Raw genomic sequence first — 140510 nt, forward strand, 5'->3', positions numbered from 1 at the left:
TTTTTACCATTGTTCAGCTTCGAGTCATTTCCCGGCTGAGCAACTGAGAGAGGCTGAACCTTATGGGGCAGTTATTTGTGGCCTCAGTTTTGGCTCCAGAGCAAAAGGGTTTGTGCCAATCTGTGGTTGTCTAGTGAGAATCTGAGTAGCAGGTTTGTACCATTCACCCGGTCTCATTTGGAGTAGCCCTGAATTCTGTTCAGGGGATCCACAGAGCAGATGTAGGCACATTGCTCATCTGAATGCCACCCATATGAAGTGAAACACATACTCTGTAATACAAATATTAAAAAATATCCACCTAAAGTAATTGAAACATAATTATTAAAACATTTTATGTTACTCTACAGTACAATGTAAATTGTTCCTTTCAATTAAATTTTGAAATACACTAGATTACATAATTTAAATAATTGCAAACTCTTAAATTCACTATCAGTAGTAGCAGAGTTGTATTTACATATACTTCTGAGATATTTCAGATGCAGCATTATGTTCCAGTCTCTAAGTCAGTTAAATAACAGACTCTCACTGGGAGTGTGCTGCTCTTCCACAGGTTCTACTCATATGTGGGGTTTATGTGTTTGCTCTTTTTTTTTCCTCTTTCTTTTTTTTTTTTTGGCTGTGTGCATGCAGCTGAATCTGAGCAAATTGATACCTACTTGATTTGGATTAAAGATGAAAGGCTTTTCTTTTTAAACAAGTGTTTTGACCGAATATACAGAGGTGAATAATGAAACACAGTCCTTAGCAGTAGTGGTGGAAAACAATTTTTTCCAGCTTTCATCCTCTGTTGCATAACATTGCACCTAATTTTGCTGAATACCCGGACTTTACCTAATGCTGATGAAATATAGTCAATAGTGGAAACCTCTCTCATTGTCAAGACTGGCTTTCAACACGATCCATGCAATGGCAAGCATCATACATCATTCTCCTGCAGTGCAACATTAACAAGTTAAATTATTATCCTTGGGCGATCTCCTCGAGTGGAGCCCATCTCTGTATGTACATGAGCCACAAACTATTGTGAGTCCAGGGGTTGGAGTTCAGCACCAGGCTGTGGTGTTTGCTTCCAGTGCTATCAGAGTCTTTGGGGACCAGGCTCCTCCCTGCGTTGTCCATGGAGCACGTTCAGGCCACTGGGACTCTCGATGGTCTTTGCATGCGGCACTGGCCACGCCAAGCTGCCGGTGCAGGACTCAGGGCCTGGTGTGAGGCGTGCTGATCATGATGTTGGGCAGCGCGTTCCGCCGCTTCTTCCAGGAGCCCAGCTCCCTGGAGTAGCGCCTGATCTGCCTGAACCAGTGGTGAGTCCGTGCCCGGTCGCTGTCCCGGAACACAAATGCCTCCCGCCTGATCTCAATGAGTTCGAAGGTGTCATCGCAGTCGGGATCAGTGGAGACGATGCAATTACTCAGCCTCAAGGGCTCCCTGAGCAAATGGAACTTCCCGTTATTTTTGTCCCTGATGAGAACCAGCACTGCGTCCTTCACAGGCCCTGGCTCAGCTGATTCCAGGCTGGACTCAGACACACGCTTCATGTTCACCAGGAGGAGGACCTGCATGTTCTGGAACTTCAGGGTCTTGCTACCTTTCTTCACCCACTGGCCGTCGGGGGGCTGGGCCAGCTGCAGAGGCCCCTCCATCACAAACCGTGTTTCCTCCCGCAGCCACCCGACAGTTTTGAGGGCGGTTTCTCTCATCTCGATGTTGATGACTTCCCTCTTCTTCTTGCTGTCCTGGCGAAAGGATCGGAGGGTCCACGTGTTCCCCTCCTGCTTGGTTTTCATGTTGATGTGCTCCAGGTGAGACTCGATGCGGCTCTTGGCCTCCCGCAGGCTGCCATGGTCCGGGTGGTACTCAGTGGTGGCCTTGATGATTCTGCTGAGCAGCAGGGGGTACTTGGTGACCCTTTGCAAAGGGGCCATCAGGAAGGACCTCAGGTTCATCCGCCGCAGCGCTGTGTTGTCATTCTGGGAGACATTGAGGAATATTCTGCAGGGATTTAAGAAGACAGGATGAAATGGTGGTTGTTCTGCCAGCAGATGCTGCAATCCTAAATGCAAATGAATAGCATAGTGAGGACAGCTGCTGGGCACTGCAGCCCCCCCATTTTTAGCAACCTTGTGAATTCTGTCTTATTAAAGACTAACAACCATTTCTGCAGCTGTGCTCAGCTGCAGAATCCCAGTGAGGTGCCTGGGACACTTGCACATAACATTCTAACAGTCTTTTATTAAATCATAAAATAGCAAGGGTGTGATCTTTCTCTGGTACCTACTGACGTAAACATGAGGCAGATACATCAGTTTATATCAGATTGCATTAACTTGTAATGCCTTTCATCATTAGATTACAAAGCATATTAAACAAGAATTTGGCTGAGTAGTGGAAAGAGAAATTACTTGCCTGACATTGCCCAATAGACTAAGGCTAGGAATGGGAACCAAATTCCAGTCATGTGTGCCACAAAGTGGCTTTCTGCAGTGGAAATCCAACCTGGGCTCCAGCATAGGGACTGAGAGCTGATCTCAGTTGAGAATTATTTGGTGACAGTTCAGTGCAGTGGTCACTGGGCAGATACTGCTAGCACAAAACACAGAGTACAGCTGGGGACCAACTGGTTGATACCAGTGGAAATACCGAGGATTGAATATTTTTTGAGAATAAATGACTGTCCTCACCCCAAGAGGGAGCAGCGATAACTGAAGAACACTAGTGACAGACTTTGATCTAGATGGGCTGGCAAAGGCTTCACCCTCAGCCTGCTGCCCTTCTGTCCCCAAAGCCTGGATGAATATGCTCATCCCCCTTCTCACCTGAGCAACTCCTTCTCCTTCTCCAGAGCATTGAGCATATTCACAGAGGAGGACTGCTGAAGACAGTACGTCTGAAAGGCTGGCAGCATGTTCACAAACTCCAGGAATATTTCTCCGATGCACACAGTCATCAAGTCATCATCCCCCTGCAAGTATGCAATAGGGCCCTGCTCAGTTAGCTCAGGAGAGGCACAGCCACGGGCCTGCCTTCAGTCCTATCAGCATGAACTGCTGCAGGATCAGCTGAGTGCCAGACCAAAGGTGGAGCTGGGCTCACCCTTCCCAGTCAAAAGGCAGTTCCTGCAGGTCTGGGGGGAAGTCAGTGCCTGGGAGGAAAAGGAAAGCTGCCCTAACTGCTTGCTCTTCCACATGCAAAGAGCTGTCTGCTCTCCTCCTGTGGGCTCAGCTAGCTCATCAGAGCAAGGGCTTGAAGGCCAGAGTGAGCTTCTTAGCCAAGAGGGTGTTTTGTGCCCATGTTGGTGGGGCAGGAAAGCTCCTTATGCAAGGCAGGGTGCATCAGTAGACACAGCCATAAACAGCTGTAGAGCAGGGAGCAGCCTGCACTGTCTGGCCCCACAGACAGTCTAGAGCCAAGCTGCAGTAAACTGCAAGCCAAGACAAACACAGCCAAACCAGCATGAAGCCAGCCAGCTCAGGGCTGCAAGAGCACAGCCTGAGAGACAGAGCAAGCTGAGCTCTGTGCCCCCATGGTCACATTCTTACCAGCATCCAGGCCAACTGGCCTAAAACTAACTTTGATAATGGGACCATTAATACCTGTTAATGGGATAAATGAGCAAGACTGCTGATGTCAGTGGCATCACCACAGCACAGTGAGTCCAACACTTGCAACCTGGCACAGAGCTCCTGAAATCTGCAGGAATAGCTGAGAGAGTAAGGAACTAGATAGCTGACACTGACCACAACCCAGGAGTCCTACCTCCTGTTCCTCTGTTCCAACTACAGTGCCCCCCTAATACAAAACCTATTCCAGTCTGCCCAGTCCAGTCCCTTTAGAGAGCAGAGGCAGCATCATACCTGATCAAAGGCCTGATCAATCTCTTCTTGAAGTATCTCCAGGAAGTTCTCATTGAGGTCAATGAGCTCCTGGATGTTGCTGAAGATGCCCTGGAGCTGCTCCTGGCTCAGCAGCCCAGCTGCCTGCATGGGGAGGTAGAACTCCTCTTTGATGATGCGCAGGTCCTCTCCATAGCTGGCCTCCGTGTTGACAAACTCCAGCACAGACTCCTTGCGCTCCGTCCTGCGCTTGCGGCACTTCTCGCAGAGATCAGCCCGTCTCTGGTTGCAGTTCTGGACATCTGTCTCCACCGGGAGGTCCCTTTCTCCACAGTCGGTGCAGGGGCGGTGGGCTTCCCAGGCCTGCAGGGAGCTCAGCGTTTCAGAGGCTCTGTTCCTCCACTTCCTGGCTGGCATCTGGCCAATGCCACTATCTGCCCTCTCCACATCTGCTGACTTGGTCCGGGTGGCTGCAGTGGGATCCAGGTCATCCCTGGCATCATTCACACCCACAATCCCGCTGTCCGTGCTCAGGCTGCTGACGTTGCTCCAGTGACGTCTAGAGCGGAGGAAGCCCCGTGGGGTGCGTCGGGTCTCATCAAAGCTGCCTCCATGGCCAAGGTTGGCTTTTGCTACCACTGGACCTGAGAACAGACACAAATGGTTACAGGCACTGCCAATTGCACAGAGCTCACCAAAGGAACTTGTGCTGGCACAGCCATGAATGGCAGGAACCCTGGGGGGACAGGCTGGTTCTGGTGAAACAGGGCTGTGAGCTGCCTCCCCTGTTCTGCTGCTGAGACTGGTGGGAATCAGAAGTAAACAGCTCCCAGGTGAAGTCTCTGCACTGCCCATAACTGTGAACTCATTTGGGCTGCTTCTTCCCCTGCCATCTACCAGTCAGGGACAGAGCAGAGCAGATCCTGATTTCCTGCACACCTGGGTACAACCCAGGACGCTTCCCTCCCCTACTTTTATAGAGTTACTCCACATTTACAGCAGCACAGCAGGGCACAGCATCTGGCCCATAAGCCCTCAGTGTGCAGTGTGAGTACCACAGTCCCGCTCCTGCCGGCGCTTCTGCGCGTGCTGCCGCGCTGCAGCCGCGATCTTCAGCTCCAGCTGCTTCCTCTTCACCGAGTCTGTCGGCATCGGGTCACTGAAGTGCGGCCGCAGCCGGCACTCCCGCTGGGCCTTGGCACCATCCGTGCTCTCATGGACAATGTCAGAGCTGGATCGGCGACAGGCAGGACTGGGGCTCTGCAAGAAAGGCAGGAAAGGCTTTGGAGCAAGGCTGAGCTCAAAGCAGCACCTGGTTTTGCACACACTGGACTTCAGTTGCCAAAGGAGGGAAAAGGAAACTGATCAGTAATGGGATGGTAAATGCAGCTCTGCTACATGATGATTAATAAATCTGTCCCACTGAGTCCCTCTGTCTTGCTCAGCCCTAACATGTAAGGACCCCTCTCCCTTTGCTAAGTACAGCAGCTCCAAGGTGGTCAGATCATGGCTGTCAAATAACCATGAAGAAGTTAACAACACAGCCCTGGCTATCGGTGTGTGCTCAGGGACCTGTGCTCGCTTGCAGCTGCTCTGTGAAGGTTTCAGCGCTGCAGGGTCAGGAAGTTCAGCCTCTGTGCCCCATCTGCACCAGCAGCTTGCCCAAGGGGGCACTAGGAGGGAATCTGTCTGAACCCACAGACACACTGGAAGACACGAAGGGGTTATTGCTGAACCCCCTGCATGAAATGCAGTGGCACAGGCCGAGGCAAAAAAGTCACTCCTGTTTTACTGAGTGTAATAAAAAAGCTTCTAATGCTTCTAACAGCATTTAATCACTCATGGGAGTCTTCCAGATTGCCATCTCTCAGCCTGCCCAGTTCCTACAATGAAGGGATCCTTCAGAGCTTCTTACAAGGAAAAAATCCTCAACACATGCATGAGAGGGGAATTCCTCTCTCTTACATTCCCTGCAGGTGGAGTGTCACTGGATGTCTCATTGCTTGGCTTGTCCTCCCAGGTCTCTGTTGCCATGGACATCGCCGTGGGCTGCTGGCTGTCCTCCAGAGGTGGGAGATCAGATTCCCTCAGATCACACTGCCCCTTGGAGGGGGATTTGGCAGCAGTCTCGGCATTGCAGCTGCAAGGGAAGAAGCAGATTCCATTGAACATCACGGATGCAGCTCTCCTGCTGTTCCTGACACAGATGAGACTGAGCAGAGAGCCCACCTTCAAACAATGATCTGCAACAGTTCAGGTAAAGTGCAGGCAGGGTTCATGACTGGTCAGCATGGACAGCTGTGCTTGTGTTTCAGGGGCTCTAAACACTGCTCAGTTCAGACATTGCAAACTGGGTAACAGCACTTGTGCCAACATCAGTCTGGGTTATCAAGTCTCGGATGTTCACAGGGAATCTTTGTGTCCATAAAACATGAGGTGCTCCACTCCTTTCTAAGTAGGCCACATCCATATTTGCTGCTATTTAAGGAGATCCTGCCAGCACAGAAACCATATTGCTCATCTGGAAGAAAATCACCTGCTATAAACCATAATACTTTGAAGGGATTAGAGGATTAAAAGAGTATTCCCTCTGTTTTACATCTCATATGATCCCAAGCCCACTGAAGTCACTGGAAAGATACTATCTGTTTTCAGTGAACTAATGATCAGGTCTTTTGGAGAGCTTAAGACCTGAAAAGCCTGGCAGTGCTTGTTGCTCTCACTTGGCAGCTCTGGGATGCCCTCACTCACAGCTGTCCAGTGCTAACAAGGGCCTGGCCTGGCTGATACAGGCAGCCTGTCCAACCCCACCTTCCCCCCTCTGTAGACAGCATCACTCTCCAGACAGACTCAGTCTGGTGCAAAACCACTGACTTGACAGAGCAGTTGACAGGCTGTTGTTTCTGATACTATTTGTGATGCATTTTTTTAAACAGGCTTTCTAAGACAGCTTATTTCCATGCATAATGAAGCCTGTTGGGAAGAATTTTTTTTTTGGTTTACTTAATTTTTATGGACTTGGATTCCTTTAAAAAGGAAGGTTGTGCGAACTGAATATGGATGCTTGTATATACAGGAAGCCGGTGTCTGGAACATATTTCAGGTTCTGCATGTATTTTACGCTTAACAATAATCTCCTATGAGAAAAATCTGCTTCTTCTTAAAGGCTTCACTTGTGAACTTATGCTGGTAGGTCACACTGCTAATGTGCAATTCCAACAGTGTCAACTACAAGCAAACACATGAGACAGATGGGCATTCTCCTTGCAGTGAATGACAGTTGGCTCCAATAACAAACCATCAGCCAATACTAAAATGACTGAAGAGAGAACAAATCTCCCAGAACACAAACTGGCTCTGTTGTCAGGCCAGAAAAGTTGGTTTGCATCTCTTCAGCTGATGCTTTTTCATCTTCCTTCATTTATGTTTCCAGGTCCCTGCTGACACAACCAGTTAAAAAGAGTTTAGCTATGGCTACGTGACAATGGCAACAGTGCCAACAGCAGGCCCCTGGCACTAGCTTTTTTGCTGTCGCTCTCCAGGTCTCTACTCCCCAGCCTGCAGAAAGGGGATACCAACATCTCTGCTGGCACAGAGCAGTCTGTGGCACTTACAAGGCAGCAGTAAGAGCAGCACAGGCTCACAGCAAGGCTGCAGCCCCCTCATGGTGCTGGCTTGGCTTGGTCTGGCTTGAGAGGTTCCTGTCTCCTTCCTCCCTCCTGCCCCCAACCATACTTGGGGTACCACTCCTTAAGTGTGTGTAACTGTCTGTGTGGCCGTGATCTAAAATCAGTCTTGAAATTATATGGGTTTAAAACCCCTCCCTCATGTATTCTCAGACAAATAATTTCATCTGTGTTTCACTGAGTTGTGTAAAGTATGAACAGATCAGCTGGGCAAACCCATGGGAGGGAAGGCACAAGTTAAGGAGCAAGAAAACTCTTGAAGAGGATGTGCCACTGCTGAAAACCACCCTTTCCAAAAGCTGCTCCTGCTCAAACAGCTCCTGGTTAAATGAAACAGAAAAGGGACCATGCTGGGGCACAGAGAGGCAATGGGATGCACCCAAGGTTAGTAGCAGAGCTCATAATTGGAATATTATCTTCTTGATCACACCAGCTCCCCTGTACAGAACATATTCTCATGAGAGATGCTGAGCTTTCATTTGTCGTTTTCACAGTGCTTCAAGATCATCCACTTAAATATGGGAAGCACTCCAGAGTATTGCTGCTCCTCTAAGTGAAGCTGACAGCAGTTCTCTGCTGATAGGGTCTACAGACCAGATGCCACCACTTACTGTGGTTCCACAGCCCAAAAGAGATATTAAAAAAAAATCTCCAGACATGATCTTCAGTGGGAATAAGAGCCAATATTACCCAGAGAGCTGAGCTAAGGAAACATGATTGAAGATTAAGAAATTCAACCCACCCGTGGCTGATCAGCTGGAGGTAAGAAAGGCAGATATGCAGAGCCCACATTGTGTGAAAGGTTTCTTCATCCCTGGTTTGACTGCCCTACTTCTTGTCATGATAAGATCCCTCCTGCTTGATGTACTGGCCACGTGGTCTTGGGGCAAGTGCTGCTCCACACACCACTAGATCAGTGTGTGATCAGAGGGATGTGGGCAAAACAGCGAGGATACAAGCAGTTTTGTGCAACAACATCTTAGGGCTGCTCCTTTAACATTTGCCTCTGGCTTAGGAGGAAGAGGGGACATTGCCAAGAAAACAGCATATTGCCCCTTTCTCTAGTCCCCTTCTCCCAGCAGAGATCTGTGCTGCCAACAGGTTCACACCATTGCCTGCTCAAGCAAGTCAAGTCCCCTCTGCCCTCACAGAGGGGTGTAAAAGGGCGAACTCCAGCAGCTTTCCTTCTGTTGGACCAAATCACTTATTGGGACAGGAGTTTGTGCCTGGGGTTGGTGCCAGTTTTTCCTGTTCTCCCCAAGAGAGGTGATGCACTTGGGCCAACATAGAGAGGACCGGTGATTTTTCAATGCATTTTTAAACCTCTGGCCATCAACTCTGAATTTCATGGAAGTGGGGGTACTCGGGATGGCATACAACTGAAAATGCACCCGATTTCCTTCACTGTCTCTATGGGCCTCTTCATGTTTTTATCATTGTCCAAGCCAGCACTTCTCAGCCCTTTCCAAACGTTCCTGACTCTTTCTGACTAATGGAAACATTTTTGTGCATGCCTTCCCTGCTGTCAGCTGCCTTCCTGACTTGGTGTCAGTCCTCTGCTAGGGGAAGCTGGTATTATACCCACTGTCCTCTTGTTACCCCACATACAGCCCATCACTCTTTTCAAGAAGCCTTTTCTAAGTCATGTCCTTGGCTAAACAGTGCAGCCTTCTGCTGTCACCATGTCCCTCATTTCATAGACACAAACCTGAGGTATTTGCATGTCCTTATCCCGAACAATTCCCCACTAAAGCAATTTCAGAAAGTGGACTGTGTACTGAGAGGCTTACAGGATTTCCACCTAGATAGCAACACCCCTTCCCAGCCAGGACTACAAGCTAAGTTAAGGGTATCCAGTGACCCATGAGGGGGCTAAAGCCACCATCATTATGAGACTGACAATCAAATCTTCACTGACAAAATATTAAGTCAATTGACTGAATCTTAAGTAATTAACAATTAATTACTATGGAGACTGCTAACTTACAGACAAACTGCTTTGTAAAACTGACACAGAAGCACTAGAAAGAGAAGACAGTTTTAGCTATTTTACTCTGTGATGCTCCATCACAACATCTCTATCAGAGACTTGCTGAGCTGAGTGTCTGTGGAAACAGGACCAAATCAGCAAATTAGCTTTCAGCTAATTTCATTTGAGACTTAGAAAAAATATGGTCTGGATGGCAGTGATCGTAATCTAGCACCCAAAATGCAGACAAAAATCTCCCATCTCTGCAGCGAAAATCAGCTCAAGTAGTGAATATTCAGGGACATTATGGTCTCAGGTGAAAATGATAGAAAACTGATAAATTTCAAAACAAAGGAAACCGAGTTTCCCAATAACCAGTGCTTTGGCAATAACAATTACCATTAATTGTTATTACTCTGAAAAAAATAAGGCCAGGGTGGGTCCTTCACATATAAAACTACCTCTCTAATACTGGAACCATTGTCATTCACATTTTCAGATCAACTGTCTTTTTGGTGTTAATAAAAATTGCTTCACAGATTTTAACAAATCCAACTGGGGAGACTGAACCCATTCACAGAAACAAAAACCACTGTGGATATTAAAAGCACAGAAACCACACATAAAGGCCCTGGGCAGGAAGTGTTTGGAGGCTGGGAGAGTAGTGGGAAGGAAGATCATATGCACTCCTCATTTCCTGTACTTTGCTCTGCGTGCAGCTTCGGCTCCAGATACCAGTACAATCACTGATCTGCAAAGAGACAGCTGTTCTTGCACCCTTACTGCTTGTGGCATTCTGTGTATTTCATTTCATATTCATGACAAAAACAGCTTAATCCATTAAAACGGTTGCATCCCATAACTCCCATCTACCTCTCTATTGGGTCTTCATACTACAGAAGAAAAGCACTAAGGCTGGGCTGGACAGCTGAGAGAGGCACTGAGGGCTCTGGCACCACCTACTTCCCTTTGGATGTAAAGTTGCAGAATTATTTCTACTGTCACTCTGGCTTCAGCCCCACTTAAGTTCTTTCAGATGACTCTCATTCCTGTGCAGAAGTCACTATTACCTCCTCCAAAACCAGAGTCCAGTCTCAGACCAGCCAATCCAGAAATAAAAAGACAGCATACAAGGTTGATGCCCTGGCATTTCATACACCCATCTGTGGATTGCAGAAGCAGCCAGGAACCAAGTCTAATGCAATTCTTGGCAAATCCAACCATGAAATCCAAGTGCATGGAAACAAACCACCCCACCAACACTTACTCCTCCTTTTCCCATCAGCCTCATCTCATAAGATAGCGATAACTGCTCCAAATTCATAGCTTCTAGAACTTGGCTGATTCCTACTGTACCACCCTGCAGAGAAAGGGATTCCCACTTCTTAGGCAGGAGTGAGGTAACAGGACTGCAGTGTCCAAAACCAGGATAGAGAAAGCAGCTGTGAACATCTTACCCAGAGAAGGGGAAAAACCCTGGATGGAGAAGGAGGAAGGCTCTACAGAAGTATTTTCTCTGGCTGCCTACACAGAGATGGCAGAAGGACAGTATTTACAAGTACTTTCACTCGCTGCCTGTGCAGGTCTCCAAGAGGGGGTTAAAGACTCATAGCAGCCATCTTACCCTTGTGTGCCTGCTCACCACATTCAGGCAGCAAGTGAAAGCATGTGCTGCTGCATGTCACACTATCTAAATTCATGTCCTGCAGTGGTGGGACAGACTCTACATCTTTATTCAAAGGAATCATATCAGTACTTTGTATCCTTTGGTTGTCTTCTACTTTTAACAGATGCAAAAAAAAAAAAAAAAGACATTCTGACAATACAGAAATAAAATGGGTGGGAAACTGGGTGTCAGAACTACTAATGGCTGTTGTCTTTAGAGGATTAAGGTGCACAAAAAGGCAAAGTCTAGACGAAAATGCTTTTTGATGTTTAATCCCCCACAAGGCGGAATTTAAGCTGAACAGCTTTAAAGACACGTCCATGTGGCTATCAGAGACTCCAAGATGAAAGGCTCTGCCAACAGCACATTTATGCTACTGAATTAAATGTACCTATCAGGAGAAAGATCAGATCATTAACAAGGGAACTACTTTCAGGTGACCCCATGGAGCATGTTACCTTTTCTTAATAAGTTCCAAGGCCGAACCTATGAATTCATCCTTCATTTTTTGTAGCTTAGCTCCATAGCTGGATAAGTCTGTGGCTTCTAACAGCAGCGATGAACAGCAAGAGGACTGGGCTTCAGAAGCCAGTGACTGCCCTGCCAGGTGGGGGACATCATTCAATTGTCTTGTCTCTCCTTTCTGCTGCTCAGCACTGAAGATCTGCTGCCCAGTACTGTGTATTGCTCCTGCCTGTAGAGGTGATCGTGGAATAGGACTGGAGCAAATAGGGACTGGTGATGTATCTGGGATGAAGGTCTGGAAGGTTCTGTCCCTCACCTCAGGACTGCTCATCTTGAAACCATCCCATGTGGCTGGGTTTTGGGAAAAGCCAGCAGAAGTGTGGTTTTCATGAAATACATCATCATCCTCCTCTGCACTGACAGCAGGTTCATTCACAGCTTTGGTCTCTAAAGCTTCTGGACAGACATTCTTACTGTTTTCCTCCTCCAGTGTCTGGTTTGCAGGCAGACCCTTTTTCAAGCAATCTGCTGGCCCACTGCTGATGCCAGATGAATTTCCCTCCTTACTTCTCATTTGCTTGAACTCCTCAAAGGTGGGTATGTAGAGCCTCCCTTTGCAGCGGCCTTTCTTGCTCTGTCCCAGTGTGACTTTGCCATCTGTTTCCCCACTGCACTGCTCTACAGTCTCTGCTGTTCTGGATTTGCTCATCTCATGGCTTTCCCCAGCATGCTGAAGGGGCAAATTTGGGGAGCTATTCTGCCTTCGGAGCTGAAGCCTCCTCTGAGCTTCCTGCTTGATGTCTTCTGGGCTGATGATCCTGTGTGCCAAGCACAGTCCCTGTCTTGCTGTGAGGCTGTGCCTGAGAGCAGTGTGTTCCACCAGAACCGTGCAGCAGTTCACAGCACAGCCGTTCCTGCACTGCCAGCACACCTGGCATCCACAGCACTCCTGGGCCAGCAGCTCAGGCAGGGCCACCCGTGGGCGCACTGGCTTACAGGGCTCTGCCACCTTGCTGCTGTGCAGCCTCAGCTTCTCCTTCAGCTCCTTTCTGGCATCCCCAGGTAGGGCTCTTTCCTGTGCAGAAGGGAAGAGCCACTGAGGCACTTTGGCAAAGGGAGGGAGGAGCACATCCTGTGCAGATCGAGATGTCTGTTTAGCATGGAGAGAAAGTTTCCTCAGAGAGTCTGAAGCACTCTGTACTGGGGCCACATCCACACAGCCTTCTGTCCACTGACTGGTGCCTCTATAGTGAAAGATGATCTCGTTATCCAGGCTCCGGCAGTGGGAATACAGCCCGCAGTCAGCAACTGCTTCCCAGTGCAGGTTTTCCACACTCCGATACATCCGGTTTTCCACAGGGCTGGCCAAACGTGCCTTGCCTGTGTGGCAGGCAAGAGTGTGGAAGTCCCCAGAAAAAATATGAGTGTCTAGGTTCTTTAGTGGATGCATGCTGCTAACTGAAAAATCCTTTAAGCCATGTTACGCACAGAGCTGATTGTTTTGGCAGCTCGAGATCACCCGGCAGTGTTCCTGTCTCTCATCAACACTGATGTATGTCATAGCAAATGCACATGGAGGCGCTAGGACAGTGGCGTCTAGGGGGACAGGAGAGAGCTGGGGTGTCCTTAGATGCCAGTCAATGTCCACAGCCCACAGACAGCAAAGTGTGCTGCTGGGCACTCATATGAGAGAGCTCTCACATGGGTGGAGTCGCCATGCGTAGAAGACCTGTGAATGGAAGGAAAGATGAGTTACTGAAGCAGCCGGGGGCTGGCTCGCAGGATGCAGCAGCAGGTCTGCTTCCAGGCTATGCAGAATCCAACACCAACAGCTTGGGCAGAAGCAGAGCAGCATAACTGGGCGATGAGCTGTGGGGCTTGGGGCAGGGAAGCTTTTTCTTCTCCAGCCAAGCCAACAGTGGCCTTACACAACCTGTCTGAATTTGGAGAAGTTTATCCTACCTACCCTCAGCGACTCCCTCACAATAACATTGCTCGGCTCTAGAGACAAATGCTCAGAAGTGCTTGCTGCAGGCTCAGCTTACTCACACAGCAGCACTATGGAGACTGCAGGTTTACAAGAGATAGTGAGATTCCTTCCCTAAAATGGGGTGCAAACAAGAGTGTATGTGTTAAGGGAGATGCTGGGGCTGGGAAAGGATGACATAACTGTGGTCTCCTCGAAGTTTCAAGTAGCAAGGAGGAAGAAGAAAGCTGACAGGTGGTGGTTTTGTGCCTGACAGTCACATTGCAGCCCCTTATTGCTCTGATTCACCCTTCACAACAAAGATACATATGGTTTATTGACTGCATATGGTAGCCAAGCATTGCCAAGGCCTTTCCAGTGCAGAGACAAAGGTATCTTACAGACTTTCACAAATGCACCTTCCTGACTCCTTAGCCACAGGCTCAAATGATCAACCTCCCACGACAGCTCAGTAGAGACCCCAAAAGAGAAAGCTGTGCTTTTCAAGGCTCTTCTTACAAGCTGTGCTCAGCACTGTAAGGCCCAGGGAATCTAAGTGACTAAATCACACGTTCAGAGTGAAGAATTAAATCCCCAAAATCCAGTTTGGGCCAGCAGGATGAAGGCTGAGTGGCTAAGTCCTTGCTGGAAGTGGACAGAGCCTCCTTACACTGAATGGAGAGACTCTAGATTTCTTTTAGGGATTTAGGCCTCATGGACTTGCCAGCAGTCACACAAGACATCAGTGTCTGCCAGAGTCTAGTCCACTCCCTTCCTTGGCAATCAGAGGCAAAGGGAATGAGTGAGTGCCATATGTAAAGGAGAGCAGGATTGGGCAGGGGATATGGGGTTAGCCTGAGATTCGTAAGGGCAAGATAGAGCTGGGATGGTGGGGCATGAGTCTTTAATAATAAGCCAGGCAAGAACCAACCAGGTTGAACACACAGGAAGAGGTCTTGATAAAGCAAGACAGAACCAGTTACAGCCCAGACTGTTCTGTAGTGCAGCTGGATTCCCCACATGTGGCCAACTATTCAGGCAGCACAGCCACCTTGATCAGGAGGGGAATGAAGAGGTTTGTTACTCCCTGAAGGCACCACAGGCACCTAGCCACGTGATGCACCAACAGACATCTATCTGAGGGGAACTCTGAGGTACTGTATTGCCTGGAAGATAATCTTGCTAACACACTATGAAGTTGTTTCATCCCTTGCTTAGAGCAGCTCAAATTAGCATATTTTCCCTGCACTAATGAAATTATGTCTAATCTCATCCCAGAGAGGGAAGGCAGAACTGCTCCTGTAGCTCACCACTGAATGAAGAACATAATTTGCATCCTTCATAACTGCTAAAAATAAAAATTAAAACTAGCTCTCAAAGTGTGCTGTTCCCCAAAACGTCACAGGCACTTCTCACCCGGTCTTCTCATGGTGGGGCTGGAGCTCCCCCTTCTTCACAGCTCTGGAGGAGCCCACAGGTGACAGCAGAGAAACGTGAGGATCAGGACTTTCTGTGCTCCTAGGTTATAACATAATCTGTCAAGAAAGAAAGAATTATATGATGTGAAAGCCAGTCACTGAGCAGAGAGCATGGCTCCTGGTAGTGCCGGAGGGCTCCTGTGAGGAAGTGCTGTTAATAAAGGATGCCATGCCCTGTCAGGTTGGTCTGTGATCAGGTCACAGCCACAGGACTAAAAGCCACCACATACTTTTGGCACTATGCTTTCAGAACAAGAAGAAAGAGAAAACAGCCCTTGCTGCAGTGAGAGCCCAGAATAAAGCTGCCCTTGGCCAAGGCAGGGAGTTAGAGTAAGGCCTGAAGAGAAAGCAAGGCCCATGTGAGCAGGATCCTGGGCTGGACACTGGCTCAGCAGGCTCTATATATGTGCATGTGACAGCAAGGGGGACAGAGGAGAAAGTGCACAGGCAAGGACAGAAGCAGTCAGGAGAGGAGCAAGGAAGCAGAGGCACAGAAACAACAGGGTGGGATCTGTCTGTGGTGCTCCATTCACCAAGAGATGGGCAGCATTGGGAAGACAATTGGTTTTTGCTCTCATGATTCTCTTCAGATGGAAGTTCGCTGTCTGGGCTCATAGAGCTGACCCTTCTGTGGGCTGCAGGTGATGCCAGGCATCAGAGATGCCAGGCATGGGAGGTCAGGGGCCACTCTCTCCCTGCCTGCTCAAGCGCACAGCACAGGCCACGCAGGGTGGTTTACACCCCTCCATTTCCCAGGGGAATGCCTCAAACCCTCCAGCAGGTGAGAGTATCCCTCTGCATGGCAGAACAGCACAGGCCCATTTCCCCAGCAGCCATGGAAGGTACCAGTGCTCTCAAGCACTGCCAGGCAGGGCAGGATTTTCCAGAAAATGTGCATGAGATGGCAAAAGTCACTTTCAGGGAAGGAGCAACTGGAAGAAACCTCCTGTGGGCACAGTGGGGCAGGCAGAGTGAGGGACAGAGAGTGGGAGCCAGAAGCAGGTTTGCAGAGCAGAGGAGCCAGAGAAGGCAGAGAACAGACAGAGCTGGCTGTGAGACAGCAGGGGACAGAGACTTTCCAGAGGAGGCTGCACAAAGTTTGCTGACATGTAGGCAAGAACCAAAATTTACTAGATTAAGTGAAGAAACATGGGAATTTTGTTGCCAAATAATTTATTTTAATATTTGTCACCCACTGGGGGTGAATTTTCTTTCTCCGAACAGTGATCTTTTGGTTTAAACACTTCTGACACAGGAAGTCCCTCTTATACTTTCAGGAGAGCTCAGAGCAAAGGTGCACATGGATGTAGCTCACAGATGGGTAAGCAAGGGGGTCTTGTGCCCTGGCTGGAGTGAGAGGGAGTCTCAGAAATCAGTGAGTTCTGTTCCCCCAAACACCTGCAGGGCAGCTGTGGAGATCTCCTAACAGCCAGCTCAGGCAGCAGCACCTTTGTTCCCTGTCACTCCACTCTTGGAAGGACCACCTCTTTCCAGCTGAACTCTTGTGATCTTGTCTGATCCTCCATGTCACTGCCCTGAGGGCTGTGCACAGCATGTCAGGCAGCTAAGCTTAATTTCACTGAGCACCCAAGGCAGCTGCTGCCCGAGTCATGACCTGGACAGGGGACTGGCTGAGGCACAGCCTCCTTCCCCCACTCCTGCTTGGAGCAGGAGAAAAGCAGTGGTCTCTCTAAAACACCAGGTAATTTGTCCCTGGCTTGTAACCAGGAAACACTGAGTGCTTCTCCCTCCTTCCCCTGTTCTTGTGCTCCATGGCACACAGCAACAGCATCATAGTTTCAGCTCAGATGCCTGCATTTGCCAGGTCATTGACACCCCATGATATAAAACATGTGCCTACACACTCAGCTCCCAAGGACCATGGCCACAAGCCTGTTGTAGGCAGTCTGCTGGAGAAGAGCACAAGATGGAGACAGAAAAAAAACCCAAACCAAGTTAATATGCTTCTGGTTGATAAGCTAGAGATGACCTCTGAGCACATACTTGCAGGCCCATGGCACACACAGAGTATTTAGCTGCAGTCTTACATGGTCACCAACAAAGAAACACTGGGAACCACAGCAATTTCAAAGTTTCTCCTCCCACCACCTCAGAGCTCTAAGTACATGCTGTAGCTACAGCAGGTGATTCCAGGCATTGACCAGCAAAGGTCAATGAAGTGGGAGGCAACGGAAAAAAGGAAGAAAGTGCTGATTTCTTACATGGTGACCCAACTCTGGGTCCTAATTTACCTCTCCTAAAGGTACAGCAGCCCTAATGTATCCTCTGCTCTCCTCCAGATAGACCAAGCACTGAGTTGCCCATCCTTTGTCACTCCCCAGTGTGTGTGAGCACTGTGGATTGATGCTCCCTTGTTTACCCCCCTGGGTACTTCCAGGCAGTCCTGTCCACACTTACCCAAAGCTCAGGCTTTATTCTAGACCAGAAATCCTCCAGGCCAATGGTCACTTATCCCAGGCCAAGTAGCAAAGCAGAGTTTAGTGTTGGCTGCTGCTGCAGCACGTCATTGCTCCTCAATCACATTGTCTGTGAAACATTTTCCTGTTCCCTGGCTCAAGGACTGAAAAGTTTCTAGTGGTTATGAGCCTCATGCCTTAAGTGAGAATACTCAGCTTATTTTCTACCATGTGATTCTGTTTAGTCAACTTCTCCACTGCTCTGATAAGTGCCTGCTTGGAGACTTGCCATTAACCTTAATTTTCCTGTAAAATCCCCCCCAAGAACTTATTTCTCAAGGATTAAAGCTTGAAGGATAAATTATTTCTTCCCAAACACATCAGAACCGTTCTGCCTGGCTGACCTTCCCAGCAAAGCACGAGACAAAGTGTCAGGAGGATGAAGCAGGCACGCACAGGGTAAGTAGCTCATTGCTGATGAAAAACACTGTGGAGGAGACCAGATATGTCAAGGACTCCAGGAATACCAGGAGGAGGGATCACATAGCCTCACAAGGCCTCAGGAAGAGAGGCCACCAAATCTGGCAGGGCTGAGTAGGTTTACTGGTGCTGCTTGGCAGAGTTCACTGCAGCAAGATTTACTCTATAGACTTCTCAAACATGGACATTTGTTCCCTGAAATGGTGGAGAGCAGCTTGCATCTGTCTGGCATCTCCTGCTTGATCAGAGACATCAAGTGAGGCTGGTACGTTTGCACTTTCTACATTTACAACATTTCAGTCACAAGCAAATGAGCTTCTGAGTCATGGCCATCACACCAAATCTTGCTTCCAAGGGAGGGGAAAAACTGCAGATCCTTACTCCATCTTGAAATAAGAGATTACACTAACCTTCAGGTTTTATTCTAATGTCTCTGCATTAGGTTTTGCAAATTGCAGCACTGAACAGAGGTTGGTTTATTCCCGACTACAATCTCCCTTTTATTTCAGAGATCCAGCCAGCTAGAGGGATGTGAACAGCACATTTCAAAGAGCTAGCTAAAGGATTTCAGCAAGCTATTTTACTGCTGTGAGCTTTGTGCTATCTGATACAGCAAACCTCATGGTCACAGCATGATCTGTTTACTGACACGTCATGCACATCACTTCAGCTGCCTAGCAGAGCACCAGCAGTCTCAAGGGAAAGAATGGCGGCTGTTTTTTTTTTTAATATTAAAGGTTAACAAGAAAAAGAAAGGTGCCTTGGCTGTATTTGCTTTCTTAGCTGCTCTCTTAACCAGTGCTGTGCTGCAGAACCTGGTTGATGAAGATAAAGTGACTGTAGTTAAATTTCTTGGGGTTTTTTTTGTCTGCTGTTGAAGCTGAAACAGGAACACAGTTCATATAGTGTCTGTTAATTGAAGCAGGAGAGGTACAGCCACAGTACAATTTCCTGGGTTTCTTTCTCCTTCCTAGGGTGAACATAACTTTCCCTGAGTTTACAGTATTATCACTGCTTTCACTGTCCTCTGCACGGCATAAATCAGGATTGCTAACAAGAGGAACAACTGCCAGATTGATTTCAAAACCAGGTAATAATGGGAAAACAATAACCTTTACAGTCTGCTCACTGATTTATAGTCCCTCTCACCTTAAGCATAAGCAAGAACCACAAAGTCTCAGAGACAGCTTGGCATGGGGAACTCCTGAAGACAGAGTACAGCCCAGGGTCAAGAGGGTGCTGAGAGCAGGGCAATGGCATTAAATTCTGCTGTGTTATGAGCTCCTTGCTTCACCACGTCATATTGTCTAGCCATTTTCCTCCTTTCACATCTCTTTTCCTAATCCTTTTATGGATTTTTTCCCTGCTTCTCCAAGTCTTCCTCCATCCCACTGCATTCAACACAACACAACAACTTGTTGTTAACAACTTGCCCAAAAAAACTGGTGTTGGCCACAGTGAGGGCTGGCTGGTCAGAGCAGCCCAAAGGGCACACATGTGCCAGGCAGATGTGTCACAGGAGAATCTGGCCACAGTATCTGTTGATCACCATAGGAACATCCTGCTATGGATCAGCTCAGTTCCAAGAGAGAGAGTGTAGGAATCACCATAACTTCATGTGAGTTTCTATTTGGGCCAGACTGGCTCCAAAATAGTCTCAAGACAGTGCAAAAGCTACTCCCAAAATTTTATCGACTCACTTAAGTATTCTTGGCTCCTTTTCTGTAGGATTTTTAAGCTGTTTGGGAACTATTCTTATTGCCATAAAAGGTTTCACCTGAGAAGCCCTACTGCTCCACACACCTGTGCACTTGGCAGCAGTGCCTTTGACGAATTTTTCTGGCTGCTCTCTTAGTCTGAACAGCTTCTCCTTGACACCCATCATGGTTTTCCCCTTGTTCCTCTTTCAAAAAGGCTATGATGAGATGATGTTCCAGCCTACCTCCAAGGGCAAGCATTCCAGCACACTGATTTCAGGTAGAATACTTGCAAGGTGACTTGTGCTCCCTCTTGACTCCCCGCTTTGGGAAAGGGTACCTCCTTTTGTCTCAGCAATGCACCATTTAATCTCTTGGATAATATTGCTCCAACAGTCCTGCTGATGACGCAGCAGAGGGATTGGAGTTTCAGAGGACTGACATTCATCTTGCAGCAAAGGAAGGCTGAGTAGGTCGATTCTGCAGCAAATGCTCCTGAAAACATCAGTGTGACACCCCCATCAAGTGTCCCAGCTGGAATTGCTTGTCATCGTCAGCTGGGAAGCATCCCAAGAGATGGCAGCATCCACCATCTGCCAAGCTTTCAGTGACTCAACACCCTGGCTGACCACAAAGCTCCTTTGGATGACTCCCTCTCAGGAGAAGCAAGTTCCATTTGCAATGAAGTCCTTTTGTGGGAAGATCATCACAGCACCTTTGAACCTGCAGGGTACATCTGACTGACAGGTGCTGCCCTTGCCTGTAACACTGCGAGCCACTCTGCTCCCCTCTTACATTGGAGAGGGAGTCCAGGGTTATAACCTGCAGAGACAATGCTCAGCTTGAGTTAGCTGATGTTCAGGACCCAGTTGGTTTCCTCTGATCTGTGCAAACACCACGATCAAGCATTCCCAGGCCTTTGGGTCAGGCAGAGCAGATCTCGCCCACCACCCCCCTTGGTCTTCGCACACACACATATCACTCGCTATTGGCCTTACGAGGAACAGACATGATCTGAGTATAGGCTCTGACCTTGCTCCATACCTGGCAAAGACACATGCAGTTCTCAGAGGCAAACCTGAGCCAGGAAAACCTACTCATCCCCCTGTGAGATCTGGGAATTATAAAGCCATATGTCAGCTCACTTTACAAGCTGGCGCCTCCACTTCTCCTTCAAATTCCCACTCTGCACAGGTGTAACATCAGCACTAACTGCAGAAAATGGTTCCAATATGGCTACAAGTGAATTTGTTATTTCTTGGGAAGTGAGGAGAAAAGGTTAAGGCTATGACTTGAAGCTCAGTCCCAGCAAAGGATCCAACATCAGTTGTGAGTTCCCAGTACCAGCTCCAGACCATTCTCCTCTGGCTCCCTGCCAGAGGTGTGCCCCAGCCCAGCCCTGATATGCTCAGTCAGTGACTCACACGCCTTTGTGAGGCAGCCCAGTACTGCCAGCCCAGTGCTCTGCCTCCAGCTGTGGTCAGCAGCACATCCTTTTGGAAAGAGCAATACAGATGGAGCACGTCTGAAGCTGAAAAATGATGAGGTGGGGAACTACACCTCAGATCATCTAAAACTGTCTTGATCCTCTCTGCATGTGTTTGAGGAAGGCAGAAGGGACAGTGCAAAAAAAGCAGGGCACAATGGGTCAGCTGAGTATGAGAACTGACAGGGAGAAGTAAAACAAGCCAGTAGCAGGAAAGGGCTGGTTGCTCCCTTCCCCTTGCAGCATATGAGGAGGATCAACAGAGCCTTCACCTAAGCTGAATGTTGTCATCTCTTGTGCACTGAAAACTGGCATTTCAACTCACCATTTTCATTCACTTTCTGGCAAGAAGTAAAAAGCCAAGTCACACTTACTGGGAAAAACAAAATCAAGTCCTTTTTTAATATTGTCATTTTACTGATTTAATCTCATGATTTGCAGGGCCTGAGTCATGATGTTGGATTTCTTTCAGGGTGGAAATACCCCTGGCTGAACTAGCAATACAAGACCATCATGGCAAACAGAAACCACACTTCCCATGCCCTCTTACATTGCTTCCACCAGTCCAAGGACAACAGAAAAGCAGTCCTTGGCTCCCTCAGGGTGGCTGAAGGTATTCCTTCTTCCTTGTTCTACAATTGTCCCAAGAGTCTCAGCCTAATCCTTAAAATGCATAGGCACAGGAAAGAAATCACACCCTAATTCTAATAATAAGCTGTACGTCCGAAGTTCCTACTCCCTTCCTTGTACTAGGAAAACGTTTTTTGCAGCACAGCCACAAATGTTAAACTTGGAGTGCACCAGTGGCTTACTGCATCAGTCTTTCCAACCAGGAAAGAAGCCCCACAACTTAATTCTGTTGATCTCAGTTTGTTAACTTTGCACTGGAAGCCACTCCAGCAGTCCCCAAACCTTTGGGTAGGTGGATGAGCAGAGCTCTTCCATGCCAGCACATGTGAGATCAGAAAGAGCTCTCAGGGGAGGAAGGGAGTGTTGAGGATGGTGAGGGACATGCATGATCTCATCCTACACCCTGCTTGGTTACATCCCAAAGCTGTCAGGCACTGTGTCATACTGCTGGCAGGCAGGTTTGCCATGAGGAAATGTGGATAAGAGCAGTGCCAGTGGTCCTGGCCGGGCATGGATGGCCATGGGCAGTAACATTTCCTGCTCCTTTGGCTCTGGAGGCACTCAGCAGTGCCTCTACAGAAAACCAGGCAGGACTGTGCCCACCACCTGTCTCAGCTGAGGGATGTATCCTCAGATGGTCCAGCACTGCATGTTGCCCTCTATGAGGCAGTGGGAGTCCTGACAGGAAGCTGGTGCAGCTGGCCAGGCTCGGCCTCTGCATCAGTCCCAAGGAACATCACAAGCTCTTCCCTACCTACAAAAAAGAATTTATTTTCTTCTTTTTCACAGATTTTCAACTCCTCCCACGGGCCTCTCTAAACAACCCCCTCCCTTTCAGATGCTGATGCTTTTCAGCTGATTAAACTGTGGCCCAGACCATGAGCTGGGTGTAAATCAGCATTGCTTGTCAATGCTAATTTACACCTGCTGAGACTGTCCCTTCCTTCACCATTTAGCAGAATTATATGACATGTCTTTTATCTTCTCTCACAGTTTAGCCTGCCATTCCCCTTTCCTGGCCCCCAAGCCTCCCGCTTTGCTCTGAACTCCTTGGAGGTTTACAGGATAAGTTGCTTATTTGCAATGTAAAGTGTCTCTCAGAACCACAGCCCCGTGCAAACAAACCCAAGAGAGGCACATTTATCCCTACTTGTGCAACAAATCCAGCCCCATCTTTTCCTGGCAGCAGCTCCCTAAGCACACACTGCACAGAACTTGCTGAGGGAAGAAATATGTCCCTTATTGCCATTACACAATGCAGGATTTCTCTGGGGAGATGCAGAGGATGGAAAATGAAAGGATTGATTCCACAGAGACCCTGAGCTCTTTCCTTTCTCATTGAAACTGATGGTGATGGCTTACCACCCAGATCAGCACCCTATAGATTCTGACTGTCAATAGGCAGGATACCATTAATGACTTCTTGTTGCTATGGTGATATTGATGGATACTCAGTGGTGTTGGTGGGAATCCTGTGAAAGCTAGCAAAAAATAAAAGAAGTGGGTCAACAAAAATGTGAGTTTGCCTACAAATGGGCAGTTATGTGACATAATTGATGAATTCAGTGGCACTTCACACCTACAAGAACAGCACGGTGTTCCCCAGAGCCAGTGCAAACACTCCTGCTCACAGCAGGGCTCTGGTGCAGAGGTGTAGTGCTGCAAGTGAATTTCATTACTAGGCATTACTTTTGCAGCTTCACCCTGGCAATTCATTTCACATACAGAATAAAAATCTTGGCTCCAGTGAAATCACTTGGACCTGTGCCAGTGGGCACAGAGCCAGGATTTCCCCCAGCTCTCAGGATGCCTTATCACAAGTGACAATTTCATTCAGCTGCCTGGATAGCCACTGGGAACCCCCTGCCTCTCCAGAGCTGTTTCAAGCGTGGAAAAGCCACTGTTGCAGTTTTTTGCTCTATATCACTGAGGCTCAGTGCTGTGCTCTCTTTGAAGGTGGTGTCACGGGCTCTCTCTTGGCTTCCTGCTTTGCAATGTGCAGTTTAGAGCACCCGTTCACCTTTCCTCCCAACTGAGTGACCGCTGGAAATGACAGGCTGGGCTCCAGTCACAATCGGGTCTTTTCACTTTGCACAAGTGTTCTTGGGATTTGGGGCACAGGAGCCATCTTGCTAAAATAACACTTCTCTCTGACCTTGCTTTCTCTGGGAAAATCATTCCTAATTCATGTTGGTGGCACATTAATGAAGTGATAAAGCTCCAGTGGAACTCCTTATTTCTCTAGATGCTATTTATCTAAGCCCACCAAGGAGGGCACAAACTGCAAGATGCCTTGTTTTGATGGAGATTTTAGTATGATTAGCAAATTTTAGATTATGCTTTTTATCTTAGCATCTTTTCTGCTTTATGTCTAGGAGTACATACAAATTTACTAAAGAACCTTTTATTCCTAACAGTAGTACCACTCCACTCACCTGATAGGCACTCTTAATCCAGAAAGTTTTTTATTCATTTGGATCTGTTATTACAGAAGAATTATATCCACAGGGGAGCATTATCTATAGCAATACCATTACATGGATAGTTTTGCCAGTAAATGCCCCAGTGCAGATCAGATTCAATGGATGTGTCAGAGTGTTCAGATCCTTTGCCTCCATTTGAACTCAGGAACTGGAAACAAAATTACCCTGCCCCTCTCTTTCACATCTTTTGATATCCCTAGTTCTAATGGCCTACAGAGTCTGAAAGCACCTTACATCAGGAAGAGATCCCAAGAGGAAAATTCAGTTCCTTTCTCCACATTACATGTAGCTGTTCATCAAATTTACCAGGCAAGGTTCCTGAGCACACAGAGGCTGGACCAGCACTGACAGAGGGTCTCTCTTGTATAGCAACCCTTTGATCAGACTGACAGCATCATTTATTTACTTTTGTTTCGTATTCTTCAATGCTCCAGTAAGTTATTTTTCCCAGTTGATTATCAAAGGCAAAGGCTGCCCTTTCAAGTTGGATTTGCACCTCTTCCCTTCCCCTCCATTTCAATTAGCTATGGAAATTACTTGGATTTTCTTTTTCTATCTCCTCTTGCCTGCCTGTCTATACAAGAGGCTTTAGGAACACTGACGGCTGGAGAAAACTCCAGCTGATGTCTTCCCTGTAGGAAATGTTGTGACTTGCACATCTAAGTGCTCTGTTTGCCCTACTGCTAGCAGGGTGGATAGCACAGACCCAGCTGCAGTGTCCTGCCTTTTCCCCAGCTAAGAGCAATGGGATGGAGGGCTGTGAGTGCTGTGGATGGAAGAAAGGAGGTATCACCACAAACCAGTAGGGACAGACAAGGACAGGAACTGGTTTACTACACTGGAAGACAGAACGTGATAGGAACATAAAAGCTTCTTGAAATAGGATCCCTGCCTGTGGGGAGCTGCTGTTCTGCTGCATTTGCAGCTATTACTTTTCTGCAAACAGTTCTGTGACTGCAGAGACACAACAGCAGTGAACTGCCCAGAGCAGCTTAGGGCTGAGCAGAAATGGCATTTGGACTGGCTGGAGCTCTGGGTTCTGCGTGCTCTATTGTTCTATTCCCCATATCTTCTCTACAGCTTGCATAATTTTTCTGATGCTTCAGCACTGCTCACAATTCCGCTGTCTCTGAAGCCTGTCTCTTACCACCTTCCTACAACCCTCTAATTTTATAAATTCCCACAGGTTCCTCCACATGGAGGTGCATAGATAAACGTCTTTAGGCACAAATCCCAGTATGCTGCAAGGAGCACACATTCCACAGTGCAGCTTTTCAAGTGTCATTTGCCCTAAACAGCTGGTCACCAAGGGTTTCTGAGATCACAGTATCAAGACTTAAAAACACATCAGATATGTTCAGGATAGGAGAATCACTCGAGGCTGTATTTGACACCAGCTGGGCATTAACACCCAGGTGACCCCACAGGAACAGCATTTGGAGAGATCAGACTGGAGGCAGTACAGATCCATGGGATTTCTCACCACACAAATCTCCCCTAGACACATCATGTCACGGTTTACTGGAGATGTTTTAAAGCCATCATTAAGAAACAAATTTTAAGACTGATTAATACCAACACATATACTCTTGGGATGTTCCTAACCACATCTATATTTTCTAACTTATCAACATTGCCGTGGGACTCTCCCTTTTTGGTTTTCTGCCAACCCTATGCTATAGAAAGGTGATGGAAGAGGAGGCAGGACATGCTCCTTGTTTAAAGCCAGCTGTAAGAAAATGTTTTTATTTGCTCAGATGTACTAGACACTTTGTGCAAGCTGCATCTTCACACAGTGCAGGTTTGCAACTGTAACATGGTGAAGAAAACAATAAATGCAGCAATTTTGCAGCTCTTCCTAAGAGAGGGAGGGAGAAGGATAGTGAATCAGATTCCTCCTCCATGTGCTGCTGGTGTTAAATATTTGCTACATCATATAGACCACATGACATTAAGTGTGATGAAGACCCTCCCTGGAACCAGAATCACAAGACACTCCATGTCACTTCTCATGCCAATAACTTGCTGCAGGGTCTGAAGCTGGCAGTTCCCAACCAGCTCTGGGTTCTCACAGCCTGAGTTAGGTATCATTACTTCCATGCCATTTTGCAAAATATTCCAAGAGCCTAATGAAGGTCACTACATTCTTGTTAACCTTTATTTTTTCCCAACTGGGAAAAAATAAGACATCGATGATAGTAGCTGATGAGAGTTCTTGCACGCACATTTATTTTACCAAAGTAGTGCTAAAAACTAAACCAAGAGCATCAAGGCAGAGTTGCAGGCAACCAGCCAGGTTTTTTTCAATTACACAGCACCCAGTGTTTGCAGCCTTTGTGGTTGTCACAAAGTACGCACACCTACCCAAAGCTGCATAGCAAGGAGGCAAAACCACACTATTGATACAACTTCACAACACCAATCAAAAGAAAGGAAACATTGTCCATGCAGATATCTAATCCCTCATGGAAAACAGGCAGAAATCCCTTGTAAACACCTTTTTAAAGGAGTACTCTGAGAAGATACAGTGGAGATGCTGCAGCCAACACTGTGGTAAGAGAATCATGCAACACAGCATCTCAGAAAAGAATTTAATCTCAACCTCATAAGTACTGTCCATCAACAATTCCTGCATGTATCTATAACACCTCAGAAAGTTTAATTACCAGTTAAGAAATGGAAGACTAAATGAGCCATGTGACATTTACCACCCCAGACCCTGTAGGTCAGCATTATTTAAGACAACTGGGGGCTTGGAAAGCTAAACATTAGGGTTGGCAGATGAACAGATGGATGGATTGCTGCCAACAAAATCCATCTTCCCACTTGCCTCCATAGGACTGGGTGACATTCAAAGCTAACTACTTCCCTATGCAAAAAGAAATGCACATGGTGCAATGAGCAGGCTTTAAAAAGGACACATCAGCTGGCAGGACCAGTGGCAAAATGCTTTGTGGCTGCTGTTTAATGTGCAGGTGAGGCTGTAAAAAAGAGGCATCAGGCTGTGACAGAAGAGGGGACTGTAGTGACCACAGTGGATTAGCTGTAAGACAATAATTGAACAAGCTGCTAAAATCTGTCACGATGCTGTCATTTTTTCTTTGTGCATAAGAGGTCTAAATCTAATTAACCTTTTAATCAGAGCAGATAAAATTGTGGTATTATCATCAAAGGGGATGCCTTATCTACAGCTTCATGAAAATTTCTATCTCTGCTCAACTTGAATTTTTTTTTGCTTGAAGCTCTATGAATAAACTCCCCAAACACTGAAAAATAAAAAAGAGTACAGTAGGAGATGGTTTAACACAGCCAGTTACTATGCAGATACCAGCTTATCTGATGCCAGATGGGTCTCAGTTCAGAACTTTCAGATCCAGCTCAAATACCTTTTGCCTGAGCACAGGGGAAGTTCCTGCTCCCTCACTGGGGCAGGCACAACAGGAGCTGTGACACACAGTGCCTGTATGAATCGTGCCACCCTCCCTGACTGAGGACACTGAAGCCCACAAACTCCCACACACCCAGGACTTCCTGGTTTTCCGCAAGGATTCAAACAAAAGTAAAACAATCTCCTACATCTACTAGCTATAGCAGGCTGTTCTGTCAGCTACTAGACTACAAGATAACTTTTCTAAATTGATGCAAATAACTCTGACATGTACCTTCGTACCTACAGAACCCCAAAGAATAAAGGTTGCCGTCTCTGACTGGTCTACAGTATAACCCAGATCAGACTGTGTGTTGTGGGATTTTTCTTACAATGGCTCAAGTCTTCAAGATTTTCTACATTTGCTGGCAAACATTAGTACTATTGACAAAGTCAGCCAGCACAAGCAGGTGCAGAAAAAAACCCCAACCAAGATCTGAACCTGGGACTCCACATAATGAAGCTTCCCGACTAACATACTGGTGCATCTGCTTCACTGAACTTGCCTGTGTAATCTGAACCAAAAACCTCACTCATTTCCATTTACTACTGCCCATATGTCACCTCTAAATATACTTGCATACTAGCATTTATGCAACGTTCAGTACAAAATCCATATGGCCCCTTTCAGCAAGCAGCAACAAGGATACTTGCAAATGGAGTCTGGAGATGGAGCTTCTAAAGATTTCTTTCTAAGCACCATACAACATTTGCTGTAGATAGACAGAGGTGGAAGAGTTGTTACAAACTGCTCTAGATAGACCATGGTTTCTTTCTTGCATGAAGCTAAAATGGATTTCTTCCCATGAAATGTCTCCTAATAATCCCTCTGGAACAGATTTTGGGTAGCAGGGCAGATGCAAGCTTAGGCTGAGGAGTGTTGTGCAGCTGCCACTAATTACTTTGACCAGTCTCATCTGGGACCTTCACCCTTGCTCCTGCCCCCATTGGCCTGGGAGCTGCATTTAAGCCCTTGCCCTGGCCCTTACTTGGCTTGTGCTGTGTGTGCTTGCTCTGACTTGCTTGGCTTTACTTCTTTGGTGCCATCAGAGCTGTGTTGGAACTACAGGTTTCTCTCAGGCCTTTTGGATGAAAAAAGATCCAATCATGGGACCCACTCTCCTATTCCTGTTTAGGTGCAGTGGGACTGCACCCCTTTTCCAATGTTCCTGTCTCAACCTGCCCTGTTATCTGGCTTCTACCTCACTTTCCTTCCTGGAAGGAAGATGTCCATCCATCCTTACTTGCTTCCTGACAAGGAGTTTTCCAGGCCCTGGAAATTGGTGAGTATAATCCATGGTTAAATAGAAGAAACAAATGTTCCCATGGAATGAGTGAGCAGAAAATGAAGAGTTTTTGAAGCTCCCCTGCAGCGACCACTGCTGGGTGACCTTCCAGGATGTAGGAGCAAAGCAATTCAAGCCTGTCCCACTTGGCTTTCTGACTGTCAAAGAGAGCCTCTGAATGTTAACAACTTGCTGTAACAGATAAAGGGTAAATATAGGTTGGCTGTCACTGCCTGAATCGCAGGAATAAAATGTGGCAGCCAATGAACTTCTTCTACTTAAACCATCAAGACTCTAAGACCATTAAAATTTCCCATGCACTGAAAGAAAAAGGTTTCATGTCTCTAAGAGACTGCAGTCAGAGCAGTAAGTCAGGGGCCTTGTGCTACTATTGCTCGTAGTCTTTTAGATGATGGGTTCTTAACTCCACAAATTGTTGTATCCCTTGTGGACACATGGTGTGTTAGACTTAATCTTGACAGATAGCAAGGAATTGATCACAGAAATAAAACATAACTGGTTGCTTAGTTACCAATGATCACTACACAGTTACATTTGCTGTGTGCAAACAGAGCCCTGTGTAAACCAATTACCCCTCATTACAACTCTAAAATGTCAGCTTCAGAGACCTGAAAACAACAGAGCCAGGTAATGAAGGGAAATTTTAGTAGAAAAATACAAATGATAATTGGGAACTTTATTTCCCCCCTAAATGTTCAAATAGGCACAATCCTGTGGCTGAGGAAAGTAAATATATTGGTTTGAAAAAAATGGGATTTTTGTTTATTGGAAAAGTGAAAACTAGAATGTTATGTGTGTAAACACTGGGAAAGGAGAAAGTAGTAAATAAAAATGACAAGCTAAGAGTTGCACAAAACTGACTGGGGGAAAAAGACATGGGGAGAATTAAAGAGCTTCAGGATTAATGATGGTATAAAGGAGCTGAAATACTTTGGGCCCAAAAACACCATAGTGTAACTCCATAAATGAAGTGAGGGGTGTGGTGATTAGTGGTAATGGCTTAGGCATGGGAAACAGCCCTATGGCTTTGTGAGGCAGACTTTAAGGGCCAGCAGGTGCAATAGTTGCAGGATCTGCAAACATCCTTCACACTCCTTGAAACACAGATATATGGCTTATTGCTATTTAATACACTGTGAGGAACCACCCTCATACTTCTCACAATTAGGTGCTATTCTTTTATGGTCCATCCCCAAAGAGCAAATCAATAAATCTCTCATAACTGTGACCTTCCTTTAGCAAGGTCTGTCTTTCATCCATCAATCAAACAGAGCTTTGGTGCCAGCTCTGTGGATAAACTGCTTTGCTTGGATGCCTCACCAGAAGCACATTCATGAGAGGATGCACCACAGGGATGCTGCAGGTTAGATAATCATGGACTAATCCATGCACTGAATTTATCACCAGGACTGTAAACAATTCATTCTTGTTTGTGTCCAGCCTCTCTCCTCCTCAGCAGTTCATCTTCCCTCTCCTAAAATACATGATAATAAAAGCAGCTATGGAGATTTCTGCCTGCGCTGTAAAGTGCAGCTATCTGATTGTGTCCTCATGACAGTGTGAGCTCTCTGAATACAGGAAGAGTCAGAGCTGGATGCAGCCACAGTAGAAATGGGCTGAATGTTCTGCTTCTCTCCAGTAAAACCTGCATGTCTTGTGTACAGGAGGGACAAGGACCATAAGTGCCAAATCCTCTACAAGACCTGGGCTGGAGAAATACCCTACCCTGGGTAACCTGCAGTTTACAGAGGAGAAGAAATAGACCCATTTCTTCTTTTCTCACCTCTTTATGCAGTGTAGCACAATGTAATATAAAAAATTCTACAGGGGACGAAGAGCACCTTTTTGCCTTTGGCTCCATTATTAAATTGGTTCCTATGTGGTCAGGAGAGAAGCAAAAAACAGAATGAGCAATATTGAGGTTGATAATGGATAGAGAGAAGTGTGTTGCTGTCTATTCAAGAGATGTACAGAAAGTGCTACAAGCACTTCAGTGTCAGGAAGCATTTTCTGTTGTTGAGTTTGAGCAGAAGCTCAGGGAAAGACACTACAGCAGCCATCAGCTGAGCTCAGTGTTGGCTGTGGAACTATTGCTCTGTGAAGTTTATCAGCAGCCTGGATGGGATGTCTGCAGTGTAGGAGAGGTGCTGCTTGTGTTGTGTGGGGCAATGTGTGCATGTGTTACATTGATGGCTGACCCACAGAGGTGCTTCCTAAATGGGATTGGTTCACAAACATCACAGTGTGCCTGCCCTGGAGAAACATTAGAGATGTAGAACAATGCCATGAGAGTGAGTCCGTGTGAAAGATGGGAAGTGTCCCTCAGCTGCTGTGGTGTCCAGGCCATCTGCCTGAAGGGCGACACTCTGCTCTGGGGGTCAGCATGTAGCAGCTGAGTCTGTTTCTGTAGAAGCAAAGCCACCTTCCCTGTGCAAAGACAGAGCTTTGTGATCTCCTGAGAGATGGGGGAGTTCTGGTGTCTCTTCTGCTCCCTGCAGAACTACCCCAAGTTAGCACTATCTGCTGCTAATCCCTTGGTTATTACCAAGGCCCTCAGGTATGTAAACCTGGACCAAATGAAAAAGGCCTCAAGAAATAATGGGCTTACCTCATCATATCCCAGCTGGCAGCACTGCTGAGGACACAGTGGAAAACTTGATTTATTAAAATTGATGAAGGAACTGGCTAGTCTTGAATAATTCATTACATATCAGCTGCTGCTGAGGTAATAGGAGCTCAGCAAGATCCTCTTTAGCACTGTACAGTGCCTAAAATCTTTAAATAAGATGAAGTCAAAGATTGGCTAGTTAAAGATTGAAGGGCTTTCTCCATGTGAAGTGAGAGGCCCTGGCTTCTGGTGCTGAGGTCATCCAGCTGCGAAAATCACCCACGTCTCTCAAATGGAAGCCTGCCTGCTAATGTCACTGATATTTGCCAGGGCATGAAACATTCTGCCTCAGCCATCAACTTCTGCAGAATATAATAGCTCCATTTTCCCCAATTCTTACTGGAATCAGGTTTAGTTTTCAATATTCACCACAAGCTAGGGATGTCTGAGGGTGTTGGCTTGCTTTTCTGATCATTGTGCTTGAAAATAAATCAGCCTGGTACACTAAGAAGTAGGCACTACTATTTGAGTACACAGCTCTTGAGGTGCAATCTCTGCTGCTGCTCAGGGCTTTTGTCAGCACCAGCAGAATCAAATTACCCACAGCCTGGGCAGTGGCTGGACTGGGTTTTGGAAGCATGTCAGAAGCCCTGGAACAGAATCCTGCTAACTTAATCTGGTCCCACTTGATGAACCAAGAGCTCTTTTTTAACTCCACTGCTGTCAATGGTAAAACCTTTGATAAACATGTACAGCAGCAGCAGAATAAGGCACTGTAATAAGATGGCTGATATGCCTCTTCCTATATGTGCTCCTGCAGAGGTCAGAGGAATTGGGGTTAATAAACAAAGAGGAAAACCCAATTGATGTAATGGACATATTCCTGCTTCCCTTCCATACAGCTGCTGGTACGGGGCATCCCCTATCCACAGTTATAGACCCTCCCTGTAGTCCATCACTTTCTCTCTTTCCAGCTGGTGATGATGGAAACTGGCCTCACTATTCTCAGCTCCAGCTCTGGTTTCCATTGCCTTCCTTTGTCCCCCACCAGGCACCTAGGAATTTGTGAGGTGCTGATGATACAGCACCTCTAGATCCTTAAGACAGCTGAACACAAGACAGCCTTTGACTTAAGATCCTAATGAATATGGAGACTGTGATGCCTTGTTGATTTCCTCAAGCCAGATTTTACTTCCAGATGCCATTCCTGCTTCAGCCAGAGCAGATGATTTTAGCCAGTGTCTGAAGTGTGTTGGTAAAGGTACTCTGATGTACCACTGGCATCAGGAGACATTTGACATAGCACCAGAAGACTGTCAGTTTCCTCTCCTCTCCAAAAATACTGCTGCATCAATCACTTGTGAAAGTGTTCTAAAAATTAAAGCCAACTCGCCCTTGCCTTGAAATGGAGGCAGCACTTTCTCTTCCTGCTGTCTGTTAATAGCCTTTCTGCAGGAGGTCACACAACACTGATTTACACTCCTGAGCTTTTTGTGGACATAGGTTAAGATCATTTGGAGAAGCCACAAACTGAAGTTGTGACTTCTCACCCTGAAGTGTGTGAATGAAGTGAATTGTGTAACTCTCACAGCTGCAGAGTGGGAGACGCTGTGAACAAACTGTAACTTGGTAACACATGAGACTGGTATCTGCTCCCCCACCTCCTGAGACAAGACACTCCAACTCCTGTGTTTCAGCTCCATTACTTACCTGTGAGAGGCCAAAATAAAACTTCCTTCCAGCATCTGCAAGAACTCTCCTGGCAGTCTCTGAGAACCAAGGCAAGTCAGGTTAGGTTTCCTAAAACTGAAGTGTAATTACTTGAAATTAACTTAATTCTGAGACCCGTGTTCAGGTGTAAGAGCTCCAAGCCACTGTCTGAGCACAAGCTGGCATGGCCCAGGGACATGTGCCCTGAGAGACCCTGTGCCTTCCCCTCTGAAGTGGCAAGGACAGGACCGTGGTATCAGAAAAATAGTCCATGACCCACACATGCCTCTTTTTACCCACCACCAGCACAACTCTGTGTGCAGTTCTGTCTTTGCAGCTGCCTTTGATCTTTCATTGTTATTTTCTTCTCCTTTTCCTTCTTTCTTGTCTTTTTAAAAATTTTTAAGAGTCATCTGCTCTCTTCTGGAAAGGGCACCTGACTGGACCCAATTCCCTTGGGAGCTGGTTTAGGAGGCACGGTGCCCTCTGACCTGCCAGACAACAACAGTTGCTATGTGGCTTCCTTTGCTTTATTTCTGCAGGAGACCAGCTGGTATTTATAGCATTTTCTCTAAGCAAGGCATCATCTCTGAGGTACACTCAGGTGAGGGTACTTCAGGGAATTCCCACTGGGAGGTAAGAGTAAAGGACTTTATTATTAAAAAAACCCAAACCAACTACAAAAACCACAAAATCACAAATCCTGGAGGAAATGTCATTTCCTTTCAAGTGATTCTGTGAGGTAATGACTGCAAGAGAAGTAGGGAAGCAAGAGTTTTACGAGTTCCAACACAATCCCTTTTTTTTCAGAAAGATAGTAAAAGTCCGTTTCAATGCAAACCCTTTTGGGGAAGGGTGGAAGCTGAAGCCTGTTCAAACATACACCTGGTTTTAGCTGGGATAGAGTTCATTTCCCAGCCTAAACAGTGGAAAAAACAGAAGGGCACAAAGCAACCTACTTCTTACTCCAGACAAAAAGGAAGGCAAATAGTATAAATCAAGAGCAGGAAAACTTAGACATTTTTCCTAAAGTTTGTTTGTTGATTTGTTTTTGTTTTTTTTTTAACCTAAGAGATATGAAATCGATTAAATTGAGTCTGCTAGAAATCTGGGGACACTGGAGTGGCTGGGTTCACAAAAGAGTAAGTTGCCTGAAGAGACACATTTGCTTCTCTGGGGTACAAGTGAGGGAGTAAAAGGGCCTTTCTCCCAGTTCTGTCCTCGGTGCTGGTGTGCTGAAGGTACACTCAGTGCCACTGATGGCCCAGCTAAGTGAGAAACCTGGCTTTGTCTATAGAGCAAAAAGAAAAAGAAATGTTATATGCTTTTCTATTTTCTCTAAGGATATGGTGGAACTAAGCCAAAACCCTGTATTTGTACTGCTCTGCCTAAGGCAGCATAAGAACCTTCTCTGGTGAATCACCAGGCCCCAAAGCTTTTACTCCTTCTAAATGAATGCCAAGTATCCTGAGGAAGTGCTGCCAGGTACAAGGACATAGTGACAATGCTGGGCTAATGCATGATGGGTGTCCATGGCTCAGGGTCTGCAGGATTCTGCCCCACACTCCCTAGGATGATGAGGTTTGGGATCTAATCCTCTGTATCTTGACTTTTCACTGTGCCCCAATTCACCTCAGTTTTTCTGCTTAATGCTATTTTCTGATCTTCTAGAATGCATTTTCCAAATATTTTTGCCAGTATCTTCCATGAAGCTGGTGAGAGATGTTTCTCACTGTTCAGGGGCCCACATATGCAGGATGTTGGCAGGTAGGGCTTCTTTGGAGATCAAGGAAAACAGAAGATTGCTGCCACCATGCTTCTATGGACAAAGTACACACAGAAAAGTTTGGAAATGCATCTTCTGCAACATGGAAATAAAGGGATAAATTTGAGGCTTCTTTTGCAGCTACAACAGCCATGTTTACACACACTAGGTTAAGACCAGACTCAACTTTTTTATGTTAATTGCCTGGCTGCTTTAACTGGATATAGGCTTCTAAGTCCTGGAGTCAGCTGTGTGACACAACCAACTGATATTTACTCTTCACTGTTATATCTTGCCCAGGGCTGCAGGGTCAGTGCACATGTTCCTGTGCATTAGAGTTGTCCACAGAACTGGTGGATTATTTTGCAAGAGAAGCAAGTAACATTTCACATCTGAAGGGACTGTTCAGACTTTAATTTCAGGCAAAGTTACTCTGGCCTAGGTTCAGTTTCTGGTCCAAGAAATGGCTCCAAGGCACTGACAATCATCATCAGCAACCAGACAATAATCACTGACCTGTTGGGCTACTCATTGGCAGTGCAGTGACTGCATCTGGACACCCAATGGCTTCTGATTGGTGATGTGACACTCAGGCAATGCAGTCAGTGTCCCTCTGGACTCGCTGAGGGGCACAGAGGTCTCATGCTCTAAGGACACACAGAGTTAGAATACCACACAGTAGTGGTTTGAGCATGGCTGAGGTTTAGGAAGCTTTTTAAGATGAGCCTTGGAACACCAGGATTCCTGCTGCAGTCTGTGCCAATGGGCTGGCATGTGGAGGGATGCAGGACTGCTGAGTCCAATTTCTGTCTTTCTTCTTTGAATCTCTCCCATCCAAGATGATGCAGGATAGGAACACCACGGGGGACAGAAGACACCCCTACTGCTTCCAAGCACTGCACTGCCCTGTGAGCTGTCACCTCATTAGAACTCAATTAGGTGGAGCACCAGGTCTGCAGCCAGGCCCAGAAAACCACCAGCAGCTGGGATCAGCAGGTTGTGTGGTGCAGAAATAGCAGGTGGCTCCTGGCTGGGGCTGGTCATGCACTTGCATCAGTGCACTGGCATGCCCAGCCTGGTTCCACTGAGCCAGGGGTGTCACTGAGCCTGTGGAGCAAACTCCTGCTAATGGGACTGCAGATCATCTTCTAGTCATCCCTGTTACAAGCAGCAAGACACTGTCTCAGCCTCCTGATCTCAACCTCTGTTAGGGTTTTGCATTGAGAGAACACAGGCTCAATTTCTCATCCCCATTATAACTTCAGTGATGTAAGAGTAGAGGAAAAAAGACATTAAACACTCTGCATCAAGGAGTGCTGGGTCTTTTTCCAAATAAAGTGGAGGAGGACCCCTCAGTAGCGTGTAGTCCCACACAAGCAGCTTTGATGACCACTCATCTGTCCTCACAGTCAGTACATCAAACAGAAAGGCAGCTGGGAGACCCAGACTATTGCATACAGAGAAGCAGTACCACAGGCTAGTGTTTACCCTCATTTGCATGGATGTAAACAACCTGCTTGGAAGCAAGCAAGGATACTTGATTTTTGCTACTGCCAGTGTGAGGAGGACCCTGCATGGGGTGCAGAGCTACCAGGAGAAGCTACAGCAAAATCAGCCCACCCCTCTTCAAGCCATTTACTGCAACATGAGGCAGAATGAATCAATAATATGTATCGAGCTGGGAAAGTTAATCTGCATCCAGAGCATCATAACAAATTAAAAGGAAATAAAATCAGTACAATTCCACTGGCTCTCATTACTATCACAGTGGAGAGTAATTAAAATCTATGGGGCGAATTCAACGCTGTAGGAACTCTCCTGAAGCCAAAGGCACTGTACAAGGGCATTGCTTTTTCCAGATGCTATGTATTTCCAACAGCAGCAGGAATGGCAAAATGGGTAGAGTGGATAGGGTAGAGTAAGAGCCCAACCTCTTTAGGAGCCAGGCATTCTGCTGCTTGCTTTTCCTCATGTGGAGTCATGCTGCACACCTGCTGCTTCGGTGCTTGATGTGCTGACTTTCAAAAGCTCCGGGCATTTGTATGTGGGGCTCCCATTCAAGGACTTCCCAAGTCAATACACAACTTCCATTCATCAGCTCTGGCTGTCACCTCATCCTGCCTGTTCCCTGCTCCCTGTGTTATCCTGCTGCCTTGGCACTCCTCTCTCCTCCCCACTCCTAAGCACAGCCACCCATGCCACACGCTCTCTTAGGTGCTAAAGAAATGCCTTTTCCTGCCACAGCGCACCTTCTGCTATCCTGTTGCCTGGTAAGACTGTCAATCCATCTTTCTGTGCTTTCCTACAAACTCCTTATCCTTTGACCCACACACATCCCTGATGAAGAAGCTGAAGGAGGACTACCACCTTCCCCAAAGCCACAGCAACTTGCACTCCCATAGGGCTCTGCTCCAGTCCTGCATCAATTATGAGCTGGAGCTGTGCTATAAGGCAGGAATTCAACCTGAAGCAGCATTCACTGCCCAAACTTTGATATCTTGCCTCTGTGAGAGGCCCTGCTGCCCCACAGTCCAGGCACTGTCTCAGTGACTCAGTGGAGCACCTGATTCCCATTGGGTGGAAGGAGATGTGTGAAGCACAGGCAGCACATTTCTCATCACTGCACACAGCACTGTGTCCAACTACCCAGCACTGCAGCATGAAGCAGCGGGGCAGCTGCCACACTGGCACCCAGAGGCAACTGATGGTGACAGCCAGTGGCATGGCACGTGCAAAGTTTGGTTCAGCTGGAAACTGCCCTTAAAAGAGAGAGGCACTGGATGGAACAAATCAATCTGGGGAAGTCCTATAGATGGTGTGTAGCAAAAGATTTCATCTCAGTGTGCTTGTCCAGCTTTCACCTTTATGAACCTCTTATGTCCTGTCACCACACTCTGTGCATGGTTTCCACCTACGGAAGCTATGCCGATGTCAGCAGGATGATGCAGCTACTAAATACCATGTGTGGCAAACACCAGTCTGCACACATACAGGGCTGCTGAGGGCTCTTCCACATGGACATGTTTACCATATAATAATTATGGTAATCTACAGAGATAATCCAAAGTGGATCATTAATGCTGTTTTACAAATTAGTGTACTATGGTCCTGCAGGTGGAACCATGGACTAAGAGTTGTATTTCCAGATATACCATGGTCTGGAAAAGTGGAGGTCTCACTTGACCTGGCCTTACCCCAGTACGCCTTTCAGAAGTTCAACCACATATCCACATCTGTAACCATGTTCAGATTCGCCAATGAACAGCACAAAAGCCTCATTCTTAAAAGTCTTCTGCACCTTAAAAGTCACAGCCATCTTATCACAGAAATGTGCTTCAGCATTTCACCAAAAACAGGTGCTTGCATCTTTCAAAACAATCCAGCAAGGAAAGCAAACAGAAACCTGCCCCTTAATAAGTACCTATCTAGTGGTCAACCTCCCTCATTTTTCTGATTTCCATCTGAAATAGCAGACCTTGTCTTCAGATATAAATCTCATCTGCCTTTCCTATTACAACAACTTTGAGCTGATTTGTATATTTAAACATTCTTCAAAGGGATTGCTCTTTAAGGTAGTGTTAGCTTGAGGTAAAACTGGAGTTTTGATCTGAATATTACTTCACTCAAAAGGGACTGTGCACTGATGTTCTTTATAGGAGGTGAGATACAGGTAGAAGAATGGCTTTTAGGCAAAGAGGAAATAAAGTTTCTGAGTCTCATCCCTCTCATCCCTCTGTACAGGCCAGGAGGAGTAGGGATCTTCTTCCTATGGAGGTCAAAAGCTATCCTAAATGAAAAAAATATCTAAGGTATGCATTAATGTATGCTGCACTGTTGTAAGTGTGAACAGGATTGCTGATGTGGTTGTGGGCTATGCCAGTGCCTGCAGCTGCTTCTGGCCGGGTTAGCTGTTTTATGGATTTATTTCATGCTACTGCTGTAATGAAGAATAGCCTGAGGAGTGTGCTGAGAGCCAGAATAAAAAGTGTTGCAGAGTTATTGTTCCACTGTCTGCATATGACCAGAAATATCACCGCACTGTGTTGACAAGCAATGACTGTCTCCCTTGGGAACATGGCTCTGTGGTACCCAGGTAAGAACAGAACCCAGAATAAAGGGCAGAAGATCCTCACAGACAGACAGGACTGGCTGGTGAGTTGGCAGACCTGGTTCTCAGAGCCAGGAATGAGACATCGACTCTTCTTGTTGGAAGGTGCTCCAAAACTCCAGTGCAAATCAAACAAGCAAGCTGTGCACCTTAATCTTAAAAAGCTGATCAGCTCAGAGGCTGCTTATCAGTACAAAGGAGTCCATGGCCTACCCATTCCTCTTTCAAAAACAGATTTTCTTTTTCTTTTTTCCTCCTGTGACTTTCGCTGATGCTTGTTTTCAATGACAACAAGCTTTTAGGGAAGCTGAAGTACTGTGTTGTGAGGTCTCCCCCACTGCAGGTATGGCTTCTGCAATCATAAAGCACCAATTTCCAAAACTGTATCTCCCTTAAATAGGAGAAGTGCCACACTGGGGCTTACTGACAGGTTATCTTGTGTTGTGGAAACCTGAGCCCTGACTGTCCACAGAGAACAGAGCTGTTGCAACAGCTGTGGTAAAAAAAGGGGCACATCAGTGCAAAACACTTAAGCACCACAAACCAGGACTCCTGAGGGAGTGCTCTTATCTGCTTGTAACTGAGACGTCTCAGTTCAGGCCTGAGGGGCTTTTTTCAGGTTAAACTACCACAGCACAGATTAGCAGTGAAACTCTATTGATCCTTTATGAGAAGCAGTTAACTCCCAGGTTCTTACAAGGCACTTTCTTGGAAAGCCTCCTTCAACACAGATATCCCCTTGGAAGGGGTTGCTTCTGTCTACTCCTAGAAGCAGGCTGGTAGGATCAGCCACACCACCACAAACAACAGCAGTGTTTCAGCACAGAGCTGACTGATATCTCCAGGCACTGACACCCTGTTGGTCAAGGGGTCTCAGCTCCAATCCAGTACTAGCCATGGCTAGTGCTAATTCTGCTCCAGCCAAACTCTGACCCACTGCTCTGTCTCTAGACCTCTCTGCAAGGTGTGTTTATTGAGAAAGATGCTTGAGATGTAATGATCCTTAAGATAAGTAAGGACTTGAGTAGAGGGAATGGTAGGAAAGTTGTCTTTTCAACAAGCTAGGAAGCCAGCAAATAAATCTGACACAACAGCTCCAACAGGCTGTGATACTAGAAATTAATGTGTATCACTTCTGTGCTAGGTCTGAATGGAGCTGTCTCTGCTCACTGTCTGAGGGTCTTTAATTCCCTTTTTCCTCGGGGAAGAACCTTGCATGAAAAGTTCAGCTGTGTGTACTCTGAGTCTTGTGAATCACTTGATTGTGGTCAAAGCCACTGTCATCTTTCAGTTGCTAACTGGCTTCCTAAACATGCCTACAGAAACAGTAGGATTGCTGTGTGGTAAACAAATTACTTTTGACAGGAGACTGCCAGCACTGCTCCCAGACACCAGGGAAGCCACAAGATGGGCTGCACAGTGTCTGACTGGAGCAGCTCTAGCATTGCATCCACAGCTAGTGCAGAGTCAGGCTGCTTCTGCAAGCACTGACAAAGAACCAAGCCTGCAAACTCCCACCACCATCTGCTGAAGCTTCATATCCCAAAGGAAAAATGGATTTTTGCTTACACACATCTTTAAGCATTTCAACAGCAGAAAAGGCAAGGGCGTAGACACTCTCTCTAGCTAAAAACACAAAGCCTTGTTTTTTCTTTGTAGGAAAAAATTTACTGCTGCTCCTTGACTTCCTATCCAGGACAGGGTTTCTTTCAAAAGCTTTAGAACCTATTAGTCCCTTTCTGGAGACAAATACTTAGGACAGATACCACTGATTTCCCAAACAAGTTATTTCTAGAATGTAAAAATAAACACAGGTTCTAAAAGGTCTGCAAAGGGCCCTGAGCTGTTACATGGCAAAGTGAATATCAGCAGACAGTGGAGATTTTTTTTCCCCTTGTGCTTCACCTTGAAGCAGCCGTTAGCAAAGCCAGAAAACTCCTCTGCCCCTTGGTGTATTTAATACAGCCTTGGCAGAGGGACTGTAGTCAGCTCATGAATATGGGAATTGCCTAATTCTCCAGCTATTCTTATTACCTCAGCCCGAGGATCCCAGCTTTTCATAACTAATTCCTGAAATCACAGACTTTCCACTGTCCTTTCTGTCCTTGAGCAGCAAATCACTCCTCCTCATGTAACAGATGCTGGTGCCTGCTGTGGCGCCACCCGTTTTCCCACGGCCCTTCCCTGGCAGGGACGGTGCTGTGGACAAGGTTACTGACCCCTGCACAGCTCCCAGAGATACTCACCCTTTCTTGCTGTAACTTACAGGAGGATGTCTGGAAAATAATAAATGCTGCACAGCCCTGTGCAGTGGCTCAGGCTGGCTGAACACTCTGAAGCCTGGGCAGGGGCTGGCAGCTGTAATGCAATCTGTCTCTGGCAGCAGAGATCTCTCACCCTGTTCCTACAAGCCAACTCCCTCCACATCCCACTTTGTCTGTGACTCCCACAAAGACTCAGGATCTGCAGTGCCTCTCACCTGCCACTTCATTTTGCCCTCATTGTCATATACATTCTCAGCCCACCTTCCCTCTCTGTGCCCATGTACCTGTTTTCTACCTCTTTGTTATTTTTCCTTATCTCACTAATCCTGACAGCCCTGTCCATCCTCCCAAGACTCAGAGCTAAAGCTGTTCCTGCGCTGGAAGGTGATAATGGCTGCCAGGAACCAGCTGTGAGGGCCACTGCAAACTGAAAAACAGATGGAAGCTGAGACTGGGCTAATTATGAAGCAGGGACTGCAAAACTTGTGGAGATGTTGGCCAGAGGTGCCCAGTTTATTCCCAGACACAAACGGGTACATCCCTTGAATGCTGGCAGGTGACATGGGAGCAGAAAACTCATCAAGCTGTGGACAGCTTTCCAATCCTGGATATGGAGTGCTGCATGTGATGCCTCCTCATCTCACTAACACCCACGACTACTGCTGCCAAGCTGCTCTGGACAAGGAGAATGTGCTCACTGCAGTGGCAGCTGAGGAAATCTCCAGGCTGGTTTGAAGGGCTACACTCCTGCAGGGCACAGGCAGGTTACATCTTTTGTTGTAGGCCAAGAAACAACTACAGCAGCACAGGTTATACTGCAACAGGACCCTGGCAAGTGGAAAAAACCTGTTAAGATCTTACTGTTTCTTTTATGATGGAGGATCTTTTTTCCCCAAGAGCTTGCCAAAAGGGTAACTGCATCAATGGAAAATAAAAACTGGGTTATGTCCTCTAGTAGTTTATTTCTTAGTTCCAAACTGGCCCATTCAAAAGCTGCAGAAGAAATCACCTCTGAAGTCCATGGTTTTGTAATCAGAACCTCCCTTTCAATTAGTCATGTTATAGGGCTGTAAACACAATAATTCCATCAATACTATGGAACAGTCATGTTGCATCTGTATTAACATAAATGTGTGCTGATGTGCCATAGGGCTAATCTGACATGACAGTAATTGGCTGATGCCCAGCCACGGAGGCCCTGGAGCTATGCTTACTGACTCTCCTCTAAAAGAACTGTCCTCTGAAACACTGGAAAGGAAACCAACTGTGATGCTGTACCTTGCCTGCCATCAATCAGCAATGCTTCTTGCACCTGCATCACTGAGGTGTTTGAGGTTGGATGGTAACTGTTTAGTTGGGGAAGCTGTATTTGAAGTGCAACTTGATCTCCTACAAACTTAAATATTAAGAAATCAGGATTTCCAGACTATCTTGTTAGACTAAATCAGACTCAGCAAGCTCGCAATGGATAATAAACTCAGAAAATCCATAAAAGCATTTCTTTCCCTTTTCTCTGTGACTGCTGGGAGCTGTGCATCATCACCTAGTCTGCAGTAGGCTTTTCTTACACAGATGAAGCTTAAGGAGCTTAAAACTTTATAAATGATTTGGGGCTACCGTTGTTATCTTGTACAGTGCTCTACAGACAGAGGCAAGCCTTAAATCTGAGACTGCAGCTAGGGTTCTCCGGTCAAAGGCCTTAAAGGAGAGCAATATAAGCAATGCCTAAGGATGTGAACCAGATCTCAAACACAGCCCATCTCCTGTCTGGGCCATGAAAGCAAGTGGACAGACTCAAAAACCAGGCTAGGATCAGGAGTCTTTACAGTTGCAGGCACAATAGGAATCACTTATTTTGCTTTTGGCAGTATACCCTTCAAAGAGCCTTAGTGAGGAGAGACCATGTCTCTTTTTGAGGGATTCTGCCAAAGAAACCACAGCAGACACCCAGGCTTTCTGTATCTGGCTCATCAGCTCTGTGTAAGCTTTGCTGTCTGGATGCACAATGTCTTGCCTAATGCATCCTTGTTCACAACAGAGCTCTTGGGTTCTACCTCAGCACAAACCAAGTAAGAGAGACTTGTTTTACTCAGAAACCATTATTCTAAACAGCATGGCACTAAAGGTGCATCATTTTTGGCAATATGCAAGAGCAGTATCTCAAAATCCCAGAGCATACGTGGCTGACAGTGCCCAAACCATCTCATGGAGCAGCCAGTGAAATTAGGAGAAAATTTTTTAAAGTAAGGTGGGGAACAGCACCCTAAATAGGGAATTTTGAATCTGTGCTTAGGTTCTTAAATCTTTCTAGGACTCTTATCTGCTCCTTCATCTGTAAAATGAGATCAATAAAACCTCCCCAGATTTGCAGCAGTGCTCCCAGTCTTAATTGATGTCTGTGAAGCATTTTGAGAACCATGAGTGAAAGAAACCACTACCAAGCCTTCAGGCCTTACTATAATACCAACAAACAAGCAGAGTTGTTTACAATGCTTTTCAGTCCCACAATTACTAGGAAATGAGGAAAGGCTAAAGTGTAGATGTACCTAGTGCTGCCTTGCTGCAGTGTAAATGGTAGGAGCAGATTTGAGAGATTTTCCCCCAGGGAATTCTGTTTTCAATAATGCAGTAAAACTTCTGCCTCTCTGGATTCAAACAGATGCTCCTGCTAACACCTCAGGTATCAAAACCTATTATGAATTTGGGAGAATGCGTCTTGGAGCTGAAATCACATGGAAATTAATTAAGAAATGACTCACTGGGATCTCGCAGATTTAAAGAGACAGTTGCTGCCCAGCCCCCCCTTCCCAACGATTGAGCTCAGCCTAGTACCGTACCAGCACAAGACATTCCACCTTGCACAGGACAAAAAGCCCCCAGGCACCTCCAAGGCTCTTTCCTGCCGCCTGCAAAGCTCTCTGTCGCTGCGGGTGCAGTTTCAGGAGCCGAGAGCAGCGGCCGGGCTCGCCCGGAGCAGCTCCCGGGCAGAGCAGAGCGCTCCGTGCCGCGCCGCGCCAGCGGAGCCCCGGCTGCTGGGGCGAGCAGCGAGCGAATGCGGGGTGCGGGCACATGCGGGGCCCGGCAGCGAGCAGATGTCAGCCGGGGCAGGTGTGGAACGGCTTGGGAAGCGCCTGTATCTCCCGCTCCCGTCCCCGCGCTGGGCGCCGAGCCGCCGGTGGGACCCGAGGGGCCCCGCTGGACCCGGGGAACGAGACCCAGCGCACAGATAAATCACAGAGCGCCCCATGAGTGGTCCCGCAGCCCTCCCCGCCATGCAGCCATTTGCCTTTGTTGCAGCCCCGCGCCCGCAAGGTGCGGCGGGGCCGGGGCTGAGGCTGAGGAAGGAGCTCGCTCCCCGGTCGCTCTCCCCTCACAGCAGGGCGGTGGGGACACGTCCTGCGGGACTGGCTGCCGAGAGGGACCCGCCCGCCCGCCGCCCGCACCTGCCTACCTGCGGAGCCCGCCCGGGACGCGTCGCCCGCTGCCTTTGTTGTGCATGCCCGCCCGGCAGCGCCGAGCCGCGGGTCGGCTCCGGCCCGGCCCCTCGGCGCCCACCGCTCGCAGGCCCGGCTTAGCCCGTCACCACGGCAACGGCGGGCGCGGCTCGGGCGAGGTACCGGCCTCAGCGCCCCGCCCCGACCAGGCCGAGGGGACAGAGCGGGCGGGCCTGAGGGGACGGAGCGGGGGCGCCCCGGAGGGCCCCGCCCCGAGCGGGGCTGAGGGGACAGAGCGGGGCGTCCCCCGGGGCCGGGAGCGGGCGGTGCTGAGGAGACAGGGCAGGGGGGTACCCGCGGGGCTGGCAGCAAACGGCCCTGCAGCCTCGGCTTTAGGCGCTCGTCTCTTGGCGCCCGCCCTTCTCCCCAGCCCTGCGCCCCTCCTTCCCCAGAGTGCCGGGCAGGTCCGAGCGCGGCATCGGTTAGCCCTCGGCTTCCTCTTACGGTGCTTGGGATCCCTCATTTTCCATATCCGGTAGCTGTTCTTTAGACTGGCCACCTCGGGAGTCCCTATCTCCGGTCACAGATCGCACGTTCTTTTGTCCTACAGCAAGCACGGCTCTGGTGACTCTCCTGACTATCTTCCGGCACCAGCCGCCACAGGCTCTACACGTGACGGGCAGTCTCTCTGGAAAGAGGGGAGCTGCTATGAGAATAAAGCCAAGGCAGTGGTAACGCCTCCGTTTATCCCTGTTCCTGGGCGAGGAACTAATTGTATCCTGCATTTACAACTATTTTAATTGATCATTCATTTTAGGGATAACCATGACAGCTTGAACCTCTTCCCTTTCAGTCAGTAAAGAGTTGGTAAATTAATAGTTATGTTGATTGTTTCTGGGATTAAGTACCACAGTTAGTTTGCTCTATCATGTAATGCTAGATTGAGCTGGGACTTGTTACCAGACTTACACACGTGTGCCTGTGCTCATCTCGTACTGAACAGGCAGGCTCTGCACTGGTGAGACATGTTAAAAGCAGGGTCCCTGATCAGAATTGCTCACATTCATGAGTTTTTTTAAGTGATCCAGATTAAGAAAAGGCATTGTTTCTGTTTGAAGACATTAATTAGAGAAAAACTAAATTCTCTAGAGAAAAGTTGATTGTGGAGAGAAATAAATAGCATAGCAACCCTGAACTCCTATGTGTTCAACACCTGATTATACTTCTTTTTTTCTTTCTGGAGTCTGTCAAACTCCTATCTAACCTTAGTAGAAAGGGATTTCAGTGGCATTGGGCTCACGACATCCTCCAGTGAAGGCTCTTAAATTACAAATAAAACATATGAAACCTCTTCAGTAAGCCTCATGTGTCAGAGGAAAAGACAGAGACCGAATGTGCTCAAGGTTACAGAGATGTTCTCTGGCAAAACTGGGAAAAACTGCCAGAGCTGTGGTGTCCTGTCCTTGGTCTTCATCTGCCAGACTTTGCCATTCTGTCCCAAGAAGGCACCTGGGGTAAACCCAGCCCTGCCTTCAGGGAGAGCAGGGGAGAGGGGACAGGAGGCAGCTGTCCTTTAGTTCCCCTTGGTCAATCTGGGCCCATATATTGCTCATGTCAGTAAACAACCTCCTTCTTAAAGGGTTTTTCACTGGACACAAGGATGCTTGGAGGATGACCTACTGTTACTGTGCTGTAAAGAAGGATGATAAAGAGAACTTGGAGATCCATTGTGATGGTCTTTGCAGCTCCCCCTGCAATGAGCTGCCTCCTTTTCTGTTGCATGCTAATTTATAAATAGACCAGATTCCACTACTCGGAGAAAGCTTTTGTCTCTCCTTGTACTCGATATATGTGATACTCTGCAGTGGAGAGCAGATGTTTGAACCAGATTCTGCTCCCATGGAAATGGGCAGGAGAAGACTCAGAGGCAAGGGGTGAAATAGCATCCTCATCTTGTGCTCATCTCTTGTCCTCAGCTCAGAGCTCTTGTTACAGCCAGTCTGAAAGGCCAGAAGACGCCCTTGGATTTAGCAGCACAGTCTCAAGTGTATGCCTGTGTCTCTGCAGGAGATGGACATCCTGTTGTTTGCAGACTCCAGTTACAGCTAAAGCTAAAAAAAAAGCATCTGTCTGCATAAACAGGAATTTTCCTCAATTGTAGGAGCTAGCAGAGGACACTACTTTGTCTCTGTCTCTGAAAGGGCTGAGTAATGTTTTGTTTGTTTGTTTTGTTCTTTTTGCTGCCTTCCTCCAGCTCCATGACTTTGGTGGCGCCTTTGGCAGAAGAACAGTTGCCATTGCTCCCATTTATCCATATCCACCAGAGGATTTTGTTTTCCAGATTGTTTGCTGCTGCTGAAGCCATAGCAATAATGCTCCTGTACAGCTTTACTTAAGGGAGGGAAGAAACAAAACCACATGACAAATTGGTCCAATTTATCACAGCAACAGAAACCTGCAATTCAGCTCAATCGTCCCCACAGGCCAGCTTAGACAGCATCAATATTTAATGACCTGAGCGCCACTGCCTTCACAGGTTGGGCTCCACCTCTGCCCTTGCCTTGCTGCAGGTACCCCCCAGGAATGTCACCCCACCAGTGTGGAGAGAACCCCCAGAACTCCTCTGGGTGAGCAGGATCTGTCTTCAGCCTGCCAAGTCAAGCCTGCTTGCTACCCAAAGGGGCACAGTCCAGACCTGTTGGGTATGACTAAACTCCCTTTTTCTTGCCTGGCTGAATGACCCATGCCGTAGGTTTATGCCCAAGTAACATCTCCAGGCTTTCTGGGCATACCTGTGGGCTGTGGCAAACAGGAAAGCAGGAGTAGGACTGGACCATCACAGCTCATGGCCTCTCCCTACAGTCTTTTTTTGGGTAATTGTTTAAACCAGACAGAACTGCTCACTTGGTAGCAAGCTGGAGGAGGCTTCTGTTCAGTTGTCTGTATCTGTTCCCATTATTAAGGCAATAGTATTTTATTCCAGAAGGGGCTGCAATGAAATAAAATGCCAGTAATATGTCCAGCCCATGGTGCAGGAAGACTTGAAAAGGAGTCAAACTACACCAAATCCCTCCCACTGTGAGCCAAGCAAGGTATCAGAGGAGGTTGGGAATCTCTTTTACTGGGCCCAGGCTCTGAACTGGCCACAGTAATTGGCATCCAAGAACATCTCCCAGCTCCATCCCAGCATGTGGCCCCCTTCTGGCTTGCCCTGCCTTGGGACAGTAACGGGAACAAGTGACAGGTGATACAGCTATATACAGCCATAGGCATGTTCCCTCATGGGTCTCTTGCCTCAGTTTCCCTGGTCTGTAAAATGGATGTGACTGCAATCTCCTGGTGACAAGCACAAAGTAAAACAATGCATTTTTTGGGGACAGAGGGATTTGTGCTGCTGGACCAACAATTTTAATTCCTCCAACAAAACAGCATCTTCCAGTAGGCTTTCTGTTCATTTGAAAACCCCCATGATTTAGCACATTGCATATTCCAAAGGGGGGTTCATTATCCACTCCACTGGCAGCAAGTGACAGAGGCCATTACAATACATGGCATTTTGGGAAGATGGCTCTCTAATTCACTTGGTATTTAACACTGACCATGGGGGCTCAGCTCTTTATGTGAGATACATTCAGCAAAGCCCTTTTGTGACCATCTCCCTGCACCAAGGACCTGTTAGAATAAGGGTGATTAGGAAGAAATGTAAGAGCAGAGGTTTCTGCATCAAAATAGTTTGGGCCAGAGGCTGCATGGCCAAGGGGACGATGATGTGCATAGGGGACTCAGGCATTTAGAAGGGAAAAGCTGACTTGCTGCAGTTCATCCAGAGATGCTGGGCCATTTCCAGTGCCAGAGCTTGGCTGTTGAGGGATATCTTCCATCCCCTGGAGCAGTGGGTGACTGCACCCTCTGCTCTTGTAGTTGTAGGGTACCTGTCTTGTTATGGGCATGGCTCAAAACTAACACAGCAGAACTGTGCAGCTCAACAGACATCTGCAAGTACCCTAGAAAATACTTAATGGATTGTTCCATCAATTAACTGTCCAAGAAAGGAATTGTGAGCCAATTCAGTGCATTCCAAATCACAGTTCTGTGAAAAAAAGTTAACACAGAGCACAGCTCTTCCTCCTGGCAGCCATCCAGTTATTAATTTCCATGTATCAGCTGTATCTGAATGGGCTTGGTCTTCCGCCCACTGTTTCTATTTATTTGTTTTCCATTCATCTCCACTAAAATTAAAACTCAAAGCCTTCCAGAGAGAATGGAAAACAAACATGCTGAACCAATACTGCTGCCCACATACAACCAGCAGAAACCCCTGCACTTTTTCCTCCTTTGCAGTGAGGCAAGATCTAATTTTTAAGACTCTGGTCTTTCACCGGAAAAATAGCACAGGTAGCTAAGGCATTAGCACAGTCTCAAATTCTTGTTCCAGACACATCAGTAACTGAAAAGCCAAAGGTTATGAACTTACTTTTAAAGTGATACAAATTACAAAATACCTTCATTTAAAATTACAGTATTTAAATCCTATTTGCAATAGAACAATCAATAGGATCCAACTCTTGATGTACAGGAAGGGATTCTTATTAAGTAAAATGCACTAAAATAAGACTTTGATCTTTTTCAGTCTTTATCAAATGTTTTCCTTCCTTAAAAACATACACAAGTGAGTGCATAGTGCTAGATACGAGTCTGATTGAATATGAAATTCTTCTGCTTGTTACCTAAAAGGACTTCCTTCCTCCAATAAAGAGAGTTTCCAGTTCTGTGTTTATAGCATCATCAGGAATTACATCATCCTCCATAAACTCATCTCCAAGCTTCTTCCACCACGGCCAACGACTGTATTTTAGCATAGTGTTGTGGGCTTGCCTTGCCTTGGTAGCTACAGGGATTGAGCGACTCATAAAGGCACCAAAATCTTTTTCTGTGGTCTCTGCTAAACCTGGAGCATCTGCAAGAACAAGAAGAAGAGTTTTCTGTATTTTGTTTGTGGTTTTTTCTAAGTATTAAAAAAAAGGAACACTACCCTCCCACTTGCCACTGTCCTAGGCCACTCCTCTCCTTGTGCTGGCATTGCAATTTTATGACTACCTGATAAATCATAACTCTGATTGGAGAGGCAATCCAAATAAAGGCTAATCTGACAAAAGAAATACACAATGGGGTAGAAAGAAGAAAGGGGAAACATGGACTACTTCTTTCAGGTGCAGTGGTGGTATCTACCAAAATGACTCCTTGTAGAAGTATAATTTCAGAGGATCTCCTGGTCACTACTGTGGATCAGTGCTCCTGGTGCAGGGTGACATCAGCTTGGTGTTTCCACTGCTCTGGTGCAGCAGCCTTGTGGCTTCCCTCCTTGGGAGACCCAGCACAGTGTAAATGTGTTGCTGATTTGCCTGCTCAGGGAGTGATGAGCTGCAGTGACACAGCACGTGGCAGACTAATGGAATTCAGTAAGTTGCTGAATTCTGCCCAGCTTGGGTGCTCTCTGGTGGCTGCAGTTTGCTACTCTTGCTTTTTCATGCAGCCACTTGTCTGGAATTACGATAGCACAGTAGTGAATTCTGTTTTACTTAAAGCCAGGCCAGAGAAAATGAAAACATGGAAATTGCAGCTCAAAGATTTCCCTCTTCATCTGGAAGGGGTGAGAGTGTTTTAACCAGCAGCTTACTCACAACATGAGAAAACAAACCAAAGCAAAACAAATGTGGGTGAATAGGTTGTGTGAGACCCCATTTTTAAGAAATTCTAATGCCTGTTACAGGGCTATTGCTTTTCTTGTGAACATATCAGACAGAGTCTTTCAGCAGAAGAATAAGATGCTCCTTGAAAAACAGGTGTTTATCCTGAACCTACAGCAGCACTTGGATAATCTCTAACAAAGCCTGGATCTCAAGATAAGGCACATGGCAAAGAAAGAAAGATATTTCAGTTTTGAAATGAGGCTTTACCACTGCTCACTCTAATTTTCCCTGTAAATTAGTTTAATCGAAATGGTAATCAAAGCCATGAGCAGAGCAGTCACATACTCATTAGCAGCTCCACATCGGTGTTGACCTGAGCCAGCAAAGCCTCTCTCCGCTGCGCTGCTCTCTGATCCAGCCTGTTCCTCAGCAGGAACTGTGCCAGCTTTGCCTGAGCCTGCACATGCAATTCTTTACTCCTTTCTTCTGACATTTGGGAAGCCTGGAGGAAAGTAAGTTTGTTACCATTAGAAGCTGGTTATTTTAAAACTTCTGGGGGCAGAATAATGCCTAAACAAGGAATGCAAATGCTGTTCCTAATTGTTAACTTTGTAATTTTGCTTCCTCTGCAACTCTCTTCAAAATTATCCATCATCATGTATATAAATTTTCCAATTACCATTTGCTTTGACACTTTTTATTAGATTAATGGTTAAAATCCCCAATATCCTAGTGCCTTGCTGCCAAACAAGCAGGGTTAATACATACATACCTCAAATGGATTATCTTGATCATAATTTATGAAGATGAATATATTTCATCCCTACAGTATTTTATGTTGCATCATTAATGCAAATTATGAAATGACTAAGAAACAGACCGGATGCAATTTGATGTAGTCATCCACCTTCTGCTGCAAAGCTAGTCTCTGCTCATCAGTCAGTCCCTTGGGTTCTTTCCAAGGAGAGAGAGGTCTCCTCCTCCTTCGTTTCTCCAAGAATTTACAAGCCTTTGTAAGGAACATATGAGAATATAACAATCACAGAGAGGAAGTTTTGTCTTCCCACTTTGTTTGTAAACAATCAGTGAAAGTGTTTCAGTACTGCATCTGTTAAAGCTTAAATGGAACCATGATGTTGAAAAGACATCATACAAGGTCAGCAGGAACACTAAATAGTAACAACACTCATAATAAGTTAGTGACTCATCTGTAGTATGGTGACATTCCAATCCTGGGTTTCAAAGAAGCAGCTTTTATATTTTAGTTGCAAGACTGTATTAGGCTTTGTAGCCTATACAAGGTTTAACCCTTGAAAGCAACTTGTGTCTCCAGACTATCACCCCCAAGTAATTTTTTAATAAATTATGGCTACATTGACAGTAAGAGAATAAACAGTTTTATGAGGCTTCACAATAATCCACTCAGTCCTATCTACTGTTAGACCAAAATATAAATACTTACTGCTCTTTGAATGATGACAGCTGCCTTATACTCCTTAAGAGATTGTTTCTGCTGATGAAAAATTCTTCTTGCCCTATACCCTCGCCAGAATCTCTGGATAGTTAATGCTGATTTCTCCTCCATTTCCTGCATGTATTTATTCACCTGACCTACAAAGGTAACGAAAATCCACAGTTAGAAGACTGCAGGTTAGGTTCTCTTAACAATTTACATGGTTAATCCTCAAACTAGAGAGCACCAAAAAAACTTGAGTGCTCTCAGTTAAAAGCTCCTCTTTCCCCAGGGTGTCTTGGCTGTGGGTCAGGACTTGCAGATCATAGCTGCAATGGAGCTTTGTAAAACAAGAAAACTGTCTCTCCCTTTCTCCTGCACCATTTTGAAGGCACCACATCTTGATCAGTAGTTACTGAGCCCTGGGGGAATCAGCACATTCTCTTTCAGATAATTGGGTCAGGAGAAGAGACAGTAAGACTACAGTGCAAATAGACATGCAAGATTGGGAAACAGATTTGGGGAAATTGTTCCTGAGGACACCCAGACACTTTAATCTTCTGCTATAGTTTAATGCAAATCATACTGGCATGGACAACTTCCAGTAAGGCCAGCTGTCGTTCATGGAAGAGTCTCATGGCCCTCTGTCTCTGAAGTTGCATTTGCAGTTTTAGAGCTTCATCTTCCTTCTGTTTTGTTAAATGCTGCAGCTCTTGTTCCCGTTTAGCTCTGCAATACACAAATACATCAACAATTACCTTAAGTTGTACATTTCTTTAAAGTGTATCTCCTTTTCTTTGTGTTAAATGGTCCAGCATTGAGGAAGAAAATCCACAAAACAATCTGCTATGCCAGCTGCTGGCTGCAGAATGACACCAAGCAATGAGAAGTCTTCTGCAAACTAAGAAATTACCACACTATGTATAGCCACAAAAAGCTCTGAACCACTCTACAAAATCAAAGTGTAAATCTTTACTTAGGATAAAGTTCTAAGGACTCTGAAGGGAATGATGCTTCATGGGGGACATTCACAGCCAGAATGAACTGGAACAAAAATTTTGATTCCATCATCTACTGAAGAGGTAAAGCAACATTAGCCATCTGCTCCAGTACCCACCTTTTCCAGTCCCTCCATCAGCATGCATGACACCTCCTTCCCACAATACATACAATTATTTTTGTACTGACTGCAAGAGTAGATCAGAATGTTGGCTGCCAAGCCTCACTTCTTAATTTTGAAGGGATTTTCTTTTCTCCAGGAAATACAGACTGACACATTTGGTCCATCATTTGTTAGAGAACACTAGGAAAGAATTTTCTTGCAAATTCTTCCTGATCTTTTCTAGATTTGATGTTAGGATGTTGCCCTGCTGTGCACTGGAAAATATGCAGCAGAAGTTTCACAGATGAGACAGTTGAAAACTCTGCAACTGGCCCTGGAGTGTCTAAGCTACTAACAACATGTACATCAATGAAATACACAGCAACATCTCAATATAGAGACTAACATAAAATACTTAATATACTGATGTATTGATACTAATAATTACTGAGACCACTTGGCCATGGTCTCAGTGAAGTATGAGGAGGTGTGAGCTAAAGCTCCTCCTCCCTTCACTGCCCCTTCTCATCCCAATGGACCCAACCTAGCAGCTTAAGACCTGAGAATGTACAACTTTACCCCACAACAAGGTAACAATGGGATTTCTCTGCTCCTACTGCAGCAAAATCACTTCCCCACTCAGGACCTGAGTACCCTCACTGGGTCCACAGCCCAGAGCTCTGCTCTCCTCTAGCAGTTTTCTGGGGACAATGAAAGAAGTGCTTTAAGCACTAGGAAAGAAAACCAACCAATGGACGGAGCAGAGGTATAAGGGACGCCAGAGGAGTCCACAGACTAGACCTAATGTCCAGGAATTTCTGCTATTGCTGCATGGCACATACCTTTAGACTCACAGTACTAATGAGCTAATTGTGTTTCCCATCACTAGTAAAATTGAGCTATTATTTTTCCACCAACCATACCTTCTCCTTAGTCTCTAAAACTGGGACAGATTAGGATGGAAACTGTTGTGTAAAAGAGATGCTCTGGATTTAAAGATCTGACCTCAACAGGTAAAAAAACCTCCACCACAATCTGACAGACCATAATCCTTTTACAACTGTAATGCAGACTTGAGGTGTGCCCACACACCGACCTACAGAGACAGATCATGATACATGTGATTATATCGGAATGGTTTCAAGGAAATGAAAGGTTTTCAGCCCACACATTTCTACAAATTAGAGCTGTAAATTTTTACATTTTAAATTTAGGTAATTAATATTTTAGTCCAAATATTATATTTCTAAGACAAATGAAGTCACAGGATCAAACAAGACAATTGGTCGCATTTTCTTGATAAAACTTTTAATATTTTGCCCATCAATTTTTATCAGCTTCACTAGGTTGAAAACTACAATGGTTCATGAATCTCTCAGATGCACATCTGTGAAACCAAGAGTGTCTGTCAGGTATTTAAATGATTCTTTAATACTGATTCTTTCCTATGTAGTCTGCAAAACACATTTGTCCTCTGTTTCTCCTAATGATAAGATATATTTGCTTGCACAAGACCACACTGTGATAGGGAACTGCCTCTGAGCTAAAGTAAAACACACACAGAGTAAGATCCAAGCTTCCTTCTGCAGTTCATGGCATAGAGCAGCATCCCTCTGGTCATCTCTTTAGAAATGTAAAATTATTTCATTTTTGATGCATTATTAATAAAAATTATTGCCATTTAAATTGTCCTACAATTAGCTATGTAATAGTGAACTAACTTCAAGGAGAGACCACAGGCTTTAACATTCATTGAGGAGATATTTCTGAAACCACAGTTTCTAAAGTTTATAACTTGCAGAGTTTTCTGCAGCTGCAGGTGAGCAAAGTTTGGAGTTTCAATCTCGGCACTATTTAACCACACTTGTTCTAAAAGAAATCTGTGAACATAGCCAGGACCTGACTGCTAAAAATTAAAAAGTACTCTTAAAAGCTCTTCTACAGTCATGTTTACAGTATTCCAAACACTGTTTTTCAGTGTAATGTTTTGAGGTAGACAGAAGAAAACCAACACTGGCACTGTACAGTTCTGTATTTGCTCAGTACACTGGGACTGAGTGAGCCATGAACACACACAGTTGTAAGGACATTAATAAGTTTCCATTCCTCTCAATATTAAACAAACACTTTCAAAAGTCCATTTAAATGACTTGAGAGCTGCCTAAAAGGCACACACTAATGCTTACAATATTGAAAATCTGACACAAGGGAGTCAGGCAGTTTGGCGATGGCTGATAGTCTCACCATCCTTTCCCTGCTGCTTTTCCATGCTACATCTTAGCCCATCATCCAAAATTTCTGGGCTATAAGTTTAGCTTGCAGGCTTGCAAGGTGCCTTATGAGGGAAGGAATATTGGCTTCAAGTACATGGTGGAGTAAAAAGGAGTGACAAGAATGTCTGACTCCATCACAAAAGTGCAGTGACCAGTGGCCCTCAACAGACTCAAGATTTGCTTGCCCCTGCAAATCTTTCAAAATTTAAAAACTACACCCTAGAAAGTACAATAGTCTCTTAAGGCCAGTCTAGACAATAAAGCATAGTTGTTTGCTTTGTATTACTTTGGTCACAATGCAATGTGATTTGACAGTGATTTACAAGATCTGCTTTTGACACAGGAATGATCAATGTGCAAAAAGAGTTTGAAAACACTTGCTGTGGAGTCTACAGTTGATTTTAATCTCTTAACCCATGTCAAATTCAAACTAAATTTCTCAAAACAGTTAGCCTAAGACATGCTAACATTACTGCTACAATCTAATTCAAGCGAGACAAGCATTATTTACATAGCTTCCTTCTTTGCTGCTCCAAGGCAGAGGATACTATTTCTAGGTCACTGCAGTAACTCTACTTCTGAGAGCCAAAGATTTAAAAATTAATGAAGAACAAGGTCTTGCAAGCACTACACTGCACTATAGGCCAAGCACTATGGGCCTTGGTTTCTGCAGCACTCTGGCATGTGCAAGCTCCACAGTAGCTCCAATGTCATTTACAGAACAATTGTGTCAAGTTAACTGCTAACCAGTTATCTGTCCTACCACCAGTACATCATCTTCTAGTGCTGTTTAGTGCAATAGGAGGGATAGAGACTTCCAAACTAAGACAATTAGGGCCATGGAATGTAGGATGTACAAGGACAGGCAAGGTGTGTTTAGCCTAAGGAAGGCAAATTTGTCTCTCACCACCTAAAGAAGTGTTAGAGAGCAGACACAGCCAGACTCATGGGGGTGCTCAGAAAAAGGACAAGAAGCAGTGATAAAGAGTGCAGTAAGGAAATTCTCAATGCCTGCAATGGAAGAATTCTTCACAAGGCAAATCATCCAGCACAAGGTAAGGGATCAAGTGAGATGATAGGATCTCCATCCTTGGAGACCTCTAAAACTGGATGTGGCCCTGAGCATCCAGATCCCATTTTGAGGCAGGGCCTACTTCAAACAGGACACTGAATTAGATGATCTGAATTCTTCCTCTTCCTTTGTGACTTGAGAAAACCCAGCCCAACTCAAACCTTCGTACTAGGTCCTGTTCTTTACGGCTTTTCACAAAGTCCTGCTGTTTACCTGAAGCTTCTCTGTAAAGTGACCACTGCTTGGGGTAGCTTTTTCAGCCTTTTCCTTGTCTGAAATCCCCGCCACGCTGCCTGGATTACAGAAGCTGCTTCATGCTGCTTCTGAAATTAATAAAACAGTTGGTAGAATATTGTCTATGCATATAAAAACACTTTATATTACTGCTTGCATAATTGGACAATCTCAACATTTGGCCAAACCCCATCAGTTTTCAAATGCATCAAATGGGAGAATTTAAGGTCTTATGAGACAGTTCTTATCATGAACTCCATACTTGCCCCAAAAACAGCTAATCTGACCACCTGTATTGATGCTGTCTGTGATAGACAAACAAATCTACAGCACAAATATATATATCTGTAAAATCAAGATGAGAAATTTGTATTTAAAACACCTGAAGCACTTGATATTTCGAATGATGATTCAATCAAAATACCTACACTAGAGAGGACAGAAAGACAACTTTGAAGAAAGAGCAGCAGGAAAAATGTTAGATTTGCAGGATGATCAGAAGTCACTGAAATGCAAACATGAAAAAATCTATTCTAGTCTTAAATGGATTAAAAAAAAAATCCACAGACAAACTGCATCAAAAAACACCTTGCTCTGTTGAAGAGGAAAGCAGGTCTCTGCAAACATAACTGATTTTCATTGAAGTATTGTCTCTGAGAAACCTGCATGCAATTTTTTTTAAGATGCTCATGAAACACACATTGTCTCTTTCACTGGGAACACAGTCCAGGTGGTGTTCTTACTGCACATTTTCTGTATATGACTTAGTTCTATGTAAATGCTGCCTAGAATTCAGAGATCTAAATTTGTAACCCTGATGTGAGAAAAGCAGATGCAGTTATTTTCATCTGATAGTTAGCAAAAGAATTAATTATTTTCCCCCTATGATTATATTGAAATCTATGGTGAATCTCCACAGAAAGCCAATCTCTCGAGTCACAGTCCAGTATTTTAATGACTGAGCAATTTCTTGATGTTTTAAAAAATGACAATAAAATAATTTCAAAAAGGTAATTAAAATTTTAACATAGTGAAATAATAACACAGGTTTTGAAAAGTGTCTACAAAGTGATATAGTAAATCCCTTCTAAACATACACAAATCACATGTAAATAGGATTTCACATCTAAATAGGATTTCACATCTGAAAGTCACATTAATCACCTGTATTTCTCCTTTTCCACTGGATTGTTCCAAATACAGCAGGTCCAAGAGTTGATTGACCTCCCTGTCAAATCCTTTGCCAGTCCACTGTTTACTTAAAAGCCCTTTTAATCCTAAGAGAAAGAGAAGATGCTAATTCAGTAATGTGAATTTATCCTTTCAAGCTCTCAAAGTAACAAACTGTGAATCAACAAATTAAATCTGATTCTATGTGCAAAGAAGTGTGAGAGCTGAAGACCATCAGCCATCTTTGAGTGTCAATGCATAATCTCATCAAAGAATGTCTGGTGCTCCAACTATTACAAAGAACTATTATCCAGTGATTTTGTATGCCCAAGTCAGTATTGTGTTTATCTCACTGACAGTCAAATTACCAATGTACTTTCAGTGTCTTATCAGTAAGTCATTGAAAGGTGCTAAAAAGAATTCAAAGCACCACACAAGTGTGGGGTGTTGCTAACACTCTTTTCATATATTTTTGTAATAAAATTTATTTATTTCCAACTGGAATTGTTTGATGTCTGCACAGCATCATTTAACTGTGAGTGCACGTGCATCCAATCCATGAGACAAAAGAGCTTTTTGGGTCTGCAGTAGCTAAAAAGCACCCTTGTGCTCCCCCCACAACACACACACACTCCCTATGCAAGTAGACATGTGCTGAAATGTTTGTATCAGACAAATCCCAGAGCCTAAGGGCTCTGCAGGGAGTTGGAGGGAAGAGGAAGGAGGGCAGGAAGTATGTGCATGTTTGCCTCCCAAAGAACTGCAGATTCAAGTAACTTTTCCATCTTCAAATTATTGTCCATAAACACATTCATACACTGGGCAACTCCAACACCACACTCACATGTGCTTACAGGATCTGGAGCACACAGAAATGGCACCTCTGTAGCACCATGTGCACCATTTTAGAAAAACAATGACAGTTAAACACTTCAGGAGAGACAGGCAGGACTCCAAATGGTGCCCCAAGGCTGCCTGAGCCCTGCAAAAGCAGGGAGCCAGGCTACACAAGAGAGCTCCCTCAGACAAGTGCTGTGGGTCTGACACAACCACTTGCCAGTCTCTGTGCAGACTACACAGCCATATGCTCCTTCTGGCTACTGCCAGGGAGTACCTCCAGTGTGCCTCACAGATGTGTCAACCTATGCAGGACAAAAGGCCAGGCCCTCCAGGGAACCTGACATAGGGACTGTGCTGGTCTTGGAGGTGCCCTCACCTCCAGCAAGCTGCCTTCATTTGGCAAAGCTCACACCAAAGCACCTCACACTGCCACTGTGAAGCCAAGGGACTTCAGTGAGATGGCCAGATGGTGGAAATGCTTTCTCTGTTGCTTTTATTCCTCAAAGTCTCTAAAGGATTCCAAAGCCCAAATTAAAACTAACAGAAGGATTCTAACTTAAAAAAAAAAAAGTAGAGGAAAAAAGCAATTTTTTTTTCTTTTCTTAGTGGAAAGAGGAAACGTACAGTTCTAAATGACTGTGGCATACTGTGATTCTAGAGCAAAATAAAGCATCCTTTGATGGAGATCTACACAACTTCAAACAAGCCAGCATTCTACAGCTGGGATGATCGGATCATCAAGGCAGCTTCCCAAGAATCCACAATGTGATAGCAGCCTTAGGCACTATACTTAACTCCACAATACAAGGAATCCCTCCTCTCCATTCTGTAGGCAAAAGGGTGGCAATGCTGTTAATCTGATCCAGAAATTTATCTGGCTGTTACTGTATAAGTAGTCGGCACAAGTGCAAAAAATGGGAATTGGACATTTCTTCTTTTTACTGTCTTTGTCCTCTAAGGACTGAGGCTGCTCACAAGTAGTTTTCACCCACAATAACATCTAGAACATAAAAGACATGGCAAATATTATGCCTATTCCTTAGTCTCCATGGGCATGATAGAGTACAAAGGGGTTTCCTGGAGCTTCCTGCTATGCTAGACAGAAACATTAAATGGGACACCTCATTAAGGAAAGAATAACATAGAACAAATTATACACATACCTAGCCTTATCATATGAAGGCATTGAGACAAAATGATAAATTAATTTCATGAATTCTTGGAAAGAGCTCATTCCAATTACTTGGATATCAAAAGACAGCCAGCTCCTGGATAACTAAACAGCCCCCTATCAGAAGAGCAGACCTGCAACAGCCAGGGTCAGCAGGTCACTAAGTAAAACTTTCATGCTCTGGATTACTGAGCCTTAGCACTGTGGCAGATGTGACACAGGGCTCTCTGACTGTGGCAGTACAGGCACCCTGCCTGTGGATCCCTCAATAACCAACCTGCACAGGCAAACAGAAAGAAGCAAAAGCCCATCAAGTTGGAAATCACAATCAACAACTTTAAAAGACAAGTTGCCACATGCAGAGTGCTCAGTACACAGAAGAAAATAAATCTAGGAAACAGAAAGAGGTGCAGTACCTTAAACTGCAATGAAAATTAACAGAAGGGAAAAAAACCACAAAGCAACATGGCATTGCAGTTTCCACCGGTACTAGAGGGCCATTGAACCACAATAGGAAATTTCTGTCTTTTTATTTTCACAGGGAATGCAAGAGGAGGCTCAGTGATTGGTCCCATGCATGTTTACAAACCTTTGTAGCGAGCTGTGAATAACTGCACAAGCTGTTTGCAAGATTTTGCCACTAATAACAGCAGTTTTGTGGCAGCACTTCCTACAGCAGGATTGGTGGTAGCGGACAGCTTATAGACAAGTTCATCCAAAACAGAGTGAAGGGTCTCTTCTTCAACTTGAAGCAAGACAGAACTTAAAAAGAATAAAGAAAAAAAAGGGGAATGGGACAGAAGTGTTAATTGAAAAACATGAGCTTTTTAACAGTGACTTATTTAGCTATGTCAGGCTATATACAGCAAGCCAAGATGCCCAGCTAGCTGGACCAGGAATATGATCCAGACAGTACAACTGTTTCAATCAACCAATTACCACTCCCTCAATTTAAGAAGATTAAAATACCAGCTTTTTAATGTTCTTAATTTCTTCTACAAAGACTAGGGGAAAAAAAACCCAAACAAACACAACAATGCTTGCAAATGAAAAGATTTTATTTTACCAAGCAGTAATTAGCTACCTTTTATATTTATTATTAAGAAATATAATGATATGAAAACAACCAACCCATTGATCCTCAAAATATTGTGTAACACAGACATCATTACAATTGCTGTTTCAACATCATCTGTTATTAACAACTGCAGGAAGCGATCATTTTGTAGTACTGCAAAGAAAACCAAAAACAAACAAGTAAGAAATCATGCAATCAGAACCAGACTTGAAAACACCATCAACCAAATAAACTTCATCATAAGTCATAGCAAATAAACTCAGACACTGTTTCTGGAATAATTCTTACACTGAAACTTACTGAGATAACTAAACTACTTCAACCTCCAAAAAACATGGTGAATCCTGGTTTTTCTGCCTTTGGACATCCCTCAGGCACTGATGTTGCAAGGGAATGAAAGCTTTAAACCCCTTTATGTTACAATAGTACCCTTTTCTTACAACAATAGTGGAATTAACACTGGGGTAACAAAATCCAAAAAAGTTAAGGACCTCAAACTTGACAGTTTGTTACCCCAGATTATTTAATGCAAGTACACTGATGTCATTAAAGCACCATTTTTTTATCCCAGTGTATCACCGGCTATGTATTCAGTAATTTTTCTGACCATTTGTGGTTTTAGTCATACATCTTATGATCCTTTTGGTTTTTGTCCAATACTAGAAACAAAACCAAATTCTGCTTTTCAGAATCAGTGTGATAAACATCAGTTTAAATGAAAGATTATTTTGGTCAGAAATATATAGTAAAGTTTGTTAGATATTTGTAAAATTTCCTGTCATGGAAAAAACTTTAGAAATCTGTCTGCAAATCTACCTACTTATCAGGGCTAGCAATGTACTCTGGTCAGATTTCTGCATATTTTAATCATATACAGGAAAATATCAATTGTCTCTTATTGGGAAAGAAAAACCCCAACAAACTGATTTTTAAAAGGTATAGACTTACAAAGAGAAATTACAGGATGACACTTTTAAATGTTTATCTCTAAAAGACTAGAAGGGGAACTCATGAGTATTTCCCTTTAGTGGATATTTACCATTAGATATTGCTGTTGAGCTGACTACTTAAAAAGACAGATTTAACATCTACTCAAATTTGGAAGACTAGGGGGAGATTAGCTTAAGAATGAATTTTGAAACTTGTAGTTGCCATAAATAAATGTTCAAGTGTTCTGTGGGTTGATATTTTCCTTACCACGTGGTGCTAGTTGAATATGCCCACCGAACAGCCAGCAGATGGCATCAGTTACTATTTGGAACCAGTGTAAAAAGTCTTGTTTTTCTTTATCCTAAACAAGAGAGAAGTAGGTTAAAACATGTGTATGTATCTTCATTAAGGACTTCATCTTGATGTCTTGGGAAGGTTTGTATGCTTCAGGAATTTGGCAACCAAACTCCACCAAATTTCTAAATGAAGTTGGTGAAACTGTAGGAACTAGTAAAAAAAACCACCCCAACTTGTGAGACTTTTGAGGTCAGAGATCAATCTTCTTGGAGGTACTAAAAAATAAAAGCAAGCATTTGGGAAAAAACAATCACAACAATGAGAGAGAAATCTTGTTTACGCCTTAAAAATATTTGATAGCATTGGAGGGATAAGACAGATAATAGCTCAGCAAATATGCATCACAGATTTAATGCACTAAGTGGGAAATATATTACTTTAAAGAAGAGGGGGAAAATAAAAAAAGGTATGAAGTGGCCAAGGACACAGACAAAATGAAAAAGGCTCCTGATAACTGGTATGGTGAAGCTTCAGAAGCACCTCCTAGCTGGAGGTGTGGGAGCAAATACCAAACCACTGTAAAGCCGAAATTTGATCTGTTTGCCAAACAGACTACATCACGTGCTTGCCTGTGATAGCATTGGACCGGAAAAAACATAGAATCAATCATAGAATGGTAGGAAAGGACCTAAAGTCCATCTTGTTCCAGCCCCACTGCCATGGGCTTAACAGTGGACACTTAACAGTGGTCCAGATTTCAAAGAGCTTCATGGAGCCTGGTCTCAAATGCTCCCACAGATGGGGCATCCACAGCTTCTCTAGGCAGCCTGTCCCAGTATTTCACCACCTGACAGCACAGAATTTCTTCCCAATACCTAATTTAAACCTCCCTCTTTCGATGTCAAGCCATCACCCCTTATCCTGTCACTATATGCCCTTGTAAAAAGTCCCTCCATCTTTCTTGTAGCCCCTTTAGGTACTGGGAGTGACATAAGTTCTCCTCGGAGACTTCTCTTCTTCACGCTGAACAAATCCATCTCTCAGCCTTTCTTCACTGCAGAGGTGCTCCAGTGCTCCCCTCTGACCAGCAGGAATTCAGGTTTTAACACGTGAATGCACATACAGATGCACATTCCAGTATGTATTCCAAGTGTGAGCCACAGACTACTGGAAATCTGGAATCTTGGTGTGTGGAACAGCAAAAGGGTTTTTGACAGTACCACACTGCTGCCAAATGTTGTTACAAAGCACATGGTCATACATCCCACATTAATTCAGCCTCCACAAATGAAACCCTGGGAAGCCTATTCCTAGATCCCAGCTGGAGCCCAAGCTCCCAGTCAAGGTTTAACTTTGTATTTGGTCCAGACTGACAAGGAGAAATACAAAATAACAATAATATGTTAAGCTGTAACATTATCTGTTCTGTGTTTTGGCAACATGACAGTTTCTGAAAGCCATTTCACTACTTCCCTTGACTTCAAAAACTTGTGCAAAAAGCAAAAGAGAGTAGAATAAACTTTCAATCTCTACTGGTAGAGTGGGATTTCCAAAATTCCACTGAGCAAGCATCAAGTCTGGGTGCCCAGTCACCTCCGAGACCATGAAGTTTAAAAGCCAAAGCAGTAATTATAATGTAGACTGCATTTGCATTCAAAAGAAATCTTTGCCCACAAGCATGACTCAAGTAGCATGTAGGCTGAGACAATACGAAAGTATGGGGGAAATTACATATTGTGGATAAGAGTCTCCTGGGATGTCAATTTAGGAAGCTTCCTTGTCAAGCACAAAATGCACTTCTCAAGTACTGCACTAACAGAAACTATGGCATTGCACTGATGCTTTCTGAGAATTGTTTGTCTGTGGTGTCTATCACAATACTTTGTAGGAAAACTTTGGCTAAGTGCAAGAAGCCAGTGAGCCAAGAAATGAGATAGTGTGGAGAAGTGAGGATATTAAAAGAAACTGTCAGAATCCATGAAGATGGTAATTTAAATTACTCATGGGTTTTTGTCTGGGGGTATTTTTCCTTCTGATTCTAGAACTCAGAATACTCCACAAGCATGAGGGAACCTCGCTGAGCAAAACCCTTCTTCATTGCAAAAAAGGAGGAAAATGTGAGAAAGTGTTTAGATCTATAAATTCATGAAGTCTGCCTTTGGCATTCTCCATTTGCAAGTTCAGAAACAGTGAGCATTCTTGGAATTTTTTTGCCAATTATGCAGCAGAAATTGAATGACAAAACAAACTTCAACAAATCTGATTTAAAATCTTAAGGCTCCCTAAACTATTTTTTGTAAAGCTGAATAAAATGAGTGAGAACTAAATCATTATGAAGGCTGAACTAATGATATGCAAAATTAAGACACTACCGTGACTGGGATGCTGTCTTTTGTAGGGCTTTTTGTAGTGCCTTTGCACAAGTCATGGAGCAAATGCTGCACAATTACAGATTTCAGCTTCCGAGCTCGGAGGCATAAGAAAAACTACTGCAATTTCTAGAAAATAAATTTTCCTAATACCATATCCCTAGAATAATATCCTACTTATCCAATATGCAGAAAGTTTGCAGGCATTCTCTGCTTTTTTAACCATGAAACGTAAATACCTTGATTGCTCGGATAAATCGTGCTTGCAAGCGTTTTCCCAAAACCAGCAGGCTGTCTATAACTGAAGGAAGAAACTTCCTGTAAAATTCCTCAGGATCTTCTTTCACCTCTAGCCCTACACAACAATGACTGAAATGGAGTAAAACAAAACAAAACAAAACCAAAAAAAAAAAAAAAGAAAGAAAAAAGGGAAAAAAGTCAACCAGAATAACCAAAAGCCTGTTTGAACAACTTTGAATGAATGTCACGTCATCAGAGAAATGCTTCAGTGGCATGGGACAATTCCCCCTGAACAACAGCTCACTGCTGTGACTGGCTCCAAGGTGGCTGCCTCCAAGGAAGAGCAACCACTCGCAGGCTGGAGAGGTTACTACCTATTATGGCATTTCTTAGTTAAAAACATATCCAACACACTTTCTCTTTTAGCTATAGATCTGTTCAGGCTTGCTCCATATTCTAGGGAAGGGCTCTGATGGTCATAAAGAAGAAAAAAAAAAGCAAAATAGAAAGGTAGAAAAAAAAAAACTGATAAAGAAAGCCTGATGATGAAGGGGGTGCACATCAGGCACATATTTTTTTTATACATAAAAATACGTATAAAAAATATACCACAAAACCTTCAGTGATCCTGTCTACAACTTTTCTCAAACTGAGGAAGGCACGTGGGCTGGAAATCAGCTCCTCAGATCTCAGCTCTCTTATTTTACTCACCACAACACGTCAGTTGTTTCTGGAAGACTTTTTACAAGAAACTGCATGTTTTACAACTGATAAGTTGTTTCAATTATGCACTCAGCACTGATACCAGTGCAACAAAAGAGTCTTCCTGACTTTTTATGAATTTTGCTGTCTGATATCTTATCTAGGCTATATTAACATTTTGGGAATGCACACACATAAAGCTGTCTACCAAAGCCCTTGGAAAACAAATTCTAGGCATGAAGCAGAGAATCATCTAGCTACAAAAGGACATTTTTAGAGCTAAAATAAATTTCAGTATTCTCTGCAACTGAAACAGCTTTTAGGGGATGATTTAAGCATCACACTACTCTGGTGATAACTCTTGCATCCCTTACTGAAATTCCTTGCATTAAAAATTCATACTGCAGATATGGCATAAATAAGAGATGGTCACATAATTACTTCATGCCTTAGAATTTTACTCCTTAGTTAAGCCAAAACTAAACTTGAGGAAAATTTAAAATGTATTATTTTTCCTGACATTTAAAATTGAGATTGGATCACCGGGGGGTTGAGTTGAAAGTTTTCATATTTACAATGCCATTGTCTCAATATAACTACATCAGGTTATCTAGTCTGTATGAACTGTGTCATCTATTATATTTAAAAATGTAAGTAGATACTTCAAATTGGTATAGTAAATAAATATTTAAAATACAGTCAAGCCAAGCAGTGAGCCAATCAGGTTGAAGATTTTTGCAAGATGAAATCTAAGCAAACAAAGTAACAAAATTTAAATAGCTACAATTCAAAATTATATAATCACTGGGTAAAAACTGTTGCACTAGTGAGTACTGTCCACAAAAAGAGCTAAAGCCAACACAAACCTTGTTCCCACCATATAGTTCCCCCAGCTCAATGAAACACAATGCAAATGAATTAAACAGGACCAATTAGGCTATGCCTGACCCCTCTGCTCTTGACTGCTTCCCTGCACTTTAACCCTGGCTTTTCCTGAACAACAAGCCTTGTTCTGGATGGGAGCCAACGTATTACAGCTTGAAAAGAGAAAGAGCAAGATGAAAGGACAGAAAGAAAACTGGAAGCCCTCTTCTTAGTTTTTTGGAGGGTTTTTTTTGTTGTTTTTTTTTTTTACCTTAGTATCTCTGCTAGCTGGGCTGCAGTAGCCCAGGCTCCCTGCAGCTGAGAGTGGTCTTGCTTAAGGACCAGCAGGCAATACTGAGTAAGACCATAATCGTATATATCTTGCTTAATTTTATTTGATTCTTCACATCCTAAGGAAGGACTGCTCAAAATTCCTGTGGGAAGAAAGCGGGAGAGACACAAAGAGAAACATAAGATTCTGATGTGCAGGGTTTTTTTCCCTTTTTCTAAAATATATACTCTAAGAAGAGTATATGTACACAGAGCCAGGATCCAGGATTAAAGTAATTGTAAAAGTGCTAACAACAGCATTAAATATTTTGTCAGCAATTTCTGCTGCTACAGCTACAACTCATTTGTAAAATTATATGACAATCGGGAAGGATAGCTAAACTTAGGTTTCCATTTTCTCTCTACATATTTAGTAGCAAAACATACATTACCTGGGATATGAACCATTTGTATGAATTTCCTAGGTTAGATAAAACCACAACCACTGGAAACATATAGCTTCCTTATAATTACATCCCAATTTAGAACAGGACCTGACTTGTTTCAACCATTCCTATGAGCAGTGGCCGTATAGCAGAAGGAAAGACAGGGAAGTCACACAGGAGCTCATGATCTTGTTTCTGTGTTAAGATTTAAAAACTGAATATGGACAACCACCCTGGCTCTCTGCCCAAGGAGCACTGGGAGAAATGATTTGACCAAGTGTAAGATCCTTGCCTGTATCAGCAGGGAAAGGGCCCACATTATCATCGTGACAGCTGAAAACCAAAAAAAAATTCTGTCCATTAGCTCCTCCTCCTTATTTTTGCCAAGTCAAACGACACTCTCAGGAAAAGCTGCTGTATCAAGCTTCCTTACAGAGTTTCAGAAAAACACAGAGTTTCTGTATTTAAGGAGGTAGATGGGAGAAGGACTGGCTACAGTTCACCGGCTCAAAATTTTATTTTAGGAACGGCACTAATTACCCTTTAACTTCAGCAGCAGCAGGGGGATGTCCTGTTCTCTGCTCTCAGTGATCTGAGCAGCCAAGGCCAGGACCTGGGGGTCCGTGGCTGCCATAGGGAACAACCAGGAGTGCACACCACCATCGATTCCAGCCTCTTTCCTTTTTATGTTAAGGCGCGGGGTCCTCACGCCACTACTTCATCCCAACTCCTGGAAGCCTCGGGCTGCAGGACTCCCCCTGAGAAAGGAAACAAACATGGAGGAAGCCCCACTCGCGCTCCCTTCAGAGGCCGCGGGCCGCCGGACCGGCTCTGCCGGCAGGGCGCAATTCTGGCCAGGCAGCCTGAGCGCGGCCCCACGGGGCGGGCAGCAGGAACGGCCTCACCTCACCCAGGGCCGGGGAAAGGGCAGAGGGAGCGGTGCCCTCTCCCCGCGGCGCCACTGTCCCCGGGAGCGGCGGCGCCGGTGCCGCGCAGCCCCCAGGCCGCGGGGCCGCCTCGGGGCGCTCTGAGGGGACCCGCACGCGCCCCCGGCCCCTCTCACCGCCGCGCGGGGGCTCCCCCACTGCGGGGGGGAGGGAGGGGGGACTGGAACTCCGGTCCCGCCGTCTCCAACGCGACGGGTCCCCCACGTCCCCCTCCCCTCGCAGCTGTGTGGTCGCGGCCTCTCTCCGCCAACCAACGCTCTCCCCTGCGGGAGGAGGGTGTATTTGCATATCCGCGTGCGGGCTGGCGCCTCCGCCACCCTATTGGCGGAAATCTACATGGGGACGCGCCCGCTGACCAATCCGGCTCGGGGAAGGCGGGGCTATGCCCCTCCCGGCCTATCGGAGCCCGCGTGGGCGGGTCCCGGCGGCCCGGGCGGCGTGAGGGATGCTCGGTGCGGGCGGCGGCGGCGGCCCCAGGGCCCGCCATGGTGTGAGGCGCTGCCGCGATGAACGGAGCGGTCCCGTCGCTCTACGACCCCAAGGCGCGGGTGCTAAAACTGGGGGAGAGCTTCGAGAAGCAGCCGCGCTGCGCCTTCCACACCGTCCGCTGTGAGTGCTGGGGTTGGGGCAGCTCTCGGGGGCTGCGGGGGTCGAGGAGGGGTTCGGCGGCCCCCGGTGCCCGCAGTCCCCTGGAGGGCGGGGGTGGCTGCGGCCGCTCTCGGCGGCTGCCTCTGTGCCGGGGTGCTGGGGCGCAGCTGGGCGCTCAGTGCCGTGGAGCGCTGGTCCCGGATTTCGGGAGCCGCGCAGGTTTCAGTCGGTGCTGGGAGCACGTACGGCCATTGTATCCTAGAGCTGCCCCTCGCTGTCCGCTGGGCACTAACTTCGCTTTTTATGCCTTTTCCATAGTGTCTCCCTGCGGTTCTGCTGGAAACCGAGCTAAGCTGAACCTGTGGCTCTGTCTGCTTGCGCTCAGTGTTTAGAAGTTCCGTGTAATTCAGCAACCAAAGGTTAAAAGGCAGGCGGTGTTAATCACGGAGCCAGTACGCCCTCCCTGAGTACATAATTACTATCTAGAGAGGTGTGTGCTCAAAGATTCTGAGGGTAGCTAGGAAACAAATGCTCCCAGGATTATAGTCCTTGGTAATTTAGGACTGCAGCTTCTGGTTTTGTTGTCTGGTTATTTATAGAATGCTATCCCCAAGATTCAGAGAACATATGTTCTCTGGAGAGTGTCCGGTGTGCAGGATGGGTAATGTGCTCTCTGTGAGCAAAGGGAACGGCACTTAGATTGTCTCCAAATGTAGAAGCGGAGGAAAGGGGGGAAAAAAGCTATACATGGATTTAAACAAATGCTGCAATTTGATATTTACCCAAATTTTAAAGAGGACTAACAACCCCGTCTGGTACCTCCTACCCTTAGAGTTTCATGCTGACTCTTCTAATGTGATGATTTATTCTGAAATCTGTTTTGAAATCTCTCTTCCTTTCCAACAAATGAGACATAGAAACTGGCACCTTCATCAGTTCTATCAAAGGCACATGCAGAAGAAATACCCTCCAACACCTGACTTTTTTAAGCAGTTGAGTAAAAGGGACAACAGCTGTTGGTTAGAAGTTAAGATTGGAAGTATCAATATCTTCATTTTCTCTATTATTAACAGCCCAGTGGCCATATATAAAAGCAAATATTCTCTGATTTGATGAGAAACTTTGAAACTGTTGTATGCTTATTCCTGCAAGACGACATTTAGGGGTTTGCCCAAACAAGGTTAGCAGGGGCTGTCACCTGTGTCTGAGCTGCGAGCCTCCTCCTGCACGGCCCTGCCCAGCAGCTCCTGCAGCCTGGTTTTCCTGCCCGGTTGGTGTGCTGGCTGGAGCCGTGCTTCCAGCTGCGGTCTGTGCGCCTGGCCCGTGGCTGCAGGCCGAGCTGGGGAACTGGGAAGCTCCCCAGCTGCAGGAATGCCGCCGTCAGTGACCAGCAGCATGAGATGGGGCAGGCAGCGAGGCGAGGAGCCTGTGCCGGCCGATGGGTCCCCTCCGCGCCTCCTGGCAGGGCACCAGCATCCCGGGGGGAGAGACTGGTCCTGCCGTACCTGAGCCGTGGGCTCAAGCCCACATATGTTATCACAGGCCTTGAAGAACCTTTTGATGCTATCCTGTCTCCCTAAATCAGCACAGGCAGAGTTTTGGCTGTAGCCTTTCCCAATTTATTTGTGGTGGAAATAATACCTTGTAGGTAATGGTATGTGACAGAGCTACCGGGCTGATGCCTGAACATATGCTCATTTGCAATGCCTCAGAATTTTGAAAAGGACCAGAAATCGATACCCTCTTTTGCTCAAAACTTATTTTAACAAGTCCTTCAGATGCTGAAAAAAAACCCCAAAATGTAAATCAGTGTTAAATTGGGGAGGAATTTCACTTTCAACAGAAATAACTATACTAAAACACCAAGTTTTTGTCAGGTTCTGATGTGCTTGTTACGGTAAAGTTAAAAACAGAAAGAGAAATGCATATTGGGCATTGATGTTGTTCTTTGCATCTTCTGACACTTGTCTACATCTCCCATGTTTGGGATCAGCATTTTCAGGAACTATTTATTGGTTCTTCTGAAAATAATTACATGAGAATGTACTTTTTGAAATATAACATAGCTTATTTGGCTTTCTTATCCATTAAAACCTAAAGGTGTTTTTGTATTTTTAACTGAAAGATTTAAACACTTATAATGGATCCCGAGAAAAGCAGCTTGACTTTGAATTCTATTGACTTATGGAATTATTTGCTCAGGGGAATGCTAGATGATACACTAGCAAAAAAGGCTTTTACTTAATAGCCTCCAACTGCAATTAAGTGGTGCCTGCATTTATAAGATTCCTGAAAAGCCTGTAAATAATCTGGTTTGTTTTTATATTTAGATGACTTTAAGCCGGCATCTATTGATATGTCCTGTGAAGGAGACCTTGAAGTTGGCAAAGGTGAACAGGTGACAATAACGCTGCCAAATATTGAGGTGAGTTGATGTGGCTGAAGAGTGGCAGGCTTAAAAGAATGATTTATTTTGTTGTTTCCTAAGTATATACCCTGACTATGGAAGAGTATAAAGTTTTAGTGCTGTTTCAGAGCTGCCTGAGTGATTTTTAGAGTAAAAAACAATTGCTCTAAGACTGTAAGATTACAAAAGACCCAAAGGTTAAACAGCTGCACTGTAACTTTAAGTGTATTTGCTGCACTGGAAATATGCTGTAGGATGACCCAGAAGTGTTGCGTACACAGAAAAGCTTCATGTGTATGTTGGCAGTGCAAGCTTCCCCTTGGTATTTATTGCTCTAGTGCAGCTCTAAAGCAGGAAAGACTGGAAAGGGAAAATTTACTACTTGCCATGCTTTACTGCTCTGCTGATATGGGAACTGAAACCCCTTTTGGTGAGAGGAGTCCTAGAGAGAAATAAGGAAATATTGGGAAATAAGCATTTAATCAGTTTCAAACTAAGCTAAGTGAGTAAAACCCCATTCCAGTCAAACACCAGCTGGCTTTGGACATGGCTACTGTGAATCTAATTTGAATTAATAAACATTTTTAATGGCCAGAAATGATCACTTGTAGTGAGTTTGTCACCACTGAAGGATTGCTGTTTCTAAGAAAAACGACTACAGGAATAACACTTACTGGACTTCTGATTTAATAGGGCTCAACTCCACCAGTGACTGTGTTCAAGGGCTCAAAGAAGCCTTACCTAAAAGAATGTATCTTAATTATCAACCATGACACTGGAGAATGTCGCCTAGAGAAACTTAGTAGCAACATCACTGTGAAAAAAACCAGGTGGGTGATTTACAGGAGAAACAACTGTGCTTTACTCATTTTGAAAATCAGTGTTAATGAGTCTAAATTGAGATATATAACTACATATCACTATTTTTAGGAAAACATAATTTTAGAAAGTACTTGGCCTTGCTCAAAGGAGTGAAAAGCTTGCTTTCTCAGCAAACTGACTTCACATATTTCAAATTGTGACTGCAGAAGAAATCAAAATGTATTTTTTTGTTAACCAAAGCATGTTATATTATTGAAAGAAATAGTAACTTTTCTGGCGTGTTTAGAGGGAGGAAAAAAAGATCTGTTTGGCTAGTAGTTTGCCTACTGTCTTGTAACTTGTAAATGAGGAAATTAAAAAACAGAAAAATTTGTGACAGGTCTCAGTAATTGTAATGGCTTGTTTTTCTCGTAACAAGTTTTTAAATATTTTTTTCTGCTGCTGTGTCCATATAAGTAACTTCCAGCAGAATTATTATTATGTGATCCTGGGTAGCAAGGTATAAAAACAAATCAACTGACAAAATATTATAAAGTTAATAGCACTGTATAAAAATAATTTTAAATACATATACAATATTAATAGTATATATTAATGTATTATATGTATTAGTATAATAACTTACCAGTATAATAACTTACCTAAGAATCAAATGATGCTATTTAGAAAGGCATGAGAAATAAATCCATGGTACCATATCCCTTGTGTTCTTGCCTTTTTCCTTGCCTCTTGCCTTCTAGTAATTAAAAATCTTTCCCTCTTACACACAGAGCTGAAGGAAGTAGTAAAGTCCAGTCTCGCATTGAGCAGCAACAGCAGCAAATGCGAAATGCAACAAAGGTTCCAAACAACGTTAAAAGCTCTCCATCAAAGGAAAAAACATTTCCATCTTCACCTATGGATGATATTGAACGAGGTAAACTCCACTGGCACATAAGTTTCAGAAATTTTGCTGTTAACAAGCAATTAGTTTTTTAGAGGGTTTTGCATGTGTAGGTTGTTTTTGTTTTGTTTTGTGTTATTTGAGTTTCACACTAGAAGCTGATTATGTGAGCAACTTCACTCTGATATGGAAATGACCACTGTGGCTCAAGTGGGTAAAAAAGCAGCATTTGTAGCTTGTTACAGTAAAAAACTAGCTGAACCATTAGGCTTAATAACGCCAAGGGTCCTGCTGCTGTCTCCTTGACTCTGTCTTCCACTGCTACTTTAATCAAGTATATGCTTGGTTGTATTGTGGTACTGGAACTAAGTCACTTCCATTTTGACATTGCTCCTTTTTCTTTCTGCGCACTCAGCAAATATGTTACAGTACTTTACAACTCAACATGCACTTTAAATTACCAGATAGAGCCTTGTGGAAGATGAGGCTCCAATGAAAAAGACATCAAAAAACTTGCATAAATCAACCCTTGAGCAGTGCTATGTGCTGTTTCCTTGAGAGACTCTGGTTTGGTGTGACACTCATATTTCACTTAATAGGAGGCCTTATTTCCTTTGGGAGGACAAGGAAGATGGCAGGTGGTAATTACTTGCTACAGAAATGCTGACAGGTGGCAGTTTCATTGACTGGAACTGACATCTGCTTCCTAAGTTGTTCTGAATTCCTTTAAACAGGTTTTTTTTTAGATGTATCATTATGAAGATGGTTTTTGTTTCCATTTTGGTTTTAAGCTCTGACCAGCAATCTATATTGCAGAACAGTACTACAATTCATCTCAGGTTCCAAAGAGGAAGGAAAACATGAGCACATGAAATAAAATTACGCCTTTTCTAGGTGGTCTGTTCTTTTGGGGCAAGTGGTGGTATCAAATACTGAAAGTCTCCAAAGTGACTGCCAATGTAACAAACTCTTCTGTAGTGCCAGTCCACTTCTGAGCATTTAAAATGCTGAAAAAATTAAAAGGATGGTAGAGATATTATCAAGTCATCTAGTCCATCTTTCTGTCCTAAAGTCAGATTTCTGACGTAACTTTTAACCTGTTCTTAGAACCTTCCAATGACAGATCCTTGTACTTGCTGGCAGGCCATTCCAGGGCTTTGCTCTCATGGCTGTTTGGGTTCTCCTGTAAAGATAGTTTGACAGCAAGCCTATTACTACTTTCATATTTATCATGCAAGTACAGAGCAGATTACTGTGCTGCTTTTGAGCAGTCCTTCACAGACTCAAACTACTGTCTTTCCCATTTTTTATGCAAAATTACACCCATTGGTTCAATCTTTCCTTAGAAGTTTCCTTTCTAAATCTGATTTGTTGTCAATTTCCTTTAGCTTTCTTGCAATGAGTCCAAAAACTTCCTAAAGTATAGTCCCTAAGCACAGCTTCTGAAGTTCTTGCAGTGCTGACGTGAGAAAGAAGGCTGCCTTACAGGCACTATTCATCTTTTTACACAAAGAACAAATAGTATCATGTCTGTAGTATCACAAGACCAAACAGTAGCAAGTCATTTCCGCACAGCATGAAGCCCAGAACAGTGTAGGGATCCACTGTAACTCTCAGACTCTTCAGAAGTGTTGCCTGCTAATCATTCTTCATCCCATGGTTGTGTAACTGACACATTCCTGCTTAAGTACACTACCTGGAACTTGTTACTAACTTTGTTTTATGAGCTGGTGGGGCAGCTCATTCTGCCATTATCCTCTAGTATATGTACTGCTCTTCCTTCACTGGTTAAAATTACTTAATTTAAATTCCATCAAAATTCAAGGCAGAGATCTTATTTCTTAGCTTTTGGTATTGGCCAGGCACTTAAAATTTTTCTTATATTAGACATTGCTTAGGGGGAAGTGGAATTGAATGCTTAGGACTCAAGTGGTGTCTTTTAGTTAGGTGTCTTACAGCTCCAGATATGCAGAGGATCATGTTCTCTTATACGTGTCCTTAGTAAAAGAAGGGCACTTATATGCTTCCAATTTTTTTTCTTTCTGCTCCCCTTTTTTCCTTATGTTTGAGTAGTTCAGTCTTTCATTTTCTTTCTTTTCTTTCCTAGCATTGGGTTAATTTGTCCCTGCAGCCATAGCTGCACTCTTAGGTGCTATTTTTCCTGAACACCATTTTCTTTTAGACAGGCCTTTGATAAAGATGGCCTTTCCTTTAGAGTGGCCTTTGATAACTTAGAGTCTGTTTCATGGAAGTTTGTGTTGAAGATTAATCATTTTATTCCTCCTCCCTTCTTCTCTTAAGCTTTGCACTGTCTTGCATCTTGGTGACTTTCACCTTCAACCTGTTCTGTATTGGGTAAATTTGAAGAGAGATGAGCTACTCTCTTACTTGCTTTATTGTGTCTGCTATATCAAAGCTGTTCCTGAAGTATTCTAAGAGCTTGTAAGACCATCTTAACAAATGTCTAGTGTTGGATTTGTGGCTTTTTTGGATATTCTTCATGCTTAACTTAATTTTGAGCAAAATGTCACGTGGTCCAAACAAATGTATTGATTGCAATGCTGAATTGCTGGCAGGCATTTTGGGTGCAGCTGCAGACATCTTGCAGTGACTGATCTGTGGATTGTAACTGCAGTTTTTAGTCAGTGAAAGCCATATTTGGGGTGCTAAGAAAAACACAGAACATCTTCTGCTAGTTGCAGAAATTAAAGGCTATGTGGGATGCATTACCCCATGGAATGTGGGGTTAAGCATTTGTGTTCACAGTCACCCTTGTTCTAACACTTTGCTTGAAAGGGAGAAAGTGCTCAAGCTATGAGATTCGAAAACCACATGACAGGCTGGATTCCACTTGTGCCCTTTTCTTTGTTCTGGAGATCTTTGGTGGGTTTGGTCTGGGGTTTTTTTAAGTTGCTGTATTGTGTGCCTGATGTCTGTTGATTTTTTTTCCCTTTTTTCCCCTCTTCCTTTTATTTCAATTATAATGAATGTAAAATGAGAAACAAATCCTTTTGTTTGCAGAGCTAAAAGCAGAAGCCAGTATCATGGACCAGCTGAGTAGCTCTGATAGTTCATCTGACTCTAAAAGTTCTTCATCCTCTTCATCAAGTAGTGAAAATAGTTCTAGTGATTCTGAAGATGAGGAAATGAAGCCCTCTCTTCCGATGTCGATGCCGTATTTGCAGCCTCAGCCTACTGTGTCTGCCATGCCACAACAGGCTGTTCCTGACAAAGATGCCAGTCATAACAGATCCCAAGAGAGCAGTGGTCATATGATGAATACACTACGTAAGTACAAAGGCTGTTCTTTTCTTAGTGCACAATTCCAGACATCAAGATTCTGAAAGGAAACCATATTGTTTTTAAGTATGTCTCTGTTATAATTAAAACTGTGGGAAGTGATGCTAGGGTTTGATTGTTCAGCAGCAGGCTGAATTAGACACTGGGCTAGAAGGTTCGTGGCTCTCAGAAATATTAAATTAAAGCTGAAGCAGTTGAAAATATTTCCTAAACTGTTCTGACTTCCTCCCATTTCTATACATTGGGACTGGAGAACAGTAATTTTGTATTGAAAATTCTTGAACTAACAGGGCACTCCCTAAACATATGCTTTTCATTTCTTGGATAGAATTATGGGAAGGATACTATGGTTGCAATACTCTGAGTTACAGAAAAGATGGTGTATACTTAGCTGTGTCAGTTACAATTATTCATGGCAGTGTTCCACTGGCCAACATGGCAAAACTGCCCTTTGCATATGAGGAAGGAGGTGATTTGCTTTCAGGTGATATTATCTTATTCCACACATTCAGGCAACTAAAAATGTAATTTGAAGAGTAGCTGTGATGTTCAATGGGAGTTGCTGCACAGCCTGGAATTGCATGCTCAATGTATTCAAAAAAAGGAAAATTTAGAAAACTCTCACACGAAAAATAAAATCCCATTAGGTAGAGAAACTTAAGTTCACTGCCTAAATAACAGGAGTACTCAGACATAGAAGTGAGTATTCAGCTATGATAACTCTTCCAGAATGGTTACCTTTTTAATTAGCTGCTTAGCTGCCAGATCTTGGTTTGAAGAGATTTCCATCAACCCCGGTTTGCAGCCTAAGATCATTATGGTTTATCATTTATATGTAAACTTGTTATACTGAAATTTTAGACTCTGGCAGATCTACTTTTATTTCAGCTCTTAGTGGATAACATGAATGACAGTTCTTTTCCTTTTTTCTTTTTTTTAGCTAGTATTTAAATACTTAAATAACCTGCATTGATATTTCATTATGTACTGCATGAACAGATAAGATCAGAGTGAAAAGTCCTATGACTTTGTGTGCAGAGAACGAAATGCTGCTCTCATTTTACTGTCACTGCAGAGAACAATGTCTTCATGTTAACAATTTGTGTAACATTAGAGTGCCACTTATTTCAGCACTTACTGACAAATGCCATTTCCCATTCTCCACACTTTAATAAAACTGTTATGAAAATTTTATTAAGCTTTATCCCCAGTGACAGAATCTCAGGTGGAAAAGGTTCCAGTGAGAAATACAAACACAGGTGGCCAAGTCCTCCAGTTCCAGCATAGGGAGAAAATGCTGCTTAAACCATGACAACATCATGACTGTTTCAGGGGAAGTTGGTGGCTTGATGTTGCTTGAGAACCATGTTGACAGGTAGAACCTTAGGCCTCTGAGCTTGCCCAGCTCTTGAGATTATTGTAGATTTACTTCTATTATGGTTACAGATACTGCTTGAAACAATTCCATCCCCAGCTTCCAGTGCAGTTAACATTTACAAGACACCTCCACTAGTTAAAGGTCAAACCAGCTACTTCCAAAATTGCTCTTCTCCAGCTCTGTTGCTGAGGGAATTTGGCAGGAGAGTGAAACCTGGAGAAACTAAACGGATAGCACATTGTTCTACTTTGAATGGCAAGAGTTCTCAGTCAGATTTTGTACAGTCATTTCTTCCATCTCAAATAAGGTTTTGCAAAAATAAAATACTGAATCAACAAATGTCAGCACAAGCTGCTTGCTTGTCTAATCTTGCTTTGAGGTGTGTGCTTATGTCTGTGACTAGTTTTGTGCACCTCTGTAGAATCAGGGCCATACCAGGTAATTAGTGAAGTTTTTCTTTGACTTTCTTTCTGCAGGGAGAAGGTTGGGGGAAGCTTAGACAGCAGAGTTTTATCTTGCATGTAGAAATTATACAGCTGAGATTTTGTAGAACTTGGAAAATGGAGGAGGTGGTGTCTGGAGCATAGTAACTAAATACTTCTGTCAGATACATATTTACCTCTGCAGGAATCTGGGGCTCAAGACTGCCCCTCACTCCCAAAATACTGCTTCTTCCCCTTTCTATCTTGAGAAGCTGATTATATAGGCTCACAACTTACCTTATAATAAAGTCTGTAAATGGTGACACTAATGAATCTGTTCTTCATGAATATTTGATCATATGTTGCTTTATGTCTACTTTTTGTTTAAACAAGAGTTATGTTAAACAAAGTAACTTTCCAAAGAAAACCCAGCATAGATGGGCTGTTCTGTGGCCTTGTGTTAGGTACTTAGTATTCAGCACAACTTCACTTCTTCTGATGCTTGGTACAAACACAGCTGTTTTACTTTGACAAATAAAAATTTTTCCTTGTATTAGTTTGGTTTTGGTGACCACTAAGATTTGTGAGACAGTGATCACTCCTATGAGTTTCCCTGTCCCCTATAACTAGCAAGAATTTAGTTGAATATATTACATTCACTGATTTAAAAACATAGGAAATATAATTTGCAGTGCAATCTATTTCCCCAATTAATATTGCTAATAAGCAGCTGGCACCATGAAAACAATTCAGCAGTTTTCCCTCACTTCATTGCTGCCTCATAAGTACAATAGTCTAGATGTTTCTTCAGGGTCCTCATTAAATAAGCTTTCTGTCTTGGCACCAAATCCATCTGAAAGCCACCAGCTCTAGATTGTGCTATTTTGCCCTCTCTCTGAAGGTGTTTTTTTGAGATAGGATTGCAAAAATGAGGCAGAAAGCTTAGCCTGAAGTAAATCCTAACATATTAATTCTGACTCTGGAACTTGGAGTTCTTGCTTTTCCCATCTGCTGGTTTTCACAAGCATTGGTATTTTTGGCTGGTGTTACAGGGTTTGTGTAATTTCTATTAACTGTGTTGAAATAACTTTTGAAGGCTGCAGAAACACCATTTGGAAGGTTATCTTCTTGTTCACACTCCCTGTCCTCCCATAAAGTAGCTAGTGCATAACAGGCCTGGGATTTCTAAGAGTTCACTGTAATTCTCTTTTGAGTGATAAATACATGAGTTAAATTTACCAATACCATTCTCTGTCTTGAAAGATCTTTTAGGGTATTATATTGTTCTGAATAATTATTGACAAAAGACTTGATTTTGTTTTTTCTAAAGTGCTTTTAAAATTAATCTTAAAATAATATGGCTATAATTTTTTTCTTTATATAGAGGATTGGAAAGAAAAAATTGTCTTTAAAGATTTTTGGAAACAACCATTTTCACTATACTTTTCTTATATAAAGTGTTTTTGTTGTTGCAGAGAAGCATGTACCACTTTCTAAGCTTTATTGATGACACAGTGGAAAACAAAGGAAGGCTAAATGCAGCCATGTTAAAGACTCCAGTGTTCTGGCAGAAATTATATGCCTGACAGTAAAAGATCCAATCTGAGTCTTGTGGGGTTTTCATGTGAGAATAGTGTGTTGACTCAATTTTCTCAGTTTCAGCGATTTTTCTTTTGTTTTTAGGCCATTTCTGCACAGCCTGAGATGATTTTTTTTTCTTTTGTAATGGTTGTTTGGCAAGGGAGGTGTGGGTAAAAACATAATAGTTGGAATAGACTCCTAAAAGCGTGTGGGAAGTTGCTAGATATGATGTAGATTGTGTAGAGCTTGCTGCTGTATTTTTTGTTAGCTATCTGTCATTCTGGGAAGATTCCCTTCCTCACACCTCCTGAGCTTATGGACATCCACAGCAAGCACAGTGTAGCCTTTTTACTTCCTCATTTTGAAATATATAGAGAGAGCCACCAAATTAAAGTGCTTTGTAAAATTTCTTTTGATGTTTTGTTTGCTCACTTGTTCCAAAACCAGTTTGAAATAGTAGGTCACTGATACATCTTTAAGTGGTATGTCAAAGAGCTGCTCTTCTTGATTGAGACACCACTTTGTTTTCAAGCACAGCTGAGTGGCATTCAGATGTGTTTCCAAAAAAACCCAACACTTGTTTTTCATAAAACTGCATTCGCCAGCAGTTTTTCCACTTGTGAAGCATGAAAATGTGGGTGGCAGAGATAGCTAGGTGTTGTCTTTTGTGATCTGGTGGTGTTAAATAAATGCCCTTGTGCAAATATGCTAATGGCTTCCTTGCCAAGATTTTAAAATTGTAGAAAAATGATCTCTCTAAGGTTCTGTCACTGTGAGTTTGGTTCTACATCCGCTTATTCTTTTATCATAAAATAGTTTGGGTTAAAAGAGACTTGAAAGATCATCTAGTCCAGCCCCCCCTTACCTGTTTGCTATTAGCTTTTGTAAGCCTTAATTGGGAAAGGGAGTATCATGAAAGAAGAAAATGATTCCCTTGAAAATGACTAATATGTTGACTCTTTTTCTTCTAGGAAATGACTTGCAGCTGAGTGAATCTGGAAGCGATAGTGATGACTGAACAACTTTTTGGCCTTAAACGTATCACCTTTTTTGCTAAATATGTCTTAGCATCTGTTTTGCACTAAGATTAGATTACCAGAGACTGGAATGAATGTCCTCAATTTTGATAATAGACATCCTAATTTTCTACTGACACATCATGTCTATAATACAGCAGCATTGATATCCTGTCAGTGCTATGGTTATGTGTTTATCTTTCAAATTACTGTATTTACAGTAAAATTGTGTATGATCTGATTTTGATTATTTTTGCCTCAGCCACCTGTTTTACTTGAAACTGATTTGTAACAGCTAGTTACTTTATATAAATAGCTATGGAATGGAGAAATTTCTGATATTTATGGAGGCAAGTTTCCTTCCTATCATTTAAATGCTGATCTCACAACTTTGACGTGGAGGGGGAGAAAGGGAGAACAACTAAATGAGGTCTGCTGTGTCAGCTACACTTTTTGTTCAGTTCACAGTTCATACCTTTAAGGAAACTGCTGAATAATGTGGTCCACTAGTGCAGTTACAGTTTACAATTGTTCAACACATTGCTGAATTCTTAATTTCATTATATAATGGGACTTTATATATTTCTGAGCCTCAAGATTCCTAAGGGAACTTGTCTGTTCTCTGCCTGTTTTATGTAACTTGAATAGGGCAGTCTTTTTACAACCTTTTTGTATCTAAATTTAGGTAACTGCAGAGACAGCAATGAATTTTCTTCATTTAATTCTGTAATGGAAATCAGAAAATTTCTTTGTAGAAGTATAAAAGTAATTTAATAAAGCAAATGTTTATCATTTTCATGCATCAGATTCTGTTTTTACTGGTTAAGAATTCAAATTTCTACCTAAAGTAGTTGTGCCAGTGAAGGGGTCAGACAAAGAAATAAAGCAGTGCAATAGTAGCTAATAAGGACTCTCCATCCTGTCTACAAGACTGAAATGTTTGTTGCTTTTGTTACACTGAGGTGACCCTTAGTAAGAGCTTGCCAAAAGTTTGCAGTGATGCAACTGAATGTTTATTACAGATTACATCCAAATGCCAGTGGGAAGTAATACCATATTGACAAGAAAAGGTCTTTTTCCACATTTGAAATTATATTTCAAGACCTGGAGAACTGAGGATCAGACTCTAAATTTCATCCTGTAATTTACCACTTAAGAGTTTTGTAACAGTAGCAAATGTCTGTAGGGTGAGTTCTGACAAGATAAGTCTGTTCAGTCTTGCACAGAAGTCTCCTTTGCAGGATTGCAGTGGTTGGATCACAGCTCTGTGTCTAAACTGTGAGGATTGAATCCCATATGTCAGCCTGAATGCGCAGACATGGAAAAAACTGCACACTCAGTAAATGTATACAATAGAGGGTACTAGAGGAGCTTATTCTCTGAACTCTGCTCTACCAGCCCAATGAAATATGGGAAATGCTGCTTTCTGATGCTTCCAGACCTCATGCTCTGCACCAGGTCACAGCTCATTAATCTTCTGGCTTCCTAAAACTGGAATTGTAAGAAGCAAAATGTTCTTGTATTCATACTCAAAGGAAAAAACTCAGGTTAATAGCCATGGGTGAGCAGGTGTTATTAAAGGGCTAATGCACAACCTTGAGGAAGGATGCTATGTAATAACCCCTGTAAGACAGTGGAAATTCTTGAGGGAAAGAGGATTGAGGTCTCTCATAGATCCTAGCTGTTGGTGTAGGAACTCTAGCAGAGTACCTGGCTCTTGGCACACGCTGCTGATAAAGTCTAGGGCAGTGTGAGGGGCTGAGATGTTGCACCTTAGCACTAAGGAGCAGCTCTGTGTGCTAAATAAAGGGGTCTGTGATAATGCACTGTCCTGAGCTGAAATGTCTTCTCTTTGCCTTCTCTCTGTCCCCAGTGGTTCACTTGCATCAAAATCTTCCCTTAGGATGATGCTAAATTCTAATTCCAGCCAGAATGCTGCTGGTTTTCCTAAATAACAGGGCATTCAGGGTATACAGAGTGAGCAGATGTGTGGAAGCACTGACCGGGCCACAATCTAAATCATGCAGAGCACATGTATTCATGGATTATAATCACTCCTTCAGTGATAAAACTGTGGAGTGCAGTCTGTACATAACTGTGCTCACATGTATACAGGTGCTTAAATATAGCTCAGGGAGTAAAGCAGATTTCCAGGTTCCTGGGTCTCAGGACTGTAACTAAGCCTGTGCTATCTTTAGGATTTGATCTTTGGGTTGAAAGCTTTCTAGGAAGGGAAGAATGTTATTGAAGCTTTTGTACAGTATGTAGTACAGAGTGGTTCGTGGCCAGTCAAGCATTTTGTCAAATGCACAGTTGTGATAATGCAGGAAAGCTTCCCTTTAAGTAATGGGACAGGAGATAAGATTCTCTAACAGTTCTTGGAGAAATAAGGGCAAAAAGATAACATGTAAATGCATTAAAGAATAAAGCTCTACATGCCATTTCCAGCCCAAATGTATGTGATTGGCTCCCCCCTTATCCATGTACCTGTCAAACATCAGCAGGTGAGCTAAGGAGCTTGTGCAGCCTCTTCTCATGCAGAGGACTTGGCAAGGGCCTCATTTGTGACTTCCAGGGGGCATTTCCTCCCCTAAGGCTGGGGTTGTGTGCCCCGAGGAGTGCTGAGCCTCCATATCTCCTGCAGGTTGTTCCCAAATGGCATGAGTGAGAAGGGGATTGCATTGAGATTTTCGAGCAATTTTCTTGTTTTTTGACCCTGATTTGAAAATTCTATTCTTGTCCTTTAAAACCAGTTGTATTCATGTGATATCAATTTAACTAGAAAGTAATAAAATCAGTAACAGCTGTAAGTTCCATGACTACTGTTCCTACAACCTCTGAGTACCTCTTTCAAAATTACTTGAAATATATCTGGCTCTATCTTATTTCTTTCACTTATTTTGTCTTTACATCCAGAGATTTAAAGCACTTTGTGTATCTCTAAGCAGCAGATATATTTGAATAATATTTTGAGACATTGTATATTTTTCTGTGACATTATAATTAAGTTATTGTGTATGTTTTGGATTTGAAGAGCAGCTGCTTATCACTTATATTGATAAATCAAAAATATCTTCCCAATACAGCTGAAAACTTGAGAGTTTTTTAGTCTTCAATGCTACAGACCACTGCAGCCACAGTCCACCTGCCCCTTCTCTCTGCATGGCACCTGGTACGAGCACAGTTTGTCTGGTAACTACTTCAAGGTTGCAGTACTTACCCTCCATTAATTCCTGAAATAGGGATTATGTGTGTTTGCCAATTGTACCTACCTTGCCTGGCAGCTTCTAATATCTTAACTCTGTCCTCTTGTTTTTCATTAATCTTGCCCTGGGGCATGTGGACAGACAAGGGCCATCTCTTCAGGGTAGCTCTGGCACCACTGTATTCCATGATAAACACTGGGATTGCCATACACTTGGGGTTTTCTGAAGGCAGGGTATAATGATTTTTCAGATTAAAGAACTTTACTAAGTCACTGCTATGCTAACAGACAGTGCATCACCTTAACAACAGAACCACAGTATTTTTAAGAATTATTTGTTGGGTCTTTCTTGACTGATTTCTGGGGAACTAAATATGAACAGATCATCTCAGATAATAGTTTGATTTGGTAATCAAGATGTTGAGCCACAAAAATCATATAATTGCTGGCCAAAACTTTCAATTTTCTTTAGAATTTCTACAGGAAAGTTTCTGAGCACACCCAAGCAGATGGTTGAATCCTCCTTAAACAGAAGAGATGAGGATGCATAAACTGGACAGAAATTAAGAAGCTCAGAGGAAGAAAAAGAAGATAACTTGGGTCATGATGGTTGCTAGGCTGAATGCTTGGAGTATATGTGAATTCCTTCTCTTGCCACTTTTTGAGGTCATTCAGCCAACCACATAAGGTACTAAGGACAGTCTTGATACATATGGGTTTCAGACCAGCTTTTTGAGGACATGTGAAAAGAAGAATGAAGAAAAAGAGCTTTGAATATTGTTAAAATATACATTCCTGTTGCTTTGATCAGTGTAGGGGAAATGCAATAAGAAGGTGAAGATGTGCTGAAATGAGGAGAACAAAAGTGAGAAATGATAATGTCTTTCACAATTTAGACCTCAAATATTACATAAGTAGTTATCCATATCTGAGGGGGGATAGAAAGACTTCTGTGTCTCAGCTGTTACTCTGCCCAGTTCAATGAAACTAGAGTAGCTGCTTTCCCTGGTTGTTAACTGGTTAGCAGTAGCATCATATGGTAGCAGCCCCTTGCTTACCAGATATATGCATAGGAGTGGGCTGAAGTAATGGAAGTCCCTAAAGCATCTGTTACTGTAGGGTTTGTTTCCCCACTTGCAGATTCTCATGATGGAGAAAAGCTTCTGAAGGGCAGACTCAGCGGTCAAGGCTTGTGTTGGCATGGAGAGCTACTCAGCTCCAAAACAGAAATCCCAACTTCTCATACAGGGTTTGTGTAAAACCATTGCCACATCTGCTGGGAACAGCAAAGGCTTGGGCTCTAGTTGTTTCTGTGGTTTTCTGAATCCATAGAAGAAATGAGTATGTTCTCAGATTTTCCTTCTCTCTAAAGCAAATCCTCTGCTGTGGTCAGGAAGGAATGGAGGTTAGAGGCAAAGATGAAGGAGCCTTTCATTCAACAGAGAAGGCTTTGTTGATGTACAACACATACCTGGTGAGTTAGCTGCTGAGACCTCTCTTGACTGGCTTTGAACAGGGGCCCTTGTTACAGAACCTGTTCTCCATCTCTCATCTCCCATGTGCTGAGCAGCTTGGCTTGTTCCCGTAAGTGCTTACGCATGACAGAGGATTACTTGCTCTGTCTAAGAGATGAGGCCTTCATGCTGTTTAAGTTTAAAGAAGAGTGGAGTGTCTTAAAAAGTTAATTAAAGAAGACCCAACAGCAACCTAAACTCTTCTTTAATATCTTTAGTTTCACTTCTACATGTTGTGTATCTTGTTCTACCAGTTTCAGTGCTCTTGCAAAACACTTGCACAATGGCTTCCTTTTACCAACCAGCAGAATTAAACTTGAGCTCTCCTAACTGAATGTACCTTTTCTAAGATGTGCTGAATTTCCAATAAACTCTACAGAACCCCCTTTTTCCTTGTGTCTTTTCATTGCTACAGCTTTTGGAATAACTACTCATGGACATCCTCATATACAGCTCCCAGAGAGACATGGGAGCAGGTTGCAGCATGAAAATACCAACTCATCCCTTATCCAATTACCTTTTTTACACCTGACTCCCTGCACATTAGCAATTTATGAAAAGATTTAGGCTTTTACCAGAGTTTTGATCCAAGTGTTTAATGTAATAATAAAAAATCTACCACTGTGAAGCGTTCCTAAAAGCTAAGGCTGTTTTAAAGACCAGTGTCTGATTGAGATTCCCCCTTCAAATAAAAACACATTTGTGCCAGTTTGCTGTAATGAGGGCACAACAAACTATTTTGGAATTATCTGTCCTTCAGACATTTAGCTAACATTTTATAACCCCTTTTTGTTAGAAATGCTGGTCATCAAAAATGTTTGCCAAATGTGACCTGAATGCAGGTGGGGAAAACTCAATGCAGATTATCAGCTACATTTGTGTTACTCCCTTATTTGAGCTCTTTCTCCCCTTAGACTTTTCCTAGTAGCCTTCACCAACATGGTGTTTGTCAAGGACGGTGATGATTAGTGGCTGTGGCTATGTTTAACTGAGGATGCAAGACCGTTAAACTATTTAAGAAGTTCTTTCCACAATGACTACATTTTAGAAACTACCACCTGGAAGGAGTGTACTGAGCTTAGTGGGGACTTTTTATCTCCATTAATTTGTAAAACAAACGGACTACTAAAAGATTAGAACCCATCCCTGCCTTTGTACTTTCCATTTGACTCCCTCCTGGTGATGAAACAACAGCTACTCACAGGTGAATAACTGAGGGCCCCAAGAGAGAAACTTGTTAAAATTTTAATAATGTGTCGCCTATATTTATAATTCTGTGGAGCTGAGCTGAATGAGTCAAAGAATCTACCATGTTACATCAGAGCCTTTGATCCAAATCACCTCTAGTGTGGGAACAATACATGCTCATGCTGCTGGATCTCCCTAAATCCAACAAAAATACATGTGAGATTGTCTGTGCTGTACAGGAGAATGATTGCTGCCAGGTAACTTCAGCTGCTGCTCAGTGGGAGCAGCTCTGTGATGGGAGGCTCACAAACAGCCAGTGTCCATGGGATGTATGTGAAGGCAATGTTGGATTGATCTGATGCTTTCTGGGACTTCCAAAGCAACACCCAAGCAGGTGCATTTGTTGCTGGAAGTGCTGAGGCCACAAAACTGTGCTCCCTGCTGTGTGGTAGCTGTGAGTCTCTTGGGTCTTATCAGCAGCTCACATCCCACAGAGACCTCCTGCCTGATAGAGATGCTCAGCTGAGAGAGGCTGCCTCACAGCTGTGTTTTCTTCACCTTGTGCTTCTTTGACAAGAAGGATGGGCTGTACAGATGGTAAATTTGTTTTCCAAGCTAAATGAAAACTGTAATTTCAAGCTTGCTTGCCTTGGCACTTCTCACAGCTTCACAGTTCACAGGGATACTGGCAAGGCGCTCATCAGGGAGGGAAACAGTTTGGTTATCCCACAATAAGGTGAGGTGACTGTTCCAGGTAGTGCAGTAGCTCAACAGCAGGGGTCCTCACTGCTGGACTCTGCTCAGGTGACAGAGCCACACAATTTAACACCCAATCAACTTGTGCTACTACAGTGTTCCCAGACTGCCACAAGCCCAGTTCCAGTGAAATCAGGACACTTGGCCTCACAAGTTTCTTTTCTACCATGCTAGCATGAGCTTCCCTCCTCCCTTCTTATGCAAGAGAGTATTTATGCCACAAGTCTCTCACTCTACTCTTCATGTAGCTATTCTGTATTGTTTGAGTTGATGCAAGAGTATTTTATGTCATTACTATTTCTCTTCTGACAAAGGAATGAGGCCCAGCCTTCCTAAAAAGGTGCCAGTTTCAAAGCATAAAGACCATCTTAGAAGGGAGACAGGCCTTGGGAACCACACCTGGCAGCCCTTTTCCCTCTGGGTCTGAGTTAGTCACACATCCAAGCTCCCAGTCCTGTCAGGACACAACCCACCCAGCTGCATGGTCTCCCAGCCTCCAGCACTACTGCCCATGAGGAAAGAAAAATCATAAAGTGTAAATGTTTGAGTCACAAACAAAGGGTGGGTGAGTAGGATTAGGTGAGGCTGTGCTGACTAACCCACCCCAGCAATAGGCAAGTATTGCTCCCAATTTGTCCTGAAGGAAATGATCTGGCTGTGTTAAAGCTCAAGGTGGTGTTGAAAGGCGCAGAAACATCTTAACTCTGATCGTGGGTCATCCTGCCAAAATCCACCCAGGCCTGGATCTGTCTGGATTTAGATAGAGACATCACAACATCAGTGATAAAAAGCAAACCAGGAACATATCATTGCTGCTATTGCATCTGACAGTCAAATCCCTTGAGGCAGAAACAATTTATGAGTGGCCCAAAATGACTCATTAGGAGCTGTTTCAAACAATTGGTGTCTTCGTATTGAAAAGGCAAGTCCTGATGAAACTGGCAAGGACACAATTTCAGATTACTTTATACTCTGCTTTGTAAAGCTCTATGCAGGGTTAATGACAATTCAGTACTAATTGTGTATCTCTGGCAATTTGCAGATAGACATTTGTCTAACTAGAACCTTGTTCTTGCTTTTAATGTTTCTAACTCTTGAACAAAAAAACAACTGGAAATTAGAGCACTGCTTTCTCAAATGACTTTATCTGGGCTTTCAGGGTATGATACAATTAAGTATTTAATTGTGAGGCCCTCTATGGACAGTGTAAAATTTTATGTATCCCCAATCATGGCAGCCTCCCTAGAGTGTGATGGCTGTTTAGCAGCAACCAGCCGTGCCAAAATAACTCCTTGGAGTAGCAGGCTGACATGGGGCTGGGAGGAAACGAGACAGTCAGGGCACCTTCAGCAGTAAAGCAGCTTACCTGTTCAGTGACGCTAACAAACAGATGCAGAAATACAAAAGTGTGGCTTCTTATCACAGGCAACACGTGTGAGCAGGGTCTGAGACCTGGCTGCTTTCAACTTCCAGGAATTAGCTGGTAATGCATTAGCTGTGCTGAGATAAACTCCTGTGTCAGCAAGGCCTGCTGTTAACTCTCCTTTGCGTGTGTGTGTGTGTGTGTGCTGAGATACACTCTGAAGAAAGAGCATTTGGTGCTGTAGGTTCTGGTCTCAGCTTCAGCAAGATAAAGACAACTCTTATGCAGCAGTTGTTCAGTGAAGGCCATTTGTTCAGCACAAGGGAGAAATGGTTTATAAGTTTCATTTTTCATTTACAATGGCTTTAAATGCCCTCGAGTAGGAACATAGATTTTAAACTCTGATCATTATTTAAATTATTTGTAAAATTCTAACTGACTTCCATCTGATTAAAATGACAATTTGAATTTACAAATATCCAAGTGGCTTTCTTCAGGGCATGGAAAATTAATTTCCAGGAGGATTTAATAAATGCACAATGATGTCCACAGTCCCTGTTCTCAGCTTATTTTGAATGACTGGTGTGTTTTGGTGTTTCTGCTCTTCACTCTTCTACTGATTACCAGCAGGACTTTTCATCCCTATGCACTAGCACAGCTGGACTGTCAGTGGGAAGAGAGTAAAGGTTCTGGAAGCACCCTGTCTCCTGGAGGTTTTGGTGCCTGGACATGGGTTGAGCTAGAGCTACTCCTCAGATTTTCTTTTTCCTTTTTTAGTTGCAATTAGAGGACAACCCAATTGGTAAAGTTTTTGTATTTCATGTGCTTGTAGGTTTCGAAAAGCCTAAAGCTGGCATACTGAATAGGTCAACCTATTTGACCAGACTGACCCCCACCTTTGATTTGTACCCTCTCTGGGCAAACCTTTGCTTAAGCTTAATTTCCTCCAGATACAGAAATTTCCAGGAGCTTGTCTTTTCCCAAAGAGCTATAGTGAAATACTGGTGACATGAATATATAACTTTTCTTAAAACTGGTATTTCAGCACATGGTACTGGGGGAGCAGTTTGTGGCATTTCTGTGCAAGACAAGAGATGGTGCTGTGTTCAGGAATAGTTTGACTCTCTGGACTTGTGGTTTGCAAGGAAGTCTGAAGCTATTTGGTTTGGGGCCTCTTCCCACAATTTTCTCAAATTATGAGAAATGTTATGTTATTTTTATACAATGCATGCTTTTCTTTTTGTGCAGCCATAGCTTGCTGAGGAAGGCAGACCATTCTTCCACAGCCTCAGACTGAGTGACAGAAGTTCTGGGGCTTGGGATGGGAAGCAGCCCCATGACAGCTGGAATTGGTATTGATTAGAACTCAGCTCAGAGGGCTTCCCACAGTTAGCCCATGGAGCAGTCCAGAGCAAGACCTTTTACTCTTAGGATTTCCTAGGTGCCACCAGACTCTATCCAAGACACTGAGAATTGGGCACCTAGAAGAGGACTGCTAGCAGTGACAGAAAAAAGAAAGACAAATAAGAGTGGAGGTTTTTGGAGCATGTTTTCCCTGGAGGAACTCTGGAAACAGCTGTACAAACATGCAGATGACAGTGGCATGTGTCCATATGTGCTGGGCTCAATTCCCTGCCAGGTAGCACTGAGCCATGACCGTAAGCTTTGCTACCCTGCTTCTCCCCAATTCCCACTCAAGGACCTTTCCCTCCCTTGCTCCTCCAGTGGGGATAACAAGCCTGGGCATTCAGGGCCAGGTGCCAGATTCAGGAGCTGCCCAAACTTTTGTTGTATTTGAAGAATGCCATGTTTGGGATCTCCAACTCCCTTTTTAAAAGCACTCTTGATGTTTCAGTTAATTTGTGATGTTGTTTGCCACTACTGAGAAATTAGACCTTGCTGTTGATTTACACATGTATGTCTACATATGGGTGAGGTGAGAGTAAATCTTGAAGGGAACTATTTCCTTCCTCAGTTCCACCAGAGATTGCCAAGAGTCCCAAGGACTGCCTTTCCAACAGAAGCCTTGAAGGAAAAACATATTCAAAGAAACAGACACCTAACTTTAGTGTGGAGAGAAAGAGGCTCCCAGGGGACCTTCTTGCTCTCTGCAAACAACCTGAAGGGAGGTTGTAACCAGGTGGGGGTTCGTTTCTTCTCTCAAGTAAGAAGTGACAGGATGAGAGGAAATGGCCTTGTGTTGTACCAGGGCAGATTTAGCTTGGATACTGGGGACAATTTCTCCACTGAAAGACAGTCAGGCATAGGAACAGGCTGCCCAGCAAAGTGGTGAAATCACCATCCCTGGAAGTGTTCAAAAGGCATGTGGATGTGTCACTTTGGGACGTGATTCAGTGCGGCTGGGTTAACAGCTGGACTTGGTGACCTTAGAAGTCTTTCCCAGCCTCAATGGTTCTACGATTTTACTCTGCATTTTTGTTGCTTGTAAGAGGAAAATATCTCCTGCAATTCCCCAGATCTGCGGCAAGCACCTCATCCCACAGTCACCCTCACAGAACTCCTGACTCAGCCTGGGAGAACCAGGCTGGCATTGAAGCTGTTTTGCAACGGCTCAGTGGCCATTTAAAGACTTGAAGGTAGTGACGACTGATGAGAGCAGCAGGGAAAGTGGAGAGAGCCCAGCCCAGAGCAAAGATAAACACCCTCCTGGCCGCAGGTCCGGGCACCCGCGGGGGCCCTGGGCTGCTCCCTGCTGCTGCTGCTCCAAACTTCAGCAGCAAATGTCCGGCTTTCCTCAAGCCTCTGTTCAACCCTGCCCTAACAAAACCTGATCTTTCCCTGCCGGCGTGACCCCATTCACTCCTGTTCCCGAGCCCCGTGTTCCCGTGCCAGGGGAGCGCTGCTCTGGACGTTCCCGTCCCCCGGAGACCGGGGACAGGCCGGAGGCAGGGCGCATTTCCCGGTGTGCCGTAGCTCTGTGGCCCGCAGGTGCCGGCGGCAGGGCGGCCATGGCCGAGGGGCCGGCGCCACCTCCTGGGCACGGCTGAGGGGGCACAGCCGGGCTGGGGAACACCCGCACCGCGGCTGCGGGGGCACAGCCGGGCTGGAAACACCCGCACCGCGGCTGCCGGGGCACAGCCGGGCTGGAAACACCGGCACCGCGGCTGCGGGGGCACAGCCGGGCTGGAAACACCGGCACCGCGGCTGCCAGGGCACATCCAAGGGCAGTCGGTGGTCGAAGAACAACCAGATAGGTTCCCTCAGCTTGGGAGCCCCGCCGGCCTGCCAGCGGCGGGGAGGAGAGGCGGGCACTCAGAAAACCCCTCAATGTTAATTCTGTGTTTTGTATCTGTGCTCCCTTCCCCTTCCTCGCTTGGTACTGTGGGCTTTTGTCCCTTCCAGACTGGTGTTTCTCAACCCGCTCAGCTCGGGGCAGAGAGCCCAGCGTGGTCCCAGGTGCTTTGCCAGCTATGAGAGAACGCGCTGAGGGCCGACTGCCGGCTCTGGTGTGTGAGGGCTTCGCACGGGCAGCGTGTGCCATGCAGGCCTCGTGGATTCCTGGGACTTGTTCTGCTCAGCAGAATGCCAACCGTGAGAACACAGGCAAGAAGAAGTACCAATCTCACTGGTGTCAGGAAGCCACGGGCAGGGCGCTTTTCCTGGGCAAAGGCAGATGTGCTGTGCCGGCACATCACCCCGACAGACACATCCTGAGGGCTGGGTAAGTACCCGGGCCCTGCCCGAGTGGCAGCCACAGCAGGCCGTGCTGTGCTCCCCCTGCTCCTGTTTCCAGGCAGGATTGGGCTTGTGCCAGGCAGTCAGGGCTGGTGGGACCTGCGCCTGTCTGTGCAGTCATGCCCACAGTCTGTGGAGGTGTTCAGTAGGGATCTTCTTATTTGCACTTAAGAGCCTCCCAAATTCAGTGCCTCTCAAGGAGGCTAATCTCATGCTGAGATTTCACAGAGGTGTAGGAGTTAGCAGGAGGCATGGGGCACTGCATCCCTGTTCCCTCAGTTTACTCAGGGTCAGCCTCAAGAGGTTTTCATGGTTGTTATCTGATGGATCAAAAAGAAATCTCATCAGTACATCCTTGCCCTGATAACTGCTACTCTGTGTGGAAGGAGATGGTCTTCAATGAGTGAGGCAACCAAATAACCTGTGATAAATGGGAGATTTACACAAGTGAATTGCATTTCTTGGCTAACATACACTGATGATGAAAGTCTGGCATAGATAAGCTTTGGGTATGGGAATGTATAACAAATATCATGGAATCATTGCTGCTGTGCCTTTGGAAGGGACTAGCACTTCCCATCCCACCCTTCTGCCGTCTTCCCGGACTGCAAGCCCTCTGCTCCAATGCCTGTCTCTCACTAGGTGAGGGGATGACATCTTGCATAATGCAGTTGTGTCTGTATTTGGTGCTTTTAGGCACCAGAGAGCGTTTCTGCTAATGACTATTCCTGGCAGGAACCCCTGTGGTGGTGCTTCTGTTAAAAAACAGGAAACTGTAGAAATAAATCTCTTCCTCTCTGGGGTGTTTTGTGGTTAAGCAGACTCGCAATGCAAGGGACCACTTTTGTCTTGCCATTGGCTTGGTGTGACTGTAGGCAAGTAATTTCTTCTCTCTGGAGTAACTTCATGCCTCTGAAAGTCTGAGAAGCCTGTTTCTGACATGAAAAATTGGGTGTTGAATCACTTGTGTAGCAGTAGAGGAGTGTTTTGTTCTTGTTCAGTTGTCTTTTATTATTTACCACATCAAAGAAGAAAGTGGTGGAGGTGATTAGCATAGGGGGAAACGCCTTTTGAGGAATATGAATTCACTGAAAAATACAGTTTTGCAGTCTAAAATTATTTGTGAGTCTGGGTTGAGTTCAGTGAATTGTTTTGGGCAAAAATGAAGACGGAGAACTTTTCGAGTAAGGGTTTTTCTGACAGCCTCAGAATAAAATGTGACACATTTTGTGGAAAGTGATATTTGTTTAAATCACTACAATTTCTAGGAGGGAAAATGGGACCGTAGTGTGGCCTGGAGGAGGGAAGGGCTCAGAGTTGACTGAAAAAACCTGAAAAAAAGTCTTAACCTGTCTGAGGTCAGACTAATTTATGGGTTATGATAATTTCTTTTCTCAGCCATCATTCAAACCTCTGTGTCCTCATCCTGATAAACATGGACTGATGAGAGGACTCCCTGACACTTTTCTTATTGTAGAGTTACAGTTTGATGCTGCTCCCACCTGCAGGAAGAATTTGGCTTGCACCTCAGTGAAGAACACAGTGCGGTGATAGCAATTTCCAGAGAACTATTTGACACTGTTGACTGTATTCTGCAGATGGGCTTTAGGATAGGGAGTGAGCCCCCAGAAGGGGCTGCCTTCCTTTCCTCATTGAGGAGAAAGTGCTCAGCATCATCCTCTACATACCTCTGACACACAGCTTTGTGTAACCCCAGGACACTGGGAGGGAGCCCTGCTTTCTGAGGCAAACAGTGCCAGACTCGAGCTGTTTTCAGTTGTGTTATGCCCCTGCTGTGTTCTAATCTGTTTGAACTGCAGATAGATTGTCTTATGGGGAAAAGCTGCCAACAGACAAATCCTGTCTATCTGTTAGTTTGGTGATGAGCCCTAAAATCTTGGAGGACGAGGGAAAAACTGCTGCAGCTATGGCCCAAGATTTGGTGGTGACTGTGAGGTCTTTATGTTGGGAAGTGCTGCTTTTTTTTTTTTTTTTCCTTAGAACGGAGGGACTTGGCTTGGTGACTGTAGTTATTTATGTTTGAATGTGCTGATGGGGAAATTGAAGTGTCCGTCTGTAAGGACTTGAATAGTAAGGATCAGGAGCGATGAAATACCTGGAAGACGTGTAACATCATCTTAAAAGCCTGGCTTATCCATCAAATGCGGATGCCAATGAAGAAGCATTCTCTCCTACGTGCTGGATGGCATTCCTGGTGTCCCTGGATAGCATCCTGGATGTCCCTTGATAGCATTCCTGGGTGTCCCTGATGCAGCAGTGACTCGGAATGAGTTCTGCAGGTAGGACAGCCTGTGAGCAGCACCGCCGCGGCAGCGGGCACACGGAGCACACGCCAGTCCCCGGGCCGGCCAGGCAGCGGCACTGAAAGCACAGCTAAAGCCCGGCCGACAGCCCGGCAAGGTGTGTGCTGCTGCACTGGAGGCGCGGGGCAGGCTCTGTGCGGGGAGGCTGGAGCGGGGATTCGGGAGGAACGTCAGCTGCAGGTCGCAGAGCACAGGGAACGTTCTCTGTCCCTCGCCATTTGGCAGTTTGCTCTGTTAGCCCAAGTGCTCATAGTGTGCCTCTGCATCCCAGCTGGAATCCTGGGGCTGTAATTCACCGGGGCTGTCGCCAGAGGAAGGCGAGGGTCTTTGTTGCTTGCTCAGTTTGCCCTGCAGAATGACAGACTTCAGCTTTCCCTTCTGCAATAGAGGTCTATTTTCAGCCTTTTTATTCTGCCTCATCTGTCCCATGAATGAGATGCTGGCTTGGCTCTTGAGTGTATCTGCAGAGTGCCTGAGTGCAGAGAGAAGCTGGAGGCAGAAGTGTTGTTAAAAGCACATGAAAAGAAGGGAGTGTCTGCATGGCAAAGGTTCTCACTGTGTCTAGTGACAAAGGCAAAGATTTCCTATTGATTTTCTAAATTGCAGAGTAGGCACAATGCAACAAATGGTTTTGAGCTGTTGTACTTGAAATGGCTGAAAATATTTTGATGAAATAATTTTGTTCAGAAAATACTTCTCAGAAGGGGGTGGTTTTGATTAAACTCCACTTGGATCGAGGACATAGAGAGAAATGATTGCATGCTCTATTGCAGTGCAGAGCATGGGAGTTAACAGGACAGCAGGAGTTGAGAGAGAATGCCAAATGTGAGTTTGGATGAATGTATCCAAACTTTGTGTACCAGACTGGGTTTTTTTGGGTCAAGTTTTTATCGATTCTTCCTATTGAAACAGTTCCACTTTGTAGAAGAGAAGTATTCACTAGCCCTGAGGGAGCTGTGTTCAAGTCACTGTTTGGTTGAAGCTGTGATGTTTATGCAGTGTGAAGAAGCCCCAGCAGCAGAGATGGTGGCATGCCCAGTAGCCTGCTTGGAGGAGACCTGCTGAAAAGTCAGCCTGGACTTGAAGAGTCTCATGCTCTCCCAGCTGATAGCCCCTCACCACTGGGGTACACATACATTTCTTTCAGAAAGTATTTGTGAGGCTTTGTTTTTATTTTAAAATGGGATTTTTCAAAGTTGCAAAAATCTCTATTAGGTTGGTAACCCATTTTGTACCCAATACTTGTTTCAGTAGGGCAGCCACGGGAGTGAAATGCAGTGTGTTCATATCCGTGCAGTTTCGAATGGAATAGGACAATTAAACTTCAACTCAATAGGTTTCTCTAGTTTCCAGATAAATTCTAAATTGGGAACATTGCCCAGAAGGCTTGCTAGAAATTTTTGAAAATACATGAACATAAGTTTCCTTTTAAACTTTGTTAGGTATTATCTGTGAAATAACCAGGTGAGCACAGAGCAAGCTGAACCCCTGACCTCCTCAAATTAAAAACTCTCATTGGGTGAATCTGGATCAAAGTAACCCCACTAGATAGGCAGGCTCCCTTTCTGCTTTGGCTTTGCAGATCAAATACTGTGAAAACAGACGATCTCTCCGACTTAGTGTCCTGTTTCAGGACACCATCTGCCTTTTTCCTGTACAGTATCTCCCTCAGTGGTACTACAGCTATCCACCTCCCATGTGTAGGGACAGAAAGGGTGATGGGCCAGTGCAGATCTACTGTGGGTTGCCAGCTGACTCCACTGGTAGATCACTTATTTCTCCAGACTGCCTGAGTTCGTATGCAGTGTTGTTCACGTTATTCTTATTGCAGCATGGGATTACCATCTGCTTGCCCACCTTTGGTTGCCTTTAAGTGCTGTTCTTTCCTCAAGGTGTCTTTAAGGAATGCAGTTACTGCAACTTGACTTCCTCTGGTTTTCTAACCTCTGAACAAGAAATCAAATTTACCTGGTGTATTTGGTCTGTAAATGAGCAGAGGAATCACAGGGATTTCAGTTAGCAGTGTTCTGCAGCAGTGAGGGACTGTGGTGTGCAAAAAGACCTCAAAGAAGCCTCTTCTTTGGCTTGTGAGAGACTGTGGCTTTATGTAAGCACCTTGTAGACAGTCCCTAAGACGGGAAAGGATGGAACCAAAGGGACTAGGTCTATCCTAAAATACAAGTCAAACCTTCTCGGGATGCAGAATGCAATTTTTCTTTTACTGCTAGCTCCTCACCTCTTGCCAGGTAGGAGGGTTCAGGCAAAAACCTCAGCTCCTGGCAGTCCCAACCTGGCTGTCTGTGCCTTACATCAGCATTCCCCTCGCCTAACAGTATATTGCTTTCCTCCTCTGCTGTCTGTCTCTGATTGATGCTGTCATTTGTGTATTGAGACAACCAGAGCCTATAAATCCTTCCAAATACCCTGTTATTAAAAAGGGATCTCACCTTCAGCTTCAGGTGGTGAGAGGGGCTCATTATGCTTCTGTTTGTTAGCTGTGCTTGTGCAGGCAGTGTCTCTTGAGGCTGGAGATGGCGCTTGGGTGTGTGGTGTAACGCAGTCAGCGAGTAGTTGTGTGTGTCAAGAGGCATCTGGAGGGCAGACAGGGGTTTCAAAGGCAGCAGTCTGCAGAAATTGAGATATTTGCACCTGCACTGGGAGGGCTGGCAGTGTGTAGACAGGCATTTGTGACTTCTGAGTGGCTGCTCACTCCAGAGCAGTTCAGTGATGGCACCGTCCCAAGGACCTTTGTTGTTTTCCTTTCCTGTGGCTGAGGGTGAAGATGGGTGTAAAACCAGAGGTCCAACTTAGCAAGTGCAAAGTCTGCCTTACAGAGCCTGTTTGCAGGGCCAGAAACAGCCAGGATGAGCAAGGCAGGCACTGTTAGGAACAAATGAGAAGCTCCTCATCCTGCTCCTCCTCTGTTCTAGGGGCTCTGCTAATGTAGGGGAAGGCAAGTGTGGACCAGCCATACACCAAACCTCACTTACAGGCTGGAATACAAAGATATTTATGAGAAGAATCATCCACATACAGATTTAGCAGTACTGACTGTCTACTTCATGTCACCTCCAAAAAACCCATAAAGCTGAGGCAAATGTCTATCTCTGTGCCCAGGTGGATTCAGTTTTCCTGCATTCTGAAGGTTTCTTCCCCATTTTTTATTATGTTGCCTCAGTCAGAAGGGTCTGTTTTAGGGCCAGTGCAATAACTATCATAATTTTGTCAGGCTGACACATCAGTATGGTGCCAATCATGGTTATAGAGACCCTGGGACCACTTCATCACAGCAGCTTCACTCCAAGGCTCCTTTTAATCTTTCCTAATAAAATTTAAATGACAGTAGCTGTTCCAGTCATGAACCAAGAAAAACCTCTTGTATTATTTCCTTCTTTTTTTTTTCTAATGTTGGGTTCTCTGTTTTATATTGACTAATTTATATGAGAGCTTACATCTTCCAGAGATGGATATGTGAGTCTGAAACAAGTGTCACTTCTTTTTAGTGTCTCTCTTCTCAGCAGGTAGGATTTTTCTAGAAGGACGTGGAAAATTGTGTAGTTGGGCCTTTGCCATCTTCATCATAATCCAGGCTGAGGTTCCTGAGGTTTATAGGTGGTTTTGACCAGGAGGTGTTATTGGGCTTGAATACATAATTGCTGCAGGTTTTTCTAATCAGCCATGAGAGATCTGAACCACTGGTGATGCTGAGGTACCTGTCAGTCCCACATTAAATGAAGTAAGCCAGTTCTCCTCATATACTTCCACTTTTCTCTGCTCCCAAGCAGGAGATGGTGGAAGGAGAAGTTTAACAAAACTGCACAACCATTTCTGTTTAAGCATGAGTGGCATTAAATGGGCTGCCCTACTGGGAAATGGGCCTGCCACTTGGAAGGAGAGGTAGAGTGGTTTTTAGCAGATTTTTGGATCTTGCAGGCTGCCCAGTCCACAGACTTGGACCAGCCCCTGAGAAAATTTTTTTTGGCACTAAAAGTCAACCCACGGAAGACAGTCTCAGCCTTCCTAAAGTGTCAGGGGAGGGGTCAGGGAGCTGTTTGGAAATCCTGTGGCTTGAACCTCTGTTTGAGCTGTTTCTAGCACTGAGCACAGTGGGATTGGAGCAATAATTTGGATTGTGCCCATGTCTTTTGCTTATTTTTCATTTAACCTGCTGATGGCCTATGTCTTGTATTGCTTTTCAGATCCACTGAGAGTAACTGCTCATGACTGCATTAGTGGGAATGGATGTTTATGACTGATCCCTTGGTGGTTGCAAAACCCATCATGCTTCATCAAAACATAACACTCCTGTGGTTCAAGTAAGTGTTTTTTTCTGGTCTGCTCCTCAGTCTGTTTCTAGCAGAAAGCTGGAGAGTGACCAGAATCACTGAGGCTGTCAGAGTCTTGGTGGGAAGGAGGAAGGATGCTGGTGTGTGTGTGGGTGTCAGTCTGGTGGGATGGATGCTGCGCTGGTCCAAGCACCCCATGATGATGAGCTCATGTGCCGGCATTGTGTGCTCTGGGAGGGGAAGTGCAAGGTTGCTGGGCCAGATTCCAGGCATTGCTATGTTCCCTCCATGTCATTCATAGGTCATGAAGCTGGAGGGAAGGCAGGAGAGTGCGCTGGTAATGTGAAATCCAAGTGTGGCGAAAAAGAGGTGGGAGATGGGGACTGATGTCACTACTCATTTCTCTTAACCTCTCATCCAGATAATTTTCACTGGTCTAGTATGGGGAAGACCTGCTGCAGGTCCTTCACCAGCACAGATCTCCTCTTTGACATCAAGAGTTTTTCTTCCTTTCTTTTAGCAATTAGTCTAGTCTCACATGTAAAGAAAATGTCGGTGAATTTAATCAAGGTATCTTCAGTCTCCTTTCTGTATGCACATCAGGGAAGGTGATATCTGGGGCCTTATTAATACTGCAGCGGTGAAATGTCACTGACTCTGTGCCACAAGCAGGCCTTGATTTACATGAGTATGATAGAGATCAGACTGGGAGACTCAGACTTCAGCGTCAGAGGCCGGCAGAGTTAGATTACACTTTCCTCCCTGGTGATGGAAATGAAGTCCTGGGGGGAAATGAGTTGTTTGGTCTCATCTGGATTCTTTCTGAAGTAGTGTTGCCTTCAGAAACTCTAACTGGCAACCAGTGCCTCTCTTCTTGGCAGTCTTAGCGGGAAAAACAAGGAATTAGTGATCTGGGAACTACATTTTTGGCATTTCTCAGCCATCCATGTTATCTCATTTAGCTACAAGAGGGATTGTTACCAGGAACATCTGTGGTGTCTGGGTGGAGGATGAGAGAGCATTTAGGAGACACACTGTGCATCCCAGCCTCTGTCACTTTCTGGAGTCAATCCCCAACAGGCTGTCTTTGAAGGGGATGATATCTTTTGTTTAAGTTTTCCATCTTTACTCAATATCCATGTCCTTCTGTCAGCCTACACCTTTCTGCATGACTGTTTGGCCCATATCCACTGGCATCATTGTCCTCTTGTGCTGATACCTTGCCAGCACGCCTTGCTTGAGATCTGGCCCTTTAGCAACACTGCATGTTCTGGGAGACTTGCCCTTCAAAGACTTCTGGCCAAACTGTATCTGTCTCAAGAGCTTGGATGTTACAAGGCATCATCAGCTCTTTCTCTCTGAAGTTTCTTCCAGTTGGCTCATTTAGAAAATGCTGCCTAGACTGGTATTTGCTTTCTCAAGTTTTAGAAGTCGTGGGGGAAAGTGAGCTAAGCTCATATGTCTAAGGGATTCTAACATGAAGGTAGGTATCCTGATCCTTTGGCCTAGGGAAATTGATTTTGTAGTAAGATGGGAATTCTGACTGCTGCTTTTGCAAGAATGACTGTGAAGACCATATACATGGGTGTCTGGTGCTGGACAGGCCTTGGCTGCTTGTTCCCTTTTGTGTCAGTGGTTCTCACCTATTTCTTATTACAATGGTGTGCTTGGGTACCATTTATTATCACTTCCCTTCTGTAAGCATTTTAGCAGAAACTAAGAAAATTATGGGAAAGTTGGCATAGTTTCTATTTTTCCTCTTTCAGGTGTATGTTCTCCTATGGCATATGTACTTGCCCCATTCTAAACTGAAAATATTCCCCTAAGTGTTGTCTCCTCAGGGACCACCTTGTTCCCACTGAGGCAGAACCAAAGTCACACATGTCATAGGGATTTCTGGTGGCAGTCTGAGTAGTTCAGGGCCTGTTTTCAGGGTAGATGGGGACCTTGCTTCTCATTTTCAAGAGACCAAATCCTTTTGAGCTCAGTCTAACCCATATAAAGATTTTACAGGAGGCCTAGAGTTTGCCACACACTAAAGCCATGCAGAGACACTTTCTTGAATCTATTGCTTTTGGTGGATCTCTAAAGAACATGATAAATGGTCAGTTTTGGAGCCTAACAAACCCCTAGGGGGTAACTGAGGCTCAAAAAGATACAGTAACTCAGGCAACACCTTTTAAACTCCTTTTCTTTTCTCTTACATCTTAAATCCTGTACCCCTGTGCCTTTTTTTAACATGTGAAGTTTCTAGCAGAGAGCACACAGGATTCTGTTTATAGGGGACTTGGGTGTGAATTATTACCTGTGAAGCTTGCAGTCAAGGTAGTGGGTTATAATACTAATTAAGGCAAATGTCACAGCAAGAGCATGCTGACGTTGTCAGAATTAATGGCCCAGAGCATTACTACTTAGCACACCTTTTGAAGTTAATGGAATCCTATTAATTGGGATCTTGGAGGGGCTGAGGGACACAGAGTACATCACTCCTGAGCAGCATCTCTGTTATTACATTAGAGCTGGAATAGCATCCAAATTCCTCCTGCTTTTTAGGCCCCTTTTGCACAACCATTTCACAAGTGGGTGCCTCTGATAAGCACCAGGGGAAGGTTGTTTGGTTCTAGGGTAAGAGGTGGAAAAATAAGTTCCTGCTGTGGTTACAGAGAACCCCTCTGCCTCCAGAAACCAGTGCTGAGGACTGCCAAAATGCCTCTGGCACAATACTGAGGGGTCAAGGAAATGTGTTCAAAAATACTGTGCACCCTTGTCCCTGAGTCTGATTGTACAAATTCTTCTCCAGAGCGCTTGTTCCAGTGGGCACGACCCAGGGTAGTGGTGCAAGACACAATGTCAGAGCACTAAAACAAAAGTATCTGTCAGCAATTCTGAATTCTTTTGGATATTAGCCAGCTGTGGTAGCACCAAGACCAGCACAAGGCATGGTTAGACCTAATGCCAACAAAATTCTAGTTTTGAAATAGAAACCAGCAAATAATGGAGGGCATTTGCTTTCTTGGAAAAAAAAACAGCCTGAAAAGCTTATAGAAAACTAAAGCTCAAAACTTTTAATACAGTGCTGTGAGCAGATGAGGAAAAAGGAAAAACCCAAGTTTTCTACTGAGAATTTTGATTCTAAAGCAGAATGTTCTCATTTTCATCCAAGTTTTCCACATGGGGGAAATAATTTTTAAGCATCTCTCATGTAAAGTAATTAACCATAGATGAGAAATGGATGATTTCAGAAGAAAAGGAACGCATGCTATCTTTAGATAATGGTATAAATCCATTGTGCACTGGAATGGAAGTTTTTATGATACTGTAGATTTTCTGTGCCATTTTATCCTTCTTGAGTTTAGATTTCAAAGAAATTACTTAGCTATGATAAAACCTTTTTTCAGTGTTAACAGGAGTACAATTATTAATTGTCCTTTGCAATGTTACTGGTATGTAGGTTTGTGATTACTGTTGACTAAATTTGTAGGGTTTCACATTCTTTCCTGTGTTAGCTTAGGGGAAACCTTCATATTTGCTAGAAACTATGATGATTCGATGTCAGCTCAGTTACCCTGAGTAAGTAAGGTAGTAGTAAGTAAGAAAGTAGTACTTTTCTACTGCGTGGAAGTAGAAACAACAGCGTGGTTGAGCCAGTGCTGCCCAGATGGGGAGATCCCTCTCAGCTCCAGCCTCAGAGGCTTGACTGCAGTATCTATCCAGAGCTCATCCCATACGGTGCTGGTCAGCTGAGCAGAAGCTGTAATATATGAGCCCTAAATCTGTTGCAGGCTTCCTGCATGATGTTAGACACACCTCAGCCTCACTGCTGGGTCTGCTGTGCAGCCTGTAACTGGCTGCAAGGGAGGGCAGGGTCTTCCAGCAAAAGCCCTTCTGCTTAGGGCAGTTTCTCTCAGGGCTTGTTACCCTGACCTGAGGCTGCAGAACTGCTTTGCTCCCAAGCAAGCACAAAGCGCTCCTGGCTGTTTAAATCTGTCGCAGTTCTATTTGAACTGAAAGATTCCTCTGTTCCTCAGAGGAGTGTGTTGTAAAACAGTGACATTTGTTAAATGGAGAACACATAGGGCAAGGACTCCATCAGCTTCAGGAGACAGTGAGTAATGATCTCTTAATATCTGAGAGCTTTAAAGCTACTATAATATTCTTCAAAGTCAGGGTAGTGTGGTGGGGCCCCACAGAGCTATCTTGTGTTCAGGAGCAGGTCGGTGCTGAGCACGCAGCCAGACGCTGTTCTTCAGCATCATCTCTGCAGAGGGAAGCATTAGTTGCTGTGCAGTGTGCATCCCAGCCCAGACAGATTTATGATTTACTTGCGAGCTTTCCTGTAGCACCCATCACTCAGCTGGTTACCTGCGCCTGCCAGACACTGCTTTGCACTTGGGGTGGTGTCTGCTCTGCCCTCTTCCCAACACAAATCAATGTGCTAAGCCTCAGTGCATTTGGGAAGGAGGTAAAAGTTGCACAGCTGTCACCACAAAAGGAGGAATGGAGGGGAAAGTCATGTGTGTGATTGAATAGGAACCTGTGGTACAGTTGGATGTGGGTCTTGCTGTTTTGGATCCCTCAGACTTGTGATACCAGTGGTCTCTATGTGGTGCCATGGCTTCGTGTTACCCCTTGGACAAGGTCCTGGCTCTGCAGAGCTCAGGAGAAAAGACAGGGCAATAACTCCTTTCAGGCTGTCTCTTCCCCTCTTGTGTCGATGTCTTGAGCTGTCCTGGGCACATGCAGAATTTGCAAAGGCTTCCTTACAGCCACCATGACCTCTGCTGCCATGCACAGCACGAGACTGAGCTGATCCTCTTCTGTCACATGAAGATGTACATTTGTGCTATTTGAAACTTGGCCAAATAACAACTAAGTGGTAATGAACTGTGGGTTTTTGGCTTCAGAGTCTCTGGGACAGAGGGATGGAAGCAGAGAGACGATTTATATCCTCAAGTCTGTTATTTACAAGCAGTCATGCTCCTCATCTTTCTGTAGACAAATGGAAGGAGTTGTAAATTTGCCATATACAGTCCCTTGAGCTAATGGTTATGGGAAATATAATTTGAAACATTCATTTGTCCTGGAGAATTGAGCCTGAACCACACTGCCATGGAGATAGGTATAAGACCCAGGAGTAGGTGGATGCACTTCCATACCATCCTTAGTATAAAGAATTTGCTATCCATACAGACACGGCTGAAGATGCAGGAGAGAAATTAGGTCTCCTGAGTCGCAATTCACCTTATTAATCAGTGCAACAGATGACTAGTTAAGGACTAATTAAGGGCTAACTGTGGGTCAGGAGAAGTGAAGCTGCTATCAAATAGGCATGACAGCATTGGGCATTCATTCCCTAACAGATCACATAAACCTGAAAAGGTACCCCCTACTTTTAGTAACCATGGGACTACTCACATTTTAGAATTAATCTGAAAAACAGTTATGCCTTGTTTCTAAGGAAAAAATCTTGTGTGTATGTCTGTGGGAATACAAGCATTACATGAGATAAATATAAAGTGTGTCTGTCAGGATCAGGCCTTAGAATTTTTGCACTTCTTCCTTTCTGGACAGTTTTATGAGGACACTGTTGTTCTGTGGAACTCACCCTATGCAGAAGCATTTGTTAGAGCAGGGGTGGTGAGTTTTGTTTGCAAATAGTCTGGTGTTTTAATATCATCACTCCTCCATGCCTGTGCTTACCACCCACATCAGGAGTTTAAGGAAAAGGTGAAATAAAGCTGTTTTGTGCACTTTATCTGTTTTCCTTGCAAATCTTCTTTCCATCTGAAATGAGGATTTTTGAGGGCTAATGTTAAAGTCAATAGATCCAATTAAATTGATTAGATTCCCTTTTAATTCTAGTAATTGTACTGGCTTAACTGGAGTTGTTCCTGATTTATAAGGAATTGCCATTTGTGCCATGGACTTCTTCAGTGAAGGACAAAGCCAAGCCTCTGTAATACTTTATGTCTCAGTTTCCCCTCTTCCACCTTCACAGTCTTGTTCCTTGGTGTGAGTGGAAAGAACCAAGTACAGTGAATGCCCAATGTCTGCTCTGACTCATGGGCAGAGCTAATGACAGGTTCTCAGAGCCCCAGCTAGGCTATGGCAAGAGCCTTCTGGCTGTCCTGCTTATGGCTTCCACTCATATCTGAAGCACATCATTTTTTCATACTTGAATATTATAATGAATTATGGGGATAAGACTTTGCCTGTTTGTCTGGGACTACATCAAAGTAATGTTACAAGCAGATTGCCAAATTCCTTTGTGCTCTGGATCTGCCATTCTTCTGGTGTGTACATGGATCAGCCATGCCTTGGAGCTCTGCAAGGTATAATGAAATGGGTCTTCACAGGGTAGCTTTAGCAAACTCATAGTCCTGGGGATGTCATGGTTCTGCTTGCCTGCTGTTTCCCCTGGTTCTGGTTGGGTATCTCAGTGCTGTGCTAATACACTGAGCTCCTTTGCTAGCACTGTTAGCTTCCATAGATCTGATGCTCTCTGGCTGTTATCTCCATTTCCCACACAGCTGTTAAGTGCATTTTCTCTTTTAACTGGGTGTTTCATGTATCTGGCAATGATGACTGCCCTATATTTCCCAGCACCACTTTTGTGGCTATCTGCACTTATTTATTTTTGTCCCTCCCAGATATATTGTTTCTGTCACGCCATTGGGTCCTCCCTCACTGCAAAGAGGCAGAAAGAAAAAAAATAACTTCATAAATTCCCCCATTTCATCACCTGCTGACTCCAGTTCACCCCTAACATTTTTACTGGAGTAATTGTCTTGTTTACTCTCTGTCTGGTACAGGCTTGTCCACAGTGCATTATGCTTCCTGGGCACCTCTGTGTAAGTCTGGTACTCAATATCTCTTTCTGGTTCCTTAATAATCCTCCTAACTCACTTTGCCTTGTTTTTATAGGTCTTCTGGTCCCCTTGCAGGTAGTTCATATCTTTAATACAATTCTCTTTATTGCTTCTACTCCTTTTTACCTTCTGGCCTAAAAACATTGCCCTCTAATGCCTCGGGTTTTGCTCCTAGTCTAGACTCATGTAATTAGCACTGAGCTCACAAAAGGTAAAATAGTAATTTTAGAGAGCTGTCCATGAACCTGTACATGTGAGAGAGCATCCAGGGGCACAGTTTGGGTTTCTCTGCCCCCTGAATTCTCTGCCCTCCAAACTGTCTGCCCTGGATGCTCCAAAGGCCATGCTGTTCCTTGCCTTTTCTGTGGTCTATTGTTTTTTCAAGTAGTAACTTTGATTCTTATTAGACCTGTTTGGTATTTACCACAGTGGAGCTTGGCCTGCAGGTGTCTCCTGCTTGCAGATAAGAAAGATCCTTCTCTGCTAGTACTAGGAGGGCTGTTATCTCTCATTTTTGGACTGATATCTGCAGAAAGTCCAGTGCCAGGTCAGTGGATGCAGAGGGGTGGATTTGACTGAGTGTTCTAAGGCATGGGGAAATTAACCCTGGTCTCTCTACATGGACCCTTTTCAAAACTTAAGTGTCTAAGTTAGGAAAAATCTAAGGGTATTCCAGAATTGCACTAAAGCTGAGAAGAGCTCAGAAAATTCAGAACTGATGGAAATTATGCTGGGGTGTTCTGTAGATCAGGCTCTCTCAAAGCAAGCATGAATCCTCACGTTAGTTTGTTCTCCTTCATGGGTCCCTTTTATATTTGACGTCATTGATTGTGTGTGCAGTTCTTCGGATGGACTTGGGACTGCTAACAGAAAGGGAGCATCTCTACAGGCAACATGTTAACAACGTGAAAATAAAAATCCTTTCTCCTTCACATTGCCAAGATAAAATGAAGCACTCTCCATGTCCCTGACCTGTCACCCAAATTCCCATCTTGCTTTTTTGTCTGTGGCAGTAACAATAAGTGACCCAGCAGGATGGCTTTCCATTGAAGGAAAGGCCTGATAGCTGAAATTCTGTGGGGTTATTCAGAGAAGCAAAGATCCTGAGGAACAATTACATATTTTCCTTAATGGCAAAAAAAGCTATGTCAGTATGACTTCATCTTCCTGCTGTGCAAAAGCTACAGATGTGCTTTTAAGGCCCTACAGGAGTTGGCATCTGCATAGCATGTCCTGTGCATTGTATTGCTCTGCTTTGGTGCTGCAACTTTGAAACACAAAAGCTTGCATTAAAGTGAGGGAGACCACAACCAAATAGTACATAAGGGCAGTACAGTGAGGATGTATGATTCTGGCATAACAGCAAAAGGCAGTGAGGGCTTTGGAGAGGAGAATGGTTCTTTTGTTTTCAGAACCAAAGTATGCCATGGAAAACCTGTTTGCCTTTTCCCTGGGTTCCATTACAAAAATTAATAGATATAGGTATGAACACAGTGTGTCAAATGAAGCATTAGAGACACTGTTTCATAAGAAGTTACAAGCAAAATTAATTTCAGTTGTCTGGGAAGTAAATGATACCCCAAGGCTACAGAGACACATTTTTGTTGGTTAGAATATGAAATGCATGCTCCTGTCTCAGAGAGGGGGTATGTGTCTGATTTTCTATTATTGATTATTAATGTGTATGTTTTCTTTGTCTTGCTGGAAGATACAAAAACAGAAATGAGGAGTGTTCCGATTCGTTCTCCATGCCTGTATTTGTGCAGAACTTGGCATGCAGCCTTCTTAATCTTTGGGGGCAGAGGTCCTTTCCTCTCCCTGCAAGTCATCTAATGACAGGCTGAGAAAACTTCATCTCTTCCCAAGGAAAGGGTTGGAAATGAGCAGGTAAATTGCCTGCCCGAAAAGTTGGTCTCCCTGCAATGATTAGAAGAACTTTCTCTGTGAGAGTGGGTCTCACTGGGTTAGACTACAGGTGTCACTTTTGTTTAGCTACAGGTATATGGGAGGTGTCCCACACCTGTGGTCACACTTGCAGAGATACATAGTGGGAGTTACCTGACTGCCTCTATGCTTAAAAACTCTGGGAATTCTTTTATTCTGTAGAACACAGTGGAGTACTGAAGGAAAAAAAGTACTTTCCAGTTTGAGCAGTTGAGGAATTAAATGATAAGATAAAACCCCATAATTCTGATTTCCCTGTTAGTTTCCATCTTCTGATATTAAGCATATTCTGACATCAGTCATGAGAAAAACTGGCTGTGGAGTTAAAGCTGCACTATGCCTTGGCGCAGGGCACACCATAATTTCTGTGCTGTCTTTGTTTTGAGGATTCATAGGAATCTTGGACCTGAGGTACAGTCTGGGAGTTAAAGCAAGACAGGCATCACAAAGAAATGATCCTTTTGAAAGGATTTTTTTTTTATTCTGATTTTCAAAATAATCTATACTGTCTTCCATTCCCAATTCCTCCTCAGTTTCAGAACATTTACTTAAAAAGTCATATCCATCTACGTCTGGTGCCCTAGATACCTTCTTCCTCCACTTTAAAGAGAAGCTAAATTTCCCTAGTGAGGAAAATGGGGGAAGTATTAGGCAAAGTGGGTAGATACAGTTTCTGTGGAACACGTGGAGAAGGAAAGCATATGTAGAAGTCACATCTCCTGACAAGACTGCTCAGGCAAGACATTAGTCACAGGCTGGGAGTCAAATGGCTTCCTGAGTAACACCAGGAAACAGCAGTTCTCATCAAATGACGCATTGCAATATGATTGTTTGGGGCAAATTGCTTGATGCATATGCATTTCAGCTTAACTCACTGTGAAATAAGGACAGCACAGTGTTCACTCATCCCAAAAAGTAAATACGTAGGGAAGGTAATAAGTTTGCCAGATATTTATGTTATGGAATGATTCATCAGAGTGTGCTTGCTCTGAAGCTTATGCACTGCTGCTTGATCTTGACAAACATGTCATTTCATATGGAGATACCTGGAAGCATCTATTTAATCATCCTGGATGGGAGAGGTTTTGCCATGTCCTGGGTGGGAGGTTACATCCTGTTCATGAGGAGTGCTCCTACCCTCTGATACATGACAATGAAATTTCTGTACTCGAGCACTCCAAATACCAGATGCATGTTTTTGATGCGTGCCCTTGTGCCCATACATGGGTAAAACTAAAGAGGCTCCATTAACCCCTTAAACAGAAGGTTATTAGAATGTGAAGACCATAGTTAAAGCAGCAAAGCCAGTTTCATAACTCATGTAGTAATGTTCCCTCTATTTAATAAAGTGATGTGTTGATCTGCAGCAGCAAATTGTACTTTTTGAGCATTTAAGTAATACTTCCACTTGGCTTCCAGTTTACAAGGCAGTTTAGTATTTCCCTGGGCTCACTAGTGCTGACTGTACACAACTTCTGGTGTTGGGCATTTAGTCAGCATAGAAGCTTGAACAAAGTTATTGCTATTTTGTGCACATATGGGAACATTTCCTTTTAGCTATCTCCCCTTTGCCCAATTACCTCCAATCCGTTGGAGCATACCCAATTCTAGCAAACAAATCCAAAAGGAACGGGTTAATCCAAGTGAGTTACATAGGCAGCCAATGTCAGGAACACCTGGCCCAAAGAGCGCTTGGTGTCAGATTTCTAAAGCTGGCCTGACCAGTTCACCCTCTCTTCAAAGGCACCAAAGGACCTGGTGTCTCACCTGGATAATGGAAAGAATTCAAACAGAGGAATCAGGTGCCTTTAAGAAAACTGTTTCAGAAGGATCCATTGAACAAGAACTGGTGGTGGTTTTGATTAGCCCTAAATTATTTGAAGATGATTTTTTATGATCCTAAAGCTGATTTGGCTTTCTTTTTAGGTCAGCTCATGTAATGAGAGATATTGCTCCTGTATACAAACCTCTCATCTGTGACCATGTGGCCATGGTCATAGCTGGGGTCCTCTGTGGACAGCAGAAGTTCCTTGACCCCATCCACTTGCCATCATGGCTGTTAAAAATCTGCCAGCATGCTGTAGCTGATTCCATGAGACAAAAATACCCTTCTTATAATAGTTGTTTTCCCAAATGGATCCTTCTTCAGCTAAAAGCCCACTCTAGCCTGCATTATTTCAGAATATTTCAGAACATGTTTTTCCTGGATATTTCTGAGCATTTTTGAGGCATTTCCTTTAGGTGGCAGCAGGAGTACAAGAATATTCAGCCTTCATGGTCCCCTGCACCAGTGCAATGGCACAGTTTTGTGCTGAAGAATGTAAACCCAGTTTTACCACCCTTTCATAGCCTAACACACATGAAAGTTTATTTGCATTATTAGAGCAACTTGATGATGAGCTGAAATCATCAGAGTCAAGACCCTGTCACCTGTCTGGGCAGTCCTTTGGGTCTCTGCATGTAACTGCTATGACAGTCTGGACACTTAACAATAATGGAAATGATGCAGGCCCTGCTTAGGGGATCTATCTGGACTTGGTATTGCCTACACATAACATTGTGATGGAGTGTGAAAGGCAAGGAGATGGGGAGGAGAATGCTGAAGATTGTGTTGCATGTTCACCTGTTCTAGGAGTTGAGGCAAAAAACTGTCAATATGCTAGACACAGTTGCAGTAGCTGCTAAACTGCAGAATTCCCAGTTTCTGAGATAGCCCTACTTTTTGTTTATCTGCTGGTAGGCCAAAAGATATTTCCATATACTGTCCCTCATTTTCAGACTCCCTTCCTGTTTGCCTTGAAAGGAAATTCCCAGCTGTTGTGTCCATCATATTTCCTGGGAAATGCTTTAAAGTTTGTGGTCTGCTTGTGAGACAAGGAAATCTGCAACATCATTTTGCTTTGAACACCAGTAGGCTATGGGGTCTCTTGTGATTCGGAGCTGGGATCTGGAACTGTCAACTGTGCCATTCAAGCATTTCCATCCAGCTGGAAATGAGCCAGTGACTCTCAGTACTGAGGGGGGACCTGTCTCAGGGCACTGGCCTTGGGCTCATGGGAAATGAGGCAGAGGATGAGTTCTCCCACACCTGAAGTGCCTGTGGGATCTAGCTGGAGATCCATGGCTGGGGACCTCAAGCAATTCCTTGTATGCTGCTGTGTCAGAGCCTTGCTCTGGTTCAGGCCCTTGTACCTTCTGGACTTGTTAGCCTCAGACCTCATTTCTCAGTGCTACTCCAGAGGAGAAATGATGTTTCTCCTGTCTGTTGGCCCCTGCTTTCTCATGAGGGCCTTGAAGTGGCCTCACCTTTTTGAGGAACAAGCAGATACACCTGTTGCAGTGACTTGTGAAAGCTGTTGGTACAGTTCCCAGTACCCTGATGTTCTCTGTCACGCTCAAACCTCCTTCCATTCATCTGTCAATGAACAACTGCTGTTGCCTCACACCCTCCTGGAGCCTGGCCATTTATCCAGCTTTTATAGAGAGTAAATAATATGCTCAGTTATACGTCTGGAAATTGTGTTCTGTACAAATTCCTGGGGCAATCAATATACAGAGTCATTTTATGTTAGAAATAGCTTGTTCCAAATGGCCATATATATCTTTATTATACTGTAAATTCTCACACTGTCACTGGAAGCCACATATGACTTAGTGCAGAGCTTTGGTTGCAGAGCAAGCTCCTTCCCTCCTTCCATTTTCAAGCTTCTTTCTGTTTCCTCCCATCCACCTGGATCAAGGCTTAGGAATTGACTGAACTCTCCAACGCACCTTAAAATCTCCTTCTCTTTCTAATGCAAATGTGCTATTGGGATATTTTTCTCATCTTGAAGGCCCCACTGAAGCTCTCTTCCAAAAAAAACCCAAATCAGTCTATGAATGTTCATGCCCTCCCTATAGCCTTACTATTTTGGTCGTGTTTCTTCTGTCAAAATTAATTCTATGGCAAAAGCCATGAGAGCTCCAAGCCAGCGCTGAGCCCTGCTCTCCCAGGTGCTGTATGCAGAGCACAATATGGCTTTAGTCATCTTGAACCAACACATCTACCAAAGGTTAGCATCCTCTGGTTATGGTCTCTCCATATCTGGGGACTAGTCTGAAAGGCTTGTGAAATATAAAAGTGTGGGACCTGAGCAGTCAGATATAGCAGCAGTGAGGACAGTTCCAGCCACATCATGGAATATAAAATGCATTTGCACTATGGACAGGGATGAGGAGATTGGTGGTTACTGCCCCTCAGCAGCTGGGGGGCTGCCTCACAAACATGTTCATTAGCTACAAAATATGTGGCAGTGGTGTAAGAGGGGATTTTGGTAACTGTGAGTCCTCCCTGTAGGGAAAATGTAAAAAAAAATCGTGTGAGAGGCAGTGTGGTGATACAGATAGCGAATGAGAGTCTTCACACACAGAAACAGATGCTGTTCCTCTAGAAGCGCTCTCATCTCCTTCCTGTGATGGGAAAATGAAAGTTATTTGCAGGGTTAAAGTTATGGGCATTAGAGACAGCAAAATAAACAATAATGGCTTGGAGAGAAGACAGTAAGATGAAGCATGGCTGTGCCTTGGGGACAGTCACTCCTTGCACAGCATGTCTTGCTGCTGTACACCATCTCAGACTGAGTCCCACCTTCAGAATTTGAATTACTTTAGGGGAGATATTTCTTTTTTACTGTTTTTAGTCCTGTTGTGCCCAGAGAAAGTGAGCAGGGCTTGTTTTGCTTTGGCGCAGCTGGAGCAAAGCTCTGGCTAAGTGAGAGCCAGAAACTGCCATAAAAGAGAGGGATGATTCTCATGGGGCTGAGGAACATGGTTTGTAGTTTACTGTGGGTCTCAGCTAAGCTCAGAAGAAAGAAGTTTCTTTGCAAGTCCAGCAGATTTGAGCAAGTTCTGAGGAGGCACTAAAATGTCTTGCTGGGAAACAGTTTTTGTTTTTCATAATGAGTGTGGCTACCAGGTGCATCCACTTTGAGGGCTGGGTCTGAGTGGAGGGGCTGAAACATGGCCCACAGGTCTGGGGCTGAGAAGTTTCTTCCCACCCAGTAAGAAGTTCCTTTGGAATAAGGGTATTTCTGTGTGCCAGGAGCTGGTGCTCTGCTTAGCACAGAGGCACCACATCTTCAGCTGTGGAGTTAGTAGTGGTGACTGACTCATGACCTTGGATGGCTGCTCTCAGGGAAGATGTGCTGCCAGCTCCATGGTCTGACAGAGAGGGGATTAATGAAGCTGCTGAGTGTGGTTGTGTGACATGTTTGGGAAGGCTGTTTGTAAAGCCCTGACCTCTGGGACAGGGTCCACATCTCTGTGAGCATCACCTCCCTAACCTGGACAAGGTGTGAAACCCCACCACAGCTCCCTGAAGGCCAGCACTGCTTGTGTGGGGAGGCAAAGCTCTGCAGGAAAAGCCAGTGTAATCCTGCACCGTGAGGTCACAGCTGGAGGTAACAGGCACATCCTTTGCCAGTGTAAATTACTGTGACCTGATTGATTTTGGGGCCAGCCTTAGTATTGAATATGTTGCAAAAAGTTCTTTCAAAGGAGCCTTTAGAGAAATGTCTCCCCCTTGGTCTTCTGTTAACTTGCCTGTGATAATACATCTGCAGTTGCTATCACTGTAGAGCTTGCTCAGAAGAAGAAGAAAGAAAAAGAAAGAAGAGAGGCTGCTGTTCATCTTATTGACCGCTTATTCACTTCTTTAAAAGTAATTAGGAGTTTAATCAGAGTTTCTATGGATTTTTGGGGGAATCTGTAATTAAAATCTGCACAGTCAACTTGCATTATATACTTAACCCTCTTCCAGAGCTGCGCAAATATCTTTAATATTCTCACGTCCTCTGATGAAAACTGTCAAGTACCTCAACATAAAAATGAGCAGCAAATCCCCTGCAACAGGGAGCCAAACTGCAGCCCCCAACATTTTTTTGTTGTGAGGAAAGGTCTGCTCTGTGATAACAGCTCAGGCTCTAGGTTAACAGGCCTGATCGACTCCAAGCTGATTTTTCTCTAATGAATAGAGATGTTTCTTTTCATCAGCATAGAGAGCAGTGTATGGAGAGGGGGAAGGGAAGCAGAAGAAAAAAAAAGCTGTCTGACTGTGTAGAGATGGAGCCAGTCTCTTGATAAGCTTTCAATTAAGAGCAGATTAAAATTAGGTTTATCTTCTCCTGAAAATGGCAATGACGTTAATATAATAATACAATGTAATAACTTAATAACCCAGTTGGAAGTGACTCATCCTTATTGGAAAGATCACATTTTTGCTGCCTGGTTCTGGGAAGGTTAAGTGTGTCCATCCCTCATTCCTGCTGGTGTGCAGGCACCCATGGGGAGAGGGAAAGCTGAGCAGTAGTTCACAGCCTGGCTGCTTCTCCTCCTGGGAGGTTTGGTGTGACTGACAACGGAGCTTTATGGTGCAGAAGCGTGTGATGGTTCCATTTGTAGAAACAAGTGTTGAGGCTCAGCAGAATCCTCCACTGCCTGGTCCTCATTGCTTACTCAATCCCATTGCTCCACCAGGGACAGGACAAAGACCCAGAGCTTTGAGGTGTAGCAGCTGGTGTCTGGCATTTCTAGGAAAAGATCCAGAATCAAACAGTCCCAGCTGACTGTTCCTTACTTCTCAGTCCAGCCCATTACATGTATAAAGGAGTATGAAATCTGCTGGCCATAGTGGGGGCTTATTCCTTCTGTTCAGGTAAAGGAAATACATCTCCTCTGCCACAGGAGACTGTGTGTGTAAGCTGCCTTGTGCAGTGTTTGCTGGCCCGAGCTCAGGTGTTGACCGCTGAAATTAACCCAGATTTTCACCTGAGAAGAGCCTGACTGAACTGGTGTCATGGGAGACTGCAGCCACTCATTCTGCTCAGGCTGGATGATCTCAGATGTTCCCTTTGGCTGCAGAGACAAAGCTGGTAAATCCTTTCCTGCAATCAGGAGATCTGATTTGGCTGAGGATGAATTGCTCATCTCATTTCATGGGATGATCAACACTAGCCTGTAACTTGTGTGTTGATGAAGGACTTGTGTCTGCTCTGTGAGATGTTTTATGGAGGAGGGTATAAAACACTTCTACTCTCTTCTCATGAAGGCTGTCATGATCATTGTTTTGGTCCAGAGCCTGAGCTTTACCCAGGAGAAGTGATCTGATTAATTGTCTTACTAGAGCAGCCAAGACCTCTAAATAATAAAGTGCAATGATATAGTTATTTTCAACTGTCAATGTTTAAGCATTTGAATTAGTTATTGTGATTTTGTGTGCTGGCCACTCTGTTACATGCTGGAGATTTCCTGCACTTCAGCATGTCTGTGGTTTGTTGTGTTCTTTAGTTTATTTAGCTGAGAATAATGAATTAAAGCAGCTTCCCAGTAAGATAAACACCTGTGTCCAAATACAAAACCCTTCAGGGCAGTATTTACTCATTCCAGACCTCTAATGTGAGTTTAACCGTTTACCTTTTGAGTTGAGTGACTCACTGTGATTGACTGCAGGATGGGTCTGCTCAGTCCAGTCCAGGTGCAGGGGGGACAAGTTCAGTGGTAAAGAAAGTGAAAAACAACAAAAAGCAACTGAAGTAACAAGGAAACAACAGGAGAAAAAGGAAGTGCCTGGAGAAAGAACACCAGATTTCTTTCCCTTGGCATTATGGCCAAGGATTTTTTCATCAATGAAATGGAATGTGTAGAAGTCTTTGGTGTTAAAACTCTAGCTTTAATTCAGAAATGCCTCTAATGACTGAAAAGTCATCCCATGGAGAGTGGCAGCCCAACAGTAACGTGGCCATGACTAGCCCAGTTCCTTGTGATCTTCCCTTTCCCACTTCTGACCATGCAGCTGGGGATGTTAGAGTGGGAAAAGAAAACTTTGCAGCCTGTCCAGTACTGCTTGAATGTTCTTCTTCCTCAGTTATTTGAGGATAATGAAGGTAGCAGTTTCTTCTTTGGATTTATGCTGCTTTGGAACATTAAGCTGTGGGCTGCTTTTGGGTACTTCTGTGTCACATCAGCCATGTCCCATGTCCAGTAGGACAACTACATAAACTTTTTTACACTGTCAAGGGAAAATTAAAAACATGGAGTATTTTGCTACAAAAGTTTAATTTTTTGTTGTAGCAATGATATAAACTGTTTTCTTGGGCTTTGGCCTGTATTTTTTTGCCTGAATTTAAGGCAGTTATTTTTTAATTGTTTTCCATTGACTGACATGGGAGGCTACTTGTAAAATTATAATAGAGAAATTCAAATGTCACACTTTATAGAAAAATAAGACATCCATGCTGAATATCACAAATAGGGAAATTTAGCCTTTGACAGCAAGAACAAGTTCAGCTGATTGTGGATGCTTTTTAGCTTTGTACCCTTTCAACATCATAGTAAGGACTGGACCTCCTACTTGTGTGTGTGAAAGCTCGTTGTCTTTATTCCTGAACAGCCAAGTCTTGCTAACTGATAACTGTATTCAGTACTCAATAAATGGTGTTTCTTGTTGTTGGTAAAAAGTAATTCCCCTTCTGGCAATGAAGAAGGTGTGACTTGTAAATAGAGGTCTGGCAGCAGTGCTGTGCCTGCTGATACAGCAAGGGTTTGACAAAAAGGCAGCAGAGCTGGATTAGGTATGTGCTGGTCTGCAGGAGCAGAACAACCCTGTCAAAATGCAGATTCTGCTTGCTGGAGCCGCCCCTGGATGAGACCCTGCAGAAAGGAGTTACTGTGCAAAGTGGCTCAAGTGCCAGAGTTCCCATGCTTACCAAGAGGGAAGTCTCTAAATTATATGGGACGGGAAAAGCATGTTGCCTAAAGCTTTGATATAATTTCAAATGTGAAATGTCTTTAAGAAAAATGTTGTACACTGGCCATGTTGTAGAGAGTGAGATGCCCACTAAGGCTTGTCACACAGGTCACAGCTGTTTTCCTTTGAAAATTGCTTATACACAGAGATCAGTGCTCTTCCCAAGCATCACCACTCACCTGGCACACTTTTGCAGGTTTTCAGCTCTCAGGAGACTTTGCTCTGATCTCCTGCCTGGGGTTCTCTTTGTCATTAATTTCCTCTGGAACAGAAGCACCTGAGCTACAGATTCAGAAGCTGGAAGAGCTGGAGGTGCATTTGGGATTGTGGCATTTGCCCTGTTGCTGCATTTTTCCCTGAGCATCTTTGGCTGCAATTGGAGGCAGGCTGTTGATCAAAGTGGACACACACCTATTCTGGTAATGCTGGTGGTTTTTTTAGTTGTTCTTGCTTTTCTAATCCAACATTTTGCTATCTGCTCTCTGTGCTGAGAAACTGATTGATTGAAATTGATTGATCTCTTCCCTAATTTGAGCCTGGCAGCATCTACAGGTGGGATGTAGAGAGGGCAGTGAGCATTTCAGGTACTGGTCCTTGGCTGCCAGTTTATGCAGCAACCCCACTGGAGAAGCCTCCTTTTCTTAAATATAGGATTCTCACAGTAACTGCAGATATTTTGGATTGTTCCTTGTAGCATTTATCTCCCTGATGTGTGCAGCCATCACAACCCTGCCTGGAGCCTGGCAGTCCCACTACTTAGTTGGGATATAGATGTTTAATCTGTTTTAATCTGATACTCACAAATCAGGCCCAGAAGCCATTTCTGCTGCCTTCCTCCCAGTGTCATGCAGTTTGTCAATACCCAGCCTGCTGCTGGGGATTTCAAATGTATATGTGTATTTTATAACCAAGCAGTTCTACACTGAGCTCTTGGAGAGCAGAAACTGAAGGCTGTGTACAGGGAGGGGAAGCTGGAAAAGGGAGGAAGATCCACCAGGTTGCTTGCTGTCTCTGAGTGACCCCATTGAGGACCTGCTCAGAGCCCATGGCCTGTTTGGAGCCTGTCACCTCAGTCATTGGGGAGCTGCTGGAACATGCTGGGAACAGGCTGTGCTAGTGCCAGTGGCGCTACACAAAAAGGCATTCACAAATAACGAAGCTCTGAAACACCCTGAAAATAAGTGTCAGCAGCTTGAATTGGGGTCAGTGGTGCTGTGGTGAGAAGCAGGCCAGGCTGGGGAGCAGGGAAGAGATCTCCCCTTCTTCTGCCTGCCTGGGAGAAGGGGCTTCTGAGGCAGTGGGGAACACACCTGTTCCTGCTGACTGCCTGTGGGAAAGGCAGGCACTGACAGCGTCCTTAACCCTGCTGCAGATCAGGGTTTGGTCATCCTGGTATTCTTCAGACCTCATGCAGATACCCAAAAGAAGCGTCCTCCCATCTGCAGAGCTTGGTTTCCTGAGGCTGTGGCAGGCAAACAGATGCTGCCCACAGACCAGCAGTTCATGTAGCCTCCTGACTGTCTGCAATGCCCTGAGCAGCCACGAACAAGTTGCCACCTTGCTTTCTGCCTCAATTTCCCCTTTTCATATCAGGATAACACCATGGGGAAAGAGGAGGTGATAAGGGGTTTTGTGTCATTATGGCTTCACTGCTGAGGGGCTGCTGCTGCCAGAGAGAGAAAGGAGGTTGGTTTTGAGACTAAGGCAGAAGGAGATTTGCCTTTGCCATTAAACTAGTGACTGTCTCTGGCCACGTGATGACACCTCTTAATGCTGTTCCCTTAAAACAAGAAGGAGGATCCCCACAAGGTTCAAACTACACCAAGGCTCTTTAAGCTTAGCTCTGTGCCAGCCAGTCTGTGGTCCCCCTTTGAAGATGCTATGTCTCTGGCTAAAGGACACTCTTCAAGTCAAGTCCTAAGGACCTACCACAGCAGGCTATGTAAAGCACTGGCTTTCCACAGGCTATGCTTGCTTTGAGGAAAGAAGATTTTTAATGCTGAACGGAGTGGTAGCAAAGCCTGCTCCTCTCTCCCAGGTATTGAATAGCACCTCAGCTGCTAAAGGACTTTGCTATCAAAATTGCTCCGAAGTGCTGTGTGCAGGCTTGAGCCACCAGTGCTCTCTGCTGTAAGACATGAGATGCAGACCTGAGAGCATACGGGATGCAGTGTTGCTGTTCCCCACACTGGAGTGGTTAGTAAGTGTGCAGATACCAGCTGGACAAGTGTTCAGCATTCTTACAAGTGCCATCACCAAATGCTGTCTCCTGAAACCCTGGGGCTGCTTGGCAGCAAATGAAAGAGAGCAGATGCCTGTGTTATTTCACTGGTCAAAGTGGGGAGAACAAATTAAAGTGCCTATTTTAGCACACTGAGACAGCTGTGCTCTTCTCAAGCTGGTTCCTGAGGAGTCACCTATCCATGCTTGATGGAAGGGAAGGCATCTGGTGCAGCAACAGCCAGTTAGCCAGAAGTGGAGGAGCTGGCAAAGGCTTCCTGCTGTGGAAATCTTTGGATGACACCTTGGCAAAGACTAAGGGACAGATGTGAGCCCTGAACGCTTCCCCCTAAGCAGTGTCAGGTGCCTTTCATGGGACTGTCAAGTGCCAGGTGAGAGGGGGCTGTAATCTACACAATGGGGCATTTTATGGCTCAGATGCAGTGGGTGTCAGGTGCTGAGTGGGATTTGTTCACTGTTGATTATGACTCCGAGTTACCATCAGTAGAGTGAACTTGGCTGCAGGAACAATCTTCAGCTGCTTCCCCACAAAGGCAGTCAGTTACTTAAAGAACCTGTAGTGGTTTTTAAACAGTACAGATGTATTAAGTATATCATGTTACTGTTAAGCCTTGGTGCACTCTGGAAATGTCTGGCATTGTTATTCTTCTGTTAGCAAAATGAGGCTTAGGAAGTTTAAGTGACCAGAATCCCAATAGATTCTGGGAATGAAGAGAAAGTGGAAAGGTAGAGGTGTTGTCATGCCTTACCAAAGGAATTAGAAATGATGGGTGGATGTTCTTAACTGTACCTCTTTATTTCTAACATAGCTCTCATAATAGAAAGGAATTTGGAAACTGGAGAAAATGACACTTCAGTGTTAATAGATCCCAATAACCACACTGATCAGAAGATGCAATCCCTCCCGATGTATCTACATAGATGCTGAGCATATTTCCCCATTTCAGCATGCAAAATAGTGTATAGTGATTGTCAGCATTTTCTTTTACCCCTTGCTTAGAGTGGTTTATATTTCACATGATATGACTTAATTAAATTAAACCACACAAAATCTAAGCTGAAGTTTCTTGTATTTGATGATTAGGAGCTTACACTTTGGGATAAGTTCAGCCTGTGATATGCATGTTTGGGTGCTCCTGCGCTATTCCTCTGTGGTCCAGAGCTGGGAAACACCACTCTGTTAACAGATTTTAGTTTCCCAAGCAGTGTGTACCTGTCTCCTTGAAAAGTTCTTATGGATCCACAGTCACTAAAAGGTTGCACATGATTATTACAAAGTGCTGACTGCTTTAAGACAAAAGAATAATTCTTTTTCTTTTCCAGGTGAAAGCAGGTCCCAGAGATGAAGTGCTTTGCTAAAGGTCCCTCAGAAAATGTAAAGCAGACTCAGGAGATGAACGCAAGTCACTTGACATCCCACCTTAGCCAAACTGCCTACTTGCATTATGGGAAGCTTGGCAAGAGGTAAGGGTAATGAAACTGCCCAGCTGCCAGGAAGAATGTCTCTGCTGCTGTAGAGCAGGTAATCCTTTAGATTTAAGAAATGGCATAACTTTTAAGGAGGAAATTTACAAAATATGTCATTTGAAGACATTGCCATGTTTAATGCATTTGCTGCCAGTGATTTTCTTTCCCTTGCTATACTGTTTACAGAGCAGCTGGTGCAGAGCTGTTGAGCTTGCTATTGAAGATGAAAGACTGGTTGTTTTTCAAAGTCTTTTGTGCCTGTTTGCTCCTAACTGGAGCTGTCAGTGTAGATGTTTTTTATTTCCTTTATCACTACAGGTCTGAAGTCCCTTCTTTAAAGATTTCCTCAACTCAAAGAAAGATTTCTTTTGCTCTAAGTCCCAAAAGACCTGAAGGGTCTTTGCTCTTTTGTTTGGGCTGAAGACTCCACAGGCAATGCCAGTGCCTTCGAAGGGTTGCTGAAAACCTTTAACCCACAGGCAGCCAATGTCCCAGCTGAAGTCCTTTGAAGAAGGCATGAGCAATTCAGTCTGTTCTACTCATTTCTGTGGCCTGGGAATGAGAACAGCCCTCTTGAACTATATAGATGCAATGGAAAACTTCCAGTGATTATTAATTAGTGGTGTTTACAATAGTACATAAAGGATGGAGCTTTTCCTCTCAAAACAGCCACAAAGAGATGTGTTGAACCCCCACAGAGATGCTCACTCAAGTTGTTTAGAAGCCAAGTAGTCAAGGCTGCAGAATCTTCCCCATTCCAAAATTGAGGCACTGAAGTTATGGGAGGTCAAGTCATTTGCCCAAGATCATGACAGAAGATGAGACAAAGCTGAGAACTGAAACCAAGGTACCTTAACAATCTGATTTTCTGTTTGTGTGCCATCTCTCATGTACTGAAATAGGCTGAATTACAGGATTTTTTCTCTCTCATATAGTCTGTCTGCTGGTAGTTCTGTTACTTTGGTGAGGGAGTTGTCTTAGAAATCAATCTGATCAGTCATTTAATCTTCATGGTTTCACTTTTTGGAAATGGTTTAGCCAATGGGTTTCTCTCAGAGAAGATCTGATCTACAATGGCAGTCTGAAAGGCAGTCCCTGTTATGCTCATTTCAAGCATGCGGCCTTCCCACCCAGCCTGCACCACCAGAGTTATCAGTCACTCAAACCAATGCTCCTACCCAGCAACATCACCCAACTGGAAAGCAAGTCTGCACAAAGCTCATAATGAAGCTGTGCTGAAAAGAACTGGATCCTCAGTGCTCTCCAAAGTGCTCCTCGTCAGTGCATTCAAGTGACTTTGTGACTGATGAAGTGTTCTTCAGCTAAATGTGCTTTTCATTTTTAAATGTATTTTCTGTAAATGATTCACAAAAGTGATTCCAACTGGTATTTTTCATGTTGCCCTCTAGTCCTGCTGCCAACTCCCTGTCCTTGCTGACCAGAGTGAGCCCTGAAGAGAAGCTGCAGCTGAGCTGATTGTGAGCTGTATAGGGCTGAAAAGCCCATAGTCCAGCCACTCTGATTTTAGCTAAAGGAGAAACAGGCACAAAGGCACAGTGTTCACAATGGCCAGAGCAGATCTTGCTGTTCTTGTTGAGCAGTTGCAACACTGAGCAAGGACTGAATCGATACTGAGTGTGCTGAAACCAAAAGAAGAATATCTCTAGTTACATTTTCAGTTTTAATGGTCTCCACTTAGCAGAAATTGATGGCATCTGGATGCTGGGAGATCCAAGCAACTCTCTGCTTGTGCATATGAAGTATTTTCTTGCTGGTTTATTTCTCAGTATAGTGTACACAGCAAAGCCCATGCAGAATGCACACAAACTTCTTCCTTCTTTGCTGTTTGTGATTCATTAGAGAATTGAGATTAGGCATGCATGAATGTGAGGAGGGTGACACTGCTGCCAAAGAAAACTTGTGTTCTACATCTTGAGTTTCAGGTTACCAGAGAACTGTGTAAAGAGTAACCAAAATGCAAATAGTCATCACTGAAGGTGACTGACCCTTGGCAGGGTATGCAGTTCATACTCTCACTGTTATATTTAGAAAAATTGCACAATATCAGTGCAAAAAACATTCACCAAACCCAAAAGATAGCTGCAGTCACATGATAAGTCTGCTCAGAACAGGAAAGTTAATGTGAATCTTACATTCTAGAGCACTGCCCTCCCTTGGCTTTGTTAAACAGCCTGATCTAATAATGGCATATATTCTTAACCTGATTCCATTACCAACTTTGCTGATTTCTATTCTAAAAAAAAAAAGTTTGTTGATTTTTATTTTGTAAATTTTAGCCTCTTCAAAAAATATCCCAAGTGCACTAAATAGATCATCTTTTGCCATAGAACCCTTTTTGGCTTGATAATTAAGAGATTGATCACCCCCAGCAACAGACACAAACATTTAAACAGTACATAACTGTTCTCTGTACTTATGCAATAAAAGTGGGTTTAGTTTTACAGTGGTAATTTCAGCAGCAGTCTAAATCAAAACCCTGTTGATAATCAGACAAATCTTGCTTTAAAGAGAAATGCAGTGCAAGTGAGCTTGTTAGTATTATGGGCACATTATTGTCTCCACTTTCCTCAATCAGCTTTTATTCATGCTTTTACAATAGGTGTAAATTTTTATATTTCCTTAGGCAAGCAGAAGAATGAACTGAACATCTAGAAGATTACTTAAAATAGGTTATGGTGATAAAAAATAGACAATCCTGTACAATGTTGAAGAGGTCAGTGAATTAGAGTGCTGATTTCTGCAAATGGGCAGCCCTGCTTTGCTGGGGCTGGCAGGCAGCTGAAAAAGAAAAAAATTGACAGGGGGTGTTCAAAATCCAGTGGAGTGTTTTCTGTATGGATGTGTCAGGGAATTTGGGAGGGAGAATGGTGGGGAAACATTTCTGCACTATGAGGCACAAGCAATGGGTGAGTGGTGTCTGAAAGAGGAATCATGTTGTGTCAGGTTGAGGACTTGCTCCTGTGTCAGACCTGGGCTCCCTCAGATGTGCCTTGTCTTCATCCCTGAGCCCTGGTCTGCCTTGTAGGTGTAGGAGAAGTGAGGAAGCCCAGGGAAGTGACTTTGCACTTTTGTGTGTGATACAGTGACAAATGCTGCTGTGGGTTGGATGCTCTCAAGCAGTACTAAAATGTGGGGCAGTCAGTTTTATTTTTCCATTCTCCTGACAACGTTGCTTTAAAAAGTTAAAATAAATCAATGAGATATTTCTGGGCTAAAATTTCATGAGTGCTCCTGTCAAGGACATGCTTGTTGTTTCACATGACTATTTCCAAGCTGCACTGGCTCTGACAAGTAACATGGCGATTGCTCTCACTTGCATTGCTGCCAAGATGGAGCTTTTGATTTTGCTGTTTTCTAAGTCCAGCCAAAGGTGTCTGGGTCAGCCACAGGAGGCCCATCAAGCCTCTTTGTATAAACTGTAGATGGATTTATGTTTGCGGTTGATCTGAGAATCACCTCTTTCCTTATATCAGGACTGTAATTCCTGTTGACTCCAAAGAGAATGTGTTCACTTGAATATCTAGAAAGACATGTTAATTATGATCCTTTCTGCTCCTTTAATATCTGGATAGTACCTTGCTGTCCTCTTCTGACCCAAGACCACTCCTAACTAGGTTTGGATGCTCCATGCAATGTGTTGCTCATGCCTGACCAGGGACAGCTGTTCTGTGCGAATGGCTGCACAGCAGAAAATGCTGTGGTCCCGAGGATGCCCCATCTCAGACAAGAGTCACTGCCCTGTGTTTGACTCCCATCTGAGTGCTGTTTTGTAAAATCATGAATTTTGGTTGCAATTTTCAAACAGAAGGAGAGGAATGGTGGTGCCAGATTCAGTGCAGCATTAACTGAAGATGGTGACACGCATTACGTTATTGTTGGCCTTTTTATCTCTGGTCCTTTCTTTTTTTTTATGACTAGCAAGATGACAATAAGTCAGCTCAGGTTGACTGCTCCTTGTCTGAAGGGCTATGAGAGTGATTCAAGAGATGGCTTTGTGATGGCTTCTCAGACATTTTAAATGTTAAGCCTTTTATGTTTGCCAGAATGCAAGATTCCTCATAAATTAGTTCTGAACAGAGCAAGTTCAGATCCTGTGATAGAAACAGCTTCCTTTTCAACCAATATGGATGGATTCAGCTATGATCTGGCTTCTCAGGCCTAATAAAATTTGCAGAGCAAATTTCTTCAGCAGAGCCTGAACCTTCTTTGGTTGCTTAGTCAAATGGTTCAACCAGAAATGATAAAATGGGCGTAGCACTCTGGTTTGCTTTGTCATGAAGAGTTGTGTCTCCACTCTTACCTCATATTTTCTGCAGTTGATGAGAGATGGGCATGGCTTTGATATCTGCTTGTTTTTTCTTGGGAAGTGAAATGGAATCAGTAGCTCACTTTAGGTGGGCTGCTGGATTGGTGCTGAAAGGCAGTGCAGCTGTGTTTGTTACCAGTGGGGAAATGCAGGACTGATTACCTTAGCCATCAGGGCTAGAATGAGCATGGAGACTTCCAGGAAGTCTCCATGCTGACAGGAAGGAAAAAGACCAGGGAAGGAGAATCTGTGGATCAGTGGCCTTTCACATACTGAAGAACAGAGAGGCAAATCCATCTGTCAGCTCACAGCCCATCACCATGGGTCTGGAATATCTCAGAGGACAAGGACTCTACAGCTGCATTGTAGGAGCAAAAGGTTCATTGGGCTTCTGTTGTGTGCCCTGAAGCCAAAGAATATTTATTTCATGGACAACTCAGTGCTAGGATTGACCTTTTGTATCATATCCTTTGGGGCAGGTGCTTGGCTTTGGTGCTTTGTGTAAGCCCATCCTTTGTCTTGGTTTTGGCTTTCTTTTGCCTTCCTATTTCTGTCTCACCTTGGTTCATCACATGTCAAATTACTTTCATTTTTGCTGCCTGCCAGGGTGGGGTAGGTGCCAAAAATACAGCAGAGCAGAAGGTGCTGCACACACAGCTTTTACCGGCAGATAGAGCTGTGCAGTCCAAGCCAATGGTCCCAAAGGTTTCTCCTTATCCTGTAAGCAGGCAGGGAGCCTGGTGCCTTCAATGACTCTTGCCTAAGAAAGCTTTTTGTGACTTGTCCTGCAGCAAGGTGTTAAGTGATGCAGACTTGCCTCTCTCCAGGCCATCCATTCAGCCTCAGATAGAGAAGAGGAGCTGCTTACTGTACCATCTAAGCTATGTTTGGACGTTCTGCTGTTTGGGCAGACCTGCTGCCCCTCTCTGGCTTGCACAGGAAAACCAACTGCCTCAGGCAGTCACCCAATGCATCTGCCACAGCTTTCATTGGCATGGCCAGAATCATCTGTTCTGCATGAGTGGGGCTGACCGGCATCTGGCAAATCTCTGCACCACTAGAATGTGTTGTAAAGGGCAAGTGACCAAGTACTCCAACAGCATGGCTGTTGAGCAGAATTTAGCAATGGCTCTGCCCTGGCATGGTTGCCTTTGAGCTTTCAGTGCGAAAGAGTTGGGCTCCTTCCCCTATTTAAAACCACCTGAATTCACAGTGTCCAGCAGAGTCACAATATCTGTCACATAGGCAGTTTTTTGGGTGCCCATGTTTTCAGATTCAGTGGCTCTGACAGCCAATGAATAGCTGAGGTATCTGAGAGTCTGCTGCAACGAGGCGGGGCTGCATGGGGTGCACAGGTAGGGCAGATTTGGTCCATGTGGGTGGCAAATAGCCACTCTTTTTGCCCTGCCCTTCCCTAAAGCAAACACAACTGCAGAGGTTGACCTTGGCTGACTGGAAAATGAGCCATGCTCGCTGAAGAGGCAGCTGAGGCAGTGTAAACCAGTGTGGTCACTCACTGGCACTACCCTGCCTCACTGCATGTGGTTTGTCTGGGCCAGCGCTCCATTAGTGCGGTGCGGAAGTGAAAGGAGTGTACACTGGCACTGCAGTTGTCTGTCTCTAGAAGATCTGGAAATTTAACAGTCTTAGAGACTTAAAGATGCACACTTCCACCTCACCAGAATGTCTGAGATTTAGAAAATCTTCCTATCCTGAGGCAGAACAAACTGCCTGTATTTTGAAAAGAATGAAAACATGAAAAATATGGCTTGAGTCAGTCAAAATATTTTTGACATGTTTTGTTTCAATTGTTCAAAGCTTTTATGATGTGTTTGCAGATTTTTTATCTACAAAAACTAAAATCTTTGAAATTACATATTTGAATAATGCTGAAATTTCATTCTCTCTGATTTCATATATAAAGACAATCTTTTCAATTCCTTTCCCTGCAAGCCCATATTTTTTTCACTGGTTTAAGTGAATGCCTACTTTCTGCTTAGAAAAGAAATCAGTCGGTGTAATGTAAATCTGCTTGATTAAATTAGAAAGAGCTTTTGAGGAGCAAAGTCAGGGAATTTATCTCCTGTATGATAAATGGTGTCAAAGAGGTTACCACTGGATCTAAGGTTAACCTGGGAACTAGTTTTTCCTATCTTCTAGCTCAGTTTTAAATGCTGGTAATTCTGTCTTTGGTTTGAGTCAGGAAATCAGTGTAAGAAGCCTCACAAAGCATTTAGAGATCATTTGAGCATGAGGCAGCAAGCAGAAATTAACATCCTGAGGTTTTAGAGTCCTAACTGCAAGCAAAGACATTAGCTTCTCATCCACTGGCAGTTGATTCCAAATCCCTCTAAAGGGCTTCAAGAAAATGTATGTTACTGAGCTGTATCCTCAGCTAAGTCTCCTCTCATACTAGGTCTTGTAGCTACTTGACTACAACATCATCATGGTGCATGACCTGCTGCTGGGCAGGACAATGCTGGCACTTCAAACTGCCTGATGTGCACATATTCATATGTATTTTGATGATATATGACACCTGTAATTGTTTGAACAGTTCACCTGTGGAAGGTTGAAGGTGCAAGGGAAGCAGCCCTGCCTGGCCAAGATACAGCAGAGGAAATCTCTACTGTAACCAAGAGTAACAAACCACAGCAATTACCCAATTAAAGCTAAGCCCCTCTTTAATCAAGACAGTCAAGTTAAGGGACCCTCGGGATTTTTATGAGAAGGAGGAAGTCCTAATCATTGCAAAGGGAATTGCTTCTTTTTCTACCAGGTTTGAAGTTGCCCCCAAACTTGCAGATGCTAATTTCAAAAAGGAGAATCATTAGTTTTAATAAAGAATTTGCTCCTTGGGAGGTGTGGGGATGGACTGAAAGCATTTTGCCATTCAGTTTAGAGTTCATTAGTACACCCATCAGGGAAAGTGTGCGAGAAAAGTGAAATCAGATGAATATTCCTTATTTAACCTCCAAAACAGTAATTTGGGAAAAAAAAAAGGCAATTTCTTTTAAATCTGGGTTCCAGGTGACTGCTTTTTATCTGAGCTCCTTTAAATTATTCCCCTGCTAAATTTTCATGAAATAGGCTTTTTGCTCCAGTAGACACTGACTCCCTGAGATAATTTTGAAAGCAAAACATTCTGTTTTTATTAGTAATGATCCATCTTCCACCCTGGTGCTATGAGGGGCTTGAGGAAGGTGTTTGTGCCTAGGTGTCAATTTACTGCGCTGAATCTCTTTTTTTTCGCTGACATGGGGATGGGCAGGATGAGCTGGTTCCTGTTTGTCTTCCTGGCTGTGGGTAACACCAGTGTACAACAGAAAGTCATGAGAGCACCTGGCAGTGATTCTGACTGCAGATAACTCAGGAGGCAGCATCCCTGGTCTCACACTCATTGCTCAGGCTTGTAGCTAGATCCCTCTCACCCTCACTCCCACTGCAGTGTGAGACTGCAGAGAGGAGACTCTCTTTGGGCACAGTTATGGTAATTTCTTCCTTCCTTGGTTGTCCCATGTGATTCATTCCCAGCTTTTATTTCTATGTGGCAACCACCAGACACAATTTTTCTACAGGCTTCTGTTTATTCTGGACTTGCACTTGGCAAGTTTCCTACACAACCCTTTTTAAAAACACACATTTATTTGCTTTTACTGACTCTGGTCAAAGCAGCTATCCTGAAATCCCATAGGGATGGAGCATTAGGGGCAGACAAATGTGATGAGCTGGAGCTGCTCCACATAACCAAGTGCAGCTGGTTGAAAATAACCTTGATCTTTTTATAAACTGAAGTGTTGTCCAGCCCTGTTTTCACTGACCTGACATATTAATGTGCTGAGGGGACTGGGCAGAGCAGCCTCAACATTTCCCAGATGGTCATTTCTTGGGACATGTTTGCCTTGACAGATTTCTTCCTGTACATGAACTCTGAGGTAGAAGGAATCTTTTACAAAGATTTTGTATTACTGTCTATGATTTTTATGGCAAATTGAGCTTCTTTCATGTTGTTTTTCTTCCCTTCTTTCTTCTCCTTGGTGACCTCGCAGCCATTAGTGCCTGAATTCCAGCCTTTATGTACCTCATTTCCTCTCTCTGCTGTCTCTGAGGAAGGCTCTGTGTCCATGACCCAGCCATATGAGGCTTGGATGCTCGTACTGCAGTCTGAAGGGCTGTTCACATGGCATGATCAGACTGGGACTTATCTAGGTGTGTAGAAGACCCCAGAAGCCTGGGATTCCCTGCCAGAAGCAGCAATGGAAACAACAAACTTGTCTGGGGGCTTCCAGGCTCCTGCCTCTGTGCTGGGAAGCCTGGAAGCCCCCGTACTCCAAGGATTTGCAGGGTCCTCACTGTGGGAATGAGCTGGGTTCCCTGGGCTGCCAGAGGCTACTGAGGTCTGCGACCCAGATATCCTCACTCCAGTGCAGTCCTGCCAACATTCAAGGAGGAGATTCTTCCTATCAAGCCAGTTTACTACAGGCTTCACAGGCAATGCAGAGCCTAGGTGAGAGGAGAATCAGGCCTTTAATCTCAAGAAATGCAATGGCATTTTATTATGTCCTCTGAATTATTCTGCCACAAGCATCTTGAATGTCTGGTTTATCTTCTCTAAAACGATCCATACACTGCTCATCAATCATCTTTATTTCACAACTAACAGGCCACAGGTGGTTCAGCAACTTGAGCATTTGGACTAAAATTATTGTATTTTCTGGAGCTCTGGGCCTGAACTAGGGGGAGCTGCTGGTGCATTTGATATGTTTGGGGGCTGTGGAGATGGGGCATGGGGTGCTTGGGTGGATGACTGGTCAGCCACCTGTGTCAGGCTCTGTCCTTCTGCATGCCAGCTCTCAGGAGCAGCAAAATTCAGCTTTGCAGTAGATTATGAAGGCAAGACTGAAGCAAGTGAAAACTTCTTTTCTTTCTCAGTTAAAACACTCAGGGTTACTTTGCCTTAGGAACACAGGTCTACCTGCCTGGCTTGCTGCTATTTCACTGCAGCCTGGACTTGAATGGCAAAGTGATTCTTGCATGAGTAGAAATCGGGGGTGCCTGAGAAATGTTCAGTGCTCACAGGAGGACTGGCTTTTTGGAGAATTTGTTTGTCAATCACCAAAGCCTAAATCTAATTTTAGGCATTAAGCTGAATATGAGCTCTTGGAAAACATATGGCATCAATTCTGCTTACTGATCAGTTTTGATAAGTTGGCTTGATATAGTTAAACCCTTTGAGTTGCTTTCCATTCCCCAACAGGGAATGTGAAAAAAGGAGGAAACTCTAGGGCTAAGAGAGAGACCAGGTCTGGCCAAGCTAGGTCCAATGTACCTGTTTTAGCTGTCTATCATCTCTGTATGACCAGCTGTTTATTTTGAGCCCCGCTCTGGAACATGTGCAAGTTGGGAAGGGACCTCACCAATAACTCTGCACTTACAAAGCCACGGAGTGATACAGAAAATACAAAACACTATCTGAAATACATGAAATGATGAATTAAAGAGTTAATGAATCCTCAAGAAGTTTCAAGTTTGCATAGAGAAATCAGAGAGGCGAGGTTCACCAGTACATTTCTCTGGCCAAACCCACAGATGAAGATTAACTGAAAGTCTCCAGGGACAACAAACAGAACAATGTTCCTGCGAGGCCAAGAGTTTGTTTTGCCATTTGTTCTCTGTATGTTACAATGGAATACAAGTGCTGCTGTGAGTACAAGAAGAAATAACTTCATACCCTGCATTTATCTCGGACACATCCTGAAGCTTAAACTGGTCATTGTGCTCTTCTTTTGCACTGGACCATTTCACTGCTTTCTCCATGGAAATCCCTCCATCTGGGGACACTCCGCCGACACCGTCGTGTGAGACTCTCTGCAGAGATTTCCGTAAGTAACACACTTGGATTGTGTGCCTGTTCTTCCCATGTTCCCTGGCTGGGAGTGCTTGAGCAGACAGACATTGTGTGTGGAATGTTGGTGGGAGCGGGCTGTTTGGAGGCAATTGTCCAAAATATCCATGCAAGAGCTTCAGAATGACAGTTGTGCAAACCTGCGCTGCAAACCTGTTTCTAAGTGTGCTCATCCAGGTGGAAATCTGGGAAGCATGTAATGTAACCTACTGTCTTGTTGTGCCTGTGTTACAGATCACTAATACTGTTAAGTACCAGAAATGGTTTGCAGAAACTATGTGACAAATTGTTCTGAAAAATATATAAGCCTAAGGAAAAAACACCCCTGTTCATAGGAGGAAAGAAAAGCAAAAGGAGGAAAATGAGCAAGCTGCTATTAGTTTTATGAATTAATTACCCATCTTCAGATCTGACAAAATACTCAGAGAAGTTGGAGTCTCTTTTGCTCTATTTTCAGCTGGTGCTTGAAGCAAAAGTGTCAGAAATATCTCTGCAAAGCCTGTTCTGATGAGATTTCCAGCCAGTTTCATGAATGAAGTTGGTTTGGATTAACTGTGAATAAGTTCTTGTGCAGAGAGCTAGCAAAGCATGGGTTCATTGATCACAGACACTTCTGTGTGTGGTGTCTGACCCAACACTCAATAAAGGCAATGAGAAACCTACTGGGGCAGCTTATCCAATAGCTGTGGAGCCACTTTGCAGTTCCAAAGCAGCTAGAGTCAGCTGTTCCTAGACACTGGAAACTGGATGGGAGGGAAATTTGCTTATGGTCTATTCACCTGATTTATGGGGGCTTGCATCAGGCCCAGGGACAAGTTCTCTACACCATACACTGCTCATTTACAAAACTGGTGTAGCAGAAGAGACCTAGTAAGAGTCAAGGTCTCATCTTTTCCTCTTCCTGCTCTCGTGCCTTACTTCCCATTAGTAGTTAACAGGGATAGATGTCTACTTCTTCTGGGATTGTTTAACTGTGGGGACAGTTCCAGGGCTGTCCCCTGAGGCTGTCTCCACAAGTAACAGGCTTTTAAGTTATGCCTCTCTATTGATCCCCCATCTGAACAATTAGCAGTGGTGATTGCTCTGAGTCCAAAGGTGTGTGCAATCAACCCCACAATGATATTCAAGGAGAGCACTGTTTTAAAAGGCTGTCTCTCCTGAAGTGTGCTGTGTGTTTTAAATGTGACAGGCTACATGACAGGACCTGAAACAGAGACATTTGAGGAAGCTTGGAAACTTCTGATCCTTGAGCCTGAGCCAAGCCATACTTCCTGAATTTTTGGCTTGGGAATCTCTGATTCAAGCACAGCATTTTCACCTGCTATCCATAGCTTTATCATTCCTGCAGAATAATCACTGTTTTTAAGATGCCTGCCTTAATATAACAATATAACAATTCTCTGCATGACAAAATGCTAAAAATCTGGTGGCCGGTAAATAAGAATTATTAAGAATGATTGTTTCATTTGAGGCATCAATAACTTCAGCAGAGCTGTAGGGAGAACAGCTCAGCTTTCCTGGAAATTGCAAAGGAACTTTTTTTTTGTTACAAAATTCACTTTGCCTGCTCTGCAAACTCCAGCCAGGGCTCCTGGGGGTCAGATTTTCTGGAGGTGGAAATCCAATATTGAATGTCTGATGGGGCATCAGGGCTACCAATTCTGCTTGTGAGGCTGTGTGAAAAGCTAATATGTGCATTGAGAAGTAAAAGCACTGACTGAATGTTCTTTGAGAAGTTGTGGACTCAGTTCTTGTTTCTATGCAAGTATTCAATGTGTTCTGTGTGTTTTCTGCACAGCCTTGAGGTGGTTGCTCTCCTCCTTGTCCTCACATGGGTTTAGTTGCTAGACCAGTCTTGCAGTAGGTAGAAGAGGGTAGGAGAGGTCAGGCCTCCCATCTGCTTCTGTGAGCAGCCTGGACAGCCCCAGGGCTCCAGGGATCTGCCTGGAGTGTCCAGAGTCAGCCAGAGGCAGCAGGGCGCTGCCATCCTTATCTTGTGTGTGCTGCCACTGTGCCCCCATGCAGCTGTGCCACCAAACCACCTGAGCAGCCAAATGCCATACAGGAGATGGGACTTACAGGGAGCATCCTTCGGGCACTGCTTTTCCTTCACAGCTTTTCTTTTAGAAAGTGGATTGTGGTCTGTTGCCTCTCAGCCTAGTGGCAAAGTTGCTGGGGCTGGCAGCCCTCAATTTGGGGGCAGATGAAGGAAGACAGGTTGGAGTGAGTCTGCTTGAATAGTTCTGTGCTGACTAGGGTCAGATGTTATTGCCATAGGGGCAGTTAATTGAGGGGGTATCAATAGACAGCAGGCCACCTCTCTAATTTTCCTTCCCTGCCTGTTATTTAACAAAACTATTGAGAGAAAGGCTCCATTAACTATACTTTTGTCTTTAATTCTGCAACTGCAGTAAAAACCAGTATAGGAGAAGCCCCTGAATACAGGATAGAATTGGTTCTGTAATAATAATAATAACTTGCTTTCCCTCTTTGAAAATAAATATGGTTCTTAGTAGAGAGATTTACCCGTTTCTGGCAGTCAATCAGGCAGGACAATTTGGGCTCTGAGTACTTGATTAGAATAACTTTAAGGAAAATTGCCTTCCTGAATCAAGTAAGGATCCATTAACCTGATGAAACAGCGTTTGCTTATCTGGGAGGTTAAGACTCATAACACAGCTTGGACTGCATTAGATGAGGCCTCTTTTAGAACAGGAAGTAATAAAAACACCATCTGTCATGTCTAGTCAATCAGACCTTGTATAAGATAGGAATTATTCCTCTGACTTTACCATTATAAGACCATCTGTTTGTTAACAATGGGAAGTGTCAGGAATGCTGAAAACTGGTTTTATGCCCTCAAATTATTTCTAGCTGCCTTTATCTTGGAGAGAATTAATATTAATCTGAGTTTATACAGGAAAGAAATATTTCTAGATGAATACAATGCCAAACTATTCCATGTTGAGTCTCTTGTGATTTATTGTTAGAGGTAAAACTGAATAGGAGATAGAGGAAAAAGTGCCATGTACACTTTTCTTCTGAAAGTGATTATTTCTATAAACAAATCTCTTGCAAGTTGCTGAGCACTCAAAGGTTCTTTGAAGTCAATTGAATGTATTCAATTTACTCAAGTGGCTGTCTGCATCTTAAAGGACTGGCATGGCTAGACCTTCTCATGTAGCATAGGTGTAGCTGGAGGTTGTGGAAAAGGTGTTTGCATTTTTTGGTATGGATTTATCAAAGTTATTAAATGTTGTCACTAATGGATTTCTCTGACAGTGTGGTCTCCTCTATTTACTAAGGAGTGCTTGGAGACATGTAAAGACTGAATGCCAGACAGCAAAGGCAGCTGTAGGAACAAGAGGTAGAAAGAGTGGTGGAAAGCCTGTCCCAGTGTATCCCCAGCACCCCTGTGCACCAGCTGGGGTGGAAACACCATCCCCACTTGTCACACACCACAGGTGAGACTGCAGTGGATAGATTCATAAACACCATTGCCTGCTGCTTGGATATGTGCCATGCTGCTGCCCAGTGCATTCAGCACTGCTCTATGGATGGCCACAAGCTGGAGAACACCAGAGTGGTTTTTGTGTGCCCATGGAAAAACCATTTCCTTTTTCAGGGTTGCTCTTTGCACAAGAGAAGCACACAGAGTGTTTGCAGGTGTGTGATGCAGAACTCAGCTGTTGTGTGGTAGGCACAACCCCATGCAAGATTCCAGGAGGAAGGAGACAGGCTGGGAGTAGAGGAGGAGGAGAATTAAAGCAAATGCCTAATTCAGTATTCAGTCACAGCCAGAAGATGTGCTCCAGTTAAGGTAATGAGACTGGAGATTTGGGAGAAAGATGGTTGAGCAGGAGGAAGACAACATGTGCTCTGGGGTGGCATCAAGGGAAGGCTGAGCACTCCTGGTCCCGCTGATGTCAGGTGGATCAGATGCCACTCATCTCCTAGGAAAAAAGGACCTTTTTTTGGGAGTTAGCATAAGGATGAAGAGTCACAGATTAATTCTTCCTTCTATAAGAATATAACCGTTATCCCTGCCAGACTCTTAGGGGATTTGTCATGAGTGCCAGTGGAGAACAGACTGCCCTGGGCACAGGATGGCCAGAACAAAAAGAATTGTGCTACAAAGTGTTAGGGTCCCTGGAGACCCTATGGTTAGATCAACATTAAAAAAAGCAAAAATATCTCCAATTCTGTGCCAGTTCTTCTGGGACCTGATGCAGGAAAAACCCACATGACTCTGTTTTCCCCTGGAGCTGGTGAGAGCTGCTCCCACTCACTGTGTTAGCAAATTGATCCCCCTGGTCACTGTGGGGGAGGCTGAAAAGAATGGATGGCACTGCAAGCTCGTTATGAAAAAGCAGGGAACCAGAGTTAATGAATCTTGGACGACACTCTAATCTGCCTGGCCCTTGGTGTGGTGCTAGAGGAAGCTGGCTGGGGAGGATCTGATTAACATCTCAGTGGAAATGACAGACCCTAGAATGCAGAAGGTCGTATCATATCTGTCAGTACTTGCATCTGGGAGGGGCCGCTGTCAGAGAACTGAGATCTCTGTGGATTAGATCAGGAAGGTTTTTTCATCAGAACAGATATATTTTTGGGATTTACATCTTCTCTGTCCCTGGCAGCTTGCCTTGATGAAATACTGATTACACAATTGCAATCTGACTTAAACCACTGCTAAAAATCAGCTGTGTGCTGGGTTATGGTGAGAATACCCTCTCTGTGATGGCAAAGATTTGAAATTGTGCAGTGCATTATGTCTCCTGACACAGGAAAACTTGCAGAGAACAACAAACAGGATGTTTACTGTGGGTGTATGGAAAAAAAGTGGAAAAACTGGAATTCCTGCCTTCTCTGAGATTTTCTTAGTCCAGTAGCCAGATCAAGGAATGAAACCACTTGCCCCAGATGTACAGGAGATTATGCTGCTTGATGCTTGCTTTATAGGCAGTGCAGTTAAGGTTAGTAAACTTGATAAATGCTCAAGGGACTGACAAGCAATATAGTCAGAACCAAACCCCAGGGTCCTGCTGTTACATCCTGTAGCCCCTCCTTCTCTGCCCAACACACACCCCCCCACCCAGTTCCAGGCATCCCTGTGAGCTGACTATGAGGAACAGAGTGCTTACAGGATTTCTGGTTTCTCAGTACCAACTGTCTCACTGAAGCCAGTAAAAGCAGCATTTTACTCAGGAGCAGGGTGGGAGAGGGAGTGGGACACACCACCAGAAGAGAGCTACTGGTCAGCTGAGAGATCAGTGCAGAAAGAGAAATTCCCAAGGCAGTATCTGTCCCAGAGGCTGCAAGTGAGCGCTGGCAATGCACCCACAGGGTGGCTGAGGCACTGGATGCAGCTGTCTTTCAGCATTCCTCCAGACCCAGGCTGCTGCAGGCTGTGATTCCTTCAGTGGATGAGCTGTCCCTCAGAGCCTGTGGCACAATAAATCAGTTGCTGTTTCTCACTTGTTCTGATAATGCTGCAGGCAGGGCAGCTTAACGGAGAGAATGCTGGGCTGGCGTGCAAGAGGTTTTGGAGGAGTCTACCTTCAGCAGGATGTTTCTTCCTTCTTTTACTCCTGAAATGGTACTGCTATCTGCTCAGTGAGATGCCCTGATGCTGAAAGGCACTATGTGAGATTCTGCTTCTGAAACCACCAGGGAGAAAATGTTCTTGGGACACCAAATGATCCTCAGGTGTTTTCCAAAGTTCTGCCTCACCACATACATCTTTCTTCCAGCTGCAGGGAAGCACCTCCCACCTTCTCACACCAGGAAGGGGACGACCCAGCCTCAGCTGCAGGCAAGTGGACTGGGTAAATGTTTAGATTTTTCTGTTTCCAGGCTGTCTCTGATATTCAGAAGTTTTGAACAGAGCCTGAGTTGAGCCTGAGACAGACAGGCATCTCAGTACCAACAGGTGTGGCACTGGGTGCCCAAGGGACCAGCACACCTTGTGACAGTCAGAATTGATCACTTGCACCCAAGAGAGACAAACAGCACTGACTTAGCAATGGAGCTCGCATGCACTTGCACACCTATCTTGGCTCTCCTTTTCTGCATGGGTTTTTCCAGAGCACTCTCTCTGTTGCTGACTTCACATACCTATGTGATCATTAAAAGTAGCTATTGTTTCAACTAGGAACTGTCTCCAAGCAGTAAGCAGCATTGCTAAAATGCCTGAAATTTCTATAAAGGAGGAACAAAGGACTATCCTGAAGGGCAGAACATAGAAACATCCCAGGGACTGGACCTGTTCCCATTGCCTGGAGCACCTGTATGTATATTTTCTCTATGTCTTGAACTTATTGAAACCAGTGCTACCAGTCAGTGCATGATACCTTATACCATAGCAACAAGTATAACTTAGAAATGGAGGGGAAAATAGCTGGAAAATAACTCAAGAGGTCCCATAACCCATTTCCTTACTGACGGCCTGAACAGTTAAATTATCCCTGATTTTCTATGCAATATATGGTTTCCTTGGTATTCACTTGCTGTTAATCAGTGGTCTGTTCTGAAAGACCACAAGTCTTGTTCTGGAACCAACTTCTGCTTTTTTTTCAGTGGTTTTGTGATACTCTCAACTTGAGAGCCTAGAAAGTAATTTAAATTCATGGTTGTATTTTGTTTGTGCTGTTTTCTTCATTTCCTGCCTAAGCTCTCTCATGCTCTCATGTGTTTTGCTTGAACATTCCCTTCAATTAAGAGAAAAATCCCAATTTTTCCTTGCTATGATAGCCTCTTAAATAATTGTTCAGAAATAAAAGCCCTTCCTCATGTGTTCCTCGTCTCTCCCTGCGCAGATCTTCTAATATAAGTCACAAGCATTACCAAGTGAAGCCTTTTATTTTTCACAAAAACTATTCTCCGTCCAGCTTTTCTTCTCTGTTGCATTGTCTGGCCTGTAGTGCTCATATGTCTTTTCTGCTTGTTTTTCACAGTGCTTGCCCAGAGTCTCACCCTGCTGGCTTTGCCATGCTGTGCTTTGTACTTATCTATGCTGTATCTTCTTATAATATGAATAACACTCCCTGGATCCTGGCCATACTTCCTACATTATAGATTTAAATTCTTCTTACCATCTATCTTGTCTTTAATATCTCTTCTGTGCACAGCCTGCTCTTTTTTAGCCATTATTAAAGTTTTGCTTCAATCCTCCTTTCACAAGCCCCTCACGATTTGCCATCATCTTTTTATGAGTTGTTCATGCTGTTCTTCATCTTTTACTTCAGGCTTTGCATCCCTTGTTGCTCTATCAAATGAATAATCATATGTAGGAATTTATTCCTTATTTCATTTTGGAGTTTGATTGTGATCAGCTTAGGCTTCTCACTATTGCACATTGTAGCTATTGTTGTGTGCTTCTTTTCTCTCTTAAATTCAGGTGTCTCTCAGTGTTTCCCTAGTGCATTTTCCTAGTCCTCCTGCCCAATTCCACTGGTCATCCTATGTCCAGCTAATAGCAGAGTTCATCAGGAACTGACTGCCTGTTTGTAGCCTTGACTTCATCTTGAGGTGATGATGATAGATACAGGACCTTGAAGCATGTGGGACTTGACTGCAGTAAAAAGGTGAAGGATGCAGATGGCTTCAGGGTCATGATGTTGGGTGTTGGAGACCCCATTTTACACTCTTGCTGAACTCACTCTAAACTACTGTGTCTGTAGAAAATATCTGGGGTTTTCTCCTGCAGAAGAGTTTCCCTGAAGCCTCTCTGAAAGAAAGTTGCAGCAGTTTAGGGGCAGTTATGGGGGAAAGCAGAAAGGAGTAAACAGTGGAAGTGCAGTAGAAAAATTATTGATTCTCCTTCAGGCAGCTCATGGCTTGAAGGTGAAAAAGGGTCTCGGGGAACAGCTTGTCAATGTTCTATCTGCTTTCCTGTGTGATATGTGAAGAACTGGGAACTGAAGCCAGTCTGTCAAAGGTTGGTGAAATCCCGTGTCTTCTTAAAACCCTAATCTTCTCACTAGGTGCCCCATCCCTGGAAACATTCACAATCAGGTTTGACAGGGCTCTGAGCAACCTGATCTAGTTGAAGATATCTCTGCTTATTGCAGAGGAGTAGGAATGGATGGACTTTGAAGGTCCCCTCCAGCCCTAACTGTTCTGTGATTCTATGATAGTGAAAGACGTGTACAGTTAAGACCATCTCTATAGCTGGTGTACAGTGTCAAAAATTTGGATTTATGGCCAGCTGTAGATCCTATCTAGTCACAGAGCCAGTCCCTATCCTCAACCAGAAGTAGTAATTTTATTGAAAGATAGTGTAGCTGCAGTGTGAAGTGATTGATCGTGAACATCCGTGAAAGGTGCCATGCAGCCTCAGAGGCTGTATTCAAGAAAGGCAGATTCCCTATGACATTTGAGAGCTGAGCAGAGATGACTTCAGATCAGAAATAAATGGCAGTTTAACTATTTTAGTGGTGGCCAAAGGACTGCTGTTGAGAAGTGAAACATTAACAGCAGGGTGAAAGCGAGCCGGGATTGCTTAACGAGGTTCATCTTCAGGCACAACAGAGCTGGGCACGTCCAAGGCACGGAATGGCAGAGGGGGACTGCACACCACAGCCTGCAAAGGAAGCCCATGCTGGTGAGGAAGTGTTTAAAGATTTCTTCTTGGTGATAGTAGGAGAAACTGAGGGCAAAAGGCACGATGAGGGATGAGAAGTTTCTCTAATTGTTACAGGTTGACTTGTGATCAGATGACAGGTTCTTAAATGCAGATTAGGTATTTGATATTGTTAGTGGTATTGATCTAAATACCTTCACAATTTTAAGTCTGTAATGGCTGGTGACTAGAGGAAAGATGTGGGTTTGAAGGCTTCTGGCATATTTTCCTGGTTGTTCAAATGATTTGATACATCATTTTCTTAAATTACTTTGAAGTTTGGGAGAAGTCTGCAGGCAATGGAAACCACTCTTGATCTGTATAAATCAGTTAAGCCCTGCTCTTTCTTGTGATCAAAGAATTGGAGAAAATAAGCCAGAAGAGACCTCCAGAGGTTATCATGTCCTTCCAGGGTCTGGTCATTAAGCCCAAAGTGTTGCTGCCACATATTCATCTAGTTTCTTAAAACCTTATCTCAGAAACAAAGAAAGAGGAAGAAATACAAATATGGCAAAAGGGCTATAAAAGTATGGTTAGTGTATATTAATTAAAAATAAGACTCATTATTAAAAGACAAGTGTGGCTGAGCTGAAAATTAGGAAGGGATTGTACCATGAGATGAACACAGGTAAAAATGAAGAGATTAGTTGAGTATAAACAGATTAAGGTGCACAGTACTGCAGCAGGGAGCAGTGAGAATGTGAGGATTGTAAAAGCAAAGTGAAAATGCAGATTCTCTTTCTGAGGATTTGGAAACCAGAAAAAAATTAAATTATGAACTGAAAGTCATAGGAAAATGTATTAATGGGAACTTCTGGCTATGCAGGGCATCTGGTACCTGAATATAACATGTAAGGATGAATCATCCTACAGACGCCCCAGCTGCATAAGGGATAATTCAGAAAAGAGGAAATCTTACAGAAAGCAGTCCTTGCTTTCACACTTACCAGGTGAAGTTGTTTGGCACAAGATTTTCACAGAAACTCAGGAGGGCACCTCATCTCTATGCCTGCTCTGGGACAGGACCTGATATTTATGTAGTCCCTAATGCATTCTTATATAACAGACATTGCCACACCATCTCTGTTCCAATGCTCATCTGTCCTCACTGAGAGGGAAATTGGAAAAACAAGCCCCAAATATTCTTTACTGAAAAAAGTCAGTTATTTCTCTCATCCTCAACAAAAATGGATTATAGTTCATCTCTCTGGTTGTTTTTCCTGTCAATGGAAAGGAGTGGCATTTGGTACTCTTCTTTCCCAAATTTCATAGTTTTCATTCCAGAGTTTGGAAATGGTTTCTCCCATTTTGCAACACCATTTTGGGTTCATACCCAGTTGTCTCCCCGGCTTCTTCACCGTGGTTTTGAGTACAAACAAGAGCACCATGCTGGCTGCGCTGAAGTTTTCTTTGCTCATGGAAAAGCTGAGGACCTGCATGTTTCATGCTTTCCTAATGTGATGGAAAATCATTGATAGTCTTAGAGAGATTTCCTAGTTGTCCACTATTATGAGCATTTCATATGGACCCTATTTCCTTGTGAGAGATCAGAGGCACTAGAGTTAGTATATATCACATACAGAGCTGCTC

At 44.3% G+C, this 140510-nt stretch overlaps 3 protein-coding genes across 7 annotated transcripts; 1 reads left to right on the top strand and 2 right to left on the bottom strand.

The window, feature by feature from the left end:
• Positions 1-307: 307 nt before the first annotated feature.
• LOC115905996 (rho guanine nucleotide exchange factor 17-like) lies at positions 308-45500 on the bottom strand. 4 transcript variants are annotated; one of them, XM_030952795.1, is made up of 8 exons: positions 45390-45500; positions 15008-15126; positions 11619-13354; positions 5805-5979; positions 4895-5099; positions 3861-4483; positions 2823-2968; positions 308-1998 (listed from the first exon to the last, which is right to left on the bottom strand). In XM_030952795.1, the coding sequence occupies exons 3-8, from the start codon at positions 13073-13075 to the stop codon at positions 1203-1205; spliced, it is 3402 nt and encodes a 1133-aa protein (XP_030808655.1). In that variant the 5' UTR covers positions 13076-13354; positions 15008-15126; positions 45390-45500; the 3' UTR covers positions 308-1202. The 4 variants fall into 4 exon arrangements, with proteins under 4 accessions (XP_030808655.1, XP_030808654.1, XP_030808656.1 ...); XM_030952794.1 differs by lacking the exon at positions 45390-45500 and adding an exon at positions 44903-45001; XM_030952796.1 differs by lacking the exons at positions 15008-15126; positions 45390-45500 and adding an exon at positions 44903-44992.
• A 2634-nt stretch (positions 45501-48134) lies between these two features.
• IQCB1 (IQ motif containing B1) lies at positions 48135-68290 on the bottom strand. 2 transcript variants are annotated; one of them, XM_030952307.1, is made up of 14 exons: positions 68150-68290; positions 67627-67844; positions 66642-66804; positions 64804-64933; positions 62166-62259; positions 61022-61121; positions 60480-60652; positions 57874-57986; positions 56689-56798; positions 52615-52757; positions 52038-52186; positions 51456-51584; positions 50921-51077; positions 48135-49842 (listed from the first exon to the last, which is right to left on the bottom strand). In XM_030952307.1, exons 2-14 carry the CDS (start codon positions 67718-67720, stop codon positions 49613-49615), a joined length of 1785 nt encoding a protein of 594 aa, XP_030808167.1. In that variant the 5' UTR covers positions 67721-67844; positions 68150-68290; the 3' UTR covers positions 48135-49612. The 2 variants fall into 2 exon arrangements, with proteins under 2 accessions (XP_030808167.1, XP_030808168.1); XM_030952308.1 differs by lacking the exon at positions 68150-68290 and adding an exon at positions 67992-68125 and having other exon boundaries at positions 49613-49842.
• Positions 68291-68468: 178 nt separating this feature from the next.
• Positions 68469-81221, top strand: EAF2 (ELL associated factor 2). Its single transcript, XM_030952342.1, has 6 exons — positions 68469-68642; positions 70952-71046; positions 71722-71858; positions 72621-72766; positions 75755-76021; positions 80386-81221. Exons 1-6 carry the CDS (start codon positions 68540-68542, stop codon positions 80430-80432), a joined length of 795 nt encoding a protein of 264 aa, XP_030808202.1. The 5' UTR covers positions 68469-68539; the 3' UTR covers positions 80433-81221.
• Positions 81222-140510: the final 59289 nt, after the last annotated feature.

This window comes from Camarhynchus parvulus, chromosome 7, assembly GCF_901933205.1.
Source record: "Camarhynchus parvulus chromosome 7, STF_HiC, whole genome shotgun sequence".
Taxonomy (NCBI): domain Eukaryota; kingdom Metazoa; phylum Chordata; class Aves; order Passeriformes; family Thraupidae; genus Camarhynchus; species Camarhynchus parvulus.

Coding starts and splice junctions, on each gene's coding strand:
- LOC115905996 (XM_030952795.1), bottom strand. CDS start 13,075: ATGCATCCACTAAAGAACCTAGACACTCATATTTTTTCTGGGGACTTC. Junction 5,980..11,618: donor TTGGAACTTATTAAGAAAAG/GTAACATGCTCC, acceptor CTTCCCTTGCAG/CTGCAATGCCGAGACTGCTG. Junction 5,100..5,804: donor ACACTCCACCTGCAGGGAAT/GTAAGAGAGAGG, acceptor CCTTTCTTGCAG/AGCCCCAGTCCTGCCTGTCG.
- IQCB1 (XM_030952307.1), bottom strand. CDS start 67,720: ATGGCAGCCACGGACCCCCAGGTCCTGGCCTTGGCTGCTCAGATCACT. Junction 66,805..67,626: donor GCTGCTGCTGAAGTTAAAGG/GTAATTAGTGCC, acceptor TTCTTCCCACAG/GAATTTTGAGCAGTCCTTCC. Junction 52,187..52,614: donor ACTGGAAGTTGTCCATGCCA/GTATGATTTGCA, acceptor TTACCTTTGTAG/GTCAGGTGAATAAATACATG.
- EAF2 (XM_030952342.1), top strand. CDS start 68,540: ATGAACGGAGCGGTCCCGTCGCTCTACGACCCCAAGGCGCGGGTGCTA. Junction 71,047..71,721: donor TAACGCTGCCAAATATTGAG/GTGAGTTGATGT, acceptor CTGATTTAATAG/GGCTCAACTCCACCAGTGAC. Junction 72,767..75,754: donor TATGGATGATATTGAACGAG/GTAAACTCCACT, acceptor TTTTGTTTGCAG/AGCTAAAAGCAGAAGCCAGT.